Raw genomic sequence first — 137,712 nt, forward strand, 5'->3', positions numbered from 1 at the left:
TTCTGAATTATAATTTTATTTTATTTTGAGTTTCGGGAAATATTAGAGTCATTCTGTATTTAAAATATTACAAGAAAATCTTGATGATTGAAATAGAAAATGGCCCACAACTTATTTTAATTTAACATAGAAACTCCCATAGAATATTTTCAAGGACCCTTAAAACCGGAAGTTCTACTCTGATCGGTATGAAACTTCCAGGAAATGTTCTACTAATTAGTTCTAATATATTTTTATGCTCAAAATATTTTTCTGAACGTTATTGTGACTTTCAAAAATTTCATCCCCCCTTTTTAAATGTTTGAAGTCATATATCTCGAAAAGTATCTGTGGTCAAAAATCGCCTACGCGCACTTTTTTATTGAATTATGTCTCTAGAATTCATATTTTAAATTTGAGAGTCTCTGCACTGAAATTAAAAGCGTTTTTGGCTTCTTTAGAAATTTCAGTTTTTGAATGGTAGAAACCGGAAGTGACTATACCGGAAGTTCTTCTTGTTTCACGCACGGAAGATTAACATTTCCTATTAACTGGTTATAAAATAAAACTCCTATTTTTAAAGGTACTTCCTAAATGCTGAACGATAGAAGTGTTCAGTATAATAATAATAACTAGATATTTTTGTCGTTCAACAAAAACGGAGGGCTTTTCGACCCCTTAAAATAATGAATCTTACAAGAAAAATAAATATTTTATAATAAAAAAAATCTTATAATACAATATTGCAAAAGTTCTTTTGAGATCAATAATTAATTGGAAACATAACAATTCTATTTGTACATCAGTATCTACTCAAAGAGACCTAACTCTTTCGTAGTTATTAAACAAATGCGAAAATGTGCTGTTTTTCAATCTACTAAAACTCCTATAAGGGGTCAAAAAGTGACCCCACGGCCCGTAATTTTTAAACTGTACACTTTATGCTTGACCTCATACCAAAATTAGTTTGAAGATTGGTTGAGAATTAATATTATTATACTTTCATCTTAAAGATATGTATGCCGTGTTAAACAGTATTTTTGCACAGCTGAAACCGAACAAAAATTTCTGGAGTATGATAAGCTACCAAAAATGAAGCATTTTTGCAAATTCGACGAAATTTTATTCGGTATTAACAAAGTACTAGTCAGGAAAAGAACATGATATTCTCATGCATATTTATAAAGGACTGACGATTACCCTGGATCTGCGCATGTGCGCGGGAAAAGCATCGCGAGAATCATCAGGTCGAGGAAAATATTTTTTGTGACGTCTGTTCAGTGAGGGACACAAATAGACCAATCAGCTCAATGAGTTGCATTTAATGCATTTATGTGTTACTACATAAAATACTACATGTGTTTTTCAAAAAGGCTAGTTTTTTAAATCGCTCTCAGAAAGACTTGATGCATTATGTACATTATTATCTACTAATCCCATGCTCATATTTGCATACAAATGATTAACAATGATGAAAATTAAAGTTTTCCCCACTCCATTGTACAGGTCCGTTTGTTTAGAGTTTCCCCGTGCTGTACTGCTAGTGGACATTTTCGGTTGGGTGAACATTTACCGATCTTCAGTATGGAGCGCATATTATGCGCAAAAGATATTTTATGTCAAATACAATGTATGGAAAGTAATTTAAACTGCTATGTTTACAACCTGAATGGGATATCGTCAATTATCCCTTTTCGTTTTTTTAATATGAACTACATAACATATGTAGATGAAACTTACATACCATACATCTTGCCTTCTTAGAAATATAGTTGGGCTAATAAAATAAAATTGGTCAAGGAATTCCAGGCCTCTAAAAACTATTCCAGTTTGAGAGCACAACCAAGCATTTCGATGAAGAAAAAATAATTCAGGTAGGTAGCATCGTTTTTTTTAAATTGGGTTGGGGAATAGAACAGTTAGAATAAAAATCAACTAGTTCGAAGAAATCTGACAAGTAAAATAGGTTCCAATTAATATCTTTCACTATTAAATTTTATTCATTCACTACAATTTACTGCCAAACTCCTAATTTCACTTTCAAATTAGCCCGAGCCAATGCTGATAACCTACTTGCAAGATTTTTTATATTTTTTTCAAGGGGTCAGAAATACTGTGGTTCACATGTAAAGAATATAATTATATTATCTAGTAGTATTCTGGTTTTGGCATTCGGTATATTGACGTGCAGATTTATATACGATATTCTGTGGAATACTTTTTGTTGTTTTGAACCATTAAGAAATGCAGAATCGAATGTATCTAATAACCATTTTGATTGATCAAATTATATCATTTGTTTGCATTGGTTATTTCATTTTGGCACAACATGGTTTCCACACTTCTTTATCCATAGTCGCTGACAGTTGTAGAAGTTCACCCAACCGAATATGTCCATTGAAAAGACAATTGCACGTGATTATTCCTCGGTACAAAAAGCAACCAACTCCGAGGTGCTCTCAATATTGACAATCCCTAACTCACGTGTTTGTAGTAAAAACGTAGTAGACCATCATGCTTTTCGGTTCATTCACGAGATTGGACCATTGTTTGCTGTAAACATGCGAGACAACGTGATCATGAATATTTCAATAAGAGGCGGTTTTTTATCCGACACGGAGAGAAAATAATTTTTACCAAATAATATTTCATAACTTTTAAAAGTGATGGAGTGGAATTGTCTTATTTGCAGAAAGTATATAACTTATATAACTTGATGAGACACCACATATATTTATTACTTTTAAAATAAAACACTAATACGGCATATATAGCTTTAAAGATATGTATGCCGTGTTAAACAGTATTTTTGCACAGCTGAAACCGAACAAAAATTTCTGGAGTATGATAAGCTACCAAAAATGAAGCATTTTTGCAAATTCGACGAAATTTTATTCGGTATTAACAAAGTACTAGTCAGGAAAAGAACATGATATTCTCATGCATATTTATAAAGGACTGACGATTACCCTGGATCTGCGCATGTGCGCGGGAAAAGCATCGCGAGAATCATCAGGTCGAGGAAAATATTTTTGTGACGTCTGTTCAGTGAGGGACACAAATAGACCAATCAGCTCAATGAGTTGCATTTAATGCATTTATGTGTTACTACATAAAATACTACATGTGTTTTTCAAAAAGGCTAGTTTTTTAAATCGCTCTCAGAAAGACTTGATGCATTATGTACATTATTATCTACTAATCCCATGCTCATATTTGCATACAAATGATTAACAATGATGAAAATTAAAGTTTTCCCCACTCCATTGTACAGGTCCGTTTGTTTAGAGTTTCCCCGTGCTGTACTGCTAGTGGACATTTTCGGTTGGGTGAACATTTACCGATCTTCAGTATGGAGCGCATATTATGCGCAAAAGATATTTTATGTCAAATACAATGTATGGAAAGTAATTTAAACTGCTATGTTTACAACCTGAATGGGATATCGTCAATTATCCCTTTTCGTTTTTTTAATATGAACTACATAACATATGTAGATGAAACTTACATACCATACATCTTGCCTTCTTAGAAATATAGTTGGGCTAATAAAATAAAATTGGTCAAGGAATTCCAGGCTTCTAAAAACTATTCCAGTTTGAGGGCACAACCAAGCATTTCGATGAACACCATTAAGAAAAATTAATTCAGGTAGGTAGCATCGTTTTTTTTTTAAAAAATTGGGTGGGGGGATAGAACAGTTAGAATAAAAATCAACTAGTTCGAAGAAATCTGACAATTAAAATAGGTTCCAATATCTTTCACGACTAAATTTTATTCATTCACTACAATTTACTGCCAAACTCCAAATTTCACTTTCAAATTAGCCCGAGCCAATGCTGATAACCTACTTGCAAGATTTTTTATATTTTTTTCAAGGGGTCAGAAATACTGTGGTTCACATGTAAAGAATATAATTATATTATCTAGTAGTATTCTGGTTTTGGCATTCGGTATATTGACGTGCAGATTTATATACGATATTCTGTGGAATACTTTTTGTTGTTTTGAACCATTAAGAAATGCAGAATCGAATGTATCTAATAACCATTTTGATTGATCAAATTATATCATTTGTTTGCATTGGTTATTTCATTTTGGCACAACATGGTTTCCACACTTCTTTATCCATAGTCGCTGACAGTTGTAGAAGTTCACCCAACCGAATATGTCCATTGAAAAGACAATTGCACGTGATTATTCCTCGGTACAAAAAGCAACCAACTCCGAGGTGCTCTCAATATTGACAATCCCTAACTCACGTGTTTGTAGTAAAAACGTAGTAGACCATCATGCTTTTCGGTTCATTCACGAGATTGGACCATTGTTTGCTGTAAACATGCGAGACAACGTGATCATGAATATTTCAATAAGAGGCGGTTTTTTATCCGACACGGAGAGAAAATAATTTTTACCAAATAATATTTCATAACTTTTAAAAGTGATGGAGTGGAATTGTCTTATTTGCAGAAAGTATATAACTTATATAACTTGATGAGACACCACATATATTTATTACTTTTAAAATAAAACACTAATACGGCATATATAGCTTTAAATACTAAAATTTGATTGGTTTAGACGCAGGTAACAATCCGTTCGATTACCCTGAGCCTTAGCAACACACGTGACAACGGGTAACACAACCATAATGCCACATGCGTGGAAATTATGCGCGTACGGTTCACCGTAGAATTCTCAAAACGTCAGTTGCGCGTTTGAAAGAACCGGAATTAACTTGACGTCAATAAAAGCTTGTGTCTGATATAGCTTACTTGAAAACAACAAACGACAGACGATACATGCTTGCGAGTGTAGGAAACATGCTTGCGAGCCAGAAATAACGAAACTTTATATGATAAATGACTCGAATTCGAGAATCAAACAAACAATAAGGAGATTAGTGAACCGGTGAGTGTGAAAGCTTTCTATGAATGAACGTAAAGACGATCGACGGTTTTTTTTTTTTGCAGACGTCCTAAATCAATAAGACATTCAGTATAATAAAATAAATGGTGCCTGTTTTGTAGGGTAACATTTCAAATTGACACCCCTCGGAAAACCATTGTCAACCTCCGCTGACGCGTCGGTTGACAATGCTTTTCCTTGGGGTGTCAATTTCAAATGTTACCCTACAAAACAAGCACCATTTATATAATGTTACAGAGGAAAAGCCGTTTTCTGTACTGACCCCTTTAAATCCTTTCTTTTTTAGGGATTTTTATTTTCATGACCTTACTACCTGGAGACAATGCTGGAGTCAATATTCATATGAAATTTCACGAGAATTGTTTGCCTACCTTTTGAGATAATGGAACAATCATGATTTCGAATTTAACATAGAAATCTCCATAGGCAATTTTAAGGCACTCATAAAACCGGAAGTACTCTTTATGTGCATACCAAAATTAAATCGTAGAGAGCATGTTAGGCTCTAAACAGGTTAACAAAGAGAGATAACTCTTACAGCATCAATTTTGAAAAGACTTAAAAATGCAATATTTCAGGTCTCTAAAACTCCTATAAGGGGTCAAAAAGTGACCCCACGGACCATATTTTTTATATTGCTCTCTTTATGCTAAACTCAATTCCGAAAACTGTTAGAAAATTCATTGAGAAATAAAAAAGTTATAGGCAAAGGTCTGTTTTCAATGTTGGCCCCTAGAAATCCATTATTTTCCCAAATTTTGATTTCATAATCTTATGAAGTCGGAACAGTATCAGAGTCATTCTGTGTGCAAAATATTACAATAAAATCCTAATTACTTTTAGAGATACTGTTACATAACTGATTTCATTTTAACATAAAAATTAAAAGACCCATAAAACCGGAAGTTCTGCTCTGATTGATATGAAACTTACAGGATATGTCCTACTAATTAGTATAAACATATTTGTATCCTCAAAATAATTTTTGTAACGTTATTTTGACTTTCAAAAATTTCATCCCCCCTTCTTCAATGTTTGAAGTCTATTATCTCGAAAAGTATTTGCGGTCAAAAATCACATACGCGCACTTTTTTATAGGATTAGGTCTTTAAAAATCATATCTGGAATTTGGGAGTCTAAACACTGAAATTAAAAATGTTTTAGGCTTCTTTACAAATTTCAGTTTTCCCTTTGTAGAAACCGGAAGTGACAAGACCGGAAGTATAAAACATTACAGACAGGACATTTTTATATATGCTATCTAATAGTTATGAAATAAAATACCTACTTTTAAAGGTACTCCGGAAAATCTGAGCAAAAGAATTGCTAAGTATAATAATAATAATAATAATAATAATAAACAAGACGAAAACAATAGGTCTTTTCGACAAAAGTCGAAAAGCCCTAATAACTAGACCTTATTTTTGTCGTTCAACAAAAACGGAGGGCTTTTCGACGCCTAAAAATCAAGAGCTTTAAAAACTTACATGATATAAAACTCATAAGGTTCAATTACACAAAAGTTCTTTTAAGATAAATACTGAACTGAAAACATAACGATTCTTTTTGTCCATCATTTTCTACTCAAAGAGAAATAACCCTTTCATCAATATTTAAAACATATGAAAATGTATTTTTTTTTTCAATCCACTAAAACTCATATAAGGGGTCAAAAAGTGACCCAACGGGTAATATTTTTTAAACTGCACTCTTTATGCTGAATGCAAAACCAAAATAAGTTTAAAGATTGCTTGAAAAATAAAAAAAAGATATGGAGAAGAGGCTGTTTTCTGAATTGAACCCTAAAGCCCCTTCTATTTAAGGGATTTTTCTTTCCCTGACATTACCAACTGGAGACAATGATTAAGTCATTATTCATGTTAAATATCACGAGAATCGCTTGCTTCCCTTTTGATATATGGGACATTCTATGATTTCATATTTAACATAGAAATCTCCATAGAGAATTTTAAGGGCCTCATAAAACCGGAAGTACTCTTTATATGCATATCAAAATTGAAACATAGAGAGCATATTAGACTGCAAACAGGTTGACAAAGGGAGATAACTCTTGCATCTTTATTTTTAAAATTACTTAAAAATACATAAATTCAGGTCTCTACAACACCCATAAGGGATCAAAAAATGACCCCACGGACCATTATTTTTAAATTGCCCTTGTTATGCTTAACTCAAAACCGAAATCAGTTTGAAGATCTATGGACAAATAAAAGAGTAATAAACAAAAAACTATTTTCTGGACTGACCCCTAAAATCCCTTTTATTTTAAGAAATTTTATTTTCATAACCTAAGCACCGAAAGACAATGCTAAAGTAGGTTTTCATGTGAAATATTATGAGACTTCCTTGCTTCCCTTTGAAAATAATGGACATCGTATGATTTCAAATTTAACATGGAAATCTCCATAGGCAATTTTAAGGTACTTATAAAACCGGAAGTACTCTACATATCCATACCAAAATTGAAACATAGAGAGCATATTAGTCTTCAAATAGATTGCCAAAGGGAGATAACTCTTGCACAATTATTTTTGGAAATACTTTAAAATACAAAATTTCAGGTCTCTAAAACTCCTTTAAGGTGTCAAAAAGTGACCCCACGGACCATATTTTTTAGACTGTCCTTTGTATGCTTAAGTCAAATCTGAAAACTATTTGGAAATTTATTGAAAAATAAAAAAGTTGCAGGCAAAGGTCTGTTTTCAAGGTTGGCCCCTAAAAATCCCCTATTTTCAAAAATTTCAATTTAATAATTTGATGAAGTCACAACAGTTTCAGAGTCATTCTGCATACAAAATATTACAAGAAAATGTTGAATACTTTAAGAGATAATGTTCCATGATTAATTTAGCGTGATTTCAAACTAAACATAGAAATCTCCATAGGCAAATTTAAGGCACTCATAAAACCGGAAGTACTTTTCATATACATACGAAAATTGAAACAGAGACAGCATATAAGGTTCCAAACAGGTGGGCAAAGGGAGATAACTCTTCACAAATATTTTCTACAAGACTTAAAAATGCAATATTTCAGGTCTCTAAAACTCCTATAAGGGGTCAAAAAGTGACCCCACGGACCATAATTTTTAAACTGTTCTTTTTATGCTGAACTCAAATTTGAAAACTGTTTGAAAATTCATTGAGAAACAAAAAAGTTACAGGAAAAGGTCTGTTTTCAATGTTGGCCCCTAAAAATCCCTTATTTCCCGAAATTTTTGTTTCACAGTTCAATGAAGTCAGAATAGTGTAAGAGTCATACTGTATTCAAAATATTACAAGAAAATATTGATTACTTTAAGAGATAATGTACCATGTCTGTTTTCATTTTAAACACAGAAACTCCCATATACAAATTTCAAGACCAATAAAACCGGAAGTTCTGCTCTGATTGATATGAAACTTACAATATATGTTCTACTAATTAGTTCTAACATATATCTATGCTCAAAATAATTTTTCTAACGTTATTGTGACTTTTTAAAATTTCATCCCCCCTTCTTCAATGTTTGAAGTCTTATATCTCGAAAAGTATCTGTAGTCAAAAATCAGCTACGCGCACTTTTTCATAGGGTTATGTCTCTAGAATTCATATCTAAAATTTGGGAGTCTAGTTACTGAAAGTAAAAATGTTTTTGGCCTCTTCAGAAATTTCAGTTTTCCCTACTTAGAAACCGGAAGTGACAAGACCGGAAATCTAAAACTTTAATGACAAGATATTTTGACACAAGCTGTTTAATAGACATAAAATAAAATACCTATTTTTAAAGGTACTCCTGAAAATCTGAGCAGAAGAATTGCTAAGTATAATAAAAATAACTAGATCTTTTTGTCGTCCAACAAAAACCGGAGGGCTTTTCGACCCCTTGAAAAGAAGAATCTTAAATAAAACATTAAAAAAACCCTCAAAAAATACAATATAGCAAAAGTTCCTTTGAGATCAATAGAGAATTGAAAACATAACGATTCTCTTTGTCCACCAGTGTCTACTCAAAGAAAAGTAACTCTTTCAAAAATATTTAAAACATACGAAAATGTACTGTTTTTCAATCCACTAAAACTCATATAAGGGGTCAAAAAGTGACCCCACGGCCAATAATTTTTAAACTGCACTCTTTATGCTTAATGCAAAACCAAAATTAGTTTGGATATTGGTTGAAAAATAAAAAAGTTACAGATAAAAGACTGTTTTCTGTACTGACCCTTAAAGTCCCTTCTATTAAAGGGATTTTTCTTTCCATGACCTTCCCAACTGGAGACAATGATAGAGTCATTATTCATGTGAAATATCATGAGAACTGCTTACTTCCCTTTTGAGATATGGAACATTGTATCATTTCATATTTAACATAGAAATCTCCATAGACAATTTTAAGGTACTCATAAAACCGGAAGTACTCTTCATATACATTTCAAAATTGAAACATAGAGAGCGTATTAGACTTAAAACAAGTTGAAAAAGAAAGATAACTCTTACACTATCATTTTATGAAAAAACTTAAAAATACAATATTTCAAGTCTCTAAAACTCCTATAAGGGGTCAAAAAGTGACCCCACGGACCATATTTTTTAGATTGTACTCTTTATGCTAAACTCAAATCCGAAAACTGTTAGAAAATTCATTGAGAAATAAAAAAGTTACAGGCAAAGGTCTGTTTTAAATGTTGGCCCCTAGAAATCCCTTATTTTCCAAAATTTTGATTTCATAATCTTATGAAGTCGGAACAGTATCAGAGTCATTCTGTATACAAAATATTACAAGAAAATCATAATCACTTTTAGAGATACTGTTACATAACTGATTTCATTTTAACATAAAAATTAACAGACCCATAAAACCGGAAGTTCAGGTTTGATTGATATGAAACTTACAGGATATGACCTACTAATTAGTATAAACATATTTACATCCTCAAAATAATTTTTATAACGTTATTTTGACTTTCAAAAATTTCCTCCCCCCTTCTTCAATGTTTGAAGTCTTATATCTCGAAAAGTATTTGTGGTCAAAAATCACATACGCGCACTTTTTCATAAGATAAGGTGTCTAGAATTCAAATCTTAAATTTGGGAGTCTAGACACTGAAATTAAAAATGTTTTTGGCTTCTTTAGAAATTTCAGTTTTCCCTTTGTAGAAACCGGAAGTGACAAGACCGGAAGTACAAAACATTACAGACAGGACATTTTTATATCAGCTATCTAATAGTTATAAAATAAAATACCTACTTTTAAAGGTACTCCGGAAAATCTGAGCAAAAGAATTGCTAAGTATAATAATAATAATAATAATAACTAGATGAGATCTCGTTGCGAGCAACGAGTAGGTCTTCCGTTGAATTTCTAGATAAGATGAGATGTGATTTTGACTGAGATATTTGTTTAAAGAGAATGACATTGAGTTTTCCCTAGTTAAAGTTAAAGTTTCTCATTTTTATCACGATATTCTGAACATCTTTTGTTTGATAAGGCTTATGAAAATAATCCCCCTTTTCGAGACATAAAGCATAAAAATTATAGTATTTTGGTCCCTTGAGACCCCTAATTACGTAACATATGATAAAAATATATTATTATATATTGTTGCAAATCGTTAAGATGAATACTTTGGCCTCAGTAATGTATAACAAAATATTGATCATTAGAGAGTTATAGATCAAAGACTTTTGGTCCCTCTGAGCCCCTAATTTGAGGGGTCAGCCCCTTTTTCTTGATATTAAATGAAAGGTCTTGTGATTTTGAAGATTTTTTGTTCAACAATTATTCAGAGATTTCTGTTCGTTGTGGAGATATGTTAAGTGGAAATATTTAGGGCCACTCCTACAAGTCCTTAATGGGGCCGTTTTACAAAAATTCAAAGTATGCATATTGTTTAGAACATTATTCTGACCATCTTTTGTTCAATATTGCTTATCAAAATTTTCCCCCTTTTTGAGATAAAAAGCGTCCAAGATGTGACATTCTGGCCCCTTGTGACCCCTAATTACGTAATATATTATCAAAATATCATAATATGTTGTTGCAAATCGTTAAGATAAACACTTTTGCTTCAGTAATGTATAACAAAATATTGATCGTTAGTGAGTTATAGATAAAAGACTTTTGGCCCCTCTGAGCCCCTAATTTGAGGGGTCAGCCCCATTTTCTTGATATCAAATGAAAGGTCTTGTGATTTTGAAGATTTTTTGTTCAACACTTATTCAGATATTTCTATTCGTTGTGGAGATATGCTCAATGAAAATATTTAGGGGCCACTCCTACAAGCCCTTAATGGGGCCGTTTTACAAAAATTCAAAGTATGCATATTGTTTAGAACATTATTCTGACCATCTTTTGTTCAATATTGCTTATCAAAATATTCCCCCTTTTTGAGATAAAAAGCGTCCAAGTTGTGAAATTCTGGCCCCTTGTGACCCCTAATTACGTAATATATTATTAAAATATCATCATATATTGTTGCAAATCGTTAAGATAAACACTTTTGCTTCAGTAAAGTATAACAAAATATTGATCGTTAGAGAGTTATAGAAAAAAGACTTTCGGCCCCTCTGAGCCCCTAATTTGAGGGGTCAGCCCCATTTTCTTGATATCAAATGAAAGGTCTTGTGATTTTGAACATTTTTTGTTCAACACTTATTCAGTGATTTCTATTCGTTGTGGAGATATGCTAAATCGAAATATTTAGGGGCCACCCCTACAAGTCCTTAATGGGGGTGTTTTACAAAAAATTCAAAGTATGGATATTGTTTAGAACATTATTCTGACCATATTTTGTTCAATATTGCTTATCAAAATTTTCCCCTTTTTTGAGTTATAAAGCGTCAAAGATTTGATATTCTGGCCCCTTGTGGCCCCTAATTACGTAACATATGACCAAAATTTTATCATATATTGTTGCAAACTGTTAAGATGATTACTTTTGCTTCAGTAATATATAACAAAATATCGATCATTAGAGAGTTATGGATAAAAGACTTTTTGCCCCTCTGAGCCCCTAATTTGAGAGGGTCAGCCCCATTTTATTGATTTGGAATGAAAGGTCTTGTGATTTTAAAGATTTTTTCTTCAATATGCTTTAACAAATTATGAACAGGGATGAAGATATGAAACAAAATTTGTCAAATTTTGTGAGATATTTCTGAGACATTTTTCAGGCCCTACCGCGCTCCGGCGCCTTTTGCGCTAGAAAGATTTGGAGACCCAATTACAACTCGACAAACCTTCCTTTATTTTCACTGAAAATCTTAAGTCGATATCTTAAGTCGTTTCGGAGGAGTTTCCTGGACAAGCCGACCCTTTGAAAATCAGAAAATCCTAAATATCTCGAGATAAGAAGTGACGTCATCTATCAAAAAAATTTCCAATAAGGTTCAGATCAATACCTACCAGATCTGAAAGTTTCATGAAATTTGGACGAGTCGTTTCTGAGAACTTGCGTGCACAAAATCGGTTGGAATAATAAAAGGGAAAAAGAAACCGAACGAAAACAATAAGGTCTTCCGTTGGAGACGGAAGACCTTAATAATAAACAAGACGAAAACAATAGGTCTTTTCGACAAAAGTCGAAAAGCCCTAACTAGACCTTATTTTTGTCGTTCAACAAAAACGGAGGGCTTTTCGACCCCTTAAAATAAAGAATCTTAAAAGAAAATCAATATTACACAGTAAAAAAAATCATATAATACAATATAGCAAAAGCTCTTTTGAGATCGATACATAATTGGAAACATAACATTTCTCTTGGTACTTTAGTATCTACTCAGAGACATAACTCTTTCGTGGTTATTAAACACATACAAAAATGTACTGTTTTTCAATCCACTAAAACTCCTATAAGGGCTTAAAAAGTGACCACACGGCCCATAATTTTTAAATTGTACTCTTTATGCTTGTTACAATTCAAAAATTAGTTTGAAGATTGGTTGAGAATTAAAAAATGTACAGGGAAAAAGCCGTTTTCTGTACTGACCCCTTAAATCCTTTTATTTAAAGGATTTTTGTTTTCAACGCCTAACCCTCTGGAGACAATGCTTGAGTCAATATTCATATGAAATTTCACGAGAAATGCTTGCCCACTTCTTGAGATAATGGAACAAACGTGTTTTAAAATTCAACATAGAAATCTCCATAGGCAATTTTAAGGGACTCATAAAACCGGAAGTACTCTTCAGATGCATGCCACAATTAAAACATAGAGTCCATATAACGTTACAAACAGATGGACAAAGAGAGATAACTCTTAAACAAATATTTTCTAAAAGACTAAAAAATGCAATATTTCAGGTCTCTACAACTCCTATAAGGGGTCAAAAAGTGACCCCACGGACCATATTTTTTAGACTGCCCTTTTAATCCTTAAGTGAAATCTGAAAACTATTTGAAATTCATTGAGAAATAAAAAAGTTACAGGCAAAAGTCCGTTTTCAATGTTGGCCCCTAGAAATCCACTATTTTCCAAAATTTTAATTTTTTAATCTGATGATGTCACAACAGTATCAGCATCATTCCATATACAAAATATTACAAGAAAATCTTAATTACTTCAAGAGATAATGTGGCACGTTTAATTTCAATTTAAAATAAAACTTTAAAGACCGATAAAACCGGAAGTTCTGTTCTGATTGATATGAAACTTACAGTATATGTTCTACTAATTAGTTTTAACATATTTTTATGCTCAAAATAATTTTTGTAACGTAATTGTGACTTTCAAAAATTTCATCCCCCCTTCTTGAATGTTTGAAGTCTTATATCTTGAAAAGTATCTGTGGTCAAAAGTTACATACGCGCATTAATTTATTGGATAAGGTCTCTAGAATTCATATCTTAAATTTGGGAGTCTAGACCCGAAAATTAAAAATGGTTTTTGGCTTCTTTAGAAATTTCAGTTTTCCTTTGGTAAAAACCGGAAGTGACTATACCGGAAGTTGTTCTTGTTTCACGCACGTGAGATTTAAATTTGCTATTTAGTAGTTATTAAATAAAACACCTAGTTTTAAAGGTACTCCCCATTCCTGAACGATAGAAGTGTTCAGTATAATAATAATAATAATAATAATAACTAGATCTTTTTGTCGTTCAACAAAAACGGAGGGCTTTTCGACCCCTTAAAATAAAGAATCTTAAAAGAAAAATCAATATTTTACAATAAAAAATCATATAATACAATATTGCAAAAGTTCTTTTGAGATCAATATTTAATTGGAAACATAAACAAAAAAGTTACAGAGAAAAAGCCGTTTTCTGTACTCACCCCTAAAATCCTTTCAATTTTAGGGATTTTTATTTTAATGACGTTACACCCTGGGGACAATGCTAGAGTCAATATTCATATGAAATATCACGAGAATGGCTTGCCTACCTTTTGAGATAATGGAACAAACCTGATTTTAAATTTAACATAGAAATCTCCATAGGCAATTTTAAGGAACTCATAAAACCGGAAGTACTCTTCATATGCGAACCAAAATTGAAAGATAGAGAGCATATTAGACTCCAAACAGATCAACAAAGAGAGATAACTCTTACATTATCATTAGTGAAAAAACTTAAAAATACAATATTCTAGTCAAAGCTCAAAGCATTGTCTTTTTCTTTACAAACTTCAGAGAGTTCCTTTTGAAGTCGATAGTTGTCATCTTCTTGCTTTAATAATCTTTCTCTCATATGCTGCATTTCCTCCGTTAATGTTTTCATGTTAAGTTCAGCTTGACTTTGCCTAACATTGAAAGGGGTAAAAATACTGCTTCTTAGATGTTTTTATTTTAATTTTTGACAATATCTCACATTTATGTTTTATCTTGAAAGTACAATACGATATACACATTACATAAATCTTATTTTACAGAATTCAAAAGTAGAATATTGGATTGTTTTCATTTTGCTCATACAGTGTGTGAAAAAAACTGTTTCAATAAAGGAGTTAAGAATTATTTCCTTTTGATTATGCTCCCTATGTCCTGTACAAAAATCAAAAATTTTCAATGAAAAGTTTATGACAATAATGTCATGTGCAAATTTTAATTTAAAAAGTCTTATTTTTGTAGAGGACACCAGTTTTTATAAAGAGAGACGCAAATTGGATATTCAATATTTTTAATAGATAAGATGGTGTTCGAGGTGTATTATTTTAATAAATGATGAATAGTTATTACGTCTGGAATTTTTTTTTTATTTTCTTCTTACAAGAATACCTGTGTAATGCATTTTCTTTCGCCTCTGATATGGCAGATATGTGTGATTTATGTTTTATATTTTCATTCTCTAGTTGCAAAATAACTTGCTTCAGCCGGCTTATTTCAGATTCTGCTATGCGTGTTTGTGAGTCCCTTTCTTTCAGACCGAGTTCGCCTTTTCTAAAAAAAAAAAACAACAACAAACAATGAGACAATTTTAAGAAATTGAGAAAACATACAATATGATTTTTAAAAAAATTTAAACCCATCATTTTCTTTTACCGCTGGTCTTGGATTTTTTCTTCATGTAATCTCTTTGCCTCTTTTTCTAACATATTCACTTCTTTCTTCAGATTGCAAACTTGCTCTTTCAAGTATTGCATTTCAGGGGAATCTTGATCAGCAAGTTTACGTTTTTCATTCTCTCTGTTATGCATAATTTAAACATTGATCTGTTAAAATTTGTTTTCTCAATGTCATATTATTCATAAACATACATGTATGTAAAACACTCTATTTTGTTAGTAGGGTAAAAAAAATTACCTTTTCGCCTGTGCATCTGTATCTGTAGATATACTGATTTTTAGCAAATTTACATTTTCTTAATTAAAATTATATACAACTTTATCAAATAAAAAAGAAATATCATACCACGCTGCCAAAAAAAAGTATGCATAAACTTTCATGAAATATATTTAGTTTACTGATTTATGGACAAGTAAGTTTCTTAGAAATATATGCAGAATACAGCCATTCATTTTGAATTCATATCATCATGACAGCAATCGCATCTTTAACAAAGCCGATCTTTAAATCAAACATGATTTGAACAAACTTTGAATGTATAGCATCTGAGGATGCTTCAATAAATAAACCAATCATACCTTTGCTGTTCTTGAGAATAAGATTTTGAAAGGTTTTTACTATATATTCCTGTTTGATCGTCCATGGTGGCCTCACTCTACCCCAGCCATGGATTGAACCAAATTGAATCTATTCCACTTGAGGATGCTTCCATATAATTTGGCCAATCATATATTTGCTGTTCTTGAGAAGAAAAATTTTAATTTTAAAAAAAAACCCTCCCCCACTCTACCCCTGAGGGAAGGGTCTAAATTTGAACAATTCAGAATCTACACTACCTGGGGATGCTTTCGCATGAGTTTCATCTTTCCTGGCACAGTTGTTCTTGAGGAGAAGATTTTTAAAAGATGCCATTAATTTTTCACTACTTCACAATTATCTCCTCTTGAAAGAAGGCATGACCCTTCATTTGAAAAAAAAAAGAACTTGAATCCCCCTCACTCAAGAATAATATTTAGCATGTTTGGTTTAAATTGCCCCGGTGGTTCTTGAGAAAAAGATGAAAATATGCTAAGTTTACGACAACGACGACGACAACAACGACAACGACTGACAATGTACAAATTTTGATCAGAAAAGCTCAATTGATCCTTCCGCTCATTTGAGCTAAAAATAACACGTCACTGGAAAGTTATCAATCAAACCTTAAAAATATAATGTATTAGAATAAAGAAATAATTACAAAGCAAGCTATATAAATAATTCACTGCTCTAAAAATTAAATATGAGAAGCTTATTGTGCAAGATCTACCTTTGCAACGCAGCTCCTTTTTTCCTTGACAAGGACGCTATGTCTGTTTCATATTTCTGATTTTCTAGCTGCAAAATTACTTGCCTCAGTCGGTTTATTTCAGATGCCGCTCTGGAATCTTCCCTCTTTAGGTCAAATTCAAATTTTCTTGATGGAAAAAAAGAAAAGAAAAAAAAAATAAATGAAGTACACATATTTCATAGGACGTGGGCCCATTTTTTCTGAAGGATATTTGCTTTTTTATTACCTCTGAATTTGGACTTTTTCTAATCTCAAATTGTCTGCTTGCTTTTTCAAGGTGTGAATTTCTTCTTTCAGATCATTAACTTCATATTTCAAGCGCAGGATTTCAGAGTCTTGATTGGTATTCTTAAAATTCTTTTCATATTCTCTATTTCTGTATTAAATTATTGAAGAAAATGGATTAATAAATGATTATTAAATAATAATAATAATGTTAATAAATATTTTATATCTGCTGAAACGACACTAAGGGTAATTTTTACTCAATATAATCGTGTGTCTGACACACAATTTTGTTTTTCAAAAATAAGAATTTTGATGTGATAAATGGTAATTAATTATTTTGTGACGTACTTTGCATATAAAGATTGAAGCTCCAGATTTATCTTTTCCACATCTTTCTTCAGAACTTTCATTTCTTCCTCCTTCAACTTAAGTTCATTTGAATGTATCACTGAAAGTTTTTCTTTTTCCTGTAAGCTATAAAATCGTTTTCCTAATTAGTAGCGTGTACTTTGTAAATTATTAACACATAAAATGTCGCTTTACTGAAAATTATATAGTTATATAAACTTGCCTTTGCCTTCTGTTCTCTTCTAATTTCTCGTTCTCGGATTTCAAAATCTTTACTTCAAAACGCAAGTTATCAATCTCTGATTCTGGAGTCCTTTTGTCATTTTCAAATTTAGCTCTAGAATAAAATAAATTATGATTTCGCCCTTGTGCAGTTTTACTTTAAAATTGCCTACCATCAAAAAAAGATGTCAAACCTACCGAAACAGATTGTAGTAATTTCTATACATGTATATAGATTTTTTTCTATTTTGTATTTTTATTCCAAACCATCAATTTATTTATCAGTAAGTAATACATGTAACATGTGTTGTTTTAGGTTTTATTATCTTTTTTATGGCTTTATTTTACAAAATTAAAATATTTTATAGATAATACAAATAAAAAACATTTTATGTAATGAATTATTTGAATTTTTTCTTTAGTCAGTATATTCAACAAAATCAGTTTTTAAAATTAGTACATGTCTATCAATATGATAAATTGTTTTTGATAAAACTTTGATTGTTGTACCTGCTTTGTTCACTATAAACAGTAAGCCAATGCATTTTTGTTTGCTCTTCTTGAAGTTTATATCTGAGTCCATCCACTTCCGACTGCAAATGAGTTACTTTGTGATTCAGTTTTGAAATATCGCCATCTTTACTGCAAGAGTCTGCTTCTGATAGCTCAAGTCTTCAATGTAAAAAAAAATCAAGTTAATTTTCAAATTTGAAACAATGATTCTTTCAATAAAATAAATCTTGTTAGGTTTTTCTGTTAAAGGAAAACAAAATAAAAATGATTTAATACGAAATAACATTTTATTAATTATATCCTTTCAACTTGCCCCAGATTTATATTGCAAAATTGAACAAATTTTCTGAGATAAATAAGTCTATTCCTAATGAAGTGATATGGAACCCTTTAACCAAAACAATCTTCCCTATTAACCGTGATTTATGTTTAGACATTAGCGTACCTTTTCTCCAAGTACTCAATTATTCCTCTTAAATCTTCAAAATTTTCGTCGTTTTTAGTTGTTGATCTCCACTGAAGATCGGCATTTTCCCTTAAACTGTTTAATATATCAGATTAAAATATATATTTTATATTTAATTAATAAATGTGAGGTTCATTAAAAATTGGAAAATTAGTAGTAATTTAACAATTAAATTGTGAAAATTTTATTGTAGTTCTAGAATACGAAAGGATTTGTCACTAGTTCTATCGCCCTCTCCGCCCATATAAATGACAAAATTAGCTTAATTTTCAATTATGTTAATGAAAATATAATGAATTGTTTTTTAACAGGTTAACCTTTCAGAATTAAAGAAAAATTAAAAAAGTCTTTTCACGGCAGTCAGTGCATCTATCCCAAATAAAAAAAATGTTCATCAAAGATGTGATTTATCAAATCGTGAAAACAAACAGTCAAAAATTAAAAGAAACTTACGCCATTTGAAGGTCTGTTTTCAAACTATCAATCTCTTCCCTTTTCTTTTGTATAATTTTACAAAGAGGACCTGGCGTTCTTTCAGTCATAGACTTTTTTATTTCTTTTTTCTCCCGGTTAGAATTGTCAAGACTTCAATCAAAAAAAAAAAAGAAAATAAAACATTTTTAGCTATTAAATCGATACAGCAATGGTTTTAAACATATTAAACCAAAAAGAAAACAACTTTACTTAATATTAATAAAGAATGTAATGATATGAAACAAACCATAGTTTTCTTGATTAAATACTAAAATAAGTTTTACATTTAAAAGTAATTTAAATCTGATATTATTCTATACCTTTTCAGTAGATTTTGGTTTATTTCCAGCAGTCTGTCGTTTTGAGACTGTAGCAGAGAGCAAAGAAAACAATCGGGAACTGCCAGGGGAGTATAATTTTCAGACTCTTTGGAATAGTCATGACTGAGTGGATTATAATTTCTGTAAAATAAAAAAAAGATCATACAACATGAATTAACGTTTTGACAAAAAAATGAAAAAAAAAGTTGTTTATTGTTGTTCTAACGTTTGAACATTTCTCACATTATTCTTCAGGCTTAGCTTATTGCAATAGTTTCACTGTTTCTATTATAAACTCTCAAATAGCATCTACCTAATTTGTATAGAAAAAGTAATGTATTTTGAAGGACATGTTTTTACCAACAATTTATCAATTGTAGCAAATGATAACTATCGATGTCACTCTATAAGATTGCTTGTCCTTACTCATTTGAGGTAGAGGCTATACATCTTTCCTCTCGTTCCCAGATTGGAGAGTGCCTCATCCTTTCGTTTTTTCTCTGTTTTTAACAAAATACACTGCACTGCAATTTCATTGTGGGACTGTAAAAAAATCATGTATTCAATGATGCAAGAGGCCTACAGCAACATTTATCAAGAAATTTAACTTTGGGGCCAAGACACATTTAGCTTGGAATTCTTGATTTCGAAACCGTTGCAGATCATGCAAAGAAAATATATCTATCGAAGGCTGCACTTAATCAGTAACGTTATTAAGGTCAACAGAGGAAGAAAACTACAAATAAGTTTGGTTTGTGGATTGCTATAATATTTAAGGTTTTCCATTCCTGGATTGCCTTTAATTGGAACTGGCCATATTTCATTGCCAGGCCGAAAATACCAGTATTCCTTGCAAAACAGAACTTAATGAATGGATAAAGATTAAGATGAAATTTACCATATAAAATATACAAAATCAATGAGATTTGTTATCATAAAATGTAACTGTAAAGACATGCATCGATTTTTTGCAACTTAAGCAATTATAAGTTTAAATTAAATACTATTTATTAATCACATATCCACCTTGCCCTCTTCTAAAAAGCATATTTACTTACCTTTGTGTCTTTTGTAATTATCCTGCCATTGTAAGGGTGTACTTCTCTTGTTTGGTATAATATACGTTTCAAATTATCATATTCAATAATCAGTTTTGGATTGACCTTAAAATCGATCGACTACGAAAGCCTGAGAGGATCAAATCGTGTTGCAAAATTTTATTCACTAATACCTAATAATGGACTTTTAAATTCTATATTTTTATTTTAGTGTTGTAAATAATTTTTGCGTATTTTATGTTTATTTTTTTATCTTATTAGTATATTATCTCATACTTTATTCAAATTTAAGATTTTGGGGGATCCACTGCCCGGGTTGACTATATAATTAAAGTTTGAATTAGAGCTTTAATTATATAGTCAACTCGGACAGTGGGTTTTAAATGACATGTATTGCGTTCGGTAGTGGATGACCTATAATTACTAATATCTTTAAAGGACATTTCTTATGTCTCTCTCAAATCACGACCAGAGATCTATGTTCAAAATTATTACAGACAGATATATGTTCAATTTATTAAAGGGAATTGTTTTAAGTTGTAGTATACTTGAAGAACAAAGTAAGACAACGTGTTCATATTTTTTGACTGACATAAAGAAAGCAATTAATATGTGTTTTGATACCAGATACAGTTTGTTCAAATTAAAGGATAAGCTCTCAAATACTGAGTTAATTCCAAAGAGAATGTTATTTAAATTATCCCACGTTTCCAGCGGACTCTTACATCCTTGACATGCCCCACAAACTAGGCAATAATTCCTTTTAATTGTATTTACAATAACATATGAAATAAAAATTAAAACGAAGTAACGAAACAAGTACGTAGTCCAAGCTCAACAATTTGATATCAGATACATTTGCATCCATTGGAAACTGACATGCACTCGAACTTTCAGTTGGCGAAATTTGCATTTAGTTGTCAATTATTTAAGAAATTAACAAATTAAATTTCGATAGATTTTTCCATAAATTTCCAGGAATCTACGAAATCGATTAATCCTATATTTAATTGGGTTCTCTCTCTCTCTCTCTCTCATTTATAATTCCAGTATTAAATAAATATATGTTTGTGCTTGTACACATTACCAACGAAAAAGGAAAATTGTCATCCCAAACTGCTTTTTTTATCATTTCAGTATTACACCGCAAGGAGTTATTTAAAACTTAATCATAAATCGCATATTTTAGACAAACATCAAATCAAATTTGCAAAACACTCTCAATTCTACTAGAAATGTTTACCAAAAAATGTATACCTTGAATAATAAAATTAATGACTACCAGTAGCCTTTACCTGTCGTTGAACTAAATCACACCAAAACTTCAGTTTTTGACGAAAGAAATCCATCCTTAAATCTATGTTTATAACCTTGGTAATCATTGTTACACATAATTCAATATTAAAATCAAATAAACATTGTTAAAAATCTTAGTATCATTTTATTGTGTACAAGTTCCCAATAATTATGGATTAGTTCTACATGTAGCACTGTAACGATAGCATTTTCACAAAAAATTCCAAGTTAAGTAATCTTGACATTACCGTTTGTAGAATAAAAGATCAATAAATATCAAATTATTTATCTCAATATACACTGCTTATGTTATGATTTAATGAGTGAATGGCTAATTCTACTATTAGAGGAGAAGAGTTCAGATAGAATTAGAAATAAAATTCTATTTGGTACAAACAGTGATAACAATTTTCCTAGAAATCTAAAGCATATAAATAGAATTATTACCTTAGTCTAGTTTTCTCTCGTTACTAATTTTAATAATTTCTAGCAATCATAGCCACCCTGATTGTTCAAAATACTGATACAGAGCTATAAGCATCTTAGTTTAGTAATTAATTATCATGTGTTCTTGAAATTTCGGCAGGCCTGTTTTCAAAGAAATTTCGAGATCTGTTTTAAACCATGGCAAAATTTTTACCAAAAGCAAAACTTTTACCAAAATCAAAATTGATACTTGAAATAATGTATCTTCCTGTGCATCAAATTTTGTTGAAATCGAATTCGAATTGGGAAGATGCATTGTGATAGCTGTCTGCTAGTATTTATTATTTATTCTACTTGCAAATCAAATTTCATTAAAATCAAGTTAAAAGCATAAAAGAAGTATCATTTGATTGGAATTATTTTTTTACTAGCAGTCAACTGTCGGACGGACAACGTACGCTTATGAATGCATAAGCTTTTCGGGCCTCTGATCAGCAGAGCTAATTAAAATCGAATTAAAATCTTTTAAGTTTATAGATCAATATCTTAGTATGTTTGACGTGGTAAAATAGTTAAGGAGCATGCTTTGGTTGTGCCACTCCTTTCGACAACACAGGTCCTTTCTCATGCAAGTACAACGCTGGCCAGACAATGAAATCCAGATATCCTCCTGTTTTGGTATACCTCCTCAAGATGTCTGTGTTAAATTCCGTCCCCTGTCTGAAATCGAAACGGACAAACACGGGCGGATCACGGATTCTCATTCTCCAACACAGACTTGCACATTGGCTAGCATATAGTTTTGTCTTAGGGGATACAGAAACGTCCACCTTCTTAAGAATTGAAGGGAGTCTTGTCAGAAACATCTGCAAATAACAAAGTTTCTGCGGTTAAAATCTTTGAAACGCGTTCAAGAGAGATTCACTTTCATGAAAGAAACCATTTTTTTCTCTTTAGCCATGTTTGTCTTACCTCTTCGACAATTAAACAGCACGCATTTCCCAGAGACAACCTTAAATCTGAAAGGGACTTTTGAACTCCGACATCTGCCCCAGTGATCTGACGAGTCTAAAGAGAAAGGCAGATAAATCGTTTGAAAATAAGAAAATGAATAATTTTGTTAATGTTTGTAGATTTTTCAATACATGTGTATCATAAAAAATTATCATTCGCAAAATTGAATTATTATAAAACATCTCTACTGTTCACATCAGCCAATGTAAAAACTGCCTGTCCTATTCTTGTTTCGTAATTTGTCTCTGTACGGACACAAAAATCGTATGCTTCCTAAGGGGTGGAGAACAAAATATAATAAATCTTAAGAAAACATATCTTAAAAAATCTGTTATATGAAATATGAAGTTTGATAGGTAATTTATGAGCAGTGCTATAAAAATGCAGAAACCTTCAATATTTTCAGAAGAACTTGTATGGTTTCCTCTTCATTGTTGTAAGTATTGTCAAGTTCCTCAAAAGCGTCTGTCCACTGATTGTCATACAATTCTGAGAATTTCTCTGCTATTTTAGTTGGGCGATTGGTATCACTAAGGTCGGTTATTGCTGCATTACCATGAGTTAGTTTAGCGCCCGCGACTTTACTTAATCTGAAGTGGAATAAAGTCCAATACGTAGGTCATTTACCAATGTTTATGTGTTAACAAATTCCTTTCATTTAAAGTGATTTTTTTTATTCAGAAAATAAATCTTACATATAGTGACGTCCATTTTCATCAAATATTACTTTGAAAAGTAATTGTTTTAAAATTTTAGTGACCGTTTGTGCTCAATTTATATGTACTTACGATGCATAAATATAAAAAAATATAACTCACAGCCAAATGAACAAAAATATCTTAATATTGAACAGGTAATGTTGAAAACAAGTCATAATAAATCCAAGCCCTTTGGGAAAATTATCACTTTACATTTTTTTTAAGATAAGATTTTGAGAAGAAGCATTTGGTATAAAAGAAATATTATAGTTTTTATTTTGAAGTACACATATTACCAAGTAAACATTAATTTTTTTTAGTTTTTAAGGTGAGATAATGAGATAACTTTATAATGAACAACGACAATGTTAAACATTGGAATGTGTGCATGTGCTGTATATTTTGAAGAATGTTTTTTGGGGAAAAATCACCTTAAGTGCATTTTCTTTTCTTTTCAGCAATATCCATATGTAGTTGGGTATTTTCACTTGATATAATTTTGACTTTAGCTGTTGATCAGTTTCACTGAGCTTCTTGCTTGTTGATGCTGCAGTTTCTTCAACCAATCTCTTTTCTGCAAGAAACAGCTTTTGACAATTTTTGTGTTAAATATTAGAATGCAATTGTAGAGGATTGTTTCATATTAAAGCAGCATTTCTCCATGAAAAAATTTTTGTATTTCTTGTGATTTTGGCGTTTTCTTTCTTTTGGCATGTAATTTTATTTGTACCTTTTTTAATATTTTAACTGTTTAAAAACAATGCATAAATGGAAATTGTGATCACATTATACAGAGTAAGCTTGACATAAAAGTTTGTTCTGTAGTACAGTTGTATTAAGTCTATTTTTCATGATTTTTGGTTAGAAAAAGTAATTTTGATTCAGTTAAAAATAAAGTGAAGAAATTCTCTTGAATTACCAGCAAATTGTGACGTCTTATTACAATAACATTATTATCATTATCAAAATATTTAATTACCTTTTCGCTGTGTCATCTTTCTCTTTGGATAGTTTACTCACGTTGACTTGTAGTTGGCTATTTTCACTCACTAGTTCCGCAATCCTGTTTTCCAGTTGTCTCATTTGAGAGAAGCTGCTGTTGTAATTCATCAACCATCTTTTTTCTTGATCTAGCATTTTCTTCTTGAAGATATCTGTCCTCAGCTTGAAGTTGATTTAAATTTTCTTGTAAATGCTGATTTTCCATGTACCACATACCTATACCAAAAATGTTGTACGATCAATTTTTATTTCCGCGTTGAAAAAATATGCTGACATAACAAAAGAATAAAAAAAAACGTTATTTTATCCCTTTATACCATTTCGTTGTACATTTAAGTTTCTTTAAAGCCTCTAAAAGTTCTCCTCTGAGTTTTTAGTTTTATCTTCTTCTTGTTGAATTGTATTTTTTTTTTAAATACTCCGATATCAAACTCTTTTTGCATCAATTCTTCTTGTGTGTTGCCAATTTTATACTGGTGTTCATTAATTTTATCAAGACATTGAATCATCCAACTTTTCTTCCTCATATTTTGTTTTTTTCCTCAAAAACATTTGAGAATATGAAATGAAAAGTTAATAATGAGACAATAAAACTTCTGGAAAAAAAGTTTTGGTCAGGACTTTTTTTTGCAGTCTGTTGTTGAGAGGACAATATTTTTTCAAAGATAGCATGATTATTTTTATATATATTTTCAAATATAACAAAATTCTTTACATCGATTTTTAAGGTGGAGATTTACTCCATAAAATATAGGCAATAGAGTACATTTATATACTTACAAAGCATAATCTTGACTACTAGTACATGTGTTCATTTTTTTCTAGCAGAATCATTTTTAAATAAGATGTCCATTTCCTTTTTCTAAAATTATTTTTCTTTAATAATTACATAATTACTTTTCAAAACATTTTTAAATATTCTTTAAACAGACTGAATTCGACTCTTTAATAAACACCTTACAAGAAATATTGAAAGTAAATGAATAAATTAGTTTCAAAAAGTTTACATTTTTGTAAATTCCAATGAGAATTTGGTTTGAAAAAAACACCTACTCTGCCATTATATTCTCCTTTTCTTTCATTAACATTGAGACATATTCTCGGAAAGTCTGATTTTCTGTTTTCAGATTTCTTAGCTGTACTTCGTTGGTCCCTTCGTGTTTGGATCTAGGTTAATGAAATCAACTTCAACACAACCTTGCCAAAATATTCATTAAATAAAAATGTTATTTGAAATCAAATAGTAAATTATAACAGTCTTAAATACATTTTGATTGAAATGGTAACATTGAACGTATAATATTTAACATCTGTAAATTCATATTAATGGTGGGAATGTTCATTAACAAGGAACTGTTATTGTCATCTGTCAGTCTGTAAAGAATGATCTCGATATTTAACAAGAATTTTAGCTTTACAATTACTGCTTATTAGTCCAAAAAAGATTGACCTGTATTTTCCTTTCATTTAGATAGATTTACCGGTATTTACAATAATCACTTAGCCAGTATATTAAATAAAGACCATAACTGAGTGAAGAAAACTTTATTCTTAGCCATTCAAAATTTTAAATCTGTTATTAAAAAATTATGACAAAACTCGTAGAGAATTCTTGAATGAACAATAAAGAAATTAAATTCGCATCCTCCGTTTTTATTTGAGATATTTCGACCTTAAAATGTCTGTTATCATTATGCAGTTTTTTCCATGATTGTTTCCATTGCTTCCACTTCTTTCATTTTTACCTCTGCGTCTTCAAGACAAGAAAATTATAAAAGGTATATTATGCAAATTTAACAACTTAACAATCTACTAGTATTCGTTTTGAGCTACAAATGTTGCTGTTATTTTGTTTTAGTGTTATCTGTTTATAAGTCGATTCTAATCTCTAGTTTTAAAAAATATCTTTAAACACATTCATAAATTTTTCTTTATATCAACCTTTTTTCCCAAACTTTCTTTTTGCTCATTATGTTTCCCTGTTTTCTCTAATTGGGATTTTTTCCAATGCATGTGATCTCTATGAAAAGTTCAGCCTCAGTATCATATGTGTATTTATTTTCGAAATAATTTGAACAGTTTTAAATATTATTATTAGCTCACCTGAGCCGAAGGCTCAAATGAGCTTTTCTGATCAAAATTTGTCCGTTGTCTGTTGTCGTCGATGTCGTCGTCGCGTAAACTTCACATTTTTATCTTCTCCTCAAGAACCACTGGGCCAATTTCAACCAAACTTGCCACAAAGTATCCTTAGATGAAGAGAATTTAAGTTTTTTCAAATAATGGGCCACGCCCTCTTCCAAGGGGAGATAATTATAAATTAGTGAAAAAAATTTAAAAATCTTCTCAAGAACCACTGGGCCAGGAAAGATAAAACTCAAGTAAAATCATCCTCAGGTAGTATAGATTCAAATCATGACCACTGGGGATAGGATGGGGCCATAATGGCCGATCAAAGTTTTTCATAGGAATATATAGGAAAAAACTTTAAAAAGCTTCTTCTCAGGAACTACTGGGCCAGGAAAGATGAAACTCATGTGGAATCATCCTCAGGTAGTGTAGATTCAAGTTTGTTCGAATCATGACCCCTGGGGGTAGGATGGGGCCACACTGTCTGATCAAAGTTTTTCATAGGAATATATATAGGAAAAATCTTTAAAAATCTTCTTCTCAAGTATTGCAAAGCCATGTTTAGTGATATTTATATGGAAGCATCCTCGGGTACTGTAGATTCTAGTTTGTTCAAATCATGAAAAATCTTTAATAATCTTCTTCTCAAGTATTGCAAAGCCATGTTTAGTGGTATTTATATGGAAGCATCCTCGGGTACTGTAGATTCTAGTTTGTTCAAATCATGAACAGGGATCCAAGTTTTACATTTACAAAACATATTTTAAAAAATCTTCTTCTTAAAAATAGCAAAGGCATTATTAGTGATAGTAGTATTTATATAGAAGCATTTTCAGGTAGTGTAGAATTAAATTTGTTCAAATCATAACCCCCAAGGGTAGGGTGGGGTCACAATGACGGATCAAAGTTTTACATAGAAAAATAAATGGGAAAATCCCAAGAACAGAAAAGCTATGTTGTCAAATTGACACCTAAGCATCTTCATGTATTGAAGATTTAAATTTGTTCAAATCATGGCCCTTTGGGGTAGGGAGGGAAACAATGGGGAATCAAATTCAAATTATTACAAAGTAATATATAGGAAGAACATGTTTTAAAAAATAAAATGTTTAAAAAAAATCTTTTTATCAAGAACAGCAGTCATATCTATATTAATATGAAGGCATTCTAAAGTAATTTTAAAATTCAACCCCCCCCCCTCCCCCGTAAACTTTTCTGATCTGATTTGTGCTATTCCTAGCCGATATTTGCTCAGGTGAGCGATGTGCCCCCCGGGCCTCTTGTATCATATTCGATCAAATTTTCTTACCTTTTAAAATTTGAGAGATTCGATTTCAATTTCTACTGTCTTTAGTTTCTCTTTTGTAGTTAGAATTTCCTCGTCCTTCCGCTTAATTGATGTAGAATGCATCAATGCAAGATCTGTTTTTTCTTGAACCCTGGTTTAAATTAAAATTTTCTTACTTTACAATTTACAAAATAGATCGAATATACTTAGAGAAAATATACGAACGTTATGTTAATATAAATGCTTTATGTTGTTTGGTATTTTCTTCTTGACATAAATGTGTGGGGAAAACTTCAATCATTAATACATGTACTTATCTTCACTAGATAAGATTTAAAAACTTTCAGGTTAATGTTATGTGTGCATTTAGAAATGTGGATATTAGACTTGCTGCATTAAAAAGATCATACATTGCTTTTAGTTTATCTTCCAGTCTTTTATTTTGATCATGCAGTTCTTTGTTTTGAAGCATACTATTCGTCTCTGTGGCGAACTCTTGTTGATATGCGTCTTTCGTCGTCAGGGGTTGTAGTCTAGAAATAACAATGTACGTACACTTTGATATGATCAGTTGAAAACTTTCATTTAGAACTTCGTTATTTCAAATTTAACAAATCGCCTTTCATTCAAAAATATTATGATAAATTTAATTTCATTTAGAAAATATGTATTATATTTAATAAAAGAACATTTGATATACATATGTATACTAGGCTATTCTCTTTAAAAGAACTTGATGTATAGCACTCTTACTTTATATTTAAGTTCCTGTTTTCTTGTAGCAGCAAATTATATTTAACCTCGAGTGTGTGTAGTTGATTATGCAACCTTTAAAATGGTTAACTTTATGCATTTTCTAAATTGTCTTTTGTATAGTAATACACTGTACTTCGGTAAGATACAAAATATATTAATATAAATCATTAAAGATATCAGTACACGATATTAGATACCATGCTCTTGTAAAATGAATTTTTGCTTTCATGCATGAATGGAATTTAGTTGTATCCATCGATTGAATTTGAGATCGCAATGACCGATTTGTGCTTAAAACAAAATATTAAGAATAGTGGAAATTCATTATGATTGTGACATCATTTTCGTTTTAATATTGTTATTTTTAAAATTATAAAAATGGGAATTACGAACAACCTCATAAATCATGAAACTTAATTAATCGTGAACAGGCCAAAACATTGATCAACTGAAACATCAGAAGCAGAGATAAGATCAGGAGCCTGGGATTAGTAAGCATCCCCTGTCATCAATTCACATTCCCATGAATCGACAGGGGATTCTAACTCCGTCGTGCCACCTCTGATGTTTTGGAGGTCCGTGTTTGCTCTTCTCCTGTTTTGTATTGTTTTATGGACTTTTGATCTTGAACACTGTTTCTTATCTCCATATGTGTCATGTATTGATGAGATATACGGAGTTCCTCATCGTCAAACTTAGCATAGAAAGAATGACCTAATAATACGTATGTAAGGTTCAATCCAAATGGTCCAGTGATATGTTATGTTACAAACATTGTCATTACAAAGATAGAAGGATTTGCGAAAAACTAACTTTAAACGAGTCCCTAATGGAAGCTAAAACAAACATTAAAGTAAATTGTTTACCTTGCAAAATCCTCTTCGGACTTTCTACATGAATAATTGTTTTCTGTACTTCGTTTCATTTGCCTTTCAGTCTCTATATGAAATTCAAGATTCTTCAACTTTTCTCGTAAATTTCTATTTTCTTTTTCAACTTTCTTGCATTCTTCCTCTTTTTCCCAATATGCTTCCAGGCTAAAATATTTTTAAAGGTAATAATGCTCTAAGTGCATTAGAACAAGATTTGGTGTGAAAATAGGAATCTTTTTTTTCAATAATTTAATATTAAACATACAAAAACATCACTCAGACATTGTTGATGGTGGTAAAATTATTGTTTTTATTTCTAATAAAAAAAAATTCCACATAAGACTCTATTCTTCATGACGTTCCAATAAAATGGGTTTGCCAAAAGTGAAAAATACTATTAAAATGTAACTGTCAAACTCAGGGCTCCCCATGAGCATTTCCATTGTGTACACAGTAATGTTTTCTTGGGCAACAGTAAAATTTCTCTACACTGCTGTAATATTTTCTGCAGCGATCATATTCATTCCAACTGAAACTTTTTATAATCTACGGTTGTTTGATTTCCAATGCTGAAGAAATAATTTTTCTCTTAATAAGGGCCCATTGTTAATTATTTTGCTAGATTTTATACATTAATCAAGAAAAGAGGTCAGCTTTACGCTAACCTCTGCGTAGTTGAGAGACCTTAAATGCGTCTGTGTCCAAATAATTGAAGCAGATTTCGTTTCAATAGTTTGTATATTTTGTACTGTCCTAATTAGAGAAGTATGGAAGACGCCTCATGTAAATTCCATTGTAACAAGAGTTAAGATGCTTTAATTTCAGCTAAGAATGGCCAGGTTAATGTTTTTCGAGCATATGCAATTAGTATTTGGAACAAGTAGAAGTTTTTTGGAGCCGATGTCGTACAAAAATAAATATTCGTATACGCTCTATATTTCCCAAACTTGCATGGATGATAAATTTAAGTGTGTACACTACAAAGGAAAATTTGATAGTTTATCTGAAAATAAGTTTATTAAAGCACTCTACTGGAGTCGTTTCAGACGCTTGAATTGAATTGAACCTACATTTTCTAGATGAGTGACAAGATTCTATTTTTTAGCATATTTATATCAATGAAACTTGAAGATTTACCTAGAGCAAACTTGCATCGGCATTATTAAAATATAACTTGTAGATTCATCTCCTGGACATGCTGGATGAGTGACTAATAAGCCTTTTCACGTTAACTGTGAATGAAGATCTTTTTAAATCAAGTACATAAATATATATAGTATTATAGAATAAATCAATCGTTTTCTATATCCATTAATTCAATTTTATCTATATGAAAAATCGAGATAATATTTTAATCAAATACATGATTCAAGAATGGTTATCGTTTAGTGTGTAAGTGGGTGGGTGGAGCAGAGGTTGTGTATGTTATAGGGAGAGAGGGTGTGTGTGAGGGAGAGGGTCAGTGTGTTTGTGTAAATGTTTATTGTTGTCAAGTTGGCAATTTCAAGATTTCAAGTACCACAACTATTTTTCTTCCGCATAAACACTGTAAAATTTCAAATGGAGAAACCCGAAAATGTGCCCTCCATCACTTGTTCAACTAAAATGCATTATAAATGCTATAAGATTAAAAGCGCAAATCCTACCTTGAATGTAAATTCTTCTGCAGCTCCGTAATCTCTTTTTCTTTATTTCTAATCTCCGCAAACGCCAGACCATTTTTCACTGATTCTAGTTCATGCATAAAATAGTCTTTCTCTGCTACTGTTTTGTCTAGACTAAAGAAATATGTGACACTACATTAATTGCCAATTTTACGATTATTTAATTTGTTGATATGTAATAAATTATAATATACAAGTCTATGCACAACACAGATTCATTTTCATGCAAAACGTAAAAACAAAATGTATGTATTTGTTGAAATACATATTCATTCCATTACCTCTTTTCCAAATCATCAATTTTTTTCGGCTTTCTTTATACATGTTATCCTAAATCTGTTTTCAAAATGATAAAAGAAAAAATGCGATAATAAAAGAAATGAATACACGATTATAAAAAGATATGCTCCTATTTTGTATTGTTTAAAGGACTTTGAGCTTCAATACTTTTCATTATCTCCATATATTTCATGTTCTCCAGTTGACCTTTGAATCGAGTTATCCTTTGAATATTAGGAAGAACACTGGAATGTGAAAGTGAAAAAACACTGACTTTTGAGATTGATTTGTTTTTCATTTTGACTACGCAAAATTGGTTCATAAGTGAAACATAAAAACTGAAAACTATATTTATTTATGCAGAAAATCACGTAAGTCTTTGGTAAGTCTTTAGAAATGCAAATGGAATTAAAATATATATATTCATTATATTAAATAATTCCAAGAAAAGATGCTTCTGGGTAGTCAGAGATGCTTTCATCGAATGGCAATATTGTTCGATATCAAATTCACAAATCAAGGTTCTTTATACAAGTACTACACCTGTCACTTTTTTGTTGTTCTTGATAGAGATTCATCTGTAACATTTTTACAGTATCCTCTTTCCATTTAATTTGTTCTTCCATGCTGCAAAGGACACTATCTGTTAGCAAGTGATTGTGAATAATACTGTAGGTTCCTCTATATATATAAGCAAGGAATTAATTACCGCGTAATTTCACGAGAAGCACACTCGCGCAATATATAATTATTCAGTGAAATCCATTTAAAATCCCTTCATTAACCGTTCAATTATTGTTCTCATGACTTGAGCGTTAACACTGTTTAAGGGACATTTCGCGATAATAAATACTCGCGAAAATAAGGAATCTCTATTTAAAGTATGCTCTCTCTCTCTCTCTCTCTCTCTCTCTCTCTCTCTCTCTCTCTCTCTCTCTCTCCATATACACCGTCACATCCATTTACATACATATGTCCTTCTATACTCACACAAAGAAAGAAAAACTAGTACATTACAATTCATATTCATCTTCAAAATTTTTCATTTTCCATTTTAGATTTCCAACTTCTTCTGCTTTTCTTTCTACTTCATTTTTCAGTCTGCAAAAAGAAATGGATTCTATATAATATTTAGTCACAATAATCTAAACTAATATGGATTCTTTAAACGTCAATCGTATGTGTATTTAAAAAAAAAAAATTATTCATATTTGGATCGACAAGCAGAATAAATGCGCAAGAACGATCGCTTCAGAATGAAACATCATAAAACGGGGTTGAGAAGACTTCATCATCTTATGGGTTTTTTTTTTTTTGTTTTGTTTTATTTTGTTTTTGTTTTTGTTTGTTTGTTTTGTATTTTTTATCCACAAAGATTTTTTTAATTACTCCCTTGATTTTACAGATCCTTTTTAGAAAATTTCAAAGCAAAAAATAAGGACAACTAATCCTAAAATTATTTGTTCTTGAATTAAAAACAAGAGACCCGCAGGCCTTATAGGTCACATGAGCCTCATGCAAAAACTTTCCAATGGTTGAATTTGGTTTAAACTACACGCCATGGCATTCACAATTTTGAAAGAGGCATCATTGATTATAACTATTTATAAGCAATTGCTTAGTTTGGTTACTTAATACCCATAGACAGGATAGGGGGACAAAAAATACATTTTAACTTATCAATAATATTCAGCAATAATCAGTAGTGCCCCCACCACACATGAACACCTGACTCTAGGTCCACACATTTCACAATTTTGGAAAAGGCACCATTGCAAATCCAAAATGTTTGATTATCACCAAGGAGCAGATTTCAAACAATTCATTTTTAGTCTATAAGTAGAGCCCCCACCCCCTCCTCTATGGTACTCCTGACCCAGGGGCCTTGAAATTCACAATTCTGGAAGAATGGCCCTTGCTCATCATAGTTATATAGGTAATTCATCTGCTTAATACCCAGGAGCAGAGAAGATTTTCAAAGATTTAATGCATTCTCACTATATAATCAATAAAGCCCCACCAAAAGACTGAACCCCCGACCCTGGGGCCATAAAATTCACAATTTTTGAAGAGGCATTCTTGCTCATCATGACTGTGCTTAATTAGTTTTATTTAATACTCAGGAGCAGAAAAGAAGACTTTCAAAGAATTACTGTATTTTCACTATATAATCAATAGAGCCCCGCTCTAAGACCAGAACCACTGACCCTGGGGCCAAAAAATTCACAACTTTTGAAGAGGCGTTCTTGCTCATCACAACTATGTACTTAGTTTATTTAATGCCCAGAGAAGAGAAGAAGATTTTCTTTCAAAGAATTAATGTATTTTCACTATATATTCAAGGGCCCCTCTCTAACACCAGAACCCCTTACCCAGGGACCATAAAATTCATAATTCTGATGAGGCATTCTTGCTCATCATAACTATGTAGTTAGTTATTTTATTTAATACTCAGGAGCAGAGAAGAAGATTTTCAAAGAAATAATGCATTTTTACTATATAATCAAAAGGATCCCCGTCCTAGGACCAGAACTCTGAACCCTGGGGGCATAATATTCACAATTCTGGAAGAGGCATTCTTGCTTATTATAACTATGTATTTAGTACCCAGGAGCAGAGAAGATTTTCAAAGAAAATCTGCATTTTCACTATATAATCTATATACCCGTAGCACCTCCCTAATACCAGAACACCTGACCCTGGGGCCATGAATTTCTTGATTTTGGTAGAGGACTCAATGATGATTACAATCATACCAACAGTTTTACTGCTTGATGTCCAGTAGTAAAGAAGGTTTTTAAAATTGCACTAATTTTAGTGGTTTTGATCCCACCCTTCAGGCCCAAGGGGGGATGGGGGACATGAAATTCATAATTTTTGTTCCCCTTCACCAATAGAAGCTTTTGCCAAAATTGGTTGAAATTGGTCGGGCGGTTACAGAGAAGAAGCTAAAAATGCTCAAATGTTAATACACGACGCACACCGCACGACGACAGACAAAAACCGTTTAAAAGGATACCAAAAGGTCACCTGAGTTTACTCAGGTCACCTAAGATGATCACACTGAAAAATAACCTTATGATCACATACTCTGAAATATATTCCAAGGAATTCTTATATTCTTCGTGTAGATTATCAGTTAGACTATGTGGAGTTTCCTCTCTACAACAAACAAATTAAACAAATTTTTAAAATTGATATTAAAATCATTTGTTCCCTTTCAAACAATAAATATAATGACATTATTTTGTCGTCAGCATACTGTTTGTACCTTTTTGCAGAATTTCGATCAAAATCCCAGAAAGAGTCTCTCAATCTTCATTATGTAAGAGAAAGAAAACAAATGTTATGCTTAAAGTAACTTTATGTGAAATAAAATTTTCCAAAATAATTGATTAGCAGAGATAAATGAAGTCAAAGTCGCCTATATCCTACTGATCTCGTTCTTCTTCTACTTTATGTAACCTCTCCTTCAAACTATGGTAAAAAAAAAAGTAGTTCAATTAAAAATCTTATTTAGGGAAATATTATTTCTTTAAATTTCAGTTTTCTTTTTTAATGTAGTTTGATATAAAAAAAATAAATAGAATCAATGTTATCAATTTTAAAACTTTTTTCTGACGTTAAGAAAAATCAATAGTTATTAAAGTAGATTTTCACTTCATACCTAGAATTTTCTTCTTCTAACTCTTTGATAATTCCAGACGTTAAATTCTTCACTTTTTGCTCACTATTTTTCAACCGTTTTGTGACTCTAGAAATGGTAAAAAAATTTTTTTTTACTTCAAACTTAAACTTTCGATAATGGTTTTAATGAAATACATGTATAACTGATAATAAATATAATAAATGACAACAAATTAAAATCTTCCAATAAATTTACGTGTTTTGCAAGCGTTGGTAGTCCCTTTTCCTTTGGTCTATTTCTAGCCCTTTCCATAAACATGCTGTGCAGCTTCTTTTATAGGCCTTTTGTTTTCCATTGATTCTTTCAGAAGCTGGTCCATAAGTTACTGTTTTATTACTTAGGTAAGGGAAAATTCAGAAAAAAATATATTTCTCATTGAAGACCACAGTGCAACAATATATTCAAGAAGTGGTGTAAATCAGGTGTAAAAAATTGTGAATACTTTAAAAATTCCGAGGTACTTTTGGACAATTTGTAATTACAAGGTTTTACCAAAATCAGCAGCTTAAAAACTTACGACTTTTTAACTTTATACACAACAATTCCACACGATGAATTAAAGACCAGGGTTTTTTTTTTTTAATATCATTGACAGCTGCTTTTTCAATAAACAAGAGGCCCACAAGTTTCATAGATCACCCGAGTATCATTTATCGACTTTCTAACAATTGAATTTGGTTCGTGTTTTAAACAGGAAGCCATGAAATGCACAATTTTGAAAGAGGTACTAATGCTTATCAAACTATACACTAAGCATGCTTACTTTGCTAAAATCCAGAGGTAGATTAGAGTAACAAACAGAAAATGCATTCTCACTTTATAACTTGTTGTACATCCCACCCTACAGAAAACACTAACCCTGAAGCCACATATTTCAAAATTTTGGAAAATTTATCAAAACTTTTTGAAGAGACACCCTTATTCAACATAACTATGTACTTGGTTAGTTTATTTAATACACAGAAGCAGAGAAGATTCTAAATTAAATAGTGTATTTTTAGTATATAATCTATTAAGCCCTTCCCTAACACTAGAACCCCTGATCCTGGGGCCATGAATTTCTCAATTTTGGTGAAGGACTCAATGCTGATTACAATCATGCCAACAGTTTGACTGCTTTATGTCCAGGAGTAAATTTAAGAAGACTTTTAAAGATTGCACTAATTTTAGTGGTTTTGGCCCCACCCCTCAGGCCCCCCAGGGGGGGGGGGGCAGGGACCATGAAATTCACAATTTTTGTTCCCCTTTACCCATAGATGTTTTACCCCAAAATTGGTTGAGTGGTTGCAGAGAAGAAGCTGAAAATGTTCAAATGTTAACACACGACGGATGATGGACGAAAACAGATGGCAGTAGGTCGGCTGAGTTTACTAAGGTGACCTAAAAATGGAACTTATAAATTTACCTACCTTGTCATTTGCAGAATTATTTTATGAAAAACATTCTGATTGTACACACAAGTACTCTTAAGTTGACATCAAAAAATTGCTTGAGTTTCTGATTGACAATATCTATGTTGTTTTTGGAGACCGGGTCTTCCAACAATCTATTGCAATTCCCATGGGTACCAATTGCGCCCCCTTATAAGCAGACCTATTTTTGTATCCATATGAAGCAGTATTTATCCAAAATCTTATACGTGAAAAGAAGAAAACGTTTGATATGGCCTGCAAACCGACATTTAGATATATATCGACGACGTACTGTCAATTAACAATAGTGACTTCCATTCTTATGTCGATACGATATATCCTGGTGAGTTTGAGATAAAAGACGCCACAGAGTCTGACGCATCTGTTTTATATTTGAATATTTTAATTGAAAAAGATGATAAATAATAATCTAACAACCAAGCTCTATGATAAACGTGATGACTTTCACTTTACAATCTTCAGCTTTCATAACTTATGCATCAATGTACCTTCATCACCCGCATAGTTTATATATCTCAGTTGATTCGACACGCAAGAGTATGCTCTACGTATGAACGATTTCTAAAACGAGGTAAATTATTGGCAAGCAAGTTGGTGAAAGAAGAATATCAGCATCTCTTTTAAAGTCATCATTTCGTAAGTTCTATGGCCTTGTCTGCAAAAACAATTTATCATTGAGTCAAATACTGACTGACGTTTTTCATACTAATTATTCGTCCATTATTTATACACTAAACTGCTCACTCCTCCATGGCACCTGATCCCACCTCTGATGTTTTGGAGGTCCGTGATTGCTCTGCTCCTGTGTTATAGTTTTATGGACTTTTGATCTTGAATACTATTCATTATCACCAAATGCGTCGTGATTAATTATGCCTCTACTGATTTTTCCCTATATCGAATTTAATTAGTTAAATGTGAATAATAGGAATCGATGTGTATGTACGAATTCCCCTGCGTTTGTTAAATATGCTAATCCCTGCTCGGAGGGTATTCCCGATTATCCGAAATCCTCTAGATTTTACTTTTGAATTAGTATAATATGTTTTGGACTAATCCCCGTTCGTTAGTCAAGTGAGCTAATCCTCACTCCGAAAACTTATTTCCAGTAATCATCTAGTTCTTTTGTATCGGTATTATAAACAGTTAAAAGTACATCATTGAGGAAGTTAGCAAGATTCCAGTTACCTTCGACCAGAACTATTTCCTTTGCCTGCTCTCGGGAAATAGTACTGGCCTTGGAGAATTGGAATCTTATAATCTAATTACTTATAATTCATCAAATGCATTTTCTAACTCAAATATTTTCACTTCTTACCTGAACGAGTATACGTATGTTAATTTGGGGGCGGGTGATTGGCCTAAGGGATGTGATCTCTTATTGTAAGTTTTCAACATAACTTCTGATTTTTCTTTACCATTCTAAAAGACTCATTACTTCGAATCTGTCAAAAACAATAAGGTCAGTAAATTATATTACATGAGGCCCATGGGCCACATCGCTCACCTGAGCACATTGGCTCGGAAATAAAAGCAGAAATCACTTCAGTATTGAGAAGCTTACAAGGGGTGGGGGTCTGGAATGTTAAACTACCAACTACCTGATGATGCTTCCATACAACAAATGCCTTTGCTGTGTTTGAGCAGATTATTTTTTTCCCTATTCATTCATTTGACCCCCCCTCCCATTTTGGCGTAGCCCTACCCCTGGGAGCCCTCATTTCAACTAGTATGATTTTGTACTACCTGCATGAGGATGCCTTCATATCAATATGATTAAACATGGCTTTTCTGTTCTTGGGAGAAAAAATGTCCTTGATATTTCTGGTCAAAACTATGATCCCCAATTGTGGCCCACCCTAACCAACCCCTACTTGCCGTTCATGACTTAACAAACTTGAATCAACACTACGTGAGGATGCTTACATAAAGATGTGATCAATCATGGCTTTGTGGTTCTTAAAAAGAAGAGTTTTAAAAAATGTTCCGATGTATTCTTTCCTATGGAAAACTTTAATCGTACATTGTGGCCCTGCCCTACCCCTGGGGATCGTGATTTGAACCCAGAGGTTCTTAAGAAGATGATTTTCTAAGATTTTTCCTATATACTCCTATGTAAATCTTTGATCGTCAGTTGTGGCCCCGCTCTATCCCCGGGTGTCATGATTTGAACAAAATTGAATCTACACTACCTGAGGATGATTCCATATAAGTTTCATTTTTACTGACCCGGTGGTTCTGGAGAAGATTTTTAAATTAAATTTCCTATATATTCCTATGTAAAACTTTTATCAGCCATTGTGGCCCCGCCCTATCCCCGGGGTTCATGATTTGAACAAACTTGAATCTACACTACCTGAGGATACTTCCACATGAGTTTCATCTTTCCTGGACCAATGGTTCTGAAGAAGAAGATTTTTAAAAGATGTCATTAATTTTTCATTAATTCATAATTATCTCCCCTTGGAAGAGGGCTTGGCCTTTCATTTGAACAAACTTGAATCCCCTTACTCAAGGATACTTTGTGGCAAGCTTGGTTGAAACTGGCCCAGTGGTTCTTGAGAAGAAGATGAAAATGTGAAAAGTTTACGACGACAACGACGACGACAACGACGGACAACGGACAAATTTTGATCAGAAAAAAAAACAAAGTAAAATTAAAAATTCAGCTTTTAGCATTATAGCAACTATGCTAGGCGTTTATGTTAGTTTTGAACATAGAAGACATTCCTGAGATGTTGTTAATGATCCTAACAAAGCAAGAAATTACACATCAGGCTCCATTATTTTATTTTAACAATTTAAACTGTTATACTCAATATAGCATTTCTCAAAGAATATTTTTTTTTAAATATACACTTTTTGGTAACATTGTGTTAATTTTAACTGTTACCACTTAAACATGTCAGGATTCGGTTTTTTTTTTTTTTAGAATTTCATCTTAATAATTGTGTTATAATTGGTGATAACGAAAATGAAAGTAAGGAATATGCTTCTCTGTTGAATTATATTTTTATATATAATAAATGTTAAAACTGAACTAACATAATTTGCTTCATATTTCTAAACGGTACTCGTAAAATAAGTAAAATTAAAAGTCAGCTTTTAGTATTATAGCAACTATGCTAGGCGTTTATGTTAGTTTTGAACATAGAAGACATTCCTGAGACGTTGTTAATGATCCTAACAAAGCAAGGAATTACACATCAGGCTCCATTATTTTATTTTAACAATTTACACTGTTATACTCAATATAGCATTTCTCAAAGAATATTTTTTTTAAAATATACACTTTTTGGTAACATTGTGTTAATTTTAACTGTTACCACTTAAACATGTCAGGATTCGGTTTTTTTTTTTTTTTTTTTTTTTTTTTTTTTTTTAGAATTTCATCTTAATAATTGTGTTATAATTGGTGATAACGAAAATGAAAGTAAGGAATATGCTTCTCTGTTGAATTATATTTTTATATATAATAAATGTTAAAACTGAACTAACATAATTTGCTCATATTTCTAAACGGTACTCGTAAAATTACCAATGAATACAACCATTTTTTTCCATTTGGTATTATACATGTATACGTGGTATTTAATATTACAGTTGTTCAAAGATATCACCCATTTTTGGAAGCATAAAACAGTTTGGGTTTTTTTAATTAGTTATCCAGTTCTTATTTTAATACATCTTCAGTAAAATAAATGTCTTACCTTTATCAATTCTAAAAAAAGCGTAACTAACTTTACTTTTGCAACTCGGTATACATGAAATGTTATCTCCTACTTTTGGTTTGTGTTCTATGAAATCAGCTAAGCCTCCAGGGGGATTTCCGTCGCTTTTATTATGGAGAGCAACATACATCATTAAACTATGGAACGCCGTAACTGCCTTATGTGGAGAACTTTCATTATATGCTGGTACTCTGTCATTATATGATGGTATTTTATCATTATATGATGGTGTTTTGTCATTATATGATGGTATTTTATCCTTATATGATGGTACTCTGTCATTATAAGATGATACTTTGTCATTATGTGCTGGTATTTTGTCATTATATGATGGTAATATTTTTCTTCAGATATCAATTCTCTTCCCTGCAACAGCTTTGCTTAAATTTTATTAATAATAAAACTTTAATCTCCCTCATCCGTCCCTTTTCTACATTCTATCAAACAATTTCAATTGCTACTCTTCTTCCTATTTCAGAAATACAGACAACCAGGAGATAAATACCTTTGACGCTTTGTTTCAATTATTTCTCAAAGTGAACACTTCTTCTCTGACGGGTGAAACCGGAATTGCTACATATCAATTTAAACTATTTACAGTTGATAATGACTATTGATTGGTTAATATCCTATCGTTGATTGTACATACAAGAGGCCCATGGGCCACATCGCTCACCTGAGAAGCTTTGACCATTCTGTTCTTTACCAGATTTCACCCTTGTTATACATAATGCATCCCCACCCTACCCCACTGATCATAATTTAGACATTTTGAAATCTACACTACCCCATGATCCTTCCATGGGCACATATGTTTCAGCTTTTTTGGCCCAGTGGTTCCTGAGTCGGGTATATGCAATAAATAAAGAAGATTTTCAAAGATTTTTCCTATATATTTCTATGTAAAATTTTGATTCCCCATACTGGCCCCGCCCTTCCCCCGGGGGTCATGATTCCTACAATTTAGAATTTACACTACCCCAGAATGCTTCCACATAAGCTTCATTTTTTTCTGGCCCAGTGGTTCTTGAGAAGAAGATTTTCAAAGATTTTTCCTGTATGTTTCTATATAAAACTTTGATTCCCCATTGTGGCCCCACCCATCCCCCGGGGGTCATGATTTGAACAATTTAGAATCTACACTATCCCAGGATGCTTCCACATAAGTTTCAGCTTTTCTGGCCCAGTGGTTCTTGAGAAGAAGATTTTCAAAGATTTTTCCTATATATTTCTATATAAAACTTTGATTCCCCATTGTGGCCCCGCCCTTCCCCTGGGGGTCGTGATTTGAACAATTTAGAATCTACACTACCCCAGAATGCTTCCACATAAGTTTCAGCTTTTCTGGCCCAGTGATTCTTGAGAAGAAGATTTTCAAAAATTTCCCTATATATTTCTATATAAAACTTTGATTCCCCATTGTGGCCCCACCCATCCCCCAGGGGTCATTATTTGATCAATTTAGAATCTACATTATACCAGGATGCTTCCACATAAGTTTCAGCTTTTCTGGCTCAGTGGTTCTTGAGAAGAAGATTTTCAAAGATTTTTCCTATATATTTCTATGTAAAACTTTGATTCCCCATTGTGGCCCCGCCCTTCCCCCGATGGTCATGATTTGAACAATTTAGAATCTACACTATACCAGGATGCTTCCATATAAGTTTCCGCTTTTCTGGCCCAGTTGTTCTTGAGTAGTCTATGTTCTAAGATTTTTCCCATATATTTATATGTAAAACTTTGATTCCCCATTGTGGCCCCGCCCTTCCCCCGGGGGTCATGATTTGAACAATTTAGAATCTACACTACCCCAGGATGCTTCCACATAAGTTTCAGCTTTACTGGCCCAGTGGTTCTTGAGAAGAAGATTTTTTAATGACCCCACCCTATTTTTGTCTTTTCTTGATTATCTCCCCTTGCGAGGGGATATGTCCCTTCATTTTAACAATTTAAATTCCCCTTTACCCAAGGATGCTTTGTACCAAGTTTGGTCAAAATTGGCCCAGTGGTTCTTGACAAGAAGTCGAAAATGTGAAAAGTTTACAGACGGACAGACAGACAGACGGACAGACGGACGGACGACGGACAAAATGTGATCAGAAAAGCTCACTTGAGCCTTCGGCTCAGGTGAGCTAATAATTTACAAATAATATTACATATACATGTAATTCATTGTAATCGATTTATTAAAAAAAATATTTTTTTTATGATGAAAAATGGTAGATGTCATATCTTTATTTTCCTCGTACTTGAAGTCGGGTATATGCAATAAATAAATAATAGATTTGGAATTCCTAGTTTTAACTGTCGCTAGCATTGCGAATGTAGCATTGTACTAGTATCACATTTTAACCTTCTGCACAAATAAGTTTTTGTAAATGCAACACTTTAATTGTCATAATAATTTTTAATAATATAAAGAATAAAAATGAAAAAGGTGCAATTTTTAACACAGTTTTTATCAGAAAACACTTCCGTCGTCATCCTAAGTACACGCCAATGTAAGTTTAATTGTTATTTTTTTTAGATTAACACACACAAAACAAGCTTATTAAAAATCAACTACTTTATAATTTAAGCTATTTCGAAAAATCAGGGAGAGTGCCTCGGCTGTGCAACGCCCTTCGACAATACAGGTCCATTCTCATGCAAGTACAACGCTGGCCAGACAATGAAATCCAGATATCCTCCTGTTTTGGTATACCTCCTTAAGATGTCTGTGTTAAATTCTGTCCCCTGTCTGAACTCAAACCTGACAAACACGGGTGGATCACGGATTCTCATTCTCCAACACAGACTCGCACAATGACGGGCGTACAACTTTGTTTTAGGGGACACAGAAACGTCCACCTTTTTCAGAATGGATGGAAGTCTTGCCAGAAACATCTAAAAATTATAGAAAATAATCGTTATTTCTTAAATATTTTGGCATTCGCCCTAGTGCACTGGATTTCTTTGAAATATTTTTGCATTCGCTCCACTGCATTTATTCCTTTGAACATATCATTGTATTGGTAAGCTTCATATATTGGTTCTGCTTACCTCTTCTACAATCGCACAACATGCATTTCCCAACGACAACCTTAGATCTGTAAGGGCTTTCTGAACAGGTACGTCAGCACCAGTGATTTGACGGGTCTGGTAGTAAGAGGCAAATATAAAAGAAAAGTTTAATACATGTATATATATATATATATATATATATATATATATATATATATATATATATATATATATATATATATGTTCCAGAACAAGACTGCCCTAAACCTAATAATTTAAATAGGTCTGAATTACTAGTCAATGTCCTTTTCCTTTATGTTTAAAATCATATTTATTTTTTTATTTAGATCTTTCTATCTAAAATATATAAGAATTTTACGATGGCAAATTCATTTAAAATTTTTTTTTTAAAAATCGCACCTCGTTAGTCCTCTCATCTGCTAATGTAAAAACTGCTTGTCCTATCCTTGTTTCATAATTAGTCTCTGTTTGCACGCAGAAAGTGTATGCTTCCTGGTTAAAAGAATTATCTTATAATTGTCATACATAAAACTTATTGAAATGGAATTTAAAAAAAAACACACCTAAAATCAGTGTTAAACAACCAGACCTGTAATATTTTCAACAGGACTCGTATAGTTTCCTCTTCGTTGTTGTAAGTGTTATCAAGTTCCTCAAAAGCATCCGTCCACTGGTTGTCGTACAACTCGGAGAATTTTTCTGCTATTTTTGTTGGACGATTGGTGTCACTAAGGTCGGTTATTGCTGCATTACCATGAGTTAGCTTGGCACCGGCCACCTTACTTAACCTGCAGTGCAATAGGACTACAATGAACCTTCTTTTAATTTTTTTAGGCAAAGATGATTTTATGCGTAAAAGTAATTTTTGTTAAAGTCCGAAATTTGATAAAATTGTACCTTGTGAGTGCATTATCTTTCTCTTTGGAAACTTCAGCAATATCTACTTTCAGCTGGCTATTTTCGGTTGCTAAATGAGTTACTCTCTCCTGCAGACGTTGTGTTTCTGTGTTCATGGAATTCATTTGATATTGGATCTTTCTAATTTCCTCATCCTTTGAACTGACTTTGTCTTGAAGCATTTTGTTTTCGGCTTGAAGTTTATTCAAACTACCTTCCAAATGTCGAATCACTTGTTCCGAATCATTCTTTCTATAATTTATAAATTGTAAAGAATGTATATACCAAAACCCTTAGCAAAGAATTCTCTACTAATGTGGAACAGCCCTTTGATAAGAGTCATAACTTCCATAAAATAGCCCTTAATGTCCGATAGTTTGTCTTGTCAAAGTTTTCATTTACATGTATACTTCATATTTTTAATTTCATTTGATATTTATGAAAAGGCATGCACTGCTTCATAATTAAAACTTTTTTCTTTTAAACCTCGCTTTTTTCCAAAATTATTGAACAAATTAATTTCTATAATAAAATTACCTTTGCAAAGAATTGTCTTTTTCTTTCAAAACATTTGATAATTCCTGCTGCAGTTTCTTAATTTCTCTTTCATTCTGTGTAAGCCACTCCTGCTGTCGTTCGATTTCTCTCATTTTTTGCTCTGTCTTCACGTTTGAACTCTTAAACTCAGCTTCGATGGCATAATATCTATTGATTTTATCATAATTCTTAAAAAGCATCCTAATGTAGCCCAGTCATAATCAAAGTTTGTGCTCTTGTAAACACTATATTTTAATACATTTTTCATGCAATTTATGTTTTAAAACTTTTAAACCCTATTTTTGCAATACTAATAAAAGCTCAGATCTTACTGGTGCTTCTCTAAGAGAAGTTAAGCCCTTAGAATATCGAATGAAATGAGTCAGAGGTCCAACGGCAGCGTGTTGACTCAGGACCTCCTGGTATTGAGAGGATTATCAATTTTAATTATTTTGAATTAGGTTTGTAAACTATCACAGATTGAGAAATTTGATCATCATTCTCAAGAATACTATGGGACTATTGATTCCTACAATAATAGTGTAAGGCTTCTTAGAAGTACTTATAAGTAATTAGTTTACTGTTTACCTTGTAAGTGCGTTTTCCTTCTCTTTTTTCTCTTCATTAACACTCTTTCTTAATTTAGTATTTTCAATTTCCAGTTCTTTCACCATTTTCTGCATACGTAGAACCTCACTTCTCATGTCATCAATCTGTTTTTCGGTTTCCCCGTACATTTTACTAGTAGCTCTGGCACTTTCTTCTTGGCTTCTTCTGTTGTCCACTTGAAGTTGATTCAAATTATCCTGTAAACCTCTATTAACTTTCTTCAATTCCTTTTCAACGTCATCTTTTCTACAAAGAATAGTATTTATATTATATTTAAATTGAAACACTATATTTTCAAGTATGATTGTTTCAGTAACCGTGTCATATTTAACAAAATTTTATTTTATCAGACTATCGTTCAAACCTTCTCAATGCATCGTCTCTTTCCTTTGTAGTTTCTGAAAGTTCTTGTCGCAGTTGTTTGATATGCTCCTGTAAGCCTTGGATTTCTGACTGTTTTTTTCGAATATCATCTTTTAAATCCCGAATTTCACTTTCCACTTTTGAATCTCTACCAAAACAATTATTTTTAAATTACAAAGAATGGTAAATAAAAACGGAAGTCTTACCCACAGGGGCCGGTAACATACTGTATTTGATTTTACGTAATCATTATATGTATACAAAAAGAGAAAGGGAAACAACGTCAGCCCGAATTTACACAGGGTCGATCTCGGAAAAGACTCGTGTTTTCAATAAAGTACCTTGCAGTTAGTGAAATAACGTCCGGGATCATTCAGCAATAATCACTCTTTAATTAAAATATCATCGCGGTCATTAAAGAATCGTGTAAGTCGTGTTTTGCAGATCCGATAACCTGTCATGCAAGTGATGTAGTCTAAAGAACTGTATTCGGTAAATTAACTAATATTTGCCCCCCAAATCAAATTTTGAGAGATATATTGGTAATTAGGCTTTTTAAACAGAATATATCTGACCAAAGCACTGAAAATTTTCATCAAAATGTCGTCATATGTACGTAATGACGGGCCCTGGTGTAAACATGAAAAAATTTCCGTATTTATTCAAATCGGAGATTTTACCTTTTATTTGCAATTAACAAAAGAAAAAGATGTGTGTTCGAACGCTGGATCAATATTTTGATATAATGTGTAGAAAGATAAAATCAATGAAAATGTGCGAATTTTACCTCGTTTTCGTAAATTTTAAAGTTAAAATTGTTGAAATGGATATCCATTTTGTCCTCTTTCTTGAAAAAGGATATGTAAATAAATAGTTTGTGTTTTATTAAAAATAAAAATTGTAGTATATTCCTGAAGTTATAATTTAATTGGTTAATTTATATTTCTCATATAATTTATTTGAATTCACCCTGTGTAAATTTCTGACGTTTTTCAAAATTCTCTTTTTGTATACACAATATACGCAATATCACAATATGCAGTATGTCACCGGCAATGGTGGTCTCCATATCATATGAATTTAATTTGAAATCTATAACTTTATCAAAGAATTGTCTTTTCTTCCAGAGGCGTGAAAATGTATTTTAAACTGATTTCTATGAAAATTCTTGTTTTCATTTGATTTTCTTGTGTGAATTAATTTTCATTTAAGAAATATAAAAGGATATTTTATTTAATGCAGTTATATCTTTCTATATTGTTTAGACCTTTCCTTTGACGTTTAGTTTCATTGTAATGTGGCAACATAAATGACTGAAAAGAGTATTATTATGATGTGAACAATATTAAGCAATAGACTAAACGTCTTATTGGTGAAATCCTATCGATCCGCGTTACTGCTTCATTAAGTGTATTATATAGTACAGTATGACATCAATTAAAACTTAATGTTCTCTCTTCCAAGTTTTAAATCTACATGTAAATGTTCAATGCCTTTCATATTTTGGCCTGGGCATTACTTTCTATTTGACATATTTTAAAAAAGACTTGGCTTCAGTTCAAAAATGTTTGTGGAGTGAATCTCATATTCATCTCATCTTTCCACTTTCCTAGTTTTAATCCTTATTTTCAAAGGCGGTTATTGCAGAGACTATATCTTACATGTCATCATGATGGTCATTTTTTTTTAATTTGTATTTGAGTCTTAAATTTAATTTATTATTAGCAACTTTTAAATTTAGCCTTTGACATTTGCTAAATTACCAGTTAACATTTCACTTCTGAGGCCAGGCGATTGGTGAAAGAACTCTATATAAGAAATCTATGTTCGATTCTAGTAATCGAAAACATGTGATCGAATTTAAAGATATACAACAATACTACAGTTATCACTTTTTATGGCTCTGCTCCAATTCCATTTTTAAACTGGAGTTTTCTTTTCTCAATTTCTCTTTGTCTTCGTACAAACGATGGTACTCGCTGGTATTTGACAACACTTGTGCTTGATCATTGTCCATCTGCCTACAAAAAGACACGTTGGTTTAAATTTAAAAGTTGGAAAATACTTCGCCTTTTTTAGAGTTTCTTCAGATCTGACTTACTTTGATTGAAGAGATTTAATTTCAATTTCCATGCATTCCATGCGCTTTTTCATAACAGAAATATCTTCTTCTTTTCGACGTATTGCGTTCGAATGCATCAGAGCAATGTCATTCTTTTCCTGTTTTCTGCAATTTAATAATTATAATTTAAAGTAATGCTTAAGTTTTTTTTATAAATGAAATTCTCCTCGAACAGAAATATATAAAACTATACGACTTAAAACAAAACATTGAGACCAACCCTTTGTCAAGATTTCCGATATTATTGAAACAATTCCGTTTATTTCGTTTCACATTATTGACTTAAAATTATCGGAATATTTTCTAATTTTTTCAAGTTAATTAAAAAAAAACCACTCGTACAAAGTTTTCCTTTTTTTCTTATGTTACAATATGCTATACTATGCATTTTCTAAGTGAAGGAAGTTCTGTTGCAATATGTTAAAGGTCCATTACATACTGACTGAACAATTTGTTTAGTACATTAAAACATTATAAGTAAGGGTCATTCTTTGCCACTCATTTGGCGTTTGATTAATACAACAACAGTTAAAGTGTGAAAGCTGTTCGTATAATATGAATAGAATACATGTACTAGTATATACATAGGTTACAAGAGGCCAAAATATTGGGATCCAACTTTTTTCTGAAGAAGAGCATGATCACGATCAACTACGACCCGGGGCTTAGGTGGAGTACGCAAGTTAGCAACATATTATAATAAATAAAGAAATTCCTTTTAGGTTCCCATAGAACATCTAAATAAATCCTCATTAACGCATTGCCTGCGCCAAACTCTTATACACACATTGTAATATTCACCTCTAACCATAAATAAGAGTACAATGGGCTTTTCAAATTGCTATTTAAAATAATTAAGCAGGTCAAAACTAAATCACATCGATATTCCATTTTTTCCATGTCGTGTAAATCCATGTTTGTTAAATTAATTAATACATGTAAAGGTATTAGAATGGGGCTAAATCGAATATCAAACGTTACTAGAAGTAGAGCCATTCCTTTTAATTTAAAAATAATTAAACAACTTTGGATGTAAATTGTATTGCTTTTTTACGAGTTCAAAATTACCGCACAATAATACAACCGTAGTAACGGAAGTGATGTGAAGCGAGGGGAGATAATAACTGATACATAGATCTAGCAGCCATGATGTGTGTTTACATGAGGTAAGATCGACTAAGTGTTTGAAGTAAAAGATACATTCATTAAATATTGAATTTTCCATGGATTCCGAGGACTGGAAATGAGAGGATTGCATGGAAAAGATGATTAAGCTGGTCGTCAAGGGGGGGTGTCCCCATACCAGACCAGATTATACAAAATGTTTTGCGTTCCTTTTTGGAAATCAACCAATGAGAAGCGATTATATAAACAAAATTAAATTATATATTAATAAAATTATAATTTTTCTCTAGAAAAACAGGACACTTCCACATACAAATTGTGGCACCACGTTTTCAGAAGTTATAACAGTTTGAGTTATAGGTACAGTCACGCAATGAGTTACACTTTTTCACCGAAATACATATGAAAATGTCTTTTATATAAAAAAAAAAGTCGAACATGGCTAAGGTGACTCGGGTCAGGCGTGTGACAATTGAGACAGCGCTTTTTATTCTTTTTCTTCCTTTTAATACATTGATTTTCATACACGATCCTACTGGCCAAAAATAAGACCAAAAGAAGTCTTTCTAGGGTTAATAACCAGGATCAGTTTTCCTTACAAACTTCTGTGCTTCTCCTCCAATTCTTTATTTAGTTCCTTTGCAGCAACAAGTTCTCGTTTGAGCGTTTCCATCTCTTGTATATTTGAATGCGAATCAGGTAAAGGTCTCCACCTTGCAGTATCAATATTAGATCTAACAACAAAGCAACATACTAAACAATAAAATAATAAACAATGTTGGTTTAACATCAAGTTATGAACATAAAACATATGTATTTAATTTTTAATTATAATTACTAGTTAAGAATACAATTATTATAAAAGCAAAGAATTCAATTTCCTTCGCTTTATTCGAGTTTCTTTATAGGTTTTAGGAAAATAAAAAAACTTACTGACTTTAAAAGAAGTTTTAATTCATATTTAGAACTTATATCGGAAAAGGTTTATCAAAATAGGTTTCGCACCGTTAAAGTAACTAGTATAGTATTTGATTTTTGAATGATTTCGATGAAATTCTTTTTTTTTTTTTTTTTTCGCGTCTCACTTATGTCCTTATTTCAATATAAATACTGTAAACCAACTTTTATTCGCGACGACCTTTTTTTTCGCGATTTTCTGGGGATAAACTAGTTTGCGACGATCTAGCCTATATTGGATCTGTTGTTAATAGGCACATAGACTTTGAGGACCCTTTCGCGGCGAGGAATATTCGCAATGATGAGGCTCTCGCAAACCTCGCGAAAATTTCTCGCTTGCGAATAAAATTTGGTTTACAGTATCACACAAGAAAACTAAGAATTCACTATTTGATTTTAAATCCCGGTATAATTCCATCGGATAAGACATTTGTTTAAAATACAAGAAAAATAGTAAAATTGGAACAAAAGGACAAGGTCCAACCTGGCCCCTTATTGTCCCCCACTTTCGCGAAAGCGATGGGACATTAAATCTCATTCGTCTGTCCGTCTGTCTTGCTGTCCGTCCGTCACAAAAACTTTAACCTTACTCATAACTTTTGATTTAATGGAGCTATGACTTTCATATCTCACATGTGTATTCCTAGTGACAAAAGCTTTCTTTGGGTACGACCAAATTTGACCTTTTGACCTTGACCTTGGAGTTTTACCCACTTTTACATAAAAATTTTGAATTTTCACTTTGGCCATAATTTTTGAACGGTAGACACTAGGGCTTTCATATTTCACAAATATATTCTTTGTGGCCAGTCCTTTTATTGGATACCAAAAACTTTGACCTTTTGACCTTGGAGATTTCCGTACTTATGAAAAAACTTTAAACTTGGACATAACTTTTGAACGGTAAGGGATAGGGATTTCATATTTCAGATATGTAATTCTTGTGAGGAGACCTTTCATTAGATACCCTTCTGACCCTTTGACCTTGACCTTGAAGTTTGACTCATTTTTTAAATCAACGGCTTTCATACTTCACATATGTAATACTTGTGGCACGACCTTTCATTTGACATAAAGAACTTTGACACTTTGACCTTGGAGTTTGACCTACTTTTTAAAAACATTAACTTTGGCCATAACTTTTGAACGGTTCGGGCAATGGCTTTCATAGTTCATGTATGTAATACTTGTGGCAAGACCCTTCTTAAGAAACTACCAAGGTATATTTAATTTGCATTATAAGTTGAATCTCCACTATACGGGGTCATCAGGTTCACTTCCTTATAACTTTTGATTGAGATGAGATAGGGCTTTCATATCTGACATGTGCATTACCTATGACAAGATTTGACACAATATGTCATAAAAAATGACATCCCACCCACAAAGACACCGAAAGTGGGGGACCACAATTCTTTGAATTTGCTTGTTTGATGTAAAAATCACGATACAGTTAAAATTGTGATCATTTACAGCTGAGAACATAAAATGATGCTTGATTTAAAACAAGCATTAAATTTGATTCAAAGCTTACAGGAGTCCACAACAGGGTGCAGAATAAACACATTTTCCCGAATTTTATCGATTCTGGTGTAATTTCTTAAAATTTAATTTACTTTTCATTATAGAGCACAAGCTCGCTCATCTGAAATTTTTATGCATAAGATTTAACTGATTCCATTGTATGAAATATATAAATCTGGTAGATAAGTAAGCTTGTGCTCTATGTTTTCTGAAACAAAATGTACTGTAAAATCGAAGAAAATTTGCATAAAAATGAGAAAATACGAAAATTATTATTTTTTTTAACTTTCTGTCACTCTTTGTACTGAATGTAACTTTCTTAATAAAGAACTGCTTTGAAAAAAATTGGTTTTGTGTGATAGTTAATAAATCTTTACTTATCTTTTGAACAAAGTCAAATAAATGTCCATGAGACCTATTATTACCAATTATTATATTTAAATGTCTTCTAAAAATTTAGAAACTTTCTATTTTTAATTAAAACATGCCTACTTATTGTAATTAATAATCGTACTTTTTCACAATAAATTTGTAAATTTCTTTATCTAACCGACAGGTTCTATACAGAATAGCCTGCTGTTTCTTCTATAGTTCAGCGAATCTGTCAAAGTAATTTCACAGGATTCTACATAGAAAATTTAATTTAAAACATACCATTAACCAATCAATCCATACAAATAGTTAAAAAAAAACTTACTTCTTTTTCAGTTCCTGATTTTCCTTTTCCAGTGAGTTGTTTTTATTCAGAAGAGCCTGATGCTTATTCTGAAGATCGGTGTATCTGTAGCAATATTTGGACATATAAATATGAATGTTTTCTGATGAAGAGGTATTTAGGATGTAAAGCGTACAAGACGTAGATATCTGGTAAGACGAGTACCATCAAGCTCTAGTACAACAATCAATTTTACAAAATTTAAAATACATGAAATGCTTTTGTATTATTTTCATATTTTAAAGCAAATACTGAAAGAAACTCATGATAAATTTTTGAAGTTGTTTTAATTAATGCTATTTTAGGTATTCTTCAGTATTGTTGTCTTAAAATTAAATTCTTCCTCGATCAAGGAGTTACCAAAATCACATTTGACCTTGACTGATAAATCGTAAATTATTGATATGCATATGACGGACAACCGCAAACAATGAAAATATAATTCTCAATATCTCCCGGCGGTCCTATTACAACCTTGATTCTTTTCAGCATTGACTTTATCAGTGCATTTATCTTTCTCATAGGGGTATTTTTTCAACCCTTCAGACAGAAAACGATCTCCCCACTCAACCAACATTTCGTGAAAACAAGAGGCCCATTGGCCTTAAGGCCAACTGAGTATCCAATAAAAACTTTCCAACAATTGAATTTGATTTATGTTTTAAACCAAATCCATGAAATTCACAATTTTGAAAGAAGCACCATTGCCTATCATAATTCTACACTTAGAATGCTTACTTTGGTTACTTAATACCCAGAGGAAGATCAGAGTAACAAAGATAAAATGCATGTCCACTTTGTAACCAGTAGTGCACCCAATACCACAGGAACCACGGACCCTGGGACTACATATTTCAATTTTTTGGAAATTTTATCATAAATTTTATTTCATCATAAATTGTTGATTAATACCAAATTTCAAAGCATTAATTTATTTTCAGACTATGTAAACACCCCTCCAAATTCCTCTGACCCAGGGGCCCAGAAAATAACCATTTTGGCTTTTAGCTTTCAGCATTTCAGCTTTCTTCATCATAAATATGTACTTAGTTCATTGGCATAATACTTAAGAGCAAAGGAAAAGATTTTCAAATAATTCGTGCATTTTCATGATATAAACATTAGAGCCCGCCCTTAATCAAGAAGCCCTGACCTAGGGGCCCTGAAATTAACAAATCTTCTTCCTCATAACTACGAGGGGCGTTCAATAAATAATGACATTTGGGCTCGGAAAGCAACAAAAAAAACGGTTTTTTATGACTTAGTCTTAATGATTTAACTAAAATATTCTCTTTCAATTAAAACGCATATCTGTAACATTTTCATTCAATCTCTAATTGTTTTTCGATCACATTTTTGAGTATGATCCTGCTGTACTTGTTTTTTTTTTTTCTTTCTGATCGATGTTTTTCTAAGTTTAGGAAATGAAACAAGTCAAAGGTTGCAAGATCTGGCAAATTTTGTTGGTGTGACAAAACATTAACTTTCTCTTTATCCCCAAAACTCCTTTACTGTTCAGGGCCTGTGGGTTTGGACGCCGTCATGAAGACAGTTAATGTAGTGAATTCCTCATTCTGTTTCCTTCCTCTCATAAACCTTTCAATTTTTTTGCTTTCTAGACTCCTCCATAAATTGAACTTCCTCCCCGAATATGAATTTGAACAACAAGACCGCTAATATTTAAGAAAATAGCATATAAAACTGTTTTATGCTCTTGCAATTCTTTGCTCTTCTTAGGCCTTTGCAGTTTTGTCAAGTGCATCTTATTGGAAATTTGTTTTGAGGGCTTAAGGCAAAATGGATTTAAGTTTCATTATCTGTTAGAATTTCATACAAACGTGGATAAGTACAAATTTGATTTTTTTAAATAATTGTTCGGATATTCCTACACACGTCGTTTTCATTCATTTTTCAAAATATAGGGTGACCTTTGAGTATTAAACTTTTTTACTATAAAATGTTTCTTTAAAACAGTATCAAGTATTCCCAAAATGATTTTTATCAATTTTGCTATATGTCTTAAAGTCAATAAAACATAATCAGTGATAATTTGTTGACATTTCGCAAATTTACATCGGTTGTTGTTAGTCACTGTTGCCAAGGACGGTACCCATTTTTCTTTTTTAATACAGTGTCTCGAATAGCCCTTGTTTTCCAGCTTCCCACGATGAAATAATGAGATGAAAAGTGGTCACACAAACTGTTATCAATTCATTAAAGATTCCATGATGAGAAAAAGTCAAGCTTTATGTCATATGACTACTATGTTGTATGTCATCGAGCTAATGACATTATTTACTGAACGTCCCTTGTATGTACATAGTTCATTTGTTTAATACCCAGGCGCACAAAAGAAAATTTTCAAAGAAATAATTCATTTTCACTGTATAATCTTTATAGCCCTGCCCTAGCACTACAACCCCTGACCCTGGGGCCATGAAATTCACAATTTAGGAAGAGGCAGCTTTATTTAACATAACTATGCACTTGGTTAGTTTATTTAATGCCCATGAGGAAAGAAGAATTTCAAAGAATTTATGCATTTTCAATATATAAGCTATACATGTATAGCCCCGCCCTAGCACTAGAACCCTTGAACCTGGGGCCATGAGATTCAAAATTTTGGAAGAGGCAGCTATATTCAACTTATTTATGCACTTGGTTAGTTTATTTAATGCCCTGGAGCAGAAAAGAATAATTTCAAAGAAATAATGCATTTTCACTATATAATCTATGTAGCCCTGCCCTAGCACTAGAATCCCTGACCCTGGGGCCATGAATTTCACAATTTTGGTAGAGGACTCAATGGTAATTACAATCATACCAACAGTTTGACTGCTTCATCTCCAGTAGTAAAGAAGAAGATTTTTACTAATTTTAGTGGTTTTGGCCCCACCCCGAGGCCCCAAGGGTGCAGGGACCATGAAATTCAAAATTTTCGTTTCCTATCACTAATAGATGCTATATGCAAAAATCAGTTGAAATTGGTTCAACGGTTTTAGAGAAGAAGCTGAAAATGTTCAAATGTTAACAAACGACGGACGACGACGGAAGAAAACGAATAGCAATAGGACACCTAAGTTTACTCAGGTGACCTAAAAATACAGATAAAAGACAGGTAAACTATTAACAAATTTTTTAAAAATTTCGGCCACTCAGTCAAAAATATTTTGCATTTTATGGTACTTTGCGTTCCTTTTTTCCTTTCACTGTGTTTAAAATATCAATGCCAATTTTACCAAAAATATACAGACTGAGAGACAGTCGGACGGACGGACAGACGCGTAGGAAACCTACAATTCCCAATAGAAGACTAACAAATAGGGTTGAAAACAGAAAAGATAAAATGGTCCCTGATCAAACTGTAAAAAGAATTAAAAGTATAAAATGAGACAGACGGACAGATGGACTTGGTTGACGACAATGAATCCTAATTTTCTGTTTTGAAAGTGCTTGTATAACCATATTTCTTGATAGACTCCCCTGGTGTCCTTAGGCTATGAGCAACTCATTTCATCTGGGAGAGGATCTTTCAAATCACAAGAAATGCATTTTTAAATAAGTTGTAAAGGATTTTGTTTATTATTATATTGCATGAAAATTGTTCCTACACGCATATAGATGTAAAGAATACTGTGGTTTCATCAATATTCGTTGAGCACCAATTTTCGAGGATTTTGTTGTTGAGCAGATCCACGAATTCTAATGTTCACTGAATAAAGAAATGATATTCATTTGTATAGGTAATGATTTTTTCCACGAAATTTCGTGTTCTCGAAAACGTCTGTTTTACAAAATCCACGAAAATCGGTGCCAACGAAAATTGATAAAACTACAGTAGTCTTAGTGAGGCGTCCATGCAGTTCCTTTTTATTTCAGTACAGATACTGAGTGAAGTTCAACCTTCAGGAAAGGTAAACATAACAGGTATAAGCTCATGGAACATCAAACGTCTAAAAAAAACGTATATCTACAATCCCCCTCAAAAATTGAACTACGAATTTCAAAAAAAATATACAAACCCCTATTTATGCCAAAAAATGCATTTCCTTGTCAATTATATCTATATTTGCTTTTATAATCAAACAAAATTAAGAAAATATATCGTATATCAGAAGGCACAAAATCACTGTATATGCTTACTTTTTAATCCACAAAGAATGTTCAGTATCATCCACTTCATCATTTTGTGACATTCCAGAATATCGATTCCTTCTTAACTCTTCCTCAAAGATTCGATTTATATCATTGCGTATTTTTTCATTTTCTTCTTTAACCCTCTCAAGATTTCTTGAAATCGACTGATTGTGTTCTTCAGACCTCTGAAGGTTTTGTAAGCTAAATACAATGTATATAATAATGAAATGGTTTACAACAAACAGCAATATTAGATAATACATTTTTAAGCCCCAGTTTTTGTATTATACACCTTAACGGCGGGTAAAATCGGCCTAATGGTTGAAGGGCCTGTTGAAGCTGCAAGTTGATTGGGATGAACATTAGTATCTCCTATCTGTTTTAAGATAATGCTCAGAATAAACCGACTATTAGAGAAATGGAAAATTTTACTATTTAAATACTCCATAAAAATGTACCTCGACTATTCTAAACTTAATCTGGTGCAGTATTGTAGAATAATTTACTTTTATACATAACAACATCTCTATAACTTTAAAATTTTCATTTGGAGACTAGACAATTTACAGGAAACCAACGATCAACTTAAATATTTGACATTGTAAACCAATGTGTTGACTGTATAATCACTATTGCAAACAGTATCAATGTACATTGCGTTTCAGTGTAGTACTGAATAATTCCTATCGCTGTAATTGACTAATATTCAACATTGGAGAAAAAAATACAACGTTAGGTTTGCCTAAACGTGAACATAAGAATTTAATTTTTCTGTACTGGACGAAATATGGATCTTGAATATCCAAATTGAAACGAATAATTATATATGGAAAATTATTTTATTTAAACCCAAATTCCATTCAGGTATACTTAAGAACCAGGCAAAGCAAGTATGAGTTTGAGTGCGAATGTAGGGTACAGGGGGCCTGTCACATTCCCATCACTTTTTAGCTCAAGGGCCTTTATATATATATTTCTTTTTGATAAGGCCTTCCTTTGGATTTTGACATAAAACAATAACAATTTTGACCTTAACTTAGGAGTTTGGCCTATTTCGAAAAATTTTACCTTGATCATAACTTTCATACAGTTGCTGCTATATTATATTGTAGATTAACCATATATGTATGATAAGCATACCATACAGTTCTTTTCATTTCGTTTTACGCAGGCATCTTTTCAGTAAAATTGAGTTCTAAATTTCAGCATAACTTTGATTTTCTGATACTTATCTATCTTTTATTCAAAGCAAAGAAATGAATAAATAGAAGAATTGCAAGAAACCATATCTATAAAATATACATATCAAATGTAAACGTTTGGCATATTTTTCCACTGTAAAAGCCAAAGGTACAGTGTATTTCGCCAAAACTTATACTTTTAACGAAAGAGGAAATCAAATTGGCACATATAAAAAATCATATATCAGCAACTTATATTTTCAGCTTTGTCTTGATTGCCTTTTATCTCTGTATTGTCATATTATTAATAAAAGCATTCGCAGTAATCATGCGCTGTTCTATTTTAAATATTTTATGACACATGTAATTACTTCGTATAAACATGCAGTAGTAATGTCCTCTACATTTTTTTAATATTAATTTTAAAAATTCATATTAGATTAGAGGACTTTATCCTTTTAACTTACGTCATGCGATATTCCTTCTTCAACCTCTCTATTTCTAAATCTTTTTTTCCATGAGCAAACAAAATACTGTTTTCTTTCTCTTTCAGTGCGTTTTTCAGAGCGTCTCTCTCGCTTTTTAAGTCACAGAATCTGTTGAAATGATCATACGCAAATTTAGCCTTTAAATCCATATTTTAATGTTTCGGAAGTAAATTTTTATGCCATAGTATAATAATAACACAAGGTATCTAACTCCGAATTACACTCAGTACCCCCCTTCCTCAGAAATGCACTCATTTACAATTTTAGAGTAGATGCAATTGTAAACTATCTATTACCATTGTCTTTTACAACAATTTATCTACAAAAAATATACGGCATGCATGTCTTTGTTTTCGTTTATCTCATTAATCAGCGTACAAATTCTGCTTGCCGAGTGGAAAGTCGAACTAAACCATGAACCATAAAAATTATGAAAGCATGCAGGAAAACTGGTTTTATTTATTTACCTTCTCCACAGATTATCACTTTCTTCGTCTCTCGTCAGAAGCACAATTTTAAATCTACAAAGCAGGAAAAAATAACAGAAAAATATTTCACAGGTTTTGGCTACATCTGATATAAAAAATATTTAGGAGAATTACAAATTCTTGCCATAATTTCTTGTTTATAACAGTCATACATTCTTTGAAATACAATGTTCAGAGTATCATTATCAATACATTTACTATTATACATGTCAGTTAAACCAAGCCTTTAGAATTCCTTCTTCATGTTTACAATCAATTCATCTTTATTTTCAACCATTTCTTGATAACATGCTTGTAATGTACAATTATCAGTGGATTTTTTTTTTTTTATAATTTCACCCAGTATTTCAAAATTTTCTTTTACCTTTCAACTATAAGTGGAAATCTACCTGATTCAACATAAACTGCTTCATTACTGGTGCTTTGTCTGACCTTTAAAACTCTTTTACAATAATTTAGGTGAACATTTTCTATGTCTTAACCCTTGTGAAATCCCCGTACACTAAACAATGATTTGATAAATGTGAAAGATAAATTTGGGGAACGTGTTTTTTTAAGACAATTCCAGCCAAGTTTCAATCAGTATGAAAATAAATGTCCCAAAACTTTATTGAACATTTACAGGACACCACCATTATCAATCCAAAAGATATTCCTTCCTGCAAATGTTCATGACATGCATATCTCAAAAGATGAATTGATGACTTTTTTTATGTGTGTTAAGAGTTTGAAGAAGAAAATACTGTAACAGAAAAAAGAGACGTACAGACTTGGATGACCACAATATATAGTACTGGACACCTTACCCGAATGAGTGGGTTTTAGTCTTACCTGTTAATTCTCTCCTCTTCTTCAAGAAGTTTATCATCCAATCTTCTTATTCGGTACTGCATTTTTTTATTTACATCTTCTAAACTACAAATTAATTTATTTGGTTATATAAGTATCTAAAACTTTACTTTTTGGCCTATTTGATTGAATATTGTAGATCAAAACGATCTTTTGTTTAAGCAATGAATGGAAAAGCGAACAATTACAAACAAGACAGTTTATTGTACCTTTTCTTTTGAGATTCATAATCCATTATTTTTCTTTTTAGATCCCACACTTGGCTTTCTTTTTCTCGTATTTGTTTATCCAGTCTACAAATTCAAATTTATTGAAAGTATCACGAGCTAGCTCAATAAATCATAACAAGTAACTAAAAATTAAAATATATTGACTTGAAAATCGTCATTTTTATTAAGTTTTTCAGAGTTTATCTGTATAAATGTCTAATATGGAATTTATGATATATATACTAAGTATCTATAACATACAATGCATTGTCTGCCAGTGATCTCCTGTACCGTTCGCGAACACGATATACCTCTTCGCTTGGAGTGTCCCTCGTGTTCCTTTGTACTCTGATACATATACATAAATAAAAAATTTTGTGTAGCAAAAAGAAGCACACCAACTCTCTTTCAAATATGTTAAGACGATCGCATAATTTAAGCAAAATTGTCACATCGTATATTTTGAATGAATGAAATTAATGGAATTTTTTCATTATCAATCACGTTTTTGTGTATCAATCGATTGTGATCATTATTGACCAATGCAATGGTTGAAAAGAGTCGGTGACCTACTTTAAAATAGCATAAACCTCCTTTTCAAAAACGCACAAAACGGCTTCTCAGTATCCAAAATTTGCTATATATTTGCATCATGAAGTACATGTATTTTGGAAAGTTTGTCAAAGGTCGTTCAATGATGCACAAAGGTCGGTAACCAAGGTATTTTACAAAGTTAAAGTGCTAACATTTTAATATAAAACTATCAGGTCAAATTCATACGTCTTACGGTTCTCAAGAAATGAACTCACGGACTGGCAGAAAGACACGTTGGATTTATCCTTAAGTGCCACACTGATCTGATGGCATCACAAAAATGTGATCATAGAAATTCATGTTATTGCCACCTAGTTGACGAATTTGCATAGATTCATCTTTAAATCATTGAAACAATTTAAATATTACTTGGGAGGATTTTCGAGGCCAAATACTAACTAGTACCTGGAATTAATTTTCATCTTGGCATAGTCACTTTTAATATCATGTAAAATTTTAAAAAAATCTAATGCTACACTAAATGATAAAACACAAAAAAAATGACAAACGAAAGTGTTCGAATTATTTCATAAATAAACAAAATACGAATCATGAGGGGCAAAATTCACGAACCTTCAGAAATAACAGTTAGGATCAGAAGAGGAGTAGGAATCCCATGCTGACCAGGCTCTTTGTATAGATCACTTATTGACGTAGGCGGAGTTATTTTTTATTAAATTTGCAATTCAAAAAATGATTGAGAACATTTGTATGCAAGTTAGAAAATTTACCTTTCTAGTTCCTCTTGCAATGCTGTTAAACTATCCTTCAGTCTTTTGAATATCAACATGCAAAAAAAAAAATTTAATATATGTCATAATGCATGACGGTAGCTAATGTTTCCTTCAGGTGTTTGAAAAAATTATACAAAGTACTCAGAAGTACAGAGAGCCGGGCTCATTTACAGAGTAGAATGAATTTCTTACATGAATCACGTTTATATTCTGATGAAAAAATTACTAGTATTTTTAAACTATCAATATGAATTATAAGACACTGCCAGTGAGTTTTTCAATCCTAATACCACGGTCCGATTTTGTCAGAATCAGAATTAATCTGGTACCGCAGCTGAATGTAAACAAACAGGCCAGTCTGGTTCCCTCTCCTGCTTTACTTCGTATGTGTAGAGAACTACGATAACACTGATTATCAAAAATCCTTACGCTAATGAACTATGTTCTTTGATTTAGGACTGAAGTTTTCAAAGTCAATACTACTAATGTTTATTTATATAGATAAAACTTCGTTTTATTTGTGTTGCTTTATTTAGCGTTTGCATTATCTCAAAAGAACTATATTTTTGCACGTAACTTTAAAATGGCGACTATGGGGTTGACTCCCTGCCTTGAACAGGATGACGTAAGCCGTCAATTGCTCTTTGTGCAATAAGCCCGGCTAAAAAGTAATTAAAATAACTCATATGAAACGTACGTTGCAATATTACATATTGTATTGCAAACAAGAGGCTCGCGGGCAATATCGCTCACCTGAGCACTTTGGCTAAAATAAAGGATGAAATGTTTTCAGAATTGAAAAGTTTATATTTACATGTATAATGATTCCATCCACTCCAAAGCCTTCAACATAATGGACAAAATTTGAACAAATTTAAATCCGCACTGCCTAAAAATGCTTCTACATGAATAATAATATTTTCACGTTTCATCTTTTCTGATTGATTGGAGCTTGAAAAGAATATTTTTTAAAAGATGCAATTAATTTTTCACAAATTCGAAATATTCAAATTGTACCGAGTAATTGTTTCAAAATTACCAGAGAAATTCTGTCTCAATAATATCCTGTTTTGTAGAGCAGACGTTCACCCAACTCCGGAAAACTGGCTTTAGAGTGTGATTCTCATTAAACAACGGCTTTAGAGTACCCCCCCCCCCTCTTTGAAATGTGACTCTAAAGTAGGATTTTACCTATAGAAGAAAATCTTGCATCAGATTTAATTTTCTTGTGGAAATCCTACTTTGTGTAATAGTTATAGTGCAATTCCACCCAAAGCCAGTCCCCCTAATAAATTTACGTTGAAATTATGCATCCTGTAATTCATAGTATTATATTTTGATGCGAAATGCTCATCAATCGAACAAATTCACCCAAAATTAAGATTAAAAATTCCGTACATTTGTATCAGGTTTGTTTGAATTGAGTATGGTGGTTCTTGAGAAGAAGTCAAAACAAACGGACGGTCAACAAAACATGATCAGAAAAGCTCACTTCAACCTTCGGCTCAGGTGAGCAAAAAAATTATTTGTAATGTTTAGTTTTTCTTTGTATTCCCTATTCTTTTATAATATACGAGGGTTGTTCAAAAAGTTCGTGGACTTCTGTCATATCTTTTTAATTGACGTCATATGGTATCCAAATTTGGTAGAAATATTTTAGAAATAAATCCAAATGATTTTATTAATAATTTTTTTTTCAAATATCCCGATTTATTTAAAACTTATGTAGATTTTAAAATTGTAAAAATCGGATCGCGGAGCAGGTCAAAATTTAATAAATTACAAACAATACATTAAATAATATCTGTAGTCATATTCTCTGTAAAATGGAGCAAAAAAGAAAAACAACCTAGAAATCCATTTTAAGAATTGTTACTTCGATTCGTATTCCAAATAAAGGCTTAATATTTGGCTTTGTTGGAAAGATATCATCTTGAGAAGATGGGTAGTCCTCATTGAAAACGACAAAAACGATGACGTTTTAGAAAGTCACGGAGCAGCAGATAACGATGCAATTTTGTGTTTTACTCAGGAAAAATCCTGAATAAACTCTAAAAATGTTGGAGGAATCAAGAAAATATGTCACAAGCGAGTTGTGCATGTGTGTACAAATAGTACAGGCAGTATCTGAGTGACAGAGATTGTATCAGATGAGGGCAATCTGTGAAGAAACGGTTTAAATGTAAAAATCTACACAAAAACTTTTAAAAGTTGAAACGTCAAGGAAAGACATAGGCGCTTCAGAGTTGCTTATCCTGTGAAAGCAAAGAAAAGTAATAAAAGAAATTAAAACCTTGACAAAGGAAATTATACAACGAGAGCAATTCTTAAAAAATGAATGTCTAGTTTTAGAAAAAGGATTTAATGAGTGGGCATTGGATTATACTGTGTGAAATGTATAGGGATAGTATTTTTTAGAAATTTTTGACGCTATGTTTTGACGTTACGTTGCCGTTAAGTGTGCTCCGCATGTACAAAACATGTTGATTTTAAAATGAATTAAATCGATTTCTGTTAAATCGAATGGAATGAATCAATAAAACAAACATTTTTACATATTATATTGTGCTTATTTTAAATTTCTGGTGAGAAATAGAACGAAGATTGACATCGTCCACGAACTTTTCGAACAACCCTTGTATATATTTAAAAAAAAACTATATACATGTAATGCAAATGGAAAATATAGAATATAAATTCATTTTTAAAGCATTAAGCTGTATATATATATATATATATATATATATATATATATATATTTCATGTAAGAATTTTACATTACATATGCAATATTTGATATGTAATGGTATGAGAGTAGAAATCTTTCTCGCAAACAAGGTTCGTTTTTTTTTTATATACACATGTATATCACATGCATATAAGTATGTAAATCTTGAATTTTAAGTCTCCTACCCGTGGTTTTCTCTGTATAATTTGTCGATGATATTTGTTGAATAATTCCTTACTTCAATCTCGGTTTCTCTCACTATTTCTTTAACACTTAAATAAAAACAATAATTCTTGTAAAATTATTAGTAAGCATACATAGAAAAAAAATAATTGCAGTCATGTACGATAGCATTTCCCGCTGATATTTTTTTAATCTAAAAACTTGTATTAAAAATCTTTTTTCATTGTATCATATGTATTAAATAAAAAATTCTTTTCTTTCTTTTTTTTTTTTTATTTAAAATTCAGATTAAAAATGTTAATAATACATGATTATTAGATAACAAAACGTACTTGTTTTGGAGTTGCTTATACTCGGATTTTAGTGCATCTATTTCAAAATACAAGTTCCAGCAATTATTGCAGTAGCTAATTCGTCTTGATCTGTTAGGTTCTTTTCTTCTCCGAATTCTTGGCGAAGGTCTAAAATCGTTGCTAAACGATAATAAAAAGATAAAAATATCAAATCCAAGAAAATCATCTAAAATTCGATTCTATCTTCGATGGTGCTTGATTCCAGTTTAAAGAGTGAAAAAATCAATTATATCTAATGCAAATGTATTGTATCACACACCCCAATTCACCATCCTTTGAATTATTTATTGGACACTTCCCAAAAACTTCCCAAAAATTTATTCCTATTTTTCCAACTACCGATTTTATTTAAGTAACAAAGATTGTCCCTCTAATATATTTTTCTACATACCGCATTTTTCTACATATACCGTATACAGTAGAAGGACATTTTCTTAGACATACACAACAGAAAAATAATATCAGAAAAATGGTATGATAAACTAGGAAATTATGTTTTTTGTTTTTGTTTTTTTGCTCCTGTAGTCGAAGATTCGGGGGAATATAGTTTTTGTCGTCTCCGTCCGTCCGTTTGTCTGTCCGCATAAACCTTAACCTTGTCCATAACTTCTGATATAGTGGAGATATGAATTTAATATTTCACATGTGTATTGTAATGTATTGAGGGGTCATATCTGATTGATTCCAGGATCTCTGTTACTATTAATACTATTAATAAATAATTTTCCTCTTTAAATATGATTGGTAAAGATGATTGGCCTGCAAATATTTACAAATATGGCCCTTCCTTTACTTAGGGGAAAATTACACTTGGGGGTCGGCTTTATATTTACGAAGAAATGAGGTTCACAAATGTACCGGACAGACACCGGTTATGCCTTATTCAGGTTCGTAGTGTCTGTCACGATGTTAAGTCCTAATCTACTACTAGTGGTCAGCCTCTGACAGCAGAGGATATCCTGGGTTGTCCTTATTCAGGACGCACAGTCATCCACCGCTATCAGAGACTTACACTGTCTAAAATGATCTCCAGGCAAGCCTCTGAGGTTTAAGTTCCCTCTAAATGGTTAGTCACACAATAATACAATACACCTTATTTATTGTGGCAAGCTTTTGTAATCAGGCAATTTACCTAATGTTGTTTAATACTTGTGATAAGCCTAGTATTAGGCCACCCACCCAACTAACCTTATCGCCGAAATATGGTCTTCTTCGCTGTGACGACTAGACTGAAAGAACCCCGCAGCGTAGCTGCGCTCACTTAAAATGCTTTGTTTTAGGTCATGTGATCTGCTTCAGCCAATGGCAGATCTTTAAATGCCGACTAGCATATTTGGAATATACAACATCTAAAGCGTTACATATTCCTTGCGACAAGACCTTTCTTTGGGTACCACTTTTGACCTTTTGACCTTGACCTTGGAGTTTGACCAACTTTTACGCAAAAATTCCAAACTTTTACTTTGACTATAACTTTTGAATGGTAGATGCTATTGGACTTTCATACTTTACATATGTATTTTTTGTAGCAAGACCTTTCATTGGATACCAACAACTTTGCCCTTGGAGATTTTCGTACTTATGAAAAAAAAACTTGAACCTTTGCCATAACGTTTAAACGGTGAGAAATAGGGCTTTCATATGTTAACTTTGTGAGAAGACCTTTCATTGGATACCAAGAACTTTGACCCTTTGACCTTGGAGTTTGACCTATTTTTTAAAAACAACCCTTGACATTAACCTTGGAGTTTGACTTTCTTTTTAACGGTTAAGACTATGGCTTTCATATTTCACATACTAGTATGTAATCCTCCATTCCTAAGAAACCATCAGTTAGGCCCTTTCACCTTGGAGTTTGACCTACCTTTCAAAAACTTATCATTGGCAATAACTTTTGAGCAGGTGGTGCTAGGGCTTCATATTTCACAATTCTATTTCTAGTGAGAAGACCCTATTTTGGGTAACAATATTTTTAATTAGCATTGAAGAAAATTCTAATCTTTGCTATGTTGCCATACGGGGGCATCAGAGTTTCACAAACACATCTTGTTGATACAAGTTATCGTTTCTAAATCAAATTCTCAAAAAAAGAATGGTTACACCATCAATATATTAGTCATGAGTGACAGTCTATCTCTTTACAATATACTCACAGAATTTCATAATGCTGTGGAGGTGCATTTTGTCGTTCTCTGCTGTTCACACGGACAAACTTATTAAACATTGTCACTAAATGCAACAGTATCACGTTGACTCTGGGGGATTTTGGTAGCAAAACTCTTCCATCTCAGAGTTCGATCATGGTTATAGATCTATAGTGAAAGGAAGAAATGCTTAATATTAAAATTAAGTTATTTCTAGACTATTGAGAAATAAAGACTTTAACATCAATATTCAATAGCGTGAGTTATTTGTATCCACTCAATCTCAACCAATGGACTTGGGGGTATCTATGCCCCCGTTAAGTAAGTTTCGGGGGTATCTATGGTTTTGTCCTGTCCGTCCGTCTGTAACCTTTGCCCATAACTTTTGGGTCGGTGGGGCTATGGCTTTCATATTTCACATGTGTATTCCTTGTAACAAGACCTTTCTTTGGGTACCGGCAAATTTGTCCTCTTGATCTTGGAGTTTGGCCTTCTTTTACAAAATATACAACACTTTTACTTTTGTCATAACTTTTAAACGGTTGGTTCTAAGACATCTTATATGTATTCTTCTTCTGTGTGATAAAACATTAATTTAGATTCCAACAACTTTGACCCTTTGTCCTTGATAGATTGACCTACTTTTAAAAAACACTTGAACCTTGGCCATAACTCTTTAACAGTAAGGGCTAGGGCTTTCATACTTCACAGTGACAAGACCTTTCCTTTACCAACAACTTTGACCCTCTGACCTTGACCTTCGAGTTTGACCCATGTTTAAATAAACTTTAACCTTGGCAATAATTTTTACACGGTTGAAGCTAGGACTTCAAATATCTAATCCTTGTGACAAGACCTTTCTTAAGAAATTAACAACTTTGACCTTTGACATTTACCTAGGAGTTTGGTCTACTTTTAAAAAACTTTAACCTTTTTTGGTCATAACTTTTGAACAGGTGTTGCTAGGGCTTTCATATTTCAGAATTGAATTGTTTTGTGAGAAGACCTTACTTTGGGTACCAACATATTTGATTTGCATTTGAGAAAGTTTAACTAACCTTCACTTTGCTGCCTTGAGACCACTTTTATTTTTGATATGCTGAAAATGTTGCCAATGTGTAGATTGTTTGCTAATGACAGTTCGTTTCAACAATCTTCAAATATACAATATAAGAAATACTGCATTTCAAAGTAAAAGTTGCGAGTTTTGTAACGAGGCTTTTAAAACTGATGCCCCTTATCACGACAGGTGCTTTGGCTCGATAAAGAACCCTCACTGCTCAATGGTCCAAAGTGTTGAGTTAAGGTAAAAATTTCAAGCCTTGATATATGGTGACATCTCTGTAGTGATTTTTTTCGACTGAGGCGTAAATCAGCATTAATCAAATTAGCAAATATATTTTAGGTTCAAAGTGCAAATTTAAAAAAAGACAAATACATTGGACAGTTATTTTGAACTGATTCCTTTTTTTTCGGGAAATTGTTCACCCGTAGGTCAATTCTTTTCAAAATCCAAATACATCTTATTGGGGTTATTATCAATATCATCAGAAATAGAGATATCTTTTGAATTATTTTTTTCTAAGGTGGAGTCAAAATAATTCCGAAATAGTAACTTTTAATATTTAAAAAAAAATGCCCTTAAGCGATACCCTATTTTATTGACGGGATACTTCTCCTGAACAATCTGCTTTCTTCGATAGCATGACTCTTCTTATCCAAATTATAAGGGTCCATGTTTCCAGGGGTGTTCAGTATTAATTTTAAGATTCAAAAATTCGGAAAATCCGTGGCCAGCATCCTCGCAATGCCAGGGGTCCTAAGTTGTGAGGATCTAGTGGAACCATCTTTCGCTAAATCCACTAGATCTAAAGATTTGGGTAATAAGGATATTAATTATATATGTGCCTATTTTACCACCTTAATTTTGTATAATTATGTTAAGTTCAACTTCAGTCCGTGATCAATTGCATTACATTATACTGCTATATACCCATATTTTTTGGAGACCCCTTTTTGAAAATGTTGTGAAGGGTCTGTATATGATTTGGCTGATTAGGGCTACCATATATGTTGCATTATCACTGTGTAGTCCTGATTAAAGTCTAGATATTATATAAGGTATAATGAATCTGGAAAAATGACGAAAACGAAAGTAAAATTTATATATTTAATAAACACAATTTTTATACCATGTAGGTAATATTATTTAATGGAATAACTTTTAGATTTTTTTCTTTCAAGCTTTTATATTGAATTCTCTCAATTATCAATAACACCAAAGACAAAGTTATAGTCGTTTCCAGTTTCTCTCTTAGTCACTATCTTTGCTTTTATACTAAAAAATGTTTTCACCCAGTTTTACAATGCAGTGATGATCTTTGTTGTTACGGACGAATGTCCAGGTATACTTACATAACGCTAATTCGTACTTTTGCACATCTGTACCTGCAGTTTTCTTGTGGCTTTCCAAAACGATATTTACTTTCGTTTTGGTGGAGTATAGATCTATACATGTTTATACAAGCCCTTAGATACTTACATATTTAACATTCTTTTTATATCAGTCTCGTAAAACGCGGGGAAAGGAAGAAGACAAGGACTCCCCTCCACTTTTTCTGAGAATTATCATTTTCAGTGACGTATCATTGTTTTTGAAGGGGGGATTCCACTTATCTGAAAAAAAAACTTGACTAGCAAAATTGAAAAAAATTATTTAAAGTAAACTTGTTCATACTTACTTTTCCTATTTCGTGTGTTTGTTTGAGAGTATGTGTGGTGGGGGGGGGGGAGCAAATTCTTTCAGTACCATTTTTTTTTAATAGCATGCATTACCCTTATAAAACTTATATGACTATACTGAAACAAAAATGGTGCAAACGAACCTTCAATGAACATTTTCTATGGTATTATATCAGGAAGAAAGAGGGGACCAGGTTCACCAGGCTCCTTGATGCTACTTGCCTTTTTTAAATTTGAAAATGTGCACTTAGATACTGCTCAATTAACCCCTTTCCCCTTCGCACAACTTATATCTTTCTGTTAAATGGACATATTCAACAAGCATTAGAGAGGATTACGATTGTGTCCCCTCTAAAATATCCGATTACCTAGAAGTCCTTCATTTTTACAGATTTTTGAAAATTCTCGTAGGTTGCCCCCACCCCGAAATTGCTTCCTAGGGTACATTCAGTCAAGATTCTAGTCGGTAAAAGAGCTTTATAGCTCATGCTCTTTGTTATGTGTATATATATAGTCGGACTATAAATAAAATTTACTACTACATGTCTGATCTATTTGCGAGCACGTTTGAATTTCTGGAAATTCTAATAAGCATTATATTTTTTAAATTTCTTATCTTTATCTACTTACTTTTTAAAAAAAATTATCTTTATAATCAATAAGAAAATTCATAAACATTCATTTTAGAGTTTAAATTTATGATAATGATACATGTAGCCCCTCGGAGCGGTAAGAACTGTTGATCCTCCCACCTCATTATTTTGCCGATAATCTTGAAGCAGCCCCCTCAATAAAAATGTCTGATGACCCCCCCCCCCTTTCTTTTGCTTGTCAAGGAATTTTCGTAATTGATAGTGTTCCCAACTGAAAATATATGGACATATAGCTGCAAACCCCACCCTACCCCTCCCCCCCTGAAATTGCTTCTTACGGGCCTACAGCCTACTACAATAAAGTCGGAACCGGGGGGCTAGGGGATCCCCCCTTTTTTGCAAAGATAGACAATAGTATATGCATTGAACATTGTGGCGTAGGTTTAACCCCCCCCCCCCAATAGTTAATGTTACTGATAAAAAAAAAAAAAGCTTGAGAAAGTGTCAAATAGGGATTTTCCTTATATAAAATAATAAGTCTAAAGAATTTCTTGAATTAAACAACTGAAAAACATGTACAAAAAAGTAAAATTCATTTTATTAATTGGTTGGGTTTTGAAATAACAAAAAATTCTGACGACTAATCTATCCTATTCTCGCCTCATTTCTCCAGGACATCTTCTGAGGAAATGATATTTTATAAATAAATTCATGAAATTTTCCTGTCAGAGTTCGTGTTCTTATCTGTCAGTGAAGATCAAGGTTCCTGAAAAATATTACTATATATGCATATAATTTCGCGAAATAACGCGAATGTTACGCGTTTATTCGCGTTATAACGCGAAAAATTTATTTTTTTAACCTACGAAAATGAGCCCAATGGGCTTTCGTAGGTTTTTTTTGTAGGCCTTAATTTTTTGTTCTCTTACACTTGGCATGATTAGCCCCCCCCCCCCCTTTCAGTTTAATTGCTTCCGACGCCAATGATCCTGACTTATATTTGCTTATAATTTTTTTCAAATGATCATACTGATATTCTTAATCTGTTCATGGTTCTATTGGGAAAATATATAAACACAGTACGGATAAATCAAGTTCATACGCTTATTATTTGATGACACTTGACAGGGATGTTGATTATATAAATAACATCATGAACATACGTCCCTGATTTTAAGCACGAATAACAGTGAATAAAGAGGATGGATATTCATTGGATCGGTTGATTGTTAAACACTCTTCCAGTCATGCATTTTATTTATTAGAAGTTGGACTTTATAAGCATTATATATCACCGTCCCATCCGAGAAGGGGGGGGGGCTTTGAAAAAATTCTGGATTCACGCAGTCAACCTCGATATTTGCTCTGCATCCGGATTTGCATTGTTTATACAGACTTTTAAGAGCTTGAGCAGTCTATTGAATACTAATGAATACTGTTCGTTACCTCCATATGTTTCATTAGTGTAGTTTCTTGTGGTCTTTTTGTTTTCCTTCTCTGAACCCCCTTTATGGAGCCTCAGTAAAAATTGGGGCACCTGCTTAATTGTGACGTATTTGGTCACGTGATAGGGTGGGCCAGTGTAAATTGATGGGCGCCATTTTGACGGTGAGTGACAGTGTCTTTATAGGAGGTAGGCTGTCAATTAACTGCCAGATTGCTTGTCAAACGTTACAATGTTTACATTGATTTGCTTCTAATAACTGCTTATAGGGATAAAGGGGTGATAGATCAAAGCTAGTTATCAGTATAAAAGTCGATAAAATTAAAAGAATGAGACATTTTTTGTGTAAAGCTTACGATTCTTTGCATATTGACCTATTTTCGACAAAATTTACATTCTGGCGTTTGGCACAGCCCCAAATTGTCGTTCTTGTGTTCAGTTTGTCTCTTCTTCATCATAAATCAAATATGATCGGACAGTTTGTGACCTGCACAAGTTTGATCCATTTACAAATAGATTTGAGTGAATAAGTCGAAAAAGGCTATGTAAAAAGTATGTTAGTCTCCATATTGAATGCATGTCATTAAAAAATAACAGACACTTACGCATGTTGTTCATTTGAATCATTTTCATATATATAGGCTATATAATACTATTGTCAACAAGTTAGCATATTTATGTGATGTTGGTATGACGTTGTTTATATATTTTCCATTTTCTATAAAGTAGTTTTACCAAAGCATATATAAAAAAACTACTATATATACTTTTTTCAGAAGTCTTAATACAGATGTTTTCATTAATGAATCGGAGGCCTCTCATTCTGTGAAAAATGTCCATGGTCCAGGGGCTTCCGCCCACCTACACAGAATCCAAGTTGCTAAGTAAGGGGGGAAATGCAAGCTCATCAGATGTTCACAGGTAATTATTGAAGAAAATAATTTAATAATTTAAGTTAATACACAACTTGACTGTCGTGAATAACTTCAGTAGTAATTAATATTTTATTTCTTGAAAAGGAAATAAAGGGTTAAAATATCAAAATAAAAAAAAATCTGAAAAAAGATTTTACCTGGAATTTATTATTGAGGAAATACGGTATCACCAATTAAATTTGATATTAGGGTTAAAAATTTATCATTATAGGGTTAGCATAAAATATTGATTATGTATTTTAAAAATGCATTTTGGGAGGGGGATTAATTTGTAAAATATCTCGTATTGATAGTAAATTGTTAACTCAGCATCTTTCATTCAAATTTTAGTTCAGTGGAATCAATGGGAACTATAAACATACAAGAAATTAACGATGCCCAGTATGAAGAGGAAAAGAAAAAGATCTATGGGTTTGTATAAAAATATGAAGCGAAATGTTACAACTTTGCAAAGGGCATTAACTTTGTATTTAGAAAAAAGAGGGGAAAAAGCAATTTTGTTAGTTGTTTTTTTTTTAATGAAAAAAAAATCAGAATTGAAGTTAATCCATCCAAAAGAAGAAATGTGCTTACTCTTCCATGGCACCAGACTCGCTTATTATTTTTCTTTTTAGATAGGAGCAAGCAGAAATTGATTAAAATGATTTTGAAAATAGCATGCCCAAAAAAGTAAGCATGTACAAGCACGGATTATTTGATTCAAATGACTTTTGTATTGCTTTTCAGACACCCTCTCTTTCCACTGATGGAACTCCTGTTTGTGAAATGTGAACAGGCTTCCCAGACTCCAGACTGCCCAAGCTCGGATAGCTTTGATGTGGACATTCAAACATTTGTGCAGAGGCAGGAAAAAGAAAGAAAAGCTTTCTTTAGTGATGATTCAGAATTGGACAATTTGGTTGGTAGATAAAAATTTCATGACCGTAAATTTAAAAAAGTAAATTATATTCTGGAACAAGTTCAACAAGCCATGATATAATTCTGTGGAGTAATGATATAATGCAGAAATGCATGATCTTTCTCTCATGATGTATCATTTTGCAAGAGTTATTCCCCTTCTCTTACTGTTCAAAAAAACTGCTTGAATGCATTGCTTAACTCTTGTTTTTCAGATGGTGAAATCTATACAAGTCTTAAGGATTCATTTATTAGAACTTGAAAAAGTGAATGAGTTGTGTAAGGATTTCTGTAACAGATACATAAACTGTCTAAAAGGCAAACTACAGAGTGAACAGTTACTACGTGTAGACACAGACTTTGATGACTTCAGTGAACATGGCTGCTCCCCGCCCCTAAGCGGAGGTCAGGGGTCAGGGACAGCAGGTGTGGTGACCAGTACTGGAATGGTGATTCAGCAGCCATCAGCTTCAATGGCCACCTTAAATCAGGTTTATCAGATGGTGCAAACCCCTCAAGGACTGGTGGCTCAGCCTATTCAGGTATTGCAATCTGTTCACATTTTTAACTAACTATGTCTCATTAATTAAATGTTTAAAAGGAGTCAGTTTTATGGTTTTATTTCTGTGTTTTATTGTTGATTTTTTTTTTTTTTTTTTTGGTGAGAAAGGGGAGGGCTATATAATTTATAAATCTGAATAATTGACAATTTATTCTAATTTATAAATTTGAATAATTGAGAAATCAATTCATTTTCTGTTACTTATCAGAAAAGTGGGTTAATGTAAAACTTTCAATAAATTTTAGATACAAAGCACACCATTACAGGCTCCTATAGTGTCAAGTCCAGTTATCCAAGGAAATCCCTCGCTGAGTCAACTAGGACTAGTCAACAACCCTGCTGCTCAATCTGCCTTGGGTCAGTAGAAAGCTCTCCTATCAACAGATAGCTTCTGAATAATTTTAGTGATAAAGAGTTCATGTAATCTTAATGGTAGTTTTTTGTAACTTTTTAAAAATATATTTTGTTTAGATTCTGATGACGACGATCCGTTAGGAAAGAAGAAGAGCAAAAGAGGAGTACTGCCTAAACAAGCCACTCAGGTCATGAAGTCATGGCTTTTTCAACACATTGTGGTAAGTTGTAATTTCTTTTTATTTAGTATTGATTATATTGAAAACTAGCTGAAAGAATGGTTTAGAGAAAAAGAAATCCTACCTGCATGTATTTTGTAGACATATTTTATATATATTCATGTAGACAGTGGCATTACCTATAAAATTAGATATGCTCTATAGTAGAATTAGATATGCTTGGATGAAGATTCTATTGATTTTATATCAGATTTCAGGAATTTTTTAAGGGAAAGTTTTGAAAATCATTTTAATGGCATTTAAATACACAACTTCTTAATATACTGTTTTGCAGCACCCATATCCTACAGAAGATGAAAAGCGACAAATTGCAAGTCAGACGAATCTAACATTATTACAAGTCAATAATTGGTAAGAATTCTTTTTGATTGATACTCGATACTGTAAACCAACTTTTATTCGTGTGCAAGTGCAAGAAATATTCGCGAGTTCTGCGACCTACTTTTGATCACAAATATTGCACGAACCAATAATGTAGATAAGTATTTGTATGAAAATTTGTTGTCACGGATTGATTTCAAACTGACGAATTGCGAATAAAAGATGCCGCGAATAATAGTTGGTTTACAGTATACTTTCTTTTGTATGAAAATTCATTAAGGGCTTTAACATTTGACATGAGAAATTTTCACAAAAATACATGTAAATTACTTCTAGTAATACTCTTTTACTTGCATCTTGTTTAACCATGGGATAACTGTATTGATTGAAAATTTGTAGGTTTATAAATGCCAGAAGAAGAATTTTACAGCCCATGTTAGATGCCAGTAATCCAGAACCTACAAAAAAGGCCAAGTCTAAACCCCAGAACCGCCCCTTACAGAGGTTCTGGCCGGAGAGTATAGCCAACATCCAGCCTCAGTTACCGGCGGGGATACAGGCGGCTGTCAAGTCCGAGGCAGTTACCTCTGTCACTGACTCGATACAAACACAGCCAATCGTCATACCTATTGTTACTGGTAAGTGTTAAGATCTCTCCTGGTTGTTCTTATAGTATCATTTAAATCTTGATCACATATACTTGTGTATATACATGTATAAAAATACCTGCATATATTACATATTTAATTGTAAAATGAGAAGAATGCGATTCGATTGTTATTGAAATTTTGTTTTGTAGCAGAATTTTAGCAAAGGATTTTAAGATGTTTGATTGGTGCAGAAGTCAGATATAAATAATCTGATAGGATATTCATTTGTAAACTTGTTTTATCTTTGTAGTCCCGACCCATGGTGAACAAGATGATGGTCAAGATGGAAAGGAGGACCAGGAAAGTATTACAGTGACCATCAACAGGGAGGCGACAGATTCCTCGTCCAGCGAGACTGACCCACACTGACAAGACGTGGGAAGAGCTCACATGCTGCCAAAGGACAAGAGTTTGGTCCAACAGCTATGTACTGGGTAGAAATACATGGGTTAAATAAGCTGCTGACAAGTAAACACAAAGAGAAATGCTACTGTAAAAACAGGGGTTTAATTTTGATTTCAAATTGTTGTAAATTTTTTTTTTAAAAATTGATACTCTGTGACAAGTGAAAATGAAAAAAAGAATGAAAAGCTGTATCTTCCACAACTTTGTTTTAAATTTATGGCTTTAGAATCTGTCCATTGTTTGAATGCAGGTGGAAACATACATTACAATACATGGTGTTTTCAAGTCTGTGCCAAAGTCATTGTCCTATTTTAAAGAATGTGTCCTCGGAGTTGTTATTCTGCATAGCAGAACGGATTCTTGTTCATGTATTTCACATATTCAACTTCAGAGTTGTGTCAGTCTTTTGTTGCTATCATTTTGCTTTAGTTTAAGAATGAAAAATGGTAGATCTGTTGTAAAAATGTATGAAAACAGTACAATAGTCAAGGAAACAGGAAGTATTCATGTTTGTTTCTGTTAATAAAAATAAAAAACAACTTGTTAAAAGTTCATCAGTAGTCTTTTTGAATTATGTTCTACTTGAAATGGCTTTAGAGAAAGAAAATGAGAAAGATAGAGAAAATTGTTACATGTGTGTACATGTATTTAAATCCCCTTTAAATAAGGAAGGTCCAAATGAGAATGTGGAAAATGTAAAAGCATTGTCAAAATATAAAGGTCTGTAATTAATCTTGCTTTCAGTTTAAGAATTAAGCCTTTTATGTTCACAGTTGTTGGTTGTTGTTTTTTTTTTTACGCTTTAACACAGAATTCGATATCTTTTGTTTCTTATTTTATTTTAAATGACTCGTTTATGAAATGCAAATATTAAAAATTCAGGTTGTGTTATGTTAAGGATGTTGAAATGTAAAGATAATTTTCATATATATATTATGTGAATGTCTTACTGTTTGTTACTGATTGCATGGATCTGATACAAATTTTTACATTATGATTGTCAGATTTAGAACCAATGGGTCTGAATCCAAAGCAATGTTTTAAATTTTTAGCTCACCTCAACGAAGTTGGGGGAGCTTATGTAATACCCTCGGCGTCGGCGTCGGTGTCGGCGTTGGCGTCCCAGGTTAAGTTTTTTGGAGCAGTTTTCTTTTTAACTACTTCTATGTCCTATATGGATTAGGCATGCATGGAGGATGGTTCTAGTGTGTTTCATTGCACCATTCAAAGTTTCAGATGCTGCAATTTCAGCAAAGGAATGACCAGGTTAATGTTTTTGGAGCAGGTTAACATTTTTGGTGCAGTTTTTGGTGTAGGTTTCATTTCCAAGTAACTATAAGCCCTATATTGACCAAACTTGCATGGATGATACATCTAAGGATGCATACTATCGGGCTTGCTTCGGATGCTGAATCTGACCTATATTTTCCGGTTGAGTGAACAGGTTAAAGTTTTTGGTGCAGGTTTCATTTCCAAGTAACTATAAGACCTATGTTGACCAAACTTGCATGGATGATACATCTAAGGATGCATACTATTGGGCTTGCTTCGGATGCTGAATCTGACCTACTTTTCTGGTTGAGTGAACAGGTTAAAGTTTTTGGTGCAGGTTTCATTTCCAAGTAACTATAAGACCTATGTTGACCAAACTTGAATGGATGATACATCTAAGGATGCATACTATCGGGCTTGCTTCGGATGCTGAATCTGACCTACTTTTCCGGTTGAGTGAACAGGTTAAAGTTTTTGGTGTAGGTTTCATTTCCAAGTAACTATAAGACCTATGTTGACCAAACTTGCATGGATGATACATCTAAGGATGCATACTATCGGGCTTGCTTCGGATGCTGAATCTGACCTACATTTTCCGGTTGAGTGAACAGGTTAAAGTTTTTGGTGCATGTTTCATTTCCAAGTAACTATAAGCCCTATATTGACCAAACTTGCATGGATGATACATCTAAGGATGCATACTATCGGGCTTGCTTCGGATGCTGAATCTGACCTACATTTTCCGGTTGAGTGAATAGGTTAAAGTTAATGCATGATTCATTTCTAAGTATCTATGATTCTTTAATGACCAAACTTGCATGGATGATACATATAAGGATGCATACTACTGGGCTTGCTTCAGATGCTGAATCTGACCTACTTTTTGTGGATGAGTAAAAATGTTAGTTTTTGATGCATGTTTCATTTCCAATTAACTATGAGCCCTATAATGAGTAAACTTGCATGGACTATAAATCTTAGGATGCAAACTAATGGACTTGCTTCGGATGCTGAATTCGACATGCATTTTTCAGATAATAGACCAGGTAAAAGTTATGGGTGCAAGTCTAATACCAAAAAACTATAAGGCTTACATAACATTGTATAAACCAAACTTGCACAAACGTTGCATCAAGAGATGAAAACTCTCAAATTTGCTTCAGATTCTGGATTTTGATTACATTTTCATGAAGAAGAACTAGTTTAAATTTTTTATGTAGGTCTGTTCAAAGTATCAGATCAAAATTGCTTAAATATTTTCATTTTTGGAATGTACACTTTTTGTTGGTTAATTGTGTGACTTTGCCTTACTTAAAGACAACATTTGTTGAGGTGAGCTCTGTAATCTCTGATTACCTATGTTTATACCTGTTATCAGCACATCATTGAAAGAGAAAAGTGTTTAAGTTGTACCATTTGGTCAATGTATCATTATTGTCAAACACTAGCAATAGCATTCATCATTGTGTTATAGCATAGCATGAAAATGAGATAATTCATTTCCTGTAGAGACTAGTGTTGGAAGAAAATATTTAGATTTGTAAATACTGATTTCAGTAGGTGGATGGGTTCCTTTGAACTCCCCCAAGCTTTGATTGTGCGATCTCTGGTGCTTAGCTTTGATACACCGTATATTTTTTTCCATTTTGTACTTTTTATTAAGTACATTGTTTTGTTAAAGAAGAAAGAAGGATAATAAAGAAAACAGGAGAAAAAAGAAACTTGTCTTTTAATTCAAATATATTCAGGGAGGTAACTCTTAAAAATTAATGGTCATTTAAAGAATAAATGATGAAGAATGGGTCATTTTCATGTTTCAACTTTTATTGAAAACATAGGATAAAACAAATTCATACAATATCATTTCATACATTCAGATTTTTACAATTAAAATAATACAAATATTTCACTTGCACACGTGAACTGTGCAATGTAAAGAATAGCTATCACAGGTTAGCTTATATTAATTCCTCTTGAACATGATTTGTACAAGTGATTGAAGGTAGTCTAGCTTTTAGTTAAATAATATTTTTACCAAAGTGCCAAAAAATTTATAAAAACTTTCAGTTTTAAATACTTAGACTTAAAAAAAAAACAGTGTTTGGACATAACATTGAGAATTGCCCTTAGAATGTGTCACAAGTTTCAGTCACACAGAAGAATTCTGTTTTGTAGCCACATATTATGGGAACTTTGAGCACTGAAATGTGAAATTTCACTTGATGGTTTATTGATAAATTAAGGCAGCCCTAGTAGCTTAGCTAGTTCATGAAGATCCATCTTCTGGGCCAGTCTCAGCTTTGGCAGGTTTAGCGTGCATGGAGAGAATGTCTTCTCCCTCTTTGTGAATCTCCTTATGAGCTGCAAGGAGGTATTTCCTCTGATCTCTTCTCACTGTTGATTATAAAAAGAAATATCAAAATAGCATTTAGTATACTATGGAAAATGGAGATGAAATGATCATTCCAAACAATTTTTCCTTATTCCTTAGATAAGATGCTTTCATTATCAAAATTCCAATTGAAAAAAGATACTTCCAAGAATGATGACTCCATACCAGTAATATAGTTCACAAAAAAAATCAGTTTGAAAGTTTGAATGGTACATGGAGACAAAATTATTATGTTAAGTTATGCATGTACTCAAAGTCTCCAACTAAGAATATTTGGCATAGATGTATCACTTGTGTAAACAGGTACAAAACCATACCTTTCTCTCTCATGGTTGTTTTCTGAACTTCAGGTAATAAGAAACAGTGAACAAGATCAGCAACTATTTCTTCTGACTGGAGCTGTGTTCGACTGAAAACAAAATGTATAGTGATGAAGTATGTTTGGTATTCAGAAAATAAATGTTATGATTTTTTTCGTAATGCATTAACAATTTTATAAATCTCATTGTAAATGATTATGCATATATTTAAAATTTTAGGGGGAGGGGAGGGCATGTAAAACTGAGTCTTGCACAAGAAAATTTTTCAGCTACATGTATACCTGTCCTCTATTTCATAGGCCAGATCATTGATCTTTTCGGCCTGTTCCATGACCTCGGCACGAGCCTGCTCATCAGCTGTTTTGTCAATTGATCCCAGAATTATGTCCTCCAAGTAAGTATCCACTGACCTCTGGTGAACCTTGACAACCTAAAACAAAAAAAACGAAAATATCTTCAAATGCTAAATACCATTTCTTTGTAAGGGATTCTTTTTAAGAGGGAGTTTATCTACCTCTACTATTTTATAATGAACATGTATAAATAATTTCAAAACAAATGACTTTCTTCAAAGATGAGGGAGAAGGGTTTAAATATTTATAAAAGTATTTTTACTGGTAAGTTGACATCACAATTTAACAAAATTTTGTATTTCTAATGGAGGAAATGGACAGTGGAGTACTGTACAGCGGGAAATTAACTCGCGGAGTTAATTTTCGCTACATTCGCGGAAAAAGAAATTCCGCGAATTCAACATACAGTGAATAATTCTTAAAACGTTTTATAAAGATAAATTGAAATTTTATTATTTTCTGTGATTAGATGTAGACTGTCTTTATAATTATGCAAGTGTCTGGATCAATTACAAACACGTAGTTGTTGCTGTTTTAAAAGCTTAATAATTGTTTAATTCATTTCTATAGCTTACGATTAATTTTGCCATCTAGTAGAAGTGCGATGTAATTATTTAATAAAACATGTTTGTTTAATTTCACCCGTGCGTATCACTCAGTCATTACCTATAATCAAGGCATTTACTTAGTAAACAGGGTAACGACAATTAATTAATTTCAATTATATGATTAAAAGTTCAACATTTTTACTACGGTATAATTTTTTTTCTGATTTGGACCCGGAAATAAACAAAAAATAAATGCGTAGCATAATTTTGACTTCAAATCGGGATCATTCCGGTGTTTCGTTATTATTCAATCGGGATCAAAATCGACACAATATACAGACTTTACTTTTCTGTCTGATATGCGCGATATACAGCTCATATACATTACAGACTTTCGTAATATTCTATAGAGACGGGAAATAACACTTCACACAATATATACCTACAGAAAAATGCTTGCAAGTACTGTTTAAGAAATTTTTGGTTTTTCCTTTTCCGCGAATTCAAACGACTGCGATTTGCTGAAAATTGAACAAATCGCGATCTTTTCCGACCGCGATTTTAACCTGCTATACAGTATCATATCTAAATGAACTTCTAAAACACTGAATTTCTTTGTCAGATCAATTGAAAACTGACCTGTTTGAAGACTTCATCCTCCTCACGGCGACGTCTCTCCTCGACCTGCCTTCTCCCACTCTCCTCAGCCTCCCTGATCCTCCTCTGTCTCTCAGCCAGCATGGAGAAAGCGTGGATCCTCCTCTCCTCCTGTAGACGGACCAGCTCCTTACTGAGGAAGTCCAGGGTGTCCCCAAGGGAGGAACCTTCTAACTGGCTCATTGCCTCGTCAACCAGTAATTCCTAAGGTTAAAGGTGAAAGGTCAATAATTACTTTCATATTGCACAATATGTTTTGTCCATTTTTTTATTTATTTTTTTTTACTTTCAAAATCAATTATATATATTTCCTCTAATTTTGAAGAAATTTTGTTCCATTTTCTTTTTTTTTTTTGATGGGAGAAGATGAATTTTAAAAATCCTTAGAAAATGCACATAAGATATTGGTCCTGCAAACTGAATTCAGGTACATGTATTGAAAATTAACAAATCCTTAATTATTGAAAGCATCTAAGATTGAAAATTTCCTCAATACAGACTTTTAAAATAATCCTTTAGACATACAACTCTAACTTTTGAATATTGCTTATTCAAAACCGTAGTCAGTCTGGAAATTATCCTTATGTAGATAATTAATTATGCATTTGCCTCGTTAATCAAGATTCCTTCATCCTTATTCTTACAGAAAAAAACAGCTACAATACTCATACATGAATAATAGATGAATTGGGGGTTTTGACATGCTGGAAATGTTGAATGTTTTGTACAGTGCATAAAAAAATCTTCTGAAGGAATTTCAATCAATATTCTAAATCAAGATGCTAGTCGTCAAACTGCACATTTTAAAAGTTTGACAAATTAACAAGGTCATTTCAGAGTTTATATTGTTTTCACACATCTGTCTAATATGTACATGTACTTGCACCTTGAATATATTTTTTTCTTATTTTATTTATCATCAACACTTGGGTGCACCTTGCAAGAAGATTTATATTCAAATTGTTGCACTTTTGAATATAAACTCATTACTCAAGTGCATCTTGATCAGAATACAGATGCACTTTGAAAGGAGAAGTGAAAAATATCCAACATGCTTGTGAATATCATTAATGTTATTAAAGATATACCTTGTGTTCATGTAGTCTGCGCTGGCGTTGCAGGGCCAGTGTTGCTTGCTTCTCCTGTTGCTTGATTTGTTGCTCAGCATCTTGTAGAGCATGAGTGCTTCTTAATTCCTTGATAAGTTCTTGTCTTTTCTCTTTTCCCTCGAAAATCTGAAAAGGAAATGGATATATTTTTATCCTACAACTACTTCTTGCATTGACCTAATAAAGGTAACCTAATAAACCAATGCTTTATCCGGTCACTGCCCTAATAAAGCCTCGTGCATGTATTCCGATGTTCTAAAAGCATTGTGACGTCACGTATATTGCAATGTTTACGCCATGGCGTCATAGTTTCAACTGCAGAGTTGTGCCTAATTCTGTCGGAAATAGCTTGTTTTGGACGTTCAAATGTAAAATTTTGTTGCAGGATAAACAAAATACATGATGACTGTCTTGAAATATAAGCGATATTTGGGCTCGAGTCGAAAACGTAAAAGGGCTCGGCAAGCCTCGCCCTCTATCACGTTTTCTTACCCTCGCCCAAATATTGCTTATATTTCAAGACAGTAACCATGTATTTTATATTTATGTTGTCCACTTTACATGAAACTGTGTGAGGGTACAAGTCACTCAGCTTTAATTTTTTGTTGTTAAGATATAAATACTGTAAAATCACTTTTTTAATGTGGTCAAATTTTTGTATTTTAGGGAAAAAAATATTAGTTCTTGTGGATTTAATTTCAATGTTGGAAAGCAAAAATTAAACATTAGCTAGACAATTTAACCTTTCATGGAGGACCTGAATTTGTAAATCCTTTTAATACAACAAAAATTACCCCCCCCCCTCCCCCTATTAGTGATATACAGCAGTAATCAAAGTAATACATCTATCATGTGGTTTAAACCTTTTTCTTTAAATTAGATGTAAAATGACTTAAAATTAAATCAAGGAAAATTCTAAATCTGTCTTTATACCTTAAAATAATAATAAGAGAGAGAGAGAGAGAGAGAGAGAGAGACGAAAGATTTGTACTCACCATATTCTGAATAGCTCTTCCTCTTATGACTTGCTGTAAGAAAATCACAGCAAGTTCTTTTTCCTCTTCCTCCTGTAAAGAATAAAAAAAGAATGAGCTTGCTTATTCAGCTAACAGAATCTGCAGACCTGGCACATTAGGGTTTATATAAACTGTATATTTTTTGGTACATCAATGTAATTGTCATCTGGTATACACAGCTTTATTTTTATATATTCATTAGCATACTATTTATGGATATTTTATAACAGTTCTTTATGTACAAACATATTATCTATTTTAGCATTACCATGATTATAAGTTACTGTAGAGAATAAATATGGATAAATTAACACTCATATATAATGAGTTTTGAATTATGAATAAACATGTCATTGTTTTTTAATTAATTTTAGTATCAGTTGGATGGGGAAAAAGTTAATTTTGCAATAATTTCAAATTTTTCAGAAAGCATCTTTTATTTTCTTTGACAAGCCATGCAGTGATGCTTTTGTACCTATTAAAGCATAAAATGTAATACACCTGTTCAAACATATATATTGTGCTCTTTCCATTTCTTCCAATACAGTGTGATTTTTCTCATTATGGCTGCTGTGCTATTAAAGCTATATAGATTTATTAATGCATCTTTTTATGTTATGATAACTGTTTCATCTAAATTAATTTTTTTTCATGTCGGAAAATTGCCCAATTTTGCTCCTTTTTCAATTCAAAATATGCTCTGAATTTTTCTTCTGGGATATATTTAAAAATTGTTTTTTTAATGAATGATTAATTTTGGAACACAAACATTTATACTTCCTATCAATCATAAATACATATCACTTTCTGTTAATTTTCACACATACATCAAGGGGATAAAAATCCCCCAAAATACATGCTAATATAAATTCTTCAAAATGATCATGAATTTTTTTTTATGAATCAAAAAATCAATAAAGATTTCAAATATGATTTTTTTTTCTTTTTATGAAATTAACAGCTATGGGCAAATGATTAAGATGGTATTGATGGGAAAGAAATACATCAAATTCAAAATCAGGCACTCCTTTTATGATATGTGATGTATACATATGTAAAATTGCATGAATTACATACTATCTTTTCTCCTGGTGTCTTCATTTCCTTAGAAATAAGATATTAGTATTCAAAACAATTAATAAAAAGCATTAACTTATTCACATAATTTTCTCAGACCAATATATGAATATTTTCTGCCCACAGATTTACGAAATGAAGTCAGCAACTAAAATTTTTTACAAATGAAACCCTTTTTTGTTGGGGGGGGGGGGGGGGGCATTACTTGTAAAAAAAAAAAATCCTTATATGAAATAGTGTTATCTAAATGAAAAAAAAAAATCCAGTGTTCTTCAGTTTGTGAAAAAATGACCAAATATGACAATTCGGATTGAATACATTAAATTTTTCTTTTAGAATTCTTCGTAAGATGACTTTTTTCATAAGTTTGAATTTTTAATTTCATTATACAATGAGTATACATGTATTAAATGTATACTCATAACTTTATATACAGTAAACAGTGTTACAATAGATATCCAATAACTTAAATGTAAAAAGAAAAAAATGAACACAGAAAATAATAATGACCAGACATGATTGACATCAGATGGAACAAAAGTAGATCAGTCTGCCCTGTTAACAAAATCCTATTCAATATTATATAATTTTCAGTAGCCCCTTCCACCTCTAGCAACTATTAATTAATTAATTAATTAGACCAGGAAATCTGTTGCCCAAATTACCTCTGAGGGAACGTCCACTGTAGGAGTAGGTGGTCTAGGTATAGGCTTTTCAATCTTCTGAAGGAACCTCAATGGTTTAGGCTCCTCTTCTCCTTTCTCTTTCTCCTCCACAATGGACTGTTTATCAAAAATAGGACAGAAAATGACATTTTCCTGGTGATGTTACGTAAAATCAAAAACTAGTACTTTTACAGAACATGAATGCCTTCTACTTAAATTAATACCTTTAGTTATATTCACAATGATAAGAACAATCATTTTGTACTACAATACATGGTTTTCATCATAAAGTATGTTTTTCTTTTAATTATGTTTACTTTTCATTTTTTTCCCTAACTTTAAGATTTTTTTTACCATATGCATGTCTTTGAGTTCCTGTTCCTGTCTGTATTTTCTCTTGAGGTACCCTGTCTTTGTGACTGTTTTAGGTTTGGGTGCCTTGACACGTGGATTAACTACGAAATCTGGAAGTGAGGCCTCCAGCTCTAGCAGACCTTGATAGGTGCTAAGATGACGGCTCTTCACTACATATTGTTCAGATCCTCGATCTAAAAACATTCCTATGCGAGTCAGAGGGGCATAGGTTTGAGACCCAAAATTTGCAAACTCTTGAATAATCTCCCTCCTTTCCATTTTTCCTTCCACCTTTCCCCTTTTCCTTGTTAACTTCCGGATAGCTGTAAGAAAATAAGAACATGTAATTTGCAAACTTGAAAATATCCATGCCTGTTATCAAGAATAATATCTTTAAGATATTGTAATTTTCAAAGATTTTTAAATTGATAAAATTTTGTTTTCAAAATAAGCTTTATGTTTTATGAGGGGTTTTTTTTGTCTCCAATAATGTGCTCTGAAAATAGAGCTCACTTTTGAAAATACTTCAAAATAGCAAAGCATTATGAAAATTTATTTGGCATACTTTTTATGTGTTCATTCCTGATTTTCTTCACTTTAGCATCCTTTTCTTTCTGCTTTTTAGTCCATAGTTTATCCAGTCTCTTGATATTTAACTCTGCATGGTTTTCTTCTCTCTTTTTCAGAAGCTGTTTTAGTACTTCAAGTCTAGCCTCCTGTAATCTGAAATCCAATGATTTTTTATTTTTACTTTTTTGCTAAAAAGTTGTGGAAGTAATTTTAACAGCTAGCTTGTATATGGATTTCATATGCCCATAGACATGAAGAGAATACCAGTATGCTATGTAAGTCATTGTAAGGTTGTAAAACATCTGTATTTTAATGATATTCCAATCTTCAATTTAATAATAATAATAATAATAATAATAATACTTTATTTAAAGAGGGTAACCCGATTAGTGCAATGCACTAGTCTTCCTCGGGGCCCTCTAAACACATTCACAATAATACAATATTAAAAACATCGTACAATATTATAATAAATAATACAACGTGACGTGAAAAAAAACATGTACATATACAGATTGATTCAAGAACATGAAATTATATAACTTTTAGTTTCTACATGTTATAATGAATTTTTCTACATTTTTACGAAAAGTTTGTACAGTTGGTGAGAAACGGATATGCAAAGGTAATTTGTTCCATAAATGAACTCCAGAATAATGAAAAGAATTTTTAAATTGATTTGTTCGATATTTTGGTAGATGAAGGTCATAGTTCATTTCAGATCGTAGAACATAACTATTAGAGGAAATAAATTCAAAGGAGTCTCTTAAATATGTTGGTGCCATACCATGAAGTGTTTTGTACAGTAATACATATTTATATGAAAATCAATTAACTCATAAATGGTCAGCCATCCAAGTTTTTCAAATAATGGTAGTGAAGGGGCATCATAAGCTACATCTAAAATAATCCGGGCTGCCCTTTTTTGCAATTTAAAAACTCTATCTATGCCAGCACCTGGCGCATTACCCCAAATAGTAAGACAATAATTCAGTGAAGGCAGAATGTATGCATTATAAAATATTTTTCTCGTGTGTAAGGGAAGAAACTTCTTAATTCTGCGTAAAGTATACAATTTATAAGTCAAAGATTTACAAACTGAGTCAATATGATAATTAAAGCGCAATGAATGATCAATATGTACTCCCAAAAGCTTTTCAGATTCAACATTTTCAATTAATTTGTTTGACGCATATAAATTTAGTTCAGGGGAATTTATTCTTGATTTTCTCTGTTGAGTTCCCATGAGCATACATTTTGTCTTGTTGGTATTTAACACCATTTGATTTTTGGAACACCAATTTTCTATCTGACACAAATCAGAGTTTAGGGCATTTTCAATATCTTCTACATTTTTATGATATGTATGTAAGGTTGCATCATCAGCAAACATATCAATATCTGTTCTATTTACATGTAAAGGGAGATCATTTATATACAATAAAAATAATAGGGGACCTAAGATAGATCCCTGGGGCACTCCTGCTGTGACGGGCAAAAAATCAGAGGAATATGTACCTATTTTTACACACTGAGACCTTGAGGTTAAATAAGATTGAAACCATTTAATAGCCATTTGGTCAAAGTGATATGATTGAAGTTTACTTATAAGAATATCATGATTAACCAAATCAAATGCCTTGCTAAAATCGATGAAAGTTATGCCTACTAAATTTCCTTGGTCCATAGCTTGTAGCCAATTATCTGTAAGTTTTGTTAGAGCCGTTTGACATGAGTGAAATTCTCGAAATCCAGATTGTGATTTAAATAAGAGATCAAAGCTAGAGGTAAAGTTACGTATCTGATTGGCTATGTGTTTTTCAACTAATTTTGATAATGTTGGAAGAATGGATATCGGTCTGTAGTTCCCTGGATCTGCGTGGTCGCCATTTTTGAAAATAGGAGTAACTTTTGCTTGTTTTAAACGGGATGGAAACACTCCATTAGTGATGCTAGTATTTATAAGATGTGTAATAGATTTGCATATAACATTTGCCGAAAGCTTTAGAAGACGAGGTCCAATCAGATCTATACCGGCTGACTTGTTTACATCAAGTGTATTCAACATATTTAATACTTCAAACTCACTTATATGATTTATACTAAAAACATTTTCTTTCCTTAGTTTAGTTTCTGTAAAACTATTTAATAATTCTGAATCAAAACTTTCTACTGACATATCTGCTAATAATTTACAGGATATTTCAGTAAAGTGTTTGTTAAAAATATCAACAATATCCTGTAAATCTTCGAAATCCGTACCATTTTGTGTTATACGGGTAGGTGTGAAATTTTTTGAATCTGATGCCAATTGGTTTAAATAACTCCACATTTCTTTAGGACTTGAACTATCTTCAATTGCTGATTTGTAATACTTTGATTTGGCTTGATCTATTAATTGTGTGACTTTATTTCTCCAAAATTTGTAATTTTCTGAATTTCTTTGTAGATGGTATGTATCACATAAATGTCTAGCATCATTTATTTCCTGAGTAAGCCATTTAGGGCGAATTTCAGTCTTGACTCTTTTAGTTTTTACTTTGGCATGCTTGTTAAGAATATCATTAAATAATTCATAAAATTTAATCATGATCTCGTTTGTGTCTTTTAGCTCAAGAAGTGAGTTAAAATTTGCATTTTCTAAATCTCTTAAAAACTCATTTTCATTGAATTGTTTAAAATCTCGATATTGGATTTCAGTATGTTTTCCTCTACGCTGTATACAATTAGTTTTCCGTGTCAAACATACAGGGTAGTGGTCAGATATAGCAATAGGGGGTACATTTGTTTCACATATGTTTTCTGGTTTCGTTGTATAAAAATGATCAATTAAGGTACTTGAGGTACTTGTTATTCTAGTAGGAACAGTAACTATCTGTGAAAGTCCAAACTCCTCTAAAGCAGATGCCCAGTATTGTGGGGGGTCTTTCATTAGATCAATATTGAAATCACCTGATAAAATTATTTCAGTATCGTCACAGCAGGAGGCACGGTTCACCTCCCTTGCTAGGTCCTCCGCCCAGCAGGAGGGGGCAGATGGTGGACGATAAGCAGAGCAATAAAATATAGGTTTTGAATTTTTCAGATTTATCTCTAGCCAGATTGTCTCAATGTTACTGATTTCTAAATCAGCTCTACGTTTATATGAAATTTCATTTGAAATGTATATTAAGATTCCACCACCTGCCCTTAGTAAACGATCTTTTCTTTCAAAGACAAAGCCCTCAATATTCAATTCAGAGTTGCCTATCTGCTCAGTCAAAAATGTTTCACATAAACCTAAAATATCTAAAGTTTGTCTGTTTTGAAGTAATAGTTTAATTTCATCTTTTTTGGGGATAATATGACGAATATTTAAATTTCCGAATCGTAAACCTTTTTTTACCAATCCAAATCCTTGGTTATTTTGTGTTGCTTGAAGATCATTTTTATGGGTCAGAGGAACCGTTTTCTTTCCTTGTGAAACAGAATTGAATAAGTCTGGCATAGGAGAAATGACAGTAGTTTTTTTAGCTGAACTAGGGCTACTTTTAGAATCTGTGTTCGATTGATTCTTACATTTAACTTGTGGTTCTCTTGTCAATTTAGAATTTGTAGAGTTATAACAGTTATCAGTATCGTCACATAAACATTGAAAGTTATTACATTCATTACAAATAATGCTAAGGATAGAAAAAGTACTAGAATTTGATATAGATTTAGTACGGTTGTTAACGGCTACGCATTCTTTGCCTGATACCTAGAACATGTAAGGACAGGATTTCGTCTTGTGTCCTAATTCCCCGCAATTCCAGCAATCAAGCTTTCGTCCGTGTCTACAGTGGCGCGATGTGTGTCCGTGTTCACTGCAAAAGTAGCAAGTCACAGACTGGTAAAAACTTGCATTCGAGTCCGCTATGTTTCGACCGGAATTTCCCCGTAGAATTGAAACTTCCCTATTAATCCGTCTGAGTAGCATCGACGTCCCCTTGTCTGAGAGATGAATCCCATCTTTCCAATACTGAATGCCCTTTGCCTCCTTGAATTCACCTTTGTCGGAAATAAAGAGAGCTCCATACTCATAACAAACATATTTAAGTGTGGTATTCACATGGGATACATCCACATCCCGTCTTGGTAACACTTCGGAGAAATACACTTTGGTACCCGGAGAACGGTGTTTGATGCTGGAGATGATTTCGGCAGCGTCATGTTCAATGGCGTCCATGTCCCGATGAGATGAGGCATCATTTCCCCCGGCTTGGATAATAATGTGCGAGTATTCTGCTACATTTATTTTGAGAAGCTTAGCTTTGATGTTGGAAAGCTTAGCCCCTCTGTTTGTCCGTACATGAACACCCTTTTGTAGTCCTCTGGTTCTTATCCGTTGTAGAATTGAACTGCCAATTATAAGTTTGGCAATCCCAGAGTTTTCCTGTTGTTCATTCGTACCCGTAGATCTTGGAGGTGTTTGTATCGGATGGTTCCGTGGTTCCGTGCTCGTGCCAGAATCAGCTGTAGACTTTGCATTCTTTTCCGGTAAAGGATGTTCGCATTGAGTATGTCTAGAAACAAAATTATTTGGCACCAAATTCAAACCGCGTACGTCTGTTTCCTTGTTTTTCACAACCTTGATTGACGTCTGGGTATTTTTGTCAAGCATTATTTGTTTGTCATGATCCGTTTCTTTTCGACACTTTAGTTTTTCTTTCAGGTCTTGTAATTCTTTTGCTAAATTACTAATTGCCAGTTGTAAAGATTGAATTGTACTTGCGCAATGTGTACAATTTTGTACATCACTAGACAGACTGGTCGACATAAGAGAAGCACTTTTGACTGGTGTTGATGCCATTTGTGGTGTTGATTGTTCAAGAACATTACTAGTATCGTTAGTGTCCTTACTCTTGATGTCTTGAATGAATTTGTCGAGCTAGGTTTTTGCTGACGAACCTTGAATATGTAATACGCTTGTCCCAGCCTAGAGAGTGGCCGTCACAGAATCACAATCAGACTTGAAAATCTGTCCATTTTTTCCTACTTCTTTAATTGTTTTTAATTCTTCTTTCAAATAGTTCAAAATTGTTTCATATTTCTCCTGTTGGAATGACACAGTTATACTGTACTTGTTAAAAGTCACGTTTAGATAGTGTGGTATACTCACATCAGTAGTGGTGATATTTTCATCTCCATCAAATGATTGTGTAAGTCCAGAAAATGATTTAAATAAGCTTGAATTAATACTTTGATCCATATATTCATTAGACACAGCCATATATTTTGGCTAGGGAAACATAACACAATTACACATGATAATTTAACAAAGACAACAGGTGAGATCAGAGCTATCCAAAAACACGTCTTATCAGTTCGGCTGCTTAAAAAAGCATTACACTTAAATTTATCCTTTAAGCTACTCAAAGAATACTTGAACATCAGTAAAAAGGAAGCATTTGATTTTTGTTTTAAATTTCATACTTTTCAATTTCATGCTCTCTCAGTGCCCATTCTTTTCTCTCCATCTCATCCATCATCTTTCGTCTTTTTTCCAGTTGAGACACATCATTCAGAGGAGGAAGAGTTGCCTCCCATGCACGCTTGGCTCGAGCACGCTCTATCATCTCAACCTCAGCCAAACCAGCTGGAAGTCCATGGCCTGTAATTTAAACATAAAAATTAAGAATATTTTAACATTTTTCCTATTGAATCTAATTTGTTTTTTATTTCAGTACAAAATTTTTAATTAAATTTTCATGAAAACCATTATTACTTTCTGACTCAGAATTTTACATTTATATAATTATCATATTAAAGATATTGTCAATTTTTAGAGAAAATAATGTTACCATGTGACAGAGTAGCCAACGTGAGCAACTCAGGAGCGGATCCAGGACGTACAACATATTCAGGGGTGTATGGATCTGTTTGGGCTTCAGAGTCCCTGTAGTCTGTTTGGATTTCTACTGTTTTTGTCAGAGGGGTTGGAGGACGTTCCAACTGCAACTGTTCAGGCCCTGCCAGTGGGTCTTGCCTAATAGGTAAATTGAATTAAAATTCAAAGTTTTGTGTGAAATATTTGTTAGCAAATTCGTATATGCATTATTTTCTTGGATTTTTTTGTTGTTGAGATAAGCAGTTGTAATGCAAAGAAATTTCAATGACTGTGACTCTTAACCGTGAATTATATTGTCAGACTATTACTGTCCGTTACAGTCTCAATTCTGTAAGATTACGCTATCAAATTGACAATGAATTGTTTGTAAATAAAGGGGAGCTTATTAAATATAATTCCTTACCTGGCAGTGGCAAGCATAACTTCTGGTGGAATTTGTTGTAAAAATGGAATTATTGGCCTTCTGAAAAACTTGTATCGGTTCCGTCCTCCTACCTCTGCATCTGAAAAGTGCTTAGGTGGTACTTTGACGCTTGGATCATAGTTAAATCTGTTGAAATAAATCAGATGACAATCATTTATTTTTCTTTTATTTACTTTTTCATTTGAAAAAAAAAGGGGGGAGTTGGTAAGACTTTAAATAACAACATCAAGTTGAATGATTTGATATTGTTTGATAATCATTATGATTATGTAAATTACGTTGTGTATCGTATCATTTGCTCCCGAGCCTGGTCAGCATATCCTCTCCATTGTCTTGATATAAATTTTGGCACAGGATCTGTGACATCTAATCGCATTTGAAAACGGGGATGGTGGCGTAGTTCACTAAACATAGTGTCATACAATGGCACCCGTTTCTGGAAAAAGAGATTGTGACAGTCAAATTGCAAAAAAAAACAAACAAACACATTTTATGGGAAAATGTCAATGAAGCCTATTGGTTAATAAAACATTAAAGAACATATAGAATGTGTGCAATATATATAGAAAATACTATAAGTTTTACTTCTTACAAATACAATGGACATTGATATTTTACTTACAACACGATCGATGCTTGTATGAGCTTTGAACGTAGCCCTGGCATGATCCCTTTCACTTGCAGACACATAATGTGGGTCTAAAAACATGAAAATACACGTTCAAAAAAATCCAGATACTAGGCCTAACCAAATCTTTATTAAATTAGTAAAAGTTACTAGTCTGTCAGTACTGTATGCTTGATAAACACGACATAAACAGACTATTTACAAATAAGAATCGATGATTTTTTTTCTCATAATCATTAATGATATTAATTTCCTTGCTTGAATATGATGAATTTATTATTTTATATACAGAATCTATCAGAAATGACAAGGTTTATAGAAATAGAGTTATATTACACGAGTAGAAAATATGAAAATAATTAAAATATGCCCTTATTAACTGCCCTAAACTCGACTTACCATAAAGATAATCGTGTGTCCTGGCTGGTTGAAAGCCAGATCGCTTCACCGTTTGAGTCTGGGTCGCCATTTTTTAGTAACTTTAGTTTTTATTTGTGTAAGATCTACGGTGTTATCCAGGCGGCCATTGTAAACAATATGGCGATGGTGTCGTCATAGCTACAGTAAATACCTTGAAGAGTTGTCCCGCTTTACATAACTTCAAAGCTAATTGTCGATAATTATAAAATGCAAAGAAATATATCAATATTTACAAAATGTTATCCTTAGTAGAATAATCATGACAATAATTACAACATAAATGCATTTATATTTTCCTTGTAGATGAATATTAAAGCATGCCTTTATATCGGCTAGGAAAAAATGGAAGAGTTTCCGAAATGGTGACCTTTCGATACACCTCTGAAATATTCATTGGCGCATCTAAACATGAAACAGCAGACGGTTCCATGTGCTTGCAACAAAGAATTTTCTGTAAGGTTTGAATGATTATAAAGGCTAATCTAACAATGATTGACAACAGTTTCAGACTTTGCATTATCCATAAATATGTATAAACGTAAACAAAGTCATAAATCATTCATTCATTAATATAAAAAAGTTTATTTTCCCAATTTCCCTGATATGTCTAGGTCCAAACTTCCAAAAATATGGCCTAACAATATTAGAACTTTCTGCAATGACTTGAAGCAGGTTGTAAAGATATCACCTAATTCATTGATTTAGTTCCTTTCAAAAAATACAATTGCAAATTATAAATACGTCATTCCATTGATAAGAAAAAGTCACTCTGACATCTTTGCCCATATACTTAGCTTGATGGTTGTGGTGGCAGGTGCATGGGTTGGTGTTGGGGGGGGGGGGGGTCCTCACCTCAAGCACTTAAAAAATAACATAGATGATCTAATTCTATAGAATATATTCTGTTTGATATTATGCTGAATTTTAAAAAATATATATAAATACTGAAAATTATATTTAACAATAAATACATTAGTTAAATTTGTAATTTGTTCAATGGAAAGAAAATCAATATACCGGTAAAAGTAGATTTCAATAGTTGTAAGTTCTTTTGAAAAAAAAAAGACCTTGAAAACTACCCGTATTTCAAGAGGCTTCTATAAGTTCTATTGCACCTGTCTTAGTTTTAACATTTGCCATAAATTTGGTCTTTGAAATTCAGATTTCCCAACATTTGTTCAATGAAGTTGATAGATTAGTCTGTCTTTTGGAATAAAACAAAATAATTTGTAAATTTATCTTGAACAAAACCTGTTTTTGCTACACATTGAGGCCTGCCACATTGATTTATTGAGAATGGCCTTAAAGAAATAGCTAATTTGATACTGGACACCTGAATGCAGATGTCTCAGTGGCTTGTTTAAGAAAAACCTTTGACCATCAAGAGGCATCTGTCATGCAAAATGGAAATTAATGGAGTTGAAAGTGACCAAGTCAATGTCTTCTTTGGAGTACTTTCTCATTTTAATGATTTAAATTTGCCTATCACAATGGGATGACCCCAGCATGAGATTTGCTCATTTTGATAAGCAAATATCATAATGATTTATTAATTTGTTATTGTAATTTTGATTTGAGATATGTGTGTATCTATTGAAATTTACATGTAAAAGGACAGTATTGCCTAGACAGTTACAAGGTTATTCAAATAAAAAAATCAAAAAATTTGAATTTTAAAATGTTTCAGTTAACTGTGTCTTAAAATTTTTCCCTTCTTCTTTGATGGAGATTAACAATAGCCTGAAACCTCTATTTAATATTCTACACCTGATATTTAATAACCACAGGAACTAAAGCTGTAGCCATTCCAGATCTCCTCAATGGTGAACATCAATTGAAAACTTGTAACTGTATTGTTTCATTGACCTGGGAACCTTTGCACAAGTTAGAAATCCAACGAAAATAATTTCAACAAAGGATAATTGTATGCCTTCAAAGGTTAGATATGAGCATATAGTATTATACGGTCAGTCCTTTGATATGCTGAAGAAATTTAACAGTAAATGAAATTAAAATCTTATGCAGGTGGGATAATTGTTGAACAAAGTTAAATAATATTGAAGATACTTCTATCTGTAGGTAAATGATTGATTTTTTTTTCAACTTGTTAAATGTACATGATGTGTTGATGCTTTATTGAATTTTTCAGGTGAAAGTAAAAGACAGGTGATTGATGTGTCAGTCACTTTCAGATGACCAGTGGCAGCACTGTAGCTATCCCGGTCCTTGTGGTGGTATTCACAACAATGGGCCTTAATTAACCGAGGTTCGTAATCACTTTATAAAGGTGTTGATACATTATTTACCCTGAATCATCCTGGTATGCTAGGATTGGGACTTTTGACTGTGGGAAGCAGGCAAGATTGACAAGGTAACTTGTTAGGAGGGACGTCAATTAGTATAGAGTTATAAAAAAGAACTCTCTAAGCTAACATTCTTTTGTGAACAAATTATTGATGCACATTTCGGAAATATGTTTTACTTCTAAACAAAGATGAAAAAAAAAACTTTATGCATTTTGCAGATTTTTAATGGATTTTATATATTTGATTGATACTTTACTTTCTAGTATAAAATTAATATTTTTGTGTAGGCAAATAATAGCTTAATTAAGACTAGGTATGCCATAGCTTAAGCTTTAAATGAACTTTTTTCTGAATTGAAAATTTTTCATAATCTTTTAATGTCATGAGAAAGGGACTACTGTATACATGGGAATTTTGCTTCTGGTTTATTTTCGCCCTTACTTTGGTTGGGCAAATTAAAAACGGGGCGAATTCAAAGAAAACAGTGTAATTTCTTAAAGAAAAGTGTAACTAGGTGAATTTAAGACGGGGCAAAATTTGCAAGATTGAAAGGGCAAAAATAAAGTGGGGCGAAAATAATCCTGTGTACAGACTCAACCCCATTTCTATTAGGTTATACTTTTTTTGGCCACATTTAACAACAGCAGTATGTTTTTGAGAAACTTTCTGTTGCTTTCTTCTATGAAGGTGCTGTTACAAATTACCTAGTCAAATTAGATAATAAAAATTCTGCAAATCAATTTTTTTAAATAACTATAAGAACATGGTATAAAACTTTAAGTAATTAGCTCAAGATATTTCCTCAATATTACAACATGACAAATCACTGTCTTGAAATTACTTAGAAGAACTTAAGGTACTAAAAAACTATAAGTGACTATACATGTAATTCTTAGCACAAGTTATTTCCTCAAACTTTGTACTACGTTACTCCGTTAGAAAGTTTTTTGAAAACTTAATTTTCAGCAAACCTAGGAGACTAGAAGGTAAAATATCAGATTTGTAAGAAATTGATGTAATTTGTAAGTTTCATCATATCTTTTCTTTCTTTGAAATAATTTTTTTAAGAGTCAATACATTTGTTTCCAAAATGTATACTAATTTTGTTCACAAAAACATATTAGGTTTGAAAGTTCTCTAAGGTGTAGACATGATTAAGCTGAAAAAAGTCGGTCCCATTACCTAGCGGTTAGGTGTGAGATTACAATGTTTTCTTATTCAGTGGACAAATGTGTCCAGCTGTGTGTTCTACTATGTTCAACTAGAAAAAAGTCCACTAGAATGTAGATTATTCTTTCAAATTACAAGAATATTTTGAAAAGCAATTTCCTTGGCAGATTTGTTGAATTTTTAGAAGAAATTGAGATAAGGGAAGAGAGGGGTAATAGGGTAGTAGAGTTGTTCAATAATACAGTGTACAATTTATGATTTGTCAAAAGTTGGGATACATCAATCCCCCTTTTTTTTGAAAGGGGGGGGGGGGTCTTTCAATTAATAAATTGATGCAACAATAATAAATCAACTAGTATTGATATTTACTTAATTGGTGTCTTTCACTTTAACATTGACAATGAGCAAAGCATAAGTAATTGTACAAGAAACACTCATTTTAAAAACTTCAAGAATAGTTATAAATATTTTCAAGATAAAAAAAAAATATATTGGAAGGGGGGGGGGGTAGTTCAATACTACCTGACTAATGTAATCCTACCTGTTCTTGTAAATATAATATTTAAAAAGATACACATGTATTTTTGTTTAGAGTGTCAGGTAGGATTAGAAAATGACTTGAGTCATACATTTAAGATGGGAAAAAAGTTTCAGGTGACCCATTGTGATTTCTCATTATTTGGTCAATTTCCTATGTCTGAAAGAAACAAGTTTGCAACTTCCAGTTTAGATAATGATTTTTAAATCTAAATGGGCATCTGAACTCCACTCATGAACATACCTTTTATATGATGAAAAATTGGTATTTTCTTATCACACCGCCATATCAAATTAAAGTTCTTGGGACAAGATATTACAACTTTCTGACAAAAGTGATTTTCAGACGGGGTAGAATTACTAGGAGTAACCCTGAAAAATCCTTCACACTTAGTAACGTATAACGTAGCAATATCAAATTGCTTTCTGATGAAAGGATTTTTACTGAAAAACGTAAAATTATTTACAAGTATTTGATTATTTATTTTGATAAATGAAGTTATTTTAGCTCGGAGTTCTGACCTGAAATTAAAGATGTCATTCATTGATTTAAATATATTTCCAGGTGCTCCACAGACCAAAGAGGCAGTCAGGTCTTTGTACTATACTGTAAGTGAATACAGAAAAGCCTTGGATACCATGAATATATGAGGGTTGATACTTTATAAATAAATTTCTTTCTCTCTCTCTCTCTCTCTCTCTCATATGTAGAATTTAGAAAACTGCAAAGCACTTTGCTTAAAATATGTAATGAAATTTATGGGCTATTTCAAAATAAAAAATTACAGATTTGCCATTTTAAAGAGACACATTGACTGAAGAATTATTATCAGGCTATTATGAAAAATTACTAAATCAGTGGATAATTGAAGAATTAAGCTAAAAGTCTATTAAAGATTACAATGATATTGCATATTGAAATTCCTCTTAAAACATATTTTTAATGCCATTTTAAGTGGATTTGACAACAGCTGTATGCATATTCCAATTTTCCAATTTTGTCATTGGAGCAAAGCAGGTCTCTTGCCTTTCCTTAATTATGTTCCCCAAACGAAGTTGGGGAACATATTGTTTTTACTCTGTTTCTTATTATTATTATTTTTCTTCTCGGGAAAATTTTGTCCGCGAATGATCTTGTAAAGTACACATCCGATTAAGGGGAAACCTTTTTAGGGTAAGTAGGCATGTTGTGTAGATTTGCGGAACGAAGGTCATTTTGCGCGCACGTGCTTGCAAGAGCGCGCACGTGCAACACGTGAAATGAACAATATACTTGAAATTGCCGTAACTTTTATATTTTTCGATGTAATGCTTTGATATTTAGAATATATAGACATATTATAAATCTTGACAAGATGACATTGTCAACATGCCATTTTGTGTGCACGTGCTTGCAAGAGCGCGCACGAGCAACACGTGAAATAACCGATTTAATTGATATAGGCGTAAATTTTTACCTTTTCGATGAAATGCATTGAAACTCATAATATAAGGATATAGTAGTAGCATAGACAATATGACATGGTCAAAATAGCAAGATCTCACGCGCATGCACGTGCGCTTCGCTCTGATTGGCTGAAACTAAAGTCTCTATATCTTTCTTGTTTTTTCATGAAATCCTTTGAAATTTTGAATATCGCCATGCAATAGGATATCCTACAACATGATATATAACAATTTTCATGAAAACACGTGCATACACGTGCGCTGCAATCTGATTGGCTGAAACTTTAAAAAGCTATAACTCCCTTGGTTTTCAACCAAACAGGATGGAATTTGGAACAAAGATAGATATAATAGACTTCTACAAGAAGATATGGTCAACATGCACATCCATACACGTGCGTGTACGTGCGCTGCAATCTGATTGGCTGAAACTTTAAATAGCTATAACTCCTTTAGTTTTCAACCAAACAGGATGAGATTTGGAACATACATAGATGTAATAGACTTCTACAACAATAAGGTATGATCACCATGCACATCCATACATACCCTGCAATCTGATTGGCTGAAACTTTAATCAGCTATAACTCCCTTGGTTTTCAACCAAACTGAGTGGGATTTAGAACAAAGATAGATGTAATGGACTTCTACAAGAAGGTATGTCACCATGCTCATGTATGCACGTGCGTGCACGTGAAATGAGTAAAATCAAAAATAAACTTGAATGAGCGTATTTTTAATACTTTTGGATTAAATACTTTAATATTTAGTATATTAAAGTATATAGATTGTGTAGACAAGATGATATGGTCATTACGCACATGCATTCACATGCACACGCGTGCAATGCTAAAATTTGAATGAACTTGGTACTCTTCTAGGTAAACGTTGTTAAAGTCTCAAATGCAACAAGTTAGTCTTATTTAATGAAGCTTACAGGGAATATGGCACCAAAAGGGAGATGGGTAGCGTTTGGGGAACATCTGTAACGGTCCCCGTTACAATTAGCACTAGTTTACTATTAGTTTTTTTATCTCGAACATACTTAAAAGCAGTAAAATGTCCACTCTATAATTTTAGGGGGGCCTGTTCCTACAGATGATTTAACAGGAATTTGAGGTCTCCTGTATACAAAAACTCAGGAAAAAGTCCGTAAAAAAAGTTTCAAAAAAGATGAAAACCTAGTTATTGGTCACAGAACAGTGGAGCATGATTATGAGGTTTTACCCTGACGTATCTTTGTCCTCTAAATAACACGCTCACTTCCCTCTCTGTGAAATTAGGGGTATCAGGTGGATAATAATTTGTTTATATTTAAGGGTATCACTATTTATGGGTAGCAGAAGTCGGGGCCGGATGTTGCAGATATATGATTATTGTTTTGACTATAGGCTTTCTTTTTTTTGTTCGACAGTTTTATCTGAATTTTAATCGCTGGTTAGCAGCAAAAAAAATGTATGTGATTTTTCTTTCTGAGTATTTACTTTCCAAGTGTTTTATTTCTAAATTAACACTATTGTTCCATAACTTAAAAACATTAGGTTTCAGGCTGTTTCTCAGTATAGTCTATGTGGTAGGTATTACAAATCTTGTTTCTTGAATTACAATAATTTTTTTTTTTCATTTTGTAGCATGACATGCATTTTTCATTTTAAAAATATGGATTTTTTTTTTTACATAATAGACTTACAAAATTGTCACATTTTTTGTGTCAGATGTAGCTTTATTGCAGCTTTTGGTTTGAGGGTTTATAATAAAAAAAACAAAAAATGATGATTTTGAATGGCATATACTGCAGCCATTATATTGGTTATATTGAACTTAAATTTATATGGTTAATCTTTTTCCAACAAATGTTTTATTATACCAGGCTTTACCTGTATTAGGATTATAGCTTTTGGCTACATGTGTCTCGGTAAAATAAATGGTACAGAGGGCAATGTCATGGAAACCATTCTTATTGATTTAATTTAACACCTGTGCAATGTAGCCATCTTTAACTATTGGAACATATATAGCAGTTTCATATTTTTGCTTTTTCATGCTTTTAATTTGTTTGCAATCTAGAAACAAGTGGACTTTGTTCTATCAAATTCATGAAAATGAATGAATTTCTTTCAAAATGAAGAAACTATCAGTAGCAAACAGGATAATAATCTGAGCCTCGTTTGATAACTGGAGACTTGAGCTTCATTGCATGATGTTGATGATGACAAATGTCTCTTTCAAATTAGGAAGAAATATAGGGGTGTTTTCTAATGTTCCGTAAAACTGATAAACAGCACTTTTAATGAAGTATCTGCTGATGTTCTAGTATCAAATTATCTTTGTGAATCATGGTCGCCTTCTATTAGACTTCTGTCTAGCCTTTATGTTGCTTTTTTGAACTCATTTTTGCCCTCCTGGATGATGAATTTAGGCCCAACAATGTCCTTTGACAAATTTTTTTGAATCAATAGTGATAAAAATCTTTTCAAAATATTTTGGAAAGTAATTTTATATGATATAGGAGACAACAATAATGAAAATTTGTTATTTTGTCCTCAGTTGACTGCATCCTGGTGAAAAGTTTAGAATCAGCTGACAAAGGATTGATAAACTAGGTAAGAAAAGTTATGTTTTCTTTTTTAATTTTATTTTGAAAAAAGAAAAATTGCACCTCAAGATGCCAAGATTGCAAAGATGAGAAATTGACACCAAGATGAAGATCTGTAGTGTTTTGTTTGTTTTTGTTTTTTTTTATATTAAAAATCAGATAGTTTTACAAATTTTCAAAGTTTGTTTAAACCTGAAAAATGTAAACAGTGTTCATCGTACTGTTAAATATGTCATGCCCTTAATCGTTTGATATAAAAGGGAAGTTTTTTAATGCCTTATTTAAATGCAATATGAATTAGGCGTACTTCAAATCTTGTGTCAATTTTCCTCATTAAAGAGGTATCAGTGCAATCTCTCTTTCCTTATTTCTTTGGCGGTTGTTGATCAACGATTTAAAATCCTGTACATTGACAAATAATGATACCAAGTTTTATAAAGCTATGCAAATCTTTACACCCCCTGGGGAAATTGACTTTCTGTTTATCATTTTATACCAGTTTCTGTCTAATTATGGGTATTGCTTCATTTAGAAAGATTTGGAGATTTTCGATAAACATGAAATTTGAATTTCATCATTAAGTATACAGGCTTTTTGAATTTGTAGAAATTGGACCCCTCTAAAGAGAAGATAGTTTTATCATGATATAAAAAGGGGTGGTTTATTGGGCTGAGTCTGCAAAGATCATAAAGGTATGTGAAACCATTAAATTGGAGACAGCATTTCAGACACCCTTGTTTGTATTTCAAATCATAACAATGCTAGGTTTGTAAAAGACAGCCACAAATTGATAGCAAATGTCACACAGTAATGATCTGGAAATATATATATATAATTTTTATGTGCGTCAGTTTTGATGCCACTTATCAGGTATAAACCTTACTTTCATATAAAAAAATAAAAACTTGAAACTGGAATCAAAATGTATCATCCCTTTATTGCCCTAAATTGGATTAGAAAGATTAGACAGATAACCTTTTCAAAACAAGTGAAGCTTTAAAGTCTGTGAAATTGTTACAATAACAAGAAAAACCTCTAAAGTACAGGAAATTTTAAACTAATGGTTTGACAATCTCTTACATGTCTACTCAATTTATTGAGAAAATCCAAGAATTGCAACATAATATTTTACCAAGAGGAGCATAGTACTTTTGAACATATTTTGAAGGGGGGGTGTCTTTTCCTTAATATTTTAAACTAAGGAAACTGCTTGCATAAACTTGATCAAAAAAACTTTTTAAAAACTTTTTAAATGGGATATTATAGAACTTGTTTCCTTAAAAGCTTAATATAATGGAAGACACGGCAAGTTTTGTGGTTTTCCTTGAATTTTGAAGCAAAACAGCATGGCAATGACAGTTTTCTCTGTTAAGATTTTTTAAAAATCATTTATTGATAAAACTGAAAACAATTAAATAAAGATATTTCTGTATTTTCTTTCTTTGGAACAGGATACAGGAAATTTGATCAACTGTATGAATTGTATACCACAGGTTAACATCAAGGTCTTTTGGCATAAGTAAATAAAATGGAGCTTGAAATATATTTTATGCAGTCTTGGGTAATAGCACTTTAATATACCATTTCTTGGTAAACATTATGAAGAGTCTATCCAGGGCTGTCATTGGAATCCAACAGGGCTACATCTGTGTCTGGGGTCCCTGTCGTTTGGCAAACACCCATATATAATGACATCTTTGTCAGTCGCAATCCAACGTGTTTGTGGAACACCTCCATTGAAAGACATTTTGCAATCATTTAAATAAATTGGTTTCATTGATTTGTTTGTAGAAGGTTTTCAAGTGCTGTTTTTTGGGACAAATTAGCTCTGATGTCTTTTTGACATGTGTGTGTTATTTACTTTTGGGCCTGTCTTGAAGATTCGTGGTGATTCTTTCTTGCTTTCTCCTGCTCCGATATTAAAAGCCCACTTAAAGATAAGGCTCAGCCATTGACCTCAGTAGCACTACATTGATATCAACTTAGAATTTTACTAATTTGTTTGACTCATAGGACTTCTTTTCATAGTGAAGTGTAGAATATTGTGAAAAAAATTTCCTTAAGAAGTTTCCATTTATATTTTTATTTTTATTGAGTCTTTATGCTTTGTTTGATTTTTTTCATAGTGTACACATTTGTTTTCCCCAATTATGAAGGGTAGGCCACCAATACTTTATTTGCTCATTGAGATTATAAATTCAGCTTTTAAATTTTAGTTTTGGTTTACTTTTTTTTTTTTTTTTAGTTTTGTAGTCTTCTTCCACACCAACATTAGGACGTTCTAAATAGTGATCTGATTGTAAGTACTATAATTCTGTTCTGCATTTTACTATGTAAAAGTTTTTATTGGGCATTATATTAAGTCATATTTGACATCTAAAACCATTTCTGATGTCTTATTTCATTTTGCAAGTGTAGGAGATTTCTTTTCATCAACATATACTGTAATGAAAAAAAATATTGTTGAATAATCTCTCCTTTGGTAAAGTAAAATTGGAATGGTTTGTCCAATTTTTTTTAAAGGGAGAGAATTGAGTTGTTAAAGAGGTTGATGCATTGATAGTCGTGATAAACCTCCATCGCTGCTGTGGATTTTTAAACCAGCTGACTGGTCTGTACTGAAAGCTAATTGAATTTTCATTGTTGACCATTTCTATTGTCCCCCAGTTTATTATTTGTAACCTGTCTGTGATGGGTTATGTCAATATTACTGCCTTAGCATGGTTGTGTTTATTTACTTTTCCTCCGTATCAATGGCCTTTTAAAGTTTTACTCATTTAGTGGACACAGACTCTTCAAACAGACACATATTTATGTTTCTGAATATCAAAGGACTTAAAGAGCACAACCAGACATGTATCTGGCACACAGGCTCATGATGTCTTAGCTTTTCAGAGTTTTCTGATTTTTTTTTTTATGAAATGAAAAAATATGTTCTTAATAGGGTCCTTTTTTTTTTCTAGCAATAGAGATTCTGAATTGAGTGTGTGATTAGATAATTTGCATGGCATTTAACTTTTCAGTTTACAAATTAATAGTTCTATCAAATTTACCATGCAGAGATTTTAATGGAGAGATTTTAATGCTAAAAGACTTGTTTGATGTTCCATAACATTTAGGAAAATATCAATAAAGAACCAAGGTTAGATAATGGTAAAAGTACAAAATATCAAGTTATACTTGGTAAAGATAGAAATTTAGATGTGATGTAATAGAAGTAAGGCATTTCTCATGTTGAGAAAATTTATACAAATCTTGTAAGTTGTAAACAGTAAATTGCTTTTGATTTCAGACATAATTTTGTGAGATATTCAGCTTGCAAATACATGTATTTCATTCTTTAATACTATAGTTTAATACGTGTACTGAAAATATTATATTGAGCAATAACAAAATATTATGAATATTTTGTGTTGCTGAAAAATATTAAACAACAATTTGAGGAAAATATTTTGTCACAGATCTACAGTATTTGTATTTTTAAAGCAAACCAATTTTTGTTTTCTGAATATCTTTTAAGTAATGTGTAAAAAAAAAAAAAAAAAATACTATTTTAAATTTTAAATTGAATGAATATAATCTGAGGGATTTTAATTTTGTTAAAATTTGTCAGATTTCTTAGCTAAATACTACTAACTTTTAATAAGGTTTTTCAAAGACTAAAATTCAGAAACCCACAAAGTTTTATGTTTTTATTTAGACAGTGAGATATAAAGAAACATTTAATTTTCCTAAGTCAACTCAACAATGAATCAAATGACTCAAAAGTCTGACAAAAGTGCTAAATTCTACACAACAATTAAACAGTTACATAAAAGATTCAAATACAGTTATATGGAATTAGCTTGACCACATCTTAAAGCAAGTTTAAATCTGTTGTGGCATACACAATTGCTTTTTTATAGACCATCGGTGAATTCAAAGTGGGACGAAACCCAGTAATCAATTTAGATACCATAGGTAGTATTGACCAGAGGAAGATATTGTTTACCTATGTCCCAAAAGGTATTGAATGATTAAGGTAGCTGGATGGGAGGCTTTGTGAAGGGGGAATCGGCCAAGACTAAACACTGCTTATTTTCTTTCAATATTTACGCAAATCAACAGCAAATACTGTTGAGGGGTAATCGCTGGAAAGAATTTTGACCAGGGAAGCAAGAGTGATTGGATGAGAAGGAAATAGGATCAAAGGGGATTTTCAGAGGGAGAAACGGATGAAAAAATAAATTTGAATTACATTGAGGATTTTTTAGAATTTTAATTAGGTGAGAATGTTATTTTTCTTAAACAAATTTGTTTCTTAATTATTTAATTAAAGAGGTTTCAGTATGTTTTTAAACACATACTAAGCATTCAATAATTTTTAAGTTATAAATATATTTTTGATGTTTCTGAATATTAATATGTTACAAAAACATCTTTTGATGAGAAAAAAAGAATATAAAAAAGCAATGTGAAGTGCTCTTATGTGCATTAATGACCATTGACAGTATTATCTCAATGCAGCCCAGACGGACAATTAATCATTCACTTTTTGTCGCCTGAGGAGGGATCATTCTTGTTAGTCACATGCTTGATAATTCTCCTCATTTTTTCCAAAAGATTAACCATGAAGACCTTTAGTTGCAAATGTTCTTTGTAATTAGTGATACCATACAACTGTTTAAGTGTGTTTGTGTGCACAAAAAGGGTATCATCTGGGGTACAATACAAGCTGGAGGGCCCTTGTGACCCTTGTCATTACTTTCCATTGTCCGTTCCGATGGCTAGACGGTTCCCCGATTCAGGGGTTATTATAATAATGGTGTTGGTTGTTTGGCAATACTGGGTAGAAATTTGGAGAAATCAGATCTTCACGAAGCTGCTTTGAGTCCGCGTCGCTCCTGGGTATGGGACGGTCTCCCTCCTGTGTTACAGAGTGCTGTGTCCCACTGTGATTAGTTGAGGCCAAATGTCACTTGTAATTTGTCATGTCTTACAAACTGTACCCCAGACTTGTCAAGGAAACAGTTTATATGGCATTTCTAACATATTTGTTTGTGGCTAATGTCTTGTTTTAATGATGTTTTGTACCATATATCTTTAATGTAATTGCTGTGGATGAAAAATGTTTTCCAAAATTGACCTCCTTATCGATAATAATTATTTTCTGGCATTATTGTGTCTTGAAAAGCTTCTGAATCTGTTGAAATTGTATATTTTAACTATTAGAACTTTTATGCTTGATATTATCTTCAATTATGAAGCTGTGTTTCAAAGTATGATTTGGGATGTGATGCTAATTTTTTATCTTTTTAAGTTATAGTAAGCAATAAAGATAATTTTTTAAAAACTTTATATTTTCCTTTCCTGTATGAAAGAATCTTTAAGACTATGTCCTGACTTTTGTTAACAATAATCAAAGTTGATAAGAAAATGCTTAATTTCATCATTCAAAGAAATACTATTGTTTCTAGTAAATGGACTCATAAGTCTGACATGAAATTTGGAAATTTAACTCCCCAAAAATCACACTGTATTATAATTAATATGGCAATCAGAAATGCAAAATACGAAGGACTCTTGAACAAGGTTGAATTACCCCATAATCTTTAATACCCAATGTTGCCAAGATTGGCCAGTATAATATTTCACAAGAGGCTCAAGCTAAGCCTCTTGAAACCGGACATTGATACTTTATCCCTTGCTACTAGCATCACTGTAAGCTGTAGACGACCCAGCCTGAACTGTGGGTGACATTGGGGGTATCCTTAAGTCCATCTTAACACCGAATGGCCCCCACTTTTCCTCTGGCCATGGATTAATTGAAGAAAATGAGAAGAAAATTTGGAAAAATTGTAGAATCCTTGCAAGTGCAGCAACTGAAATTCGGCCTCTTGGAAGTTGATCTAATTATTTTCGCAGCGAATGGGCAGATAATTATGAGGGTATAACTGAACAAAGAATTAATGTCCCTATGTTCTGGGAGAGTAGAGAATTGCCTACTCAATGTTTAATTTCAATTTGAATATTAATGAACATGAAGCAAGATTGATTGTTTTTCTTTGTGATTAAATTCCAAAAGTTTTTATGCTTCATGTGAAATAGATGTTTTCTGATTATGGCTTTATAAAGCTAATCTCACACTTTAGTTCTCCCTCCACAATTAGTGACCAAAAGAATAGTTACAGATCTAGGAGTTCATTGTATTCTTCAGTACGTAAGGTCAGTTTTACTAATATGATATTACATAAATGTAGGCAATATCTTGGTAATGATAAAAACAAAATACATGTCTTAATTGCAACTCTTTGGGTATATAGACTACTTGACATTGCAATTAAGCTTTAATCATGATGTTTTATACTTCTTAGGATGTCATTTGCAATATTTTACTTTGAAGGGGTGGAGTATGGTAAAAAAAAAATGAATTTGAATGATGAAAAATATGTAAACACCTTTGGTATATTTTAGTAACGAAATAGAAGTAATTATGGTAACCATTCACTAAACAAATAGTCTCCTGAAGGATAATGCTGTTGTAATTATGAGACATACATACACTTCATGACTTCATGACGCAGCCTACTAGAAATATAGATAGACCCCTTTCTATTTAGAACTGATTAGTGAGCAGTTGTTTTGTAGTAAGGACAAAGAGGAATCTTATGCTTAGGAGCCACCTTATGATTAACATCATTTAATTAAAATATCAAAAAACTAGGCCTGTAGAAGTGCTGTGAGAAAATTTTTATACAGTGCAGAATTTTCTTCATAGTTTTTCAAAATAGCTTTTTAGTTTAATCTGATTTTGACCTAATTAAAATTATTCTTTAGTGCAATTCTCATAAGTATGGGAAAATAAGAAAATGAAATACTGTGATTGATGCTGATGTAATGGGAGGATAATGCTTCTGAGGTAAGCAAGGTTATGAGGAAGTTTCCATGAGACTGTAAAAGAATACAATGCCATTTGGAATGCCTTCTTACATTCGTTAATTTTCTGCACAATTTTTTAAAATATCTGTTTAGGACAATATGATTATGCATCTGCTTGTTTTATGTAGGTTTAATGGTGAATTCATAGTAACTAATAGGCATATAATTGCAAGCATAGTTTTAATGATGTGGTTTAGTTCCATTTCAGCAAATCACGATCCTCTCCAAACTTTTGCAAGATCAGTTAATTCCTTAAAATCATAAACAAATGGAGAACCTAGTGTGGACAGGGTCATGACCCTTGGGTGGATTACTGCAGCCACCTTCAACAAAATTCCTGGATCACCTCTACTTACCGGAATTAAACGCAAATTAAAGCAAGTGTTTTTATTGACACCATAGATGGCTTTTTAAGACGTAATGCTTGTCATCTTCCTGGGGTGGATAGGGAACCTGGAATTTAGTTTATACTTGTGTACCTAGACTGGGTAAATATTATTTAAACTTGGAGGTAATATTTGCACACGGGGGCTTGATTTGGGCTTTGTGATAAGAATTTTCAGATGTATGAAGATAAATGTGATTTTGTCAGAGATACTAAAACTGTGGCATTAAATTTTTAGGGAGTCTTAAATTTTCTGAGAAACTTTTCACAGCAAAAAAAAAACCCTTTACAGTACATGTGCTTGAAATAAAGTCAACATAGGTGTCAAAATTTGCACTGAGAATGATCAATATTGACTGAGTTAAATGATCTTGCTGCAAAAAGTTTTGTTATAGCAAATTTCTTTGCAGAATGACAGCAGTCGCTTTCCATTCAGCTATTGAGTGACTCTAACCAGCATTTGGCCATAAAAAATGATACTGCATTATTATCAGATGAAATCTCGAATATCTCCAGAAGCTGCATGGGTTTTTTAGGTGCTACCAGTTTAAGAGTCTGTTTTTCTTACTTATCAAATATTTTGACAGTGTGAGATTGGCTTGATTTATAAAACCAACAACTGTGTGTCATTACTGCAGGCGGTTCCCAACTCTGATGTCTTTACCATCATGTAACTGTTCTTCCATTTAAATCTGTATTACATTTGTATTTGAATTCTTAGAATTTCTCTTCATCTTTGAAGCAGTTTCTTGTGATCTATTTTGAGAGTTAGATTGATGAAAATTAGATACCAAAAAGAGACAATTCACACCATTGTATACATGTTTTTTTCTTTTTGATAAAGTGTGAAAGGGGCAAGCTCCATTAACTTGTAAATCAACCACTTGCAGCATTGCTTTTCTATTGCATGCTTGTGCTGATGCACAACTGAGACTTAAGTTTTTTTCTTTAAAATAAATTTGCTGCAAGTAAATTAAATATTGTTCTCCGATTTTGTAAATTGGCTTTAGGCAGTTAGAGGTATCATAGTGGTAACAAGGTTATAATATTCTGGCCTTTTGAACCAACAGATCTCATGGGATCTAAGGCAGGAGATACAGAGTGCTAGAGTTCCAGCAAATCATTCAGGATCTGAGTGATTTACTCCTTGTTTTCTAGGTGCTACTTCCTCTTCATGCAGATCAAAATCTTTATGTTTGTTTTTAATGAAGATTTATATAAAGTTAAGCTGACATCCTTCTGTCCAACCTAGAGGGAGGGGCTGGAAAAGAGTTTGGGGGTCTCAGTAGCAGGTAGGAATATGGTCTTGTTGTATGAAGCTTTGAAGTTAAAGAATGACTGTCATGTAAAAATCAGGAGGTAAGGTAGGTTAGCATCTTAAATAATCATGCATCTATCATATTATGGACTTGTAATACTAACAGAACATCTTTCATGGAAGCAAAGTTGAAATATTTCTTTTAAAATTTTAAACCGTAAATTTTATATGAAATATACCATGGATTGTTCATACCAGTATGATTTTTGAACTTGTACTTCAGGTTGAGAGTTTTAAGATTTGAATGTGTCAAAACTAAATGTATGAGCTCAAATTTTGTCAGAAGGACATGATTTTTACATCATAAAGAACATGCAGTTTGTTTTATCTTATTTCCTGCTTTTGAAGAGTCATCAGGTTTTTTTGTGTTACACTTACAAAATTGTCTAAGGTTATGTTGGGTTATTCCTAAAGAGACCCAAAACTTCACCTTTTCTTTTGATATCAGTTGATGATCTTTTGTGAAAATGAAATTCTATACAAGATATTTTTCTCTATTTAAGTTAAAAAGTATGTCATTATTTTTATCATGAAGGCTACTTCTTGTCTTTTTTTAAAGCCTTTTAGGGTCAAATTGCAAAAGAGGAGACATCAATAGCTAAAGTTTAAGGAAAACAAGAAACATTACTGTCTTTATCTAAAAAGCTTGGTCGTGCACCATAAAATTATAATTTGTAAATAATTGGTATGGAAATTTGAAGAAAATATTTTGAAGTATGAATGAGGGTAATTCTTGTCAAGTCTTTTAAATATCTTATTGAGAGATGGAAACTTCATAGATATCATTTGGATGTCCAAAGGTTAACCAACATCACAGGTAGGGTAGAGATAGTCATTTTAAGCACCGTAACATTAGTATTTGTATTTAATTTATTTCCAGAATGAAAATTCTTCCTGCAAAATTTCTGAAGTTGTTTGTATGTTAATTTGTTAATTACTCTGGACAAGAAAGTCGTACTATGAATTTATTGGGGGGGAGGGGGTGTATGTTTAACAGATTTCTAAAGCTGAGGCCTGTTTTTTTTTTTGAAAATCATTCTTAAGAAATTTTATTTTGCATAATTTATACTAAATTTTTTGAGGTCTTCATCCTAACTATGGGTTCTTTTGATCGTACTCCGGGCAAGAATAAAAAATATTAATGTTTAAGATATCTTCTTCAAACATGCATTAGCACTTAAATGTGTATAAATGAATCTCCAATTATATGATGTCATATCAAATTCATATGATCTGATAAAACAGCAATTTAAATGAAGCCATAGTGGCATAAAAATCTAATGTGGCCATCTTCTCTTTTGCCACCATTCCATCAGATTTCCTTTTAAACTTTTTTATGGCATATTTTAACTGGAAAGCGGTAAAAATCTAAAGGCAAGCATCATTAGTTTCTACAAATAACAAAAAATTGAAAAGCACCACATTGAATCTGATCAATGTCCTTCAAGGTGACTTCATCATTTACTGCTATACAAAAAGGGTGGAGTTTTTTAAAATAGGCTAAACCAGGTATATGTTTTGATTCCTTCCATGGAAAAATCATGTGTTTAATTGCAAGTTAACTTTTTATTTATCGAACATCAATAGTCTCAAAACAAGTCTTTTGAGGAGGAAAAAAATTAACAATTTTAAAAATTGTGTAATATCTGACTGCTGACTGTTATTCAATAACTAGAATCAGGGAAACAGCTGAATTGAAAGTTGACATGTACAGAAATTTGAATAATTGATACAGAGTTTTATGTTCAGGTATAAAAGTATTTATGTGCTTTGTGATTGCCTAGCAGTGGTTGAATTAATACTACCATCAACGTACTATTGTTGTTCATGGAATTATACTGTTATAGGATGGATTTGTGGTAGTAACTGTAGCATCCATTTGTAAGTAGAGTTTTGGTGTAGAAGTGTCTACATCCATACAATATGAACCATGTTTAATTAATCCCAATTACATGATGTATCTTGAAAATACTTCCTCAGTCTTTTTTGGGAAATGGAAGAAAATACAAATTGTGATTAAAAAATTATGTATTGTTTTAAATATTCATAGATTTTATAAGATATAATCTAAATAGTTATGCAGATTTCCAAAACTACTTTACACATACATATTTTATGGTATGGACAAACTGAAAAAAGATTTGTATCCGTGATAATTATGGGGTCAGTGTTTGATATCCAGAACTTTGGAATATGTTTATCCCCCCACCCCATTTACCTCATTTCCTCTTATTGTCTGTTGCAAACCATGGAGTAAATATTTTATCTCGCATGAAGACATTATGTGTTATCAAACTATGTATGAACCATTTCCTATTTCCTTCTTTTAATAAATTTCATGGTGTTTCTGGAGATAAAACTTGCATCTTTCTCTAAAAAAGAATCAGATATAGAATGCTGAGTAATCTACAGCCACAGTTTAATGTGCTCTGAATTTCATACCAATATTTGAAAGATAAATAAATAATTTTGGTACAGGTATGCATTTTTATAGGGCATCAGAACATTTAGTCATAGTATTTTTTATCCATTACTATTATGAAACTGATGTAACATCCTTTCCACTTCCATAGAGTAAAAATGCATAAATGGCTAAAAACAGAGTTTTTGACCCCCTACACTGAGCCCAAGGGGGGGGGGGGGGGATTATTACACTTTTTGTTGGAATTGGTTTATTTCTATCAGATATTAAAATTAATAAGCTCTTCCCTTATTCTAATTCTATAGATCTTCAGATGCTGCAAGCTTAGGGATTTCATGGATTTCCTTACCCTTCAAACTCTTGCAAAATTGTTCTGCATAATATGCCATATCAAACAATAGAGGTATCATAAGAAAAATTAGAAAGTGATAATGCAAAGGAAAGAGGAAATGAAAGAAAACTTCACCCTTTATGTAATGGGCAAAAAAAGTTTGGGTGCCCTATGTGCTGTGACTTTGACACTAAGGATGAATTTTAATGTTCATTTTCTAGCCCATCATACAAACACATACATACACTTTCTTGATTAACAAATTCGTTTACTTACCATATTTATATAGTGTTTTATGTTTGGTTTTGTTTAACCCCAAACCCCCCCCACCCCCCACCCCTAAGTATGAGGATACAAAGTCCTTGGACAATACCAGCCAATTGGGCGCTACTATTAAATGAAGATTATTTCCTGGTCAAATTGGCACATCCTTTGATAATAAAATTAATCAAACCTGTTGATTTCTTCTTCATTGCTTTCATATTTACTTAGATTTTGAAAGTTTTAAATCCTTTAATTCTTCAATCCCGTTTTTATCTATGAATTAGCAGAATTAGTTATTGGGGCACTCACTGAAAAGGAAATTTATATTTATTCTCTTGACATGAGCTAACAAACAGAAGATAAGCCATTGATGACATAAGAAGCAGACGTGAATTCCCTGAGTGTGACATCACTATCTAGAGTCGATTTTATCATTTTTTCGACAGACCTCATCTTTTACATGTATTAATGCAAAACTTTGCAGGGCTCCTTTTTTTTCAAGATAGAAAAAGATCAATGGTAGAGATAAGTGTATATATCTTTACTTGTTGGAATTATCTGATAAAAATGAAAAATGCTGGTCTATGGGGCTGGCAGATCATGGATTTACCATAACAATTAATCAAATATTTATTTTCATATTTGAAAATTTATTATTCAAGACAAACTAACCAGTAGATCAAATGAAATGTTTCATGTTATGTGGCGTGTCTTATCGTCAACATTTACACACCCTCCATAAGCTGTGAAATGGTCCTGCTTTTATCATTATAACTGTATGTGTCCCCAGATAAGAACTTCAAACACAGATAAGTTATCTGCCCTTTTCCCAGTGGTTATCTACCCTTGGTTGGAGAAGAGTCCTTGTGATCTACATGGCTGTCAGGGATGGGGGTTTGATATCAGTTGTTTGTGGGGATAATAATTCCTGTCAATGTCTGGTCTTGTTCCTGAAGGAGGAATAAGGAGGAATCTTGACTTCACTATTACTCATATGTTAAACTAAGTTTCTTCTTTTAAACCAGAAACTAAACTCAAAAACTTCAAAATGAAGAGAACATGATGTAAATTATGTAACAGATTAGAGTTGTAAAATTGCATAACAAATTATAAATTAGAGAGGATGACTAAAAAAATGCAACATCTTGATCTTTTTTGTACTGATTTTACACATTAGGTTCTAGACATTCAAGACAAATTGCATTAGAAAATGTCTTTGAAAATGGTATGGTTTAGTGCAATAAATAAAATTTTCATGATTGAAATAAAAGACAGCTTTTGCTCTGTGTGAGTTGAACTGATTTTCAGTAAAATTCTGAACTTTGTAATTGGTTTGTGACAAATCTCATGCTGGGTTCAAGTTTTATCAATTAGACTATCAAGTTATTCCTAATCAGCTGTTCTTATCTTTTTCTTGTGTGGTTGTTAAATCAGTTACCAAAAATATTTGTGAGAGACTGTGATCCAAGATGAAGACATCTTTTATCAATTGATCATTTTAATCTTACTTGATGAAATGATACCTTCACAGCCAAAACATTTGATATTGTACAATGAAGTCTCTTTTTACAATCTTGCTTGTGTCTGAAAGCTTAAACTCACTGGTAGCATCCCCGCCAGTCATTAAAAAAAATAATGTGAACAATTTATAAATATATCTTACTTTAAAGATGTATTTTTTATTTATATCATTCAGTTTATTTTTATTTACTTTTTAACGAAAATATCTAGGAAAACTGCCAAATAATATCATTTTAATTAATCCCCTAATGATACAACATAGAGTGGGGGAGGCTAAAAGTTTCCTTTCTGTCTATCTGTCTGTCTGTCATGAAATCTATATCGCTAGGTTTTTCTGAATTTTTTCTATGCATATTTGAACATATTGTGGTGTATTTGGAATGCGAGTCTAACTTAATTAGTGCATTATAGATATTTGGGGGGGGGGGGGGGGGGTTCTGTATTTAATAATATGCAGTTTATGAAGATGGATGACAAAAAATGAAGTAAAACTTTAAAGTTTCTCCAGCCTTTTTTATAAAGGAAGTAACTGGACATTTAGAATCCTTATCAAGAACAATATCTCATGTCAGGTGCCTTTTCCCCCCCAACATAATCTGATCTTTTTGAAAACTTCTGAAATAAAACCACATAATCTTGTGTTATTTTTCATCAGAGAATTTGAGTTGAAATGGATTTTTTTTTCTTTAAAACTTGAATCTCTTTGGAAATCTTGATAAGATAACGGGAATTTCTGGTACAAATGATGAGATGCTGATCTGCTCGGCAGGACGTCCCAGCTTGCGAAATGAGATTCAGGTGATAGTATCAATGGTAATGTTACTGCAATTCCACTTAAGAAGTTTATAAACACCGTTATCAGCCTCTATGATGAATATTAGCTCTTAAAAATGAGAAAACTCCCAGCAAAAAGGTTCTGTCGGTCCAGTTAGGATTTAGCCGAGCTGAAAAACTGGTAAGTAAGATATATAAACAGAAATTTCAATTTTTGGTAGATTTGTTTTCAAGACATTATTTTAGTGTATATTTATTCAGGGCTCAGTTAGCATTGATGAACACGATGAAGCTCTGGTAGTGAGTGATTTATTTTAGGCACATTCTGAAGATTGTTGAAAGCTTAGAGTTTGTAATTGGCCAAGATTTATTGGTTCTATATTTTCGACCAATTCTGATGTAGGTGTTTTTCTCTGGTGAATGATTTATTGCAGCTCATTTTATACTTCATAAAGAAACTTCATATATAAACATAATTTTACCTTTAAATTGCTGTTAATGTAAATATTATATCTTTTTATCTGTATTTTTTTGTACTATCGTGGAGTAGACAGCAATTTAGAAAAAGTCCGGGGTACATAAAGGAGAAAGAGGTCAGGTAGTTTGGTATCATTTGCCAAAATATCCCTCGTATAAAGTGAAGATATAAAAGGAGGACCTAATGGTCTCAATTCAATCTTTAGGTATAGTGATTATGCAAGTATAAGCAATGAGGTGCTAACTTTTATAACTGAGGATTTTAAGTGGCCAATTTTGATTAATGATGATCATTAATGATATCCTGTGATATATTCAGAAGTTAAACTTAAAGAAATTTGAGACCCTACAACTGCATTGAACATTTTAATTGGTGTCAGAATTTTAACGTAGAGTGTCAGAAATACAGGAATTATCCAAGGAGATTTTGAGAAGGTGAGCAGTTCAAACATATGCGTGATTGAGACAGGGTACGCAAAGAAGGTGGGAGAATGAAAGCAGTAATTGACTTGGTGAATCCTCAACTTATAAAGAAGATAATTATAAGTTAAATGATTTTTTGTGTTTGAATTATCATCTAGTCCCTAGCCATGGTTTGTTAGGGGTAGGCATCACAACATCTGAAGAATAGATCACCTAGCTGCTTTTATCTTGTGTATAGTATAGCTTCAGTGATCAGGAAATGGTTTACAACTTAATTGATTATAATTTAGATATCATTTACCAGGTCTATACTCATCCAAACAGAAGGTATGTATACATGCTGTCCATTCTGATATGATTATGGATATGACTTATAAAAGTTTATTGACTTTCATAATCTTAAAAGATTTCACGTTTTAATGCATGGCTATGTTTTCATAGAACTGTTCTGATCATGTTTTTTTTTCGGGGCTTTGTGATTCTCAACATTGCTAAAGGATTTTTCCCTATATCTAGGTACTGTTTTTATAGTTTTAGACAGATTTACAATGGTACATACTTGGTTGTAAACTTCAAATATTTTCACATTTGGGTTGGTTCAAATGCTTGCTCTCATATCTTTTTTGTTTGCCTAATTCATTGAATTTCACTGTCTAACACCAGAAATCTTTAAAGACAAGGTGCTTTAATAATCCTGTTAAAGTCTTAAAAAAATATTAGACTGATTTTACCACTTTTACAAGAGATTATTCACAGTGGTATTGCTAGGGACATGCTAATCTCGAGGCTTAGAAGGAGACTTTTTAATTTCTTTATTGTCCCACGTGTAAGTTGTTTATTTTAAAATCACAATAGCCCAATAAATTATAACACCCCATAAATTCCACATTTATTGTCCCCCTCAGGATTTGATTGGGGAAACTTGTCTTATGTCATAAAAGTATTAAGAGAACCTTTAATGAGATAGACAGGTAAAAATCTATGAAGGTTTTTCATCTGCTTCTTCACATAGGTGCTCTGATTGCTTATTGTTCCAAAATAAGAGAACACTGCATCCTGCAGAGTTAGGGTAGGGGCTGGGATGACACTAACCCTGTGTGGTTAATGACAGACTGTGAGCTTTAACTACAAGTTTGGTTCTCTGCAGTTTGGGTCAGGGTGTTAGGTGTTTTGATGCAAGGTGTGGAAATAGCAACAGGACACTGGATTAGGTGAGAAGAGTGAATTGTCCCCGTGTTTGTCCGACTTGCCCTAATCCTTGTCATTGCTATCAGTGGGCAGTGGTCATTCTAAAGAAACTTTTCATCATTGTCAAAAGTGTGGATCTTTCTTTTTTAAATTCTTGGTAAGATTATGTTTATTTGGTATTTCCCCTTTCTTTTATAAATTGCAAAGAGTAAAAGGGGTCATTTTTGTTATTTCATTCTTTATATCATTTGCAGTTTATATTTGAAATATACTAGTATCTGATTTTCAGTTGATTAATATTGAAGCAATATTCTGGATAAAACTGTAGAAATATTAATGTTAGTATCGGACATGTATCAACAAATGTAAAGTTAACTGTTAAAAGCTGTAATGAACCTGTTGTACTATCTGTAATTGAATGTAATATTTTGTAACAATTTGGAATTGGGGCATAAAAGTGAAAGGGCTTTAAACTCTTTTTGATGGCTAAATTTCATGATAATCTAAAGTATGCCATAAAAAGTTGTTTTTTTTCAAAGCAACACTCTGCATGAGTAGAAAAAGGAAGATTTGAGATTAGAGTTGGATTTCAGATAAAATTCAGAAGCTTATGTGCAGGTTTTTTTCCTACTGGATATGTATTTTCCTACAGACGCAGCGAGGAGTTTTATCTCTTAGCACATATTTCTATGTCTTGAAAATAAATCTTTATCACAAATTTAACATTCTTGCAGTCTTGGAAATGGGAGTCATATGGGGTGAGGGGAAGAAAAATAAATGTCCATTTCTCGTTTCTCAGTGATATGCCACTGCTATTTTTTATTTATCTTTTTATTCTCTTATCTCATTAAAAAAAAAAGGATTTTTCCCAAAACACTTGTTTCAAATCTTATCTGTTTTTCAGCCCACATGCACATCTCATCTTCACATAATTTTACTGCTATGGACATTAATAAAAGATATGTTTTTCAAGTTTGTGGAAATCTTTTATAACCTGGGACCTAGATATGATGTATTAAATATGATTCATAACCAAACAAGAACAGCAGTAGATTAGCCACAAAAAGGTACTGGTGTTGTCTTTGAAGTGTTAAAGAACTAATCTAGGTAGTAATTTGTGTTACTTGAGGCCAGTTTTTGACACCCTAGCAATGGATACATGAGTGATCTGCCAATACTTGTTGGGGAGTTGCGTTACCTGCTATCAACATTTTTGTTTCTTTGTGCCTAAATTATCAGAAAGGCCATTCAATGTTGGTGTTTTTGTGTCATTTTATGATATGTATGTGTCAACCTTTGATCCCAGTGTAATGTAGGGCAGGTGTAAATGTGAACACAAACAAACAAGTCCATGATAAAGTTTGCGTACAAACACATTGTAATAGTTAAAGTAGCTGATATCTTTCTACAGAGAAAAATTCTGTAGCTTCTTTGTCACCTGTTTCCATGCAAACAAAAAATAGCATACAAAATCAAAGGGAGCAGAGAGTTTAAATCCAGAAGGTTTACAATGTAATAGTACAAGACACTCTAGACATTATCATCGGTGTAAATTTTACTTTTACTTTTGTTGTTTTGAAGTGAAACCATATTTTTCAGGTGTGAACCGGAGACCAAGAATCATATTTCAGACATTATGTATGTTAATTCATGTAAATGACTGTCATTTGCTTTTTTTTCCGCAGCGAGTCGACTCCGTGCACCCTTAACTGTCAATCAGGCTCCGTTGGCCCAATCATCGATCTGCGTGGCTCTCACAGGTAAACCCCAGGTAAGCTCGCAAACACTTACTGCACAGGCAGCTGGTCATCTCCCTATAGTACCGTGGCTGGATAATGCCCCCCTAATCTCCACAAACTTTTATCTTAGGGATTTTTATTAGCCACCACATTTAGTCTTGTAATTGACAGTTTGTCTATGTCCAAGCTTGTGATCTATATACACTGTGTGTTAAAAGTGGGGAATATATTCTCTTCATTTTCATTTAGGGAATTTAATGATAAGTGCTGAATGGATTTTGATTGCGAGGAGGTTTTATATATAAAGTTATCTTAAACATGAATTTAATGGATGTACAATTTTAGTGGAAGGGATATTTTTCAAGCTTCATGATTAGGTGAGAGAGTATTTATAGATAATAATAATAGTTGTTCATGGTGTATCGTATCTATATGTGACAATAATTGTGTCATCATAGTACATTAATTTTGTTGTATATGGATAAAATGAATAGGACAGTTTTCTCATTTTCTGTCTTTATATAGTCACATAATAATATGATCATTTTTGTCTGTTTTTTATTCACAAGAAAATAACAAATTTCAAAAGTTATATATATTTTATGTTTTACAGTCATGCATGATAAAATTTGTGATTGTTTTATAACTCATCATGCAAAAAAATTATAATAGTAATTAATAAGTGTCAGCTTAATTTCATTTTGCCATCAGCTAAAACATTGAAAATTTATATAGTTTCTATTTGGTAAAGACAGTGAAAATTTGACACATGACCCTAAACAAAAACTCCCCCAGTATCCTTGTCATACATGCCAACCATTTGCTGATTTTTTTGTGAGGAAAAAAAGGTAGAAACAAGGGCTTTAATAAATTTTCTGTCAGCTGAATATTTTGAACAAGTTGACATGCATGTAGATGGTGTCTTTCTGAGAAAAGGCTAGACATTTGAACGAAAATAAAAACAAAGTCGTGGCAGCTTAGTTTTCTCCCAAGTTTTTGACAGGAATTTCACTCATCAAGGTTTGGCCCAAGACACTGATGGACATGCACATGGCTTGTTCATGGGAGATACAGCACAGTTTCATTTCTGTTGCAAAATTGTTAATTCCATAAGTCTCAAATTCACCTGCACCTGTGCTTGTCTGATGCTTGGGAAAAAAGCCATGAAGAAATTTTTCAGTACTAGCTCATGAAAAAAGCAAATAATTATTTGGTCTGTAGAGACAATATTTATGGTATCAACAAAATAATTTGTTGGTAAAGTAGACATGTGTCATTATAATTATTTTCTTCTTCTTCTTTATTTGTTGCATAATAATTCATTTTTCTTCTTTGTTTGTAGAGTAATGAGCAGTTTAGTTTCAACAGACTGAGCAAGACCACATACAAAAAGGTAACCTGAATTAATTATTACATTTAATAGCAATTAATATGGTGAGAAATGAACAAATATTAGTCATAAATTTCATTCTGTTAAATCCTCCATAAACCTCCCTGTTTAGAAATGAAGGTAGCCATACAGTACAATCAGATTGTACTATATGACTGTGATGATTTCAATACTATAGTCGTAGATAATGTGGCGGATGATATCATCTATAGATAAATGTTTTAAATGTAAATATAGGAATCGATGTCATTTTCCTGGGCCAGATAACATTGAATTTGAGACTCCTAAAATTATTTCCATGCTGTTAAAATATATTGGGATTATGCATTTATACACACACTAAAGTAAGACTGGTTTAAATTAAATTCGAAAATTTATGTATCCTTGACAAAATCTGTAAAAGATGTCCTTGGCTCATACCAGATTATAAAGTGAGAAAAACGTCAGTTAACAAGTCAACAATGAATGACTGTAGTATTTATTGAATGGAAGAAATTGGAACAAAGCACTCGGTTGTATGCCGCAACAATTTACCCTAAAATGGCAGTTTTAAGTCCGCTTTGTTTACTGTTTTTCCGAACTTTAATTATCAAAGAAGTGCACGCAATCAACACACACATGGACATTCTGATAGACTAATAAACCGTGAAACAATTGAAGGTTTTATCCCACACACTTATAAGGAAATCTGGTGTTGCCGTGTGTTCAATATTTTATTATTGAAATTACTGCATGCAACCACATAATTTTTTTTGACAAGCAGTGACTTAATACTTAGTCAGACTTCTTTTTAGAGGATAGTTTGGTAACATAGGGGTTCAATAAATTTCACTACCCATTCATTTTGTTTTGCACGACTCTATGAAAAAAAAAAATTTTAAATGGATATTCTTGTTTGTACCCGTGTAACAAGTGATAAATATTGAAATTCCTCAATGTTATTAAATTTTTATATTTTGATTTATAGTCTAATCACAAAATGATATTAAAATTAAATTTTTAGATGATTTACAGAATGTTCCTTTTCTTTAATTTTTCCCTGAAAGTTTTTCACTTTGGAATAAAGGTGTCTATTTATCTGTAGGAATTAAATCTACTGGTCAGACAATGAAAAGCTATATACAAGTATATTGTAAGAGGTAAAACTTCCTCACTAACACGTGTGAAGAAATGAGAAAGGAGGGGATTTGACCAATTGGATCTAAACATATATAGAAAAGGCTTGTACAGCTGCTGCCATCGCAAATGTAATCAATGCCAGGAAAATATTAACTGGAAATCGGATAAAAATAGTCTTACAAGAAGTGTCACACCCTAAAATAGAAATTATGTGTGGTATATTCATGGCAAATTTAATCCCAAGAATTTTACACCTTATCAACAAATTTGAGTTGAAATTACATTTCTGAGTTGCATGCATTGACGCCCAAAACAACATAAGAAAAAATGATATTTCTTTTATTTATGTTGTCTATTTGAAAATGAGAATATACTCAGTATGAGTAAACCAGGAAATAATATAGACTTTCATATTTTTTATGCATGGAAACACTTTTTGACATCTCTATCTTGCATTTCTTTTCACATTAGGTAGAATTGCTGTCAACATAAAAGATGTGTACAAAATATGTCCTTGCTTATGACAAGACTGAAATTAAAAACGATGTTAATTGATTTTAAATGTTTCTTGCAATTTCTCATGACCTAGTCCCAGTGGGTTTTGGCTTGAGGGATTCAAAATTTTGACTATCATTACATTATTTTGAACAGTGGAACAGTTAATTGATTCAAACAAATGCACATTTAAAAGCATATAAAGGGCAGTGAAGAAAAACAAATGCAAATTACATTTATCTTATTTAAAATTAAAATGTGGTGTATGTAGCCTATAATACTGTAGTTCCTTTATAGTGAATATGTTTAACACAAAGGAAATGGATTAAACATTACAATTTTGGCTTTGCTACTTGTTTAACATCATGGAGGTGACATTTACAATATCATAAATTATGATAATTTAAAAAATTTTTTCTTCTTGTTCTTTAATTTACAAAAAGTAAACTTGCAGGTTAATGAATTTTCATAAATTAGTATAAAACAGAAATAAAAATGAATGAAGAACTGAATAAATATAGAATGTTGACTTAGAAATTTGAACCAACTAAATTATTGGGCTTTTTAAAAGCTTTTCTTTAAAATGTTAGATAATTTCAACATGAATAGGAAAAAGATGTGGACCCAAAGTAATGGAAGATCTGTAGATTTTAAATTGAATATCTTGTATTCTAGCATTTGAAGAAAAGATGTTATCATTTATATAATAAACTAAAATATTTTTCAACAAATTTTTTTTTCGCTGGGGCCTGCAAACACTACACTTCTTTCATCTTAGCACATAGAAGTGGGGATAAGTTTCATTCGGGACAATAGTGTTTTTGTCTGTCTCTGCAGGACTGTTTTGTAAGGAAACAGAGTCTTCAATCATTTAATCTGATAAATCCTCGTGGTACACCCATATCCCATACATCATTTAATACATTTCACCATTAAAACTCCCCAGGATTTCTTTTTTAAAATGTTTGAAAAAAGCTCACGAAAGTGAAAATACACAAAAGTTTTTAAATATTTCTACCATCATGGGTTGGGAGTCTTTTTCTTTAGGACCATGTTCAGAATTCAAAGGTTAAACCAACACTTTTGTGGGGACAGAGAATTTTCTCTTGATGACCCTTTTAAGGTGTTCAATAAAACCATTATCACTTGTTTTTGTGTTTGCCTAAATATGTGACAGGACCATTTTTCGTTCATTGTATCAGGTCCTTCTTAAGATATCAGGAGATAGAGTAGTCGATATCAGAAAATACCCCTATCATCCTTTTCTTCTTTTCAAACGTTTTATTTAACCAATTTACTTTCTTATCAAACAGTAATGAGATTTGTTGTGCAGGAGCGATGTTGAAATTAAACACATAAATCCTGAAAAAGAAAATGGACCAATTGTCAATGTACATGCTTCTGTTGACAAGATGAGCATATTGTCGGGCTTTGTGGACGCATATCCCATACTTCTTAAAATTATAAATTACTGCAATATTGAATCATATAATTATGTCCAACTGTTGTTGTGAAGGCTTGATAAATTAATGCACTGAGTAAATATCAGGATCCCTGTGATAAATTTACTGTACTTTCAATGAATTTGGAAACCAGAATTTAATGAAGTGGTCTGACAAGAAAAGATTTTTTCCAGGGTTTGGATCTTGGAGGGTGTTTTTGTATCAGAATTGATAAACTGGAGGGAGTGTTGTAGTATGAGAGATATAGGTTATAAGGGTGTCCTGTTGCTTCAAGACAGATATAGGAGCCAAACAGTTCAAATACACTTCAGATTTTACAATCTGCAAAAATAATTTTGATACTATTGATGAATGTATACAGCTGTTCTTAAATATCTTGATCAGTTCTAGAGATAGGTTGTTAGGACCCAGCCTTATCTGTTATAGAGTTACAACAGCAGAAAGCAAGGCTGGGAGTTTTTTGAATTTTTATATAAAAACTTGACATCAGTTCAGAAGGGAGGTGCATGGATTTTGAAGTTAATGAATCTTACTTAAGGTAATTAAAAATAATTGATTAACATTATTATTATTTATTAAAAAGGTTTTTTTTAAATTATCTTTTTTTTTTTAAGGGGGTGGGGATGGGGATTGAGGGTGATATATCTTAAATGATAATTTTAGCAAGTTCTTTATTCTTTTAAATGAAGAAGAAATGAGGTTCCTCTTATTAATTTTGTTTTCTGAAAGAGAGGTCATTTTGATAAGAGTCCATAGGGAATATGGTCAATATGGTCAGACAATTCTATTTTGATGCAGCAGGACATATTGACATTTTGACCAGACAGATGACTGACAATGAGATAATTGTGTGCTAAGTGATACTAATTGATGGGGACTTTATTGGTACCTGCCATTTACCAGAGGGAGTATCAATGATAAGGGGACATTACTGTAGGAGTCAGGGCTCTCACATGGCAGATTCTTTTGACTCCACTTCAGAAAGATCTGAAGCACAGAGGGACTATAAGATTTCAGAGGATGGCTCATGAAGTGCATCCAAAGTATATGATGTGTAGCAAATTTTTTATCTTTTATCTACTTCACAGGATATTCTGTCCAAAGTCATTACTTACTGTAGAATTGTTGAGGTTTTAACAAGAAACTAATAGTTTTGTTATGGATTTCTGAGACTCTATGCCATAACGTACTATGGTGAATCCGATGTCATAATGTCCTCTTAATATCAGACTGTTGGCAGCATGGAGAATGAGTTACCATGGCAATGAGAGGATTTCTACTGATTCTACCTAGAATTTCTCAAGGTGCTCTGATATCTAGTGTCTCCCTAAATTCCATAGTTAGATCAGAAACAGGTGATAGGGGTTGTCACAGTGTTCTCAGCAGTTAAAATAGGTCTAAAATCAGACTAAAACCTCTCAAGTGTACTTCTGGGGAAAAAAAAGGGTTATGTCAGATTGTTCAGGTGAAAATTCCAGGAATATAAGTATGAATGCAACAATGTCCCAAAGACAGGTAGAGTCTAAAAGACTTCATATATATGGATGGTACTTGTCAGGCTATTTGATACCAAGATTATATGTGATTATGTTCAGATAGATTTTATTTAACTGGTATTTCTATAAATTGTTTCCCAATCTTATGGGTGTCTATAGTCCTTTTGTACTTGATTTTATTAGTGTGAAGTCGAGAGACAGAAAAGGATTAGTGGAAGTCAGAATTATAGTGAGGGTACCCAATCTGTTCTGGCAGTGGAGGGGAAAATGAAAATGTGTGGTAATAAAGTGATGATTACCCCCAGTGACTGTGTCCGAATTGTGGTGTATTACTACATTACATCAATACCTCCCCGGGCAGGCTTGACAGGCCTCTAGTTACCCTCAAATTATGTCACACCTTGTGTGTTTTTAAATACCCTCTTATGCAACTTAGGTATCAAATTCGGAACATACAGGTGCATCAGCTGATTTTTTTATTTATTTTTTTTCTAAAGGAAGTCGTGGGATTTTATCTTGTAAAGTATATTTCTAAAGATGTGTCAGGGTTGCTTATGTAATGACACGAATTACAACGGTAATGTCTTGATGAAAGGTAACTCTTATGTGTCAAGATGCAGAAATGTTGATGATTAAATCATATCTGTAATGTTAGTTCACCTTGCAGTAATAGTCATGTTTTATTACTTAATTCAAATATTGCTCAGATACGTACCAATAAGCTCATCAAAGATGATATACTCGCATTCTTGAAGTACTTAAGAATATTAGTTGTTAAGTGAAAAAAAATGTCAGAAATTTGGGAGGCTTGATAAGACTGGAAACCACAGACCAGTGCTTAATTAGATGACCAAGAGAGATTTATGGACAATCCAGATATCTTTGAAGGCAATTGAATAAATATTTTCCTGGCTGAAAATCTAGAAAACACTGTGGATTTGATCAATAATATCTGTTGAGTGCATTTTATGTGAGAGCTGTCTGTTAAAATGATAGAGTAAAGGGAGTGGCCAAGTTTTGCAGGTAGAGATTCTGGATTTTGTTATATGGTGTTGCAAGACTGTCTGCTTCTATTTCATTACATCATCACAAGGAAATTAATATTGATCCCATGAACAAAGCATTAATTTTATTGCTTATCAGCATGATCTCAATTTGTGGAAAAGTTGTAAATTGTGCTGGTTGAGAGCAAAATGTATATGCTTCATATTTCAAAGCTGTTGTTTTCTGCAGTTTTCTTCAAGTTGCAATACTGTCGATCATTGTTTTGTAACAAACAGGTCCCCTACATTTTCTCTATCAATAAATCTTGTAAATTACCAGACCAATGTGCTAATAAGATATACTTTAATTGTCACGGCATTCAAAGCATTTTCCCACTAACATCCGCAGTATATGGACAGTTATGACTTTTGGGTGAATGGTTCTATTTACTGGAACATCTCTGATATTGAAAACAGATATAGAATTATTGCACATGGAAGAAGTTTTCCCCTCTTGACCCTCAGTTAGATTCTGCATTGGACATGCAATAAACATTTGGACAGAAGGGATGATGTGTAATGATTGACAACTATGATGAATGCCCGTCATTTACAGCTCATTGGACAGACACATTTTTATTTGTGATTGGGACTGCAGGATATATTGACTGTTACACACTGTTAGGGGTTTTTTGGAAAAGGACAATATGTATATTATCATATAGATTTTTGGATTATGACATGACAATTCCATCAGGTATCAAGTTTCCTTTTTTTGTACTTTTGATATGTTTCTATTGTTGATTAATATATATGTTTAATAGGTTTGATTGTATTTCTTTGATTTTTAAATGGATTTTATTATTTCAATTCAAAAATTATTTTCAAAAGATGACCTTTTAGTATTATTAGAAATGTGGCTATTTCAGTCTTAGGAGAATTTTTGATTGGAAATATTGTTTGTCATTTACTGATATTGATGGCTGTCTCAAGTATCACTTTTGTTACCTTTTGAAAATTAACAATATTAATTATTTTTTTGGGATTTACCTGTCTGTGTTTCATCTTGTGTTGATGGCAACCTGGGAGAGTTTAGCCATAAATTTGGTGTAATTTTTCATTTCCTGGTTAATAAATCAAAATAAACCTGCCACCCTCCCCAGTGTAATTGAAAAAAATACAAATAAACATTAAAAGTTGAAAAAAAAGAGGAAAAATAAATAATCTGATGTAAAATATGATTCAAACAAGGTAGGATTTTTTATGAGAAGGAAGTCAAGTTGTCCTTGTAAGTGTTTAGAACAAGAGTCCAGTCATGTCTTTGTCACAAAAGAACATTGAATTGGACAGCTGTAATGATGTACAGGTGGCATAAAATAGCTGACCACTTCAAAGGCCCCTGCAGTGATTCTTCTCTCTCTCTCTCTCTCTCTCTCTCTCTCTCTCTCTCTCTCTCTCTCTCATTTTACTACAACCATTACTATATTCCCATGCATATTGATCTAAACAGGGGGATTTGTTTGAGTAGGGTGTTTGATCTCAAATGTACCAATATCTGTTATTCTTGGACTTTAAAAAGCAGAAAGATAAACGAAGACATTCTGTACAATTTATCAATTATTCAAAATATTATATTTTGAAGTTCTTTGTTCATTTGGACTCAATGGCGATTTTTATGTATGGGGAGTCTAATGCTCATCTGTGTGTGAGCTGTTCACACTCCTGGGTATAAAGGGATTCCCACCTCTTTATCATTATCCGCCCTGGGAACACCAGCAAGCCAAAAACACATAAAAATTTTCCTATTTGTCCTGGGATTGAGTTCCCCTCTAATCTTTATGTGGGCCTTATGAAGTGCAGTAAAAGTACCATAAACTGCAGTCCCTGCTGAGATGAGTGACTTTACAGCTCAAGGTTTAATGATGTCATGACTTCTGAGAGCTCTTCGATAAAAGGAGTTAGGGTTAGTGTACAGTTTAAGGTTTGCCAACTAAATTGAAATGTAAATTGAATTGTGGTGGTTCTTTTCATAGTGGTTTTATGGACATATTCTTTTTTACCTGGATCTTAGATCATTATAAATGAATTTTAACCAAATTTGTAATGTAGAGTCATAAAAAGGATAGAATGTGAGTTTTCTCTGTGGGGTTTTTGTTGTAATGAAATAACAGGTGGAAAACTGCAAACAAGCAGGTGAACAATTAATTTTCATGAAATGTTGAATGAATTAAGCTTGGCATCATTTTTCTTTGTTTCAAGCTGTCTGCAAATTCATCATGGTGATACAAAATAGCAACTAAAAATAGACTAAATTTTTTAAAAAGTTTTTTCTTCCTTTATTCAACCTTCTTAGGTTGAGAGTGAGATTAAATAGCTATTGTTAGAATGACAAGCAGAAAGAAACAATTTGTCAACAGATATCGCTTGTCAAATGTTCATCAATTAAATTTACCAGATCACCGATAGACAAGGGTCATAAAACACTTAAGCTGGTCACCATCTATACAGTGACCTAGAGCAGCCCCCAGGAAAACCAATGAAACATGCCCCAAATATCAAAAAGAATTAAAGAAGAGATTAGATAGGTGGTCGCCAGACAGGGAAGTTTTAATTAAATATCGATTACTGATTTAGAATACAGTAAAAACAGGAGACCTTCGAGTGATGCTTCACCAGCAAAACTGAAAAAAGATAACGACAGTGAAACTAAGACAAGCTTGTTTGTAGTTCTGGATGGTGTAGATATGCTACCCCGTTTTATGTTTATCAATCTTTTTTTTGTAATAAGAGAAATTAGAAATTCTCGTAAATAAGAAATTAATTTCTGCTACCAGCTTTCATTGAAGCACCAAGTCATTGAGTGAGAAATAAGTCAATAAACTTTGTGCATACAAAAAAATTGGTATCTAAAAAAAAAAAAAGGGGTAAAAATAACAAAAATAGTGTCATTACCCTCAATTTGACAAATTAAAAATTTACAAACAGGTCCCTAGAAACTAGAAAGGCATTTCTCAGAAGAAAAAAAATGTTTTTCAAACTGATGTGATATATCAAAAGATTATTTTTGCCTTAGATGAAAAATCTATGGATTATAATGCAAAAAATAATAATGTAATGTGCAACTAATGGTCTATCATTTATGAAATCCCTAATTTATGAAGGGTTAATTAACTTGTTTGATTTTGATGGAAATAAAAATTATAGGATTATTACACCTATAGGTTTGAACACCCAGAGGGGCCAATAGATATTTGCAGTAATGGCCATTAGTGTTTGAACAAGATGTTTTCAACACCTGCAGTAGCTTGCTACCACTAAACAGGAAGGGGAATGAAGTGGACAGTTTTATTAGGGGCTCTTATCAAAAATCTCTCCCCCATAAAACAACAAACAATTTTGATCACACTGTGACCCTCTGCTTTCTTTCATGTAAAGGGCCACATTTTCTCAACCATTCGGCACCAAATTAAAAATCCTCCAACTGTCATAATTGCTTGTGTATTTTATCTTGGTCAGACAACCTGTCTGTTTTGCATATGATTTTCATTTTCAATTTGCATAAATTTTGTTTCATTAATTTGCACAGGTGAAAGAAAGGACTTCTAAAACAAAAAGGAATTGAAACGGTGAAGATCTAGTGATTTGTTTTATGTTTGGATTTACCATTATCATCAGCCCTATGTGATTTATTGTTAAATGTGGATGTTATAAATGTGAACAAGAGAAGATATTTTTTTGTGTGGATTACTTGATTATGATACAAGTCACAGTGAAATGTCATGTAGAATTCATCACATCGCCTGGATAACGCTCGTCATTCTGTCCAGTCTTCAAGGTAACCTTTTTAGAGACACTAACTTTCTCATTGCCTCTAACATGCTTACATTAATATGATAATCATGAATTTTAGATATAAAAGATCATGTTTAATTTTCAATTTTTATAGGAAAAATCTTGATTTTGGATCAGAAAGCTAACAAATAAGAGTCTGTCTTGATCTGTAAATATATAGATCAATGGGTATTGATGTAAAAATAAATTGAAATGGATTGAATCCGACAATAAGATATATGGAAATGGATCAAATCATACAAAGAAGTTCTTCAGTTATTTGTATAAAGATCTTTTAAATATGTCATTCTTAATTTTTTTATTTTTACAAACTTCTGTTTTTACTTTCAGATGTTCTGGGCCTAGCATGGGTGCAGAAGCCCTCTGACACCACCTCTGTTATTGGAGGAGACGCAGCCTTCAACTGTGACTACACGGGGGCTAACCTGGCAACATGGGCCGGACCCCAGGGCTCATTGTTTGTAAACAATATTTCTATGGCTACAGACAACCGCTTCTCCATTCGAGGACTCTTCAATCTTCATATTAGCAATGTCAAGAAACAAGATCAGGGGGAGTACACATGTACGGTACAGGGACTGCCACCAGAGAAGGGATATCTCAATGTCTACAGTGAGTATACTCGGACATTATTCTACCAGGGCTTTACTTTCAGTATTCATTGTAGGATCAGGTGTGACAGACATGTGTTTTAGAAAATATTCATAAAGTACAGTAAAACTCAATTAGTACGAACACAGATATTGCGAATTTACAGATATAGAGAAGTCATCTTGGATCCCCAGCTATATAATTTTCATGAATAATTATAATGAATTACGGATATAGCGTAGTGATTTCATAGGTCCACGTGACTTCATTATAACCAAGTTTTGCTGTAAATTATGGTTGGTAAAAAAAAATCCAACTCTGGTGGACAAAAATAAAATTATTTCCAAGTTTGATAGACAAGAAGAAAAAGACCAGTCATTGATTATAGGGTAATGAAGTACATAAAAAAAAAATAGATGTGATAGGCCACTTCTTTTAATATTATGCTTCTATAATTACTCTGACCATTTGAACTCGGTTTCATAAAACATCTCTTAAACAAGCAGACAGTTTAATTTTTATAGGACTGCAAAATTTTAGTGTCAGACAACTAGCCATCATTTATACAACAACTTGTCTGTCACGCTCTCATATAATTACTCATGTATAACATGATTGTATGCTATAAATCAGTGAATATTCATACTTATATACATGAGATGCATTGCACATTTTACATTTTAATACTTTCAAAATCTTGAAAGAACAATGATATCTGAAACAAAATTAAAATGTAGAAGCAAGCTGGTAGTCTCTGTCACATTTTGATTACCGGTATGTATTTTAACCTCAATATCCAGAATTCTCTGATATCTTGAAGATTTTTTTCTTGGTCTCAAGGATTTTGAGATAATGAGGTTTTACAGTGAAAATTAATGATTAGTATTCTGACTTTATCAAGGAAATGTGACTGTTTTCAATTTGACATTGAGAAAATCAAAACTTGATAGACCGAAGTATTGGTGAACTAAATTAAGATTTTTTTTTTCAAATATCCAAGTTACAAATTTAAATTTTACTTTACAGTTCCTCCCCACAATATATCAGTCATTACAAATGACACCAGACCCTCCCAGGTTGAAGGAGACTTTGTTTCCCTGACCTGTTCCTCCATTGGAAACCCCCCTCCAGAAATAACCTGGTTTCGCGAGGACTCCCAGCTTACAGACAGTGCTACGATTCAGATCATCCAGAAACCTTCCATAGGACACGGAAACATTGAGACTCTGGTCACCAGTCAGCTGATCATCAAATTACAGTATACTGATCATAATAAAAACTTCTACTGTTCTGCCAAGAATGATGTGAACCTGAATAATCCTAGCAAAGTTCCTTTCCTTGTACAAGTGCAATGTAAGTACATGTTTATGAATCTGAAATGGATTTTAAGTATTACCATAATCATAAAAATAATATCTTTACATACCGTATTTAAAAGCAGAATTTTTAGCGAGGATTTAATATTGTCATTATTAGTGAGGGTGCCAAGATTGATAAAATTGAATATCGCTAAAAATTAATTGCATTTTATTTGGAATAGCTCTTTAGTGAGCTTTTTAAAATTGCTAAAATATCATTTCGCTTTAAAGGATATAAAAATTGGCGGTATTATTGACACTTAAAAATGGAGATAAACGTTTGTTTTGAAAACAGGGTGGCGGATGGCGGTATTTTAAAGAGAATTTTATATAGCAGGAAAAACGTTTTGGGAAATCATGGCGGTATTGCGAAAATGGCGATGAATCGCTAAATTTGTTTATGAATCTGAAATGGATTTTAAGTATTACCATAATCATAAAAATAATATCTTTACATACGGTATCATAAAATTAAATGGATAGGTGTTTTGATATGAAATGCTGTGAATTGTGCAATATAATTTACCTAGGAATACTGTAGAAGTACTATTTTGGTATTAATTTACGCTATGTACGCGGTCACAAACTTTCCGCGGAAATTTGTCCAAGCGTACTTAATAAAAATATAAGGCATATAGTGACAATCTAGAAAATCCGCGTAATTTTCTACCCACGGATTAAACAGAAATTGAGATTCCGCGGAATTATGACCCCGTGGAAAAAAGTACTTCTACAGTATATCAAAGTGTGATTTTTCTGAACTGTAGAGTTTTGTTATCTAAAAAGAGAGAGAAAGAGACTGAGAGCGATACAAAGTCTTTAGTGCCATTAACTAAAAGTGTATGCTGGAGAAAATGTTGAGACTTAACTTTCCTCAGAATTGAACTGAAAAACCTCATTTAATGAAGTTAAATGAATTTTCTGAAAGTAAATCATGGAATGCTGTAGATGGAGTGATGAATTATGGGAGTAAACTAATTTAATTCTCTTCTCATAGATAAACCCAGAATCACACTGGAGCCCTCTCCTCTAAACATCCTCCTAGGATCCTCCAGTCAGCTGAGGTGCATCGTCAGTGCTAACCCCCAGGTCACCAGAGTCAGGTGGCAGAAAGATACCCAGGTGTTGCAGGGTTAGTATGGATGTTCTTTTTCATTCCTTTCATTTTAGTATATATAATCGTCAGCATCATTATTGGCAAAATGCACTGTACATATATACAACTTTTAATAAAAATCAATACATTATTTTTAAACTGTGTATTCTTTTTAAAAAGTATTGATTTTTTCCATGTACAGAAAACATGATACTCAGTTTCAATGAAAGTAATAAAATGGGATCACCAATGTCCTTATTTTTCAAAATAATGAGAAGACTCAGAAAATAATTTGCAGAACAAAAGCAATTTCATTGCAAATTATGTCACTGTGTTTCAGATACTGAGGCAGTGCTACTATTTTCGAGTGTTGATAGAACTGCAGCAGGACAATATACATGTTCTGCTTCCAACACTATCAATGGCCAAGTCCAGACAGACAGCAAAAGTACATCTGTTCAAGTTATATGTAAGTAATATTGTGTAAAGACTACCATATAAAGTTGTCTATAAGTCAGTTTTGGGGGAGTTTAATTTTGGTCCAAATCTATGTGTCCAACTTAAAGGCGAGTCATTGAAAGATAGTTTTATAAAATTATGCATATAGTACAATTATTTATGAATTTTTATAGTTTTATTTTAATCTTCAGTGTGCATTACTTATTTTTTAATGATTTAGAAGTAAATATCTACATCATTTTTTTTAAATATTTATTGAAACCTCGCTAAAACATCACAGCATTGATTTAACATTGTCAACCAATTCTGGCAAAAAGTTGTACCGACTTGTAAGTGGGTCAATGGCAAATTCTTCCAAAGTAACTACAAAAACGCTTAGACTTATAGGCGAACCGACTTATACACGAGTATATGTGGTAAGTATATTTAAAAAGCTTTGTATACTGGTACATAATCAGTGAAAATGACCTAAATAGGTTTTTATTAAGATGCAATTAAACATCTTTATTATGAATATGTTAAAGTAACCATGTAAAATATATTTAAAAATCACAGGGAATCAAAAGCATCAATTTGTTATAAGCATGTTCGCTATAAGCATGCTTTACTGTACTGACTGAAATTGTTGGGCAAATTTAATCAAATACCTGTATACCACTGTTACAGATCCACCCATAATCACTGTACCAGCTACAGCAGTGGTCAATGACTCGGGGGTACTGCACCTCCACTGTGCCGTGGATGCCAACCCCCCACCCCTGTCTGTCAAATGGAGGAAGCTGGACAGTTCCCGCGAGTCCACGTCGGCCAATTTCACGGCCTCCCCCGTCACCAGGGACTATGAAGGAAACTACACCTGTATTGTGATGTATCGACTAGAGCCATCTGGGCAATCAGTTGAACAAAGTCAGAAATTCGCCTATACCTATGTTTATGTCCAGTGTAAGTGTTCATTTTAATATAAGCATGTCCTCCTAATATTATCAAGCCTATTGTTGTTTTATGAGAAGTCAGAAACTGTATAATGTTTTTTTTTAAAAGATGCTCCTGGATATTCCTCAATCAAAGCTGTCTCAAGTTCTGTGAGCATAGGAGAAACCATTTCTCTCACCTGCTCTGTCTCTGAACCAGGTTTGTCATACAAATACAGTCAATAAAAGAGAGATAACTCTTATTGTAGTCAACACTCTTCAGGTTAAATTTGTTGCATTTGGTAAATCATCGTTGCAGGATATCCACTTCCCAAATATGAATGGAGAAAGATAGATACCAATCGAGTTTTATCAAGCCAAGGATCCACACTGACCATTCAGTCGGCTGGACTTGCTGACAATGGACAGTACGCCTGTACTCCCTATAATGTAATGGGCAGAGGAGGCACAGCCACAATCATAGTGGAAGTACTAGGTAGGAATTTAGCACAAATACATAACTTTTATAATGACATCTGCAAGTACATTAAGCATTTAATTTACATCAGTTGAAATTCAATTGATTCTAAGTTAAATTCTTTTTGTTATAATAGCTATAGACTAGTGTACTTGCTGAACAAGGTCTTGAGCCAAGTGACACTTGTGTACAAAGTATTTTTAATATTATACAAACAATTGTTGTTATAATGCATTTAGAATTATAGTTAATGGACCAAATTTTTGTCAATTTTCCAGAGTCACCTAGCTTTGTGGAGTCTCCACCCACTAGTGCAACCATCACTTCTAACCAATCCATGTATTCCGTCCTATGTAAGGTTCGAGGCCTTCCTAAGCCAAAGTTGGAATGGCTGAAAAATGGTCAGGTCATCCAGAGTGGACCAATGTACAACATAACAGAAGAGGTCACCTCTGTAGAAACCTACAGTAAATTAGTCAGCTCCAGACTTCATTTCGCAGGTACGTAGTATGGTCTTTAAAGTTAAAGTGAAAAATCACACTTAAAGGGGAATAACTCTGGAATTGTTTATGATGTTGATATATGTAAGAAAACAGATGTTACCATGCAGTAATTATAAGAGAAATAAATGAGTTTTGTTTTCTTTGGTTTGTTGTATATTTTACAAAAATATGAACTAGTACTTCACTAACTGTAGAAAAAAAAACTATGAGTACACTAGTTTATCTCTTTGTTTGGCAGGTACTGGGCGACAAGGTTTGATGATTGATGATATAGCTAATTTTACTTGTCGGGAAGTATCGGGAGGTGAACAGCACAATTTAGAGCTTTATATCATGTGTAAGTAGATGGAAGTATATTGTATACCAACTATTATTTAAGACAACTTTTATTCGGAATTTGAAAAGTTGAAAATTGTCATCTGGCAATTAATTCTTGCAACTGGAGGAATATTCTATATAAATGAAATACACAAGAGATGTAAAAACTTGGCAGCCAGAAGTACTTGCAAGACAGATAATAAAGAAATATTGAAAAAGAATTTATGCATTATGATTTATTTTCAATTTTCATTAGCTTAGGGTAGCTTCATTTTGGGTTTCCTTCATTTTCCCTTTATTTTACAGTTAAACCATCAGTAGACGCTGATGAGAAGGTAGCCACCACGGTGAATCATTCCACCACCATGACCTGTAGGGGTAAAGGTTTTCCTGTGCCTACATTTGAATGGTTTAGAGACAATAAAATCATCCAATCAGAATCCCGGTTTACAGTAGAACCCACCATTCAGCTGAGTGCCACCGAGGCTAGCAGCTCTTTGTCCATCAGAGATGTGGTGGCCGGTGATTTTGGGGAATATGTGTGCATTGGTCAGAATTCTAATGGTCAAGCTCACAAAACAGTGCGTTTAACTGTGAAAAGTAAGTGATTATTTGTTTAATGCAGAAGTTAAATGTATTAAAGTAAATCTTAAATTATTTATCTGTACTTTAAAAAAAAATTTATTTGAAAATTTCTAATATGAATAAAAGTTTTTATTTGAAAATTTCTAATATAAATAATTTTTTTTATGTAGATCGCCCTGAAGCTCCCTACAACCTGTCTGTGATATCCTACACCTGGGAGTCGGTCTATCTGCGCTGGACCCCTGGGTTTAATGGTGGGGAGCCCCAGTCTTTTCACATTCACTTCACCAGTAGTGTTCCTCCCATCTACACAGGAGATATAATAGTCTCACCCCCAGATGCCACTCAGCATAACATCACTGGTTAGTTTTCACTGCTTAATGATTTCAGTTATTTATGACTTAAAGAAGGAGAAAGAAATTATCTTACTGGATTATTTTATATACATTTATCTGATTTCTTTTTTAGATTTGCTGCCTGGAGTAGCATACCAGTTTTATGTGTATGGCAAAAATTCTCTTGGAAAGGGAAACAACTCTCAAAAAATAATTATCAAGACCAAAGGTAACCAGGAGTTATTATTCTTTGATCATGAATAGATTCAATTGCCTCTATTACGTTTTCACCCATCATAAAAATGTCCTTTTCTTTTCCAGATTTTGCATTTCCATTAGTTAATAACATACCAGACTACTCAGCTGAAAACAAAAGATTAATGATACCATTTACATTAAATTCCACATACTGTGTCAAAGTGAAGATAAGTGTTAACGGTGGTAGCACCTGGCAGACCATTCCGATGAGTGGGAGGGAGTGCTTCCCCGCCACGGAGGATACCAGAGAACTGAGTCTGCAGAGTGATAGCATCAACCGCCTCAATGTGTCCATCTGTCTGTCTGTCAGACCGGATATCTGTGGGGTTCATCTGGCCGCACTGATTAGTAAGTAGAGACATTTTGATTTTTTAAGGCAGTGTCAAGATGTTAGAATGTTGAATTGGTGTGGGAGAGATGCCTTTTTTTTCCTTTTCATTTAAAGTGCAATGATTGTTGAATTTGCTTTTTTTCCTACATGGAATTGAATATAATTAACAAAATTTGGTAGAAATGTTCAGGAGTAAATTTGGTCATGATTGAATCTGTGCATAGATTTTCTGTGTATATGAAATCATTAATTCATTATGACACATCCCCCCTTCCCTTACTTCGGAACCTGAAGTTGTAATATGCATATGTAGTCAGTAATTCTGCTCTCTTTGCAGTCTTTATATCATTGCTTTGTAAATTTTAGGTGACAACCCAAAATATGGTTTCCAAAGTAAGTGATTATTGTGTGAATACCTATGCAGACTGTAAATATATGTATTTTTGTTTTTATTA

At 32.4% G+C, this 137,712-nt stretch overlaps 7 protein-coding genes across 13 annotated transcripts; 2 read left to right on the top strand and 5 right to left on the bottom strand.

The window, feature by feature from the left end:
• Positions 1–14,491: 14,491 nt before the first annotated feature.
• On the bottom strand, positions 14,492–20,610 carry LOC134251023 (ankycorbin-like). Its single transcript, XM_062733417.1, has 12 exons — positions 19,736–20,610; positions 19,310–19,450; positions 18,969–19,100; positions 18,495–18,590; positions 18,047–18,208; positions 17,538–17,651; positions 17,315–17,440; positions 16,965–17,108; positions 16,718–16,864; positions 15,385–15,528; positions 15,121–15,282; positions 14,492–14,645 (listed from the first exon to the last, which is right to left on the bottom strand). Exons 1-12 carry the CDS (start codon positions 19,792–19,794, stop codon positions 14,492–14,494), a joined length of 1,581 nt encoding a protein of 526 aa, XP_062589401.1. The 5' UTR covers positions 19,795–20,610.
• A 1,904-nt stretch (positions 20,611–22,514) lies between these two features.
• LOC134251332 (uncharacterized) lies at positions 22,515–24,938 on the bottom strand. Its single transcript, XM_062733755.1, has 5 exons — positions 24,781–24,938; positions 23,495–23,693; positions 23,284–23,376; positions 23,062–23,157; positions 22,515–22,955 (listed from the first exon to the last, which is right to left on the bottom strand). Exons 1-5 carry the CDS (start codon positions 24,936–24,938, stop codon positions 22,662–22,664), a joined length of 840 nt encoding a protein of 279 aa, XP_062589739.1. The 3' UTR covers positions 22,515–22,661.
• Positions 24,939–28,249: 3,311 nt separating this feature from the next.
• On the bottom strand, positions 28,250–40,727 carry LOC134251114 (centromere-associated protein E-like). Of its 3 annotated transcripts, none has more exons than XM_062733592.1 (15): positions 40,660–40,727; positions 38,232–38,358; positions 35,676–35,816; positions 35,460–35,546; positions 35,228–35,269; positions 35,064–35,108; positions 34,883–34,954; positions 32,810–32,893; positions 32,336–32,419; positions 31,795–31,849; positions 31,496–31,622; positions 29,844–30,014; positions 28,975–29,049; positions 28,632–28,754; positions 28,250–28,372 (listed from the first exon to the last, which is right to left on the bottom strand). In XM_062733592.1, exons 2-10 carry the CDS (start codon positions 38,309–38,311, stop codon positions 31,810–31,812), a joined length of 675 nt encoding a protein of 224 aa, XP_062589576.1. In that variant the 5' UTR covers positions 38,312–38,358; positions 40,660–40,727; the 3' UTR covers positions 28,250–28,372; positions 28,632–28,754; positions 28,975–29,049; positions 29,844–30,014; positions 31,496–31,622; positions 31,795–31,809. The 3 variants fall into 3 exon arrangements, with proteins under 3 accessions (XP_062589576.1, XP_062589497.1, XP_062589638.1); XM_062733513.1 differs by having other exon boundaries at positions 31,496–31,627; XM_062733654.1 differs by lacking the exon at positions 28,975–29,049 and having other exon boundaries at positions 31,496–31,627.
• A 2,358-nt stretch (positions 40,728–43,085) lies between these two features.
• On the bottom strand, positions 43,086–61,253 carry LOC134251422 (trichohyalin-like). Its single transcript, XM_062733868.1, has 19 exons — positions 61,195–61,253; positions 60,131–60,217; positions 59,870–59,953; positions 59,643–59,726; positions 58,791–58,844; positions 58,303–58,431; positions 56,661–56,855; positions 52,500–52,583; positions 49,921–50,055; positions 48,176–48,301; positions 47,967–48,095; positions 46,076–46,222; positions 45,691–45,957; positions 45,103–45,270; positions 44,566–44,817; positions 44,258–44,456; positions 44,068–44,160; positions 43,687–43,782; positions 43,086–43,530 (listed from the first exon to the last, which is right to left on the bottom strand). The coding sequence occupies exons 1-19, from the start codon at positions 61,251–61,253 to the stop codon at positions 43,237–43,239; spliced, it is 2,682 nt and encodes an 893-aa protein (XP_062589852.1). The 3' UTR covers positions 43,086–43,236.
• A 10,247-nt stretch (positions 61,254–71,500) lies between these two features.
• On the top strand, positions 71,501–76,255 carry LOC134251611 (homeobox protein PKNOX2-like). 4 transcript variants are annotated; one of them, XM_062734183.1, is made up of 10 exons: positions 71,501–71,548; positions 72,161–72,305; positions 72,650–72,730; positions 73,046–73,217; positions 73,432–73,758; positions 74,024–74,135; positions 74,250–74,353; positions 74,646–74,722; positions 75,092–75,330; positions 75,593–76,255. In XM_062734183.1, exons 2-10 carry the CDS (start codon positions 72,217–72,219, stop codon positions 75,709–75,711), a joined length of 1,320 nt encoding a protein of 439 aa, XP_062590167.1. In that variant the 5' UTR covers positions 71,501–71,548; positions 72,161–72,216; the 3' UTR covers positions 75,712–76,255. The 4 variants fall into 4 exon arrangements, with proteins under 4 accessions (XP_062590167.1, XP_062590109.1, XP_062590240.1 ...); XM_062734125.1 differs by having other exon boundaries at positions 71,517–71,573; XM_062734256.1 differs by lacking the exon at positions 71,501–71,548 and adding an exon at positions 71,552–71,573 and having other exon boundaries at positions 72,164–72,305.
• Positions 76,256–78,525: 2,270 nt separating this feature from the next.
• On the bottom strand, positions 78,526–93,610 carry LOC134251900 (cilia- and flagella-associated protein 91-like). Of its 2 annotated transcripts, XM_062734351.1 has the most exons (16): positions 93,401–93,610; positions 92,996–93,072; positions 92,652–92,809; positions 92,353–92,499; positions 91,903–92,087; positions 91,535–91,712; positions 86,076–86,233; positions 85,511–85,833; positions 85,157–85,273; positions 84,492–84,518; positions 83,394–83,465; positions 82,378–82,524; positions 81,272–81,493; positions 80,013–80,161; positions 79,729–79,820; positions 78,526–79,413 (listed from the first exon to the last, which is right to left on the bottom strand). In XM_062734351.1, exons 1-16 carry the CDS (start codon positions 93,468–93,470, stop codon positions 79,286–79,288), a joined length of 2,250 nt encoding a protein of 749 aa, XP_062590335.1. In that variant the 5' UTR covers positions 93,471–93,610; the 3' UTR covers positions 78,526–79,285. The 2 variants fall into 2 exon arrangements, with proteins under 2 accessions (XP_062590335.1, XP_062590382.1); XM_062734398.1 differs by lacking the exon at positions 84,492–84,518 and having other exon boundaries at positions 93,401–93,609.
• Positions 93,611–103,754: 10,144 nt separating this feature from the next.
• On the top strand, positions 103,755–137,650 carry LOC134251508 (hemicentin-1-like; the record flags this gene model as incomplete). Its single annotated transcript, XM_062733951.1, has 18 exons — positions 103,755–103,775; positions 119,183–119,268; positions 120,579–120,629; positions 129,769–130,017; positions 130,365–130,646; positions 131,652–131,978; positions 132,981–133,115; positions 133,420–133,548; positions 134,205–134,480; positions 134,580–134,669; positions 134,769–134,945; positions 135,206–135,427; positions 135,669–135,767; positions 136,055–136,348; positions 136,504–136,695; positions 136,802–136,897; positions 136,990–137,274; positions 137,624–137,650. Coding segments are annotated over exons 4-18 (2,692 nt in total), but the record flags the coding sequence as incomplete, so codon positions are not given.
• Between the last annotated feature and the right edge of the window lie 62 nt (positions 137,651–137,712).

Source organism: Saccostrea cucullata, unplaced genomic scaffold (genome assembly GCF_032062105.1).
Source record: "Saccostrea cucullata isolate Sc308-1 unplaced genomic scaffold, CSIRO_AGI_Scuc_v1 ctg1031, whole genome shotgun sequence".
Taxonomy (NCBI): domain Eukaryota; kingdom Metazoa; phylum Mollusca; class Bivalvia; order Ostreida; family Ostreidae; genus Saccostrea; species Saccostrea cuccullata.

Bases quoted from the DNA above. Each gene is read 5' to 3' on its own strand.
- LOC134251114 (XM_062733592.1), bottom strand. From the start codon at position 38,311: ATGTTGAAAACTTACAATAAGAGATCACATCCCTTAGGCCAATCACCC. The intron at 35,817-38,231 runs GTAAGAAGTGAA...CCCTTACCTAAG, and splicing joins ACATACGTATACTCGTTCAG to TAATAAAACAGTAACTTATG. The intron at 32,894-34,882 runs GTATGTGATCAT...TTCTTTTTGCAG, and splicing joins TCCTTGGAATATATTTCAGA to ACTGAAAAATGAAGTAGAAA.
- LOC134251332 (XM_062733755.1), bottom strand. From the start codon at position 24,938: ATGCTAGATCAAGAAAAAAGATGGTTGATGAATTACAACAGCAGCTTC. The intron at 23,377-23,494 runs GTTTCTGCATTT...TCCACCCCTTAG, and splicing joins TTCTTCTGAAAATATTGAAG to GAAGCATACGATTTTTGTGT. The intron at 22,956-23,061 runs GTAAGACAAACA...TGTTATTTGCAG, and splicing joins GCTGTTTAATTGTCGAAGAG to ATGTTTCTGACAAGACTCCC.
- LOC134251422 (XM_062733868.1), bottom strand. From the start codon at position 61,253: ATGTTGATATTCAAAAGACTGAAGGATAGTTTAACAGCATTGCAAGAG. The intron at 58,432-58,790 runs GTAAATAAATAA...TCATTTCAACAG, and splicing joins AGTGATAATCTGTGGAGAAG to ATTCTGTGACTTAAAAAGCG. The intron at 45,958-46,075 runs GTTTGAACGATA...TATTCTTTGTAG, and splicing joins AGAGACGATGCATTGAGAAG to AAAAGATGACGTTGAAAAGG.
- LOC134251900 (XM_062734351.1), bottom strand. From the start codon at position 93,470: ATGGCGACCCAGACTCAAACGGTGAAGCGATCTGGCTTTCAACCAGCC. The intron at 92,088-92,352 runs GTAAGGAATTAT...TTTACCTATTAG, and splicing joins GTTATGCTTGCCACTGCCAG to GCAAGACCCACTGGCAGGGC. The intron at 83,466-84,491 runs GTATGTAATTCA...TATTCTTTACAG, and splicing joins AGACACCAGGAGAAAAGATA to GAGGAAGAGGAAAAAGAACT.
- LOC134251611 (XM_062734183.1), top strand. From the start codon at position 72,217: ATGTCCATGGTCCAGGGGCTTCCGCCCACCTACACAGAATCCAAGTTG. The intron at 73,218-73,431 runs GTTGGTAGATAA...CTTGTTTTTCAG, and splicing joins ATTCAGAATTGGACAATTTG to ATGGTGAAATCTATACAAGT. The intron at 73,759-74,023 runs GTATTGCAATCT...AATAAATTTTAG, and splicing joins TGGTGGCTCAGCCTATTCAG to ATACAAAGCACACCATTACA.
- LOC134251023 (XM_062733417.1), bottom strand. From the start codon at position 19,794: ATGAGGCACTCTCCAATCTGGGAACGAGAGGAAAGATGTATAGCCTCT. The intron at 19,451-19,735 runs GTAAGGACAAGC...TTTATTTTACAG, and splicing joins ATAGCCTCTACCTCAAATGA to AAATTATAATCCACTCAGTC. The intron at 17,441-17,537 runs GCAAGTTTATAT...ACGATTTTATAG, and splicing joins GAAGAGAACAGAAGGCAAAG to CTTACAGGAAAAAGAAAAAC.